Raw genomic sequence first — 138,947 nt, 5'->3', positions numbered from 1 at the left:
GAAAGAACAGCTCCAGCAAAGAGCGAACACCTCCCTGCCGCCGGCAATGCAATTCCCCAGCTGTATGTGACTGTTCAGCACTGGTCACGTACAGTATTTCGAACACACCGCAAGGGGGAACAGCTGCTTGTCCAATTCATCGATATTTACCATACTCCCGCCCAATCCTGACGTTGACAATAACCATGCTAGCAGGTTGTGAGCTTCCTCAAAGCAGTGCCTTGGCAATACCAGCCAGGATGACAGCAAGCTTCTTCAACCCGAAGCCCTGTCTGTGCCAGGCAGGTCTCTGGCTCTAGGAGCTCCACCACAGCAGTGCCCAAGAGGAAGGATTCCAGCCTGCTAACCTCCATCCTTTCCCCCTTCAGGTTGGTTTCTGGGAAAGAGGAGATTAAATCCACTTCCACAGACTCTGGCCAGCCTATGTCACCCTCTGATTTCTTGGACAAGCTCATGGGAAAAACGTCAGGGTATGATGCCCGGATTCGACCTAACTTCAAAGGTAAATATGGGGCCCAAATAAGGCTTAAAAATCCCACAGCAACTGAAACCCAGAGTCTCTCAGACAGCACTGACTAGAACCAGGGACAGTGTGAGCAAGTGATTTGGTGCAGGACCCATGCCAATGCCCCTCAACCCTGACCTGCCTCCCCCTGCTATTCCAGCCTGGGAACCCGCTACAGCTCTGCCATTGCCCCTCTATTCTGACCTGCAGCCACCCACTATTCCAGTCCAGTTGTTATGATTACAGTATTGCCTGGAGCCCCATTGTGCTCGGGGCTGTACATACACACACACAGTGAGAGACAGCCACTGCCCCACAGAGCTCACAGTCTAGCAGATAGGACAGACAAAGAGAGGGAGGGGAAGCATATGCCTCAAGAGGGAAGCAACTTGCCCAAGATCCCAGGGGCAGAGTCGGGACCAGAACTGTGGGCTCCGGACTCCCAGCCCACTGCCCTTGCTTTTGTCTACAAGTTTTCAAGAGGTGAAGAACCAGCCAGATTTTTGCACCCATGGCCTTTTCTCCATCCCCTGGAGAAACCCACAGATACAGTTTATAAGTGTAAATGAACACATGGGGGGGTCTGGAATCCCCCATCCCCTTAGAGTGCATGTGTGTGCACAGGTGTACGGGGGTTATCTGTGTGTGCATGTGTAAGTGCCTGTGTGTTTATTGGGGTGAGTGACTGTTGGGGTGCAGAGGAAGAGCAATTCCCCTCAGACCAGCTGCTCTAAGGAGGGCTCACACCTTGTCTGGTTGTTTCTCAGGCCCGCCTGTCAATGTGACATGCAACATCTTCATCAACAGCTTCGGCTCTGTCACAGAAACCACCATGGTAAGACGTCACCATCTGTCCCACCTTCCTTCCCAGCCCCTTCCACTCCCCCAGAAGCCTGCGGAGGGGACAGCTGGGTGTGGCACCTCCCATCAAGGGCTAGGAATTTGGCCCTCTTTGCTGTGCCTGCACCAGGCTCTTGGAATGGGCAAACTCCATGAGATCTGGGGTCAGATCCAGCCCACCTGAAGGTTTGTTCAGCCCCACCTCTAGTGTTAACCCTGTAGCTATCATGGAGACCCATTCCCCATGGTACTGGGAGACTTATGGGGAAGTGGTGGGACCCTTGTGGGACAAGGGGCTAAGCGGTGGGGGGTCTTGGGGGAAGGGTGTGAGAATGGACAAGGAACTGCATTGTGGTGGGGAGAGGTGGATGGCAGGAACCTCGTGAGAAGCTGGAGCCTTCTGGGGGCCAGAGAGGAAAAAGATTAGTATTCGCTCCCTTCCACAGGCAAGTCTTGCTGTTCCCCAGGGATGTGCAAGGCCGCTCTGAGCTGGTTCCTGTAGGAGTGTTTCATCCCCGATGGGGTGGGGTAGCCTTGCCTGGCACAGTACATTCAGCCCCCCTGTGAGGAGCAGCGATGTCCAGCCAAGTACCCAAGCTGCCTTCCCCACCTGAGGCGGGCCCCTGAGGCTCACGGCTTTCTTAAGACACGCCAGGTAGCGGGGGCCAGAAGCCCTGTCCTTTGGCCAGACCCACTGTCAGTCTTGCAGATGAGACTGAACTGAAAGGCCATGGTCACTCCTGGCCATTGAGGACCCTAGGGCACCTTCTGCCAGCAGAGGAGATGAACCATATGCAGTGGGGCCAACCCCCAAGGTCCTACAACCGTGAGTCAGATCCCCCCCAAAATCATGAAACTAAAAAACCCTCATGATGTTTGGGTCAGAGCTGATATTGTGGTTTTTGGTTTTTCCTTTGTTGAGCTCCCTCTCTTCACCTCAGTGTGTGCAACCATTAACGCTGCCAACTCCCCCTCCCCACCCCCCAGTTGCAGAGTTAAGCGAGTAGCAACCCACATGGAACTTGGAGCAGTGTGAGGTGCAGCAGGCTGCACTGGGATGGAAGAGAAAGCTGTGCTGCTGGTCAGAACAAACAGATCTTTGCTTTAGGAGAGCTGATTGGGCACAGGAGAACTCTGGCATGTGACCTTGAGAGAAGAGGGCTGCAGGGGCTGAATTGAAGTCAGCGCTGCTGAAATTACCAAAAAAAAAAAAAAAAAAAAAAATCATAGGAGTCCCAGGCTAAGCCTCAGGCAGGAGGGAGTTGATCATCCCACCCCGTGGCTCGAGGCCTGCAATCTAAGTACAGTGCCCTCACAGAAATGGGGAGGACGGTTTTAGAGGTACAATTAGCACAGGAACTGTGACTTCTTTGCTGGCGGCGGGGGAGTGGGGGGGCCCTAGGAAGTGGTGAATTTACAGTAAGTGCCAACAACTGTGAAAGCGAGTACTATCGGAGGAAAAAGGCATTTCAGAGAAACGTATCTTTAAAAACTTTAGACAGTTTATATGCAGGCCTGGCTTACCCATCTTCCATAGGAAGACCCTGGCAGGTTTGAAACAACCCCAAATCCTCTCACAAGGCCTGTCTCTGGTCACAAACTCCTGGCCTGAACATGAGACACCGACCCCCTTCTGCAATCAGGGCTGTCCCTGTCTAGTTCCAAGTACTTTGTTTGCCAGGTCACTGGGTCTGCTCTTCCCAGCTACAAGAGGATTTGTTACCTACATTATCTTCAGTAACTGGGGATTTGCATTAGTCACCCTGTTTGACGTTAGCTCCTGTAGGACACATCCATGAAGCCAGGAACACAGTCACTATAAACGTTCTAGATATTTCAATAGGGTTATTAAAAATCTGACTATTCCAGAGTGCCATAGTACCTGTCACTGGCTGCTCCCTCCCACCCAACCCGTCCCAAGAATGCCTCTCCGCCCCTGAGCAGAGGAATGAGAACGTTGCCTGCTTCCTGCAGCAGCTCCAATTGACGGCTCTTCCCCAGGAAGCTGGCCCTCTTTCTCCAGCCCCACTCATCACACTAGAGCCAAGTCCCTCGAGGCACGATGGGTGTTTGATAGTAGGGAATATTCTTCCTCCCCAGCTGGTTGTGATGGGTGGTCCTCTCCCCTTAGGATTACCGGGTGAACGTCTTCCTGCGCCAGCAGTGGAATGACCCCCGCCTGGCGTACAGGGAGTACCCGGACGACTCGCTGGACCTGGACCCCTCCATGCTGGACTCCATCTGGAAGCCAGATTTGTTCTTTGCCAACGAGAAGGGGGCCAACTTCCATGAGGTCACCACCGACAACAAGCTGCTGCGCATCTTCAAGAATGGCAATGTGCTGTACAGCATCAGGTACCCACGGGGCAGGGAGAAACGGGGAGAGCTCCCTTGGGGGGGGGTGAAGGGAAGGCAGGAGAGGAGATTCTGCCTACCTACGGGGGAAACAAGGCAGGGTCATCCCGGGAAAAAGGGATCAAGAACGAGTCTTAGGATCATAGACACATGGGGATAGAAGGGATCTCATTTAGGCCATCCCCTGTATTGAGGCAGGTCCAAATATACCTAGACCATCCCAGACAGGTGTTTGTCCCCTAACCTGGTCTGCAAAACACCTCCACTGATGAGGATTCCACAACCACCCTAGGTAACCTGTTCCAGTGCTTAACTACCCTGAGAGTTAAAAAGGTTTTCCCCAAGAGTCAACCTAAATCCCCCTTGCTGCAAACTCAGATGATTACTTCTTGTCCTACCTTCAGTGGACATGAAGAACAATTGATCGCTGTCCTCTTCATAACAGCACTTAACATATCTGAACACTCATCAGGCCTTCTTTCCTCTGACCTAAGAATGTTCAGTTCTTTCAACTTTTCCTCATAGGTCATATTTTCTAAACCCTTTATTACTTTTGTTGCTCTTCCTGGACTCTCTGCAATTTGTCCACATTGTTCCTAAAGTGAGGTGCCCGAAACTGGACACAATACTCCAGCTGAGGCCCCACCAGTGCTGAGTAGAGCAGAATAATTACCTTCTATCTCTTAGATAGGACATTCTTGTGAATACACCCAGAACGATGACATTTGCCTTTTTCCTGCCAGCATCACATTGAATATGAGTTAATTTGTGATCCACTATAAACCCAGGATCCTTTTTTGCAATATTACCACCTAGCCAGTTAGTCCCCATTTTGTAGCTGTGTGTATATTTGATTTTTCTTTCTTAAGTACTTTGCACTTGTCTTTACTGAATTTCCTCTTGTAGATTTCAGACCAACTCTCCCATTTATCAAGGAAATTTTGAATTCTAACCCTGTCCTCCAAAGGTCTTGCTACCCCTTCCAGTTTGGTGTCATCCATAGATTTTATAAGTGTACTCTCCACTCCATCATCTAAGTCCTTAATGAAAATACTGAATAGTACCAGACCCAGGATGTACCTCTGGGGAACCTACCCCACCAGATATATCCTCCCAGTTTGACAGCAAGCCATTGATAACTATTGCAAGTATGTTTTTTCAACCAGGTGTGCATCCACCTTTCACTGGGACCACATTTCCCTCAACTCTTAATCCTCTGACTTGTGTAGAAGGGAGCACTCACCGCAGGCGCCCCCCGGCCTGGCTGGACATGGTGTAGCATCCTTTTCCTCTCCAGCACCCACTGCCACTGGTCACTCTGGTCCTGTGGTGGTGCCTCATCTTACAACTTGGCCCTCTGGGAGAGTCACATTTCAGTTCTACCCCTTCCAAGATGACAAAGTCTCACAGATAATCCAGTATCTTTGCATCAGGCCCCCAGCTCTCAGCCCTGTGGTCCTTATATACTTCTCTCGGGACTTTAGATCATCCTTATCCTCTTACAGCCAGTGGCTGGTAGGGGAACCCAGGCCCGTCCTCTGCACTGGGTTCCAGTCCAGGGACCCTTGGATGAGCAGCCAAGGTCTGCTCTGTCAGATGCCTTGCAGCTGCCTCCCAGGACTCTTTCCATTAGCCTTTCTTCAGGTCTTTTCCACAGCCCCTTCCTTGGCTCTTGGTAACAAGCAGCACCTCCCAGGGCTTCTCCCCGGGGTCCAGTTCCTGTCCTTGTGTCAGGGTCAGCTGCAGGAACTTGCTCCAATCCTGCATCTGCCAGAGAGTAACTGCAAAGCTCTTTGCCTACAGCCCCTTCTGAGCCAGACTTCTCTTTATAGTCCCACCCAGCGCTTCCCCAACTGGGCCTTATCTTTAATTACACCAGGTGCATCCTCCAGATGCTGCTCAGGCCTACATTAACCCTTTCATCACCAGTGTGAGGTCACTACTGATTCGCACATGTCCCTCCCAGTGGTGAATAGCCTATTACTATTACCAGCTCAGGGAGTTACTCCTTTAGCTGGAGTGATACAGGCCCATGCTTGTACTGCTGAAGTTTCCTGGCTCAAGGCCCCCGGTGCGGGAGCCATTACACATAGAACTAACGAGAGGTTCTGCTCCTGCTGTTAACCATGGGCCAGCAGCACAGCTCTCCGACCCCACGAGTCCCAGGGCTGCTTTGGAAGACAAAGGGCGGGAAGGGCTATCCAAATGCAGCGGGCTCAGACAAACCTGCTCCATTCTTTCTGCTCCTCTCAGGCTGACGCTGATCCTCTCCTGCCCCATGGATCTCAAGAACTTCCCCATGGACATCCAGACATGCACCATGCAGCTGGAGAGCTGTGAGTACCCCCTGGGAATACAGGGCAGGGATAAGGATGTAAGGCAGGATTGAGGGCCATGTCCCACCATCTCTCCAGGTTGCTCCTGTGGTGGCTGCCTGCAGCAGCACTAGGGGAAGGACAATCAGCAGGCTGTGTCCAGCAGCTGTCTTTGTACATGCCTCCCGTGCTGGCCCCCTCCAGAGCTGGCTGCATGTAACCCCACTTCTCTTGCAGCCTGGGTCCCCTCGGCCCACACACACCTGCAGCCCCTGCTGCTGCTTGTGACTGAGGGGGCTGCTGGGTAACCGGGAGAGGAAGAAGGGGAGGGGTGCAATGGAGGGAGATGGAGAAAGGGGTGAATGGAGGTGAGGGGGCAGGGGAGGAAAAGGTGGAAAGGAGGGGCGAATGGTGGCAGCAATGAGAAGATGAGCCAAGGATGGCTATGGGGACACAGCCGAGGGGGGCTGTGGGCATAGGAGGGAAAGGGGCACGATTAGTGAGCAGCTGAGAGACACCATGTGGGGGGAATTCTGACCCTGAGCGCTCCCTTCATTTTGGGGTGAGTGGCCCTCACTGTGGGACCAGGTGTCCTACACTGCAGGAGGGGGAGGGCAAGCGGGGAGAAAATAGGCCTAATACTGTATATGAGACCCTGGCAAGAGGATCATGGCTGCTAGAAAAACTCATCCATACTCTAATTCCAGGAGAGAGAGAGAGAGAGAGTTCCTGATGCTATGCTTGGGGGAATGATTACAAGTGTGTGTGTGTGTGTGTGTGAATAGCCTGTATATCCCAGGTGTGCTCATCAGTAGGTTTGCATGAGTATGAATTTCTGTGGAGGCGTGCATCTCTATGGCATGATGTGCACACATTTGTGTCTGTATTGCATGTGTGAGTCTCAGTGCATGCATGTCTGTGGTGTGTTGCACATGCATGTGTGTCTATTATGTGGCATGCATATCTGCACATTTGTGGCTATTCCCTTCCAAACAGGAGCACTTCCAAGTCCTTACACTGCTCTAGTCCCAAGGCGTGAATGCATGGACTCACAGCGCGCATTGCAGGCAGCATTTCAACACGTCCAGCTATGCAGGGCAGGTCCCACCTCCAAAACTAGTGGCTCACAGGACAGGGCAGAATTCCAACTTGGGAAGTTCTCCACTGCACCACAGCCCTTCACAGCTACTGGGCTAACCTCAGTGGGAATGCCCTGTGCCAGCACACGGAGCAGCCTCAAGTCTGCTTCTCCATCATCCTGTTTCTAGAGTTAGCCTGAGGGTTCTGAGAATCGTCTCCCAATTTTCACTCTCTCTCCCCTCGTTCCCTTGCTCCATCCACCCTCACTCTCTCTCGTGCTCTCTCTGTTTGCCAGTTGGCTACACCATGAATGACCTGATCTTTGAGTGGCTGGAAGAGCAAGAAGCTGTCCAAGTGGCAGAGGGCTTGACGCTCCCACAGTTTATTCTGAGGGATGAAAAGGATTTGGGATATTGTACAAAGTATTACAACACAGGTAAGTGCACGCGCACACACACACACCCCACAGTAGAAGTCTGCCCTGACAGCATCACAGCACAAGTAAACGACCCCCCTAGACTGCCCCGCACATAACTCCACCCTGGGGTTTCTGCAAGCGATCAGAGCAGGAAGGTTGGTCCTGATCCCACCCCAGGAACAACAGTTTAGGCCTGGAAATGCAGCTGGAGATTGTCTCCAATTGAAACAGCAGGGGAAGCTGGGAGCTTATCTCCCTGAGTTATCACTTGCCAGGCCAGCAGGGCTAATGCCCCAACTCTTACAAAGAGTGCCAGGGGGCCGCCAATGGCCACACCTGGCCAATGTCTTGGTTTTGTGTCGCCCCAGAATGCCAGTCCATGTGCCATGAGCTAGGGAGTTCTGACCAAGTCACCACAACCTCTCTTAGGGCTGCCCAGACCTAGTGACCATCCATGGTGCTGACCTGTCCTGTGTCTCTCTCCTTGCAGGAAAGTTCACCTGCATCGAGGTGAAGTTCCACCTAGAGAGACAAATGGGCTATTACCTGATCCAGATGTACATTCCCAGCCTGCTGATTGTCATCCTCTCCTGGGTCTCCTTTTGGATCAATATGGATGCTGCACCCGCCCGGGTAGGGCTGGGGATCACCACAGTGCTGACCATGACCACCCAGAGCGCGGGCTCCCGGGCCTCTCTGCCAAAGGTCAGTGGAAGGGGGTTACGGATCATGTCAGCATTGCCTGTGCCATCATATCATCTATTCCTTGCTCCAACACCACTGCTCCTCCCACTCCTCTGGCTTCAGCCAGCTGTCGTGCAGGGAGATCTGGAGCAAAGCAGGCCCAGAGCAAGCTGTGGGAACCTCTTTGCTTCTATCCCAACTTCCTGAGCACAAGCCATGTACCCCAGTACTCTCCCCACTCCCCCTACTGGATGGTAACTGTATGTCAGGTCCCAGACACAAGAGGTCTCAAATCTTGTGTGGGGCAGAACCCAGTGCAGGTACCAGTAACCAAGGGCCAGATCCTCAGCTTCAGTAGAGTGATGTAGCTCCACTGAAGTCAATGGAGCAACACTGATTTACATCAGCTGAGGAGCTTGCCCCTGTTCTCAGTGCGCCCCGGACCTGCTGAACCTACAGGAGCGTGCACTGTGGAGAAAAGTCCCACCTTACCACTGCTGGGCCTCACTGGAGCTTTGCTTCCTCTCCTGTGCTGCAGCAAACTGTCCTTATGCCAGGATCACTCTCAGTCACGTCGTTAACTTCCCAGCAATGTGAATTTAGTAGCAATTGCAAGGATGGAAAAGCAGAACTACGCTGTAATTACAATCACTGCATTCGAAAATGGAACTGAGAAGCTCAAGCCTGGAATAGCTGAGGGCTGCAGGTCAGGCCTGAGGGGCATTGGAAGAGCAGTGTGGGGAGCCCAGACCCAGACTCGCAAGGGGCTGCATGTCAGGAAAGAGGGGCATTGGCAAAGTGGGTGTGGGGAGCCCAGGGCTGGAATAGCAGGGGGCTCTGCAGCTGAGGGTTGAGGTACTCTGGCAGAGCTGAGCACAAGAGAAGCTTGCTCCTCCCCAGCATGCACCGTGCCTCACGCCAGCCTGTTCTCTAAGTCCCCAGTTCACAAGCGATTCGCACTGTCTGGTGCAGTTGAAGGAGGTGTTTCAATTTTTACCTTTCTGCTGCCAGAAAAGATCCCTTTTGGCCAGGCAGGCTCCTGTCAACATGTTCAGCCCATCTGCTCACCGGGACTATTTATAGTTTCCTAATTCAGAAGCAAAATGTTTCTTCCTGCTTCCTGCACATCTTGAGGATGATGCTAGGTTTTTTTCAGCTAATCCCATGCACAGAGAGCAAACAAATGATGCCGTTAGCCAGTAAGCACATGTTCCAAGAGTCCCACCCTAGATGTTGGTGATGTCCCTGTAACTGCAGGAGCTAGAGGAAGCCCAGCTGTAGCACCTGGAGTCTGGGAGGGGGAGTAAAGGATAGAGACTCAGGGTACGTCTTCACTCAAGGGGGGGGTCGATTTAAGATACGCAAATTCAGCTACGCGAATAGCGTAGCTGAATTCGACGTATCGCAGCTGACTTACCCTGCTGTAGGGACGGCGGCAAAATCGACCTCTGCGGCTTCCCGTCGACGGCGCTTACTCCCACCTTCGCTGGTGGAGTAAGAGCGTCGATTCGGGGATCGATTGTCGCGTCCCAATGGGACGCGATAAATCGATCCCCGAGAGGTCGATTTCTACCCGCCGATTCAGGCGGGTAGTGTAGACCTAGCCACAGTCTTGGATGCTGACAGGGTAAACCTGGCCCTGAAGAGCTAAGCTGAGAGGGAACAGTTCTGTGCCTTTCTGTTCTGACTCCAGCAGAAACCACCGTCTTTTAAAGCAAACAAACATCCCCTGGCAGCATTTGCAACCCTGCTATTGACTCACTCGGCGTGAAAACAGTTCTAAACAACTGAATCTGACGTCCTTGAGCTCCAGTGTCCAAGCAGAGGGAAATGCACAGAGAGGTCAGTCAGCTCCAGAGGAGTTTTACAAGCCCTCCCACTTGTGCTATTAAGGGGTCAGGGAAGGAAAAGTCTTTGCTTAACTGTGGGCCAAAGATCTCAGCATGCTGGATGCACATTTGGTGCTAAGCTCAGTTGAAAACCTGGCTCCATGTTCTTCCAAAGCTGACAGAGTCCAGATTTTGTGGGGAATTTAAATGAGGTTTTCTAGTTTTTAGCAGGGGAAAGGGGATTGTACTAAGGGTTCTTCTTTCAGCTCAAATAGGGGCAAGAGCTAGTTATGAGTTATTCAGTATTCACATGACAGTAGAAGCCCCGACTCAGAGCAGGGCCCCATAATAGCAGGTGCTGTACAGACACATAGTAAGAGCCAGCCCCTGCCCCAGAGAGTGAATGAGTGGTGCATTGCATCAGAACACCAGCTTTTCAGCTCCACAGGCTGGAGGTTTTTGTTTCGATCACAAGTAAAGTGAGTTGGGATGTCTTGTCCTGCTGCCCATTGACACATCATAAAACTGCATGACTGGCAAGGGAGATTCAAGGCTGGAATAGCAGGGGGCTGCAGGTCAGGAGTGAGGGGCATCGGCAGAGCTGTGTGAGGAGTGGGGCAGGACTGGAAGAGAAACAGATTTCCAGACCAGGACAGAGGTGCCTTGGCAAAGCTAGCTCAGCTCCTGCCAGCCCCATGTACGAGCAACGATGGGACAAGCCCCTGAGTTTAATCAGCTCTTGAATCCATTCTTCATTCTTAAGAAAAGACTGACTTAGGCCACTGAGCCCCCCTCATGCTCCCAGGCATGAGCAGTGTCTGGGACTGGCATTGTCTACTGTGGTGTTGGTTAAGGGGCTCTCATTCAGTCAGCTCTCAGGAAGGCCCATGAAGCCGCCTGCCCTTGGGTCAGTCAAGGCTGAGGGGAGCAAGATCCTCCTCCTCTCTTGCAGCACTCGGAAGGAGCACCATGCCGGGGAGGGCTGCTGGCCAAGCCAGCAGAGCCCCACGGCTGTTCTGCCCAGCGGCCCAGTGAAGCAGCGACAGCGACGATAGGAGACAAAAGCTGCTTTGGGTTAATAAAAGCAGGAGCTGGGAAGAGGAGGCACATGGGTGGAAAATGCATCAAGTGCTGCATAATTGATTTTCTTCTTCCCCTCTTTTCATGGCCCCACATGGGGCCCGTCCCATCGTGGCGGCTCCAGGAGAGGATGGGCACAGGGCTGCTCTCCTTACTGCTTTAGCACAATCATCTCTGGGGTTGGAGATGAAGGGAATGAAAAGAGAGAGAGGTAGAGCGAGGGTCGGGGAGGGGGAAGTGTGGCTGAAAAAGGGAGGAGAGAGGGAGAAGTGAAAGGGGCTGGGCAGGCCCAAAGAGATTGTGAGAGGCTTTGTCTAGCAGAGGGGTGTGGGAGGCCTGGGGCCAGAGGATGGCCATGTCCCCATGGGCCGGAGCAGCCCAGGCCCTGTGCTCTCTGACCAGACCCCTCTCCATGCCGGTTTGCAGGTCTCCTACGTGAAGGCCATTGACATCTGGATGGCCGTGTGCTTGCTCTTCGTCTTCGCCGCCTTGCTGGAATACGCGGCCGTCAACTTTGTCTCCCGCCAGCACAAGGAGTTCATGCGCCTGCGCAGGAGGCAGCGGCGCCAGAGGATGGTGAGTCCCCCCACACACACACCCTCCAGCACACACCACACACTCAGTGTTACCATGGGGACTGGCTGGCGGGGATCTCCCCGGCTGGCCCTCCCAGGCCCCTACTCTGTACCCGACCACCCCCGGAGCCCTGAGCAGTTGGAGAGGCCTGTGCTGGGAGTTTAACCAGGCTCTCTCAGTCGTGTCCCAGTGCTTCTGCTCCAGGGAGCCCAAGGGACAGCCCTGCGAGATGCACCCAGCCTCGGGGCACCCGGGAAGCAAGTCTTACAAGACTCACCGACCTGCAATCCTGCTGCACAGCTACAGCCCGGCTGGGAATGGCCACTCGACTTGGGCAGATACAGTCACAAATTCCCAGCCAGTTTAGAATGACAGGGGCTGGGAGCAGGCAGTGCCTCCTTACGGGGGGCATGGACCCCAGTAATAGCGCCAAGCTGGGGGAGACAGTGGCCTGCCAAGGGCCTGATGGCACCTTATTCTTTCCGCCTATGGCCCGTGGTCCCAGGCCTGGCTGGAGGGTTCTGTTATCTGGGAGCAGCTCTGGAAACCCACAGCCCCGAGACACCTGTAAAATATCCCCGAAGCATTCCTGCTGCCCTCAGTATGAGCCTCACGAGGCCCAGTCCTGCTCCCACTCAAGCCAAGGAGAGATTTTCATTGCCGTGGCTGGGACCGGATCAGGCCCGAGATGGAGGAGGCCCTGAGGCGCAGTGCCGCCAGCTGCTAGCTCAGTCACACTGCCCATCCTGACCCCAGACTCAGTGTGTGGAAACAGAAAGAAGAGCTGGTAAATCCTCCTCTAGGGCCTAGAATGCCTGCCAGCGGGAGGCATCAATACACCGAGCAGAGAAAGGACTGTGTGTGTGGTCCCCAGAGATCTCCACTTGGAGCCCTATCTGGGGCCAGCAGGCTGAGTGAGAGCACAGGGATTATTCCAGGGCAGCCACTTTCCTCCTACAGGAAATGCCATCACTCTCTGTGCTTTAAGGTGTGGGTGTGCTGGGGGGTAGGGGGGAGATGGCCCTCCGTCCCCCGTCCCAGGGGCAGGGTTATCAGTATGTCGTCATGGCAACAGAGGATATGCTGCTGATCAACAGTCAGGGCATCAAACAGGCTCTAAATAAATAAAAGCAGCACTGCCGAGCTGCGCATTGGTTGCCTAGTGACCAAGCCCAGATAGATGGTGCTTGTTAATAGTGGAGTTCTGATCTGAAGTGAAGGGCCTCTGCCTGCTCGCGCTAGAGGCTGGGGAGTGCCCATATGCCAGGCCCATATGCTGCCGCTCACGACCGGCAAGCGACCCCGGCCAAGGCAGAAAACCAACCTCCCCAAGTCTCTGCACCAACTGGCCGTGGATTGCGGCAGCTGAGTGGGGCCTAAGCTCAGACACCAACCCTCACCTAGGCTCCTCTTCCTCCAGCAGAGCCAGCTGCCCGGGCCATGCTGCAATCTGCTCAGGTGGAGGTTGTGCCAACACCTCATCATCAGCGGGAGCCTCCCCGCTGCCTTCCAGGGGGCTCCAAGGCAGGGAGCAAAGGCAGATAGGCGTCCCCTGGAAGAAGCAGAGCAGCCAGCAGACGAGGCCTGATTTCCATGAGATTGGCAGGCCCAGGGAGCCAGCTCCAGGGCTGGCCCTTTGCAGCCCTCCTATTCAATTTGTAATTAAGTTGTGCTTCTCACTTTCCAGTGTCCTCATTACATTCAGAGGGGCTGGGTGGGTGCCCTCCGGTGGATAATGTAACAACTGCAGATCCCAGTTATTCAGAAAGAAAGGCTCAATGTAGCCTGGTGAATAAGGGGCCTGATTCTTCCCTGCCTCTCACCAGAAGGGGAGCGTGTGACAGCCCTCTGGCCCAGGTGTGAAAGCATTACCCAAGCTGCAGGGAAGAATCAGGCCTGCAGAGCCTGACTGCAGGCTGTCAGCCCCACTCCCTCATTCCATCCTGCAAGGGGACGCGTGTCCGCATCTTCTGTTGCAGTTAATGTGAGATCAGGGTGCTCAGCACCTGCCAGAATCAGACCCTCAGTCTGGACATGTTCCTGGCACATCTGTATTGCGTGTGGGCACAGTGCTGCTGTCCGACCTCTCCAGACACTCGTGCTAGGGGCGCTGTGCTGCCAGAGATACATACCTCCATAACCTGCCACGTCACTCTCCCCAGCACTGCATCACCAGGTGGGCACCCTTCACCCTTGCCCATTATACCCCGCCCCTTTTTCCCTGGCACTACGGCCTTTGCTCAAAGCTTCTGTGCTCGTGTGCTGGCTGGTGGAGCCACCAATCATCCACTGTCCTGTTTTTGTTTGGTCTGCACTATTGGATTCCAAAAGGGCCTGACCAGCCAGATGCCCAGCCTGGAGTCCTTGCAGCAGCTGAATGGCCTGCGCAGCCGCGAGCCCACGTACGGAACGCTCTCTCAGTTCTGCAGCTCCAGCTCCAGCTCCAGGGTAAAAGCAAACCAACCACCCCACACTGTGAGAAACCTCCCTGGCTCGGCCCATTCTGTCCCCTTCTTCTATGTTAACCTCCCCCAACCCCACCAAGCTCATGCCTGCACCCTCACCCACGAAAAATGGGGTAGTCCTTTCCACTGGGGATAGCTGCATCTGTGGCCTGGCCTGGCAGCGCAGCAAAGTTATCCTGCAGGAATGCTCAAATGCTAGGAAGATGAGAGCCACAAAAATACATGGCGTAGGGGTGGGGTTCAGATTTAAAGGGAGTGAAACAGTCTCACTGTCCAGGACAGGGGTACATAGTGACTAGGACACAGCAGGAATTTCTGGGTTCCAATCCCAGCTCTGTCACTGTGTGACCTGGGGCAAAGCATTCTGCCATGATGTGCCTCAGTTTTCCCCTCTGTAAAATACGGGTAATGATAAGTACCTTGGGTAGGGGGTGACTGATGTATAGAAGAAGCGTTGCTGATCATGAGAGCGATACGATTTCTATGAAACAACACCGTCACATTCCTTGACTTGCACCTTCTTCAAAGCATTTTTGCAAACATCCCTCAGAGGGACTAAGACGTGAAGGTTCTTGCCTGAAGCCCCACAGAGAAACAATGGTAGAGCTGGGTCAAAAACTCAAGCATTCTGACCCCCAATCCTGTGTCTAGTGTTGTCTCCCCCTCTTCCTTTTGAGGCTTCTACTCCGCATCTCTCCTCAGAAGGGCAATCTCCTGTCCTGCGTGCCAGTCACTGCTTCTTACGGATTCCCCATGGGCAGACAAAGCAGCTCTCTAGGGACCCAGTCAGTGCAGGGGTGGGCAAACTATGGCCCACGGGCCACATGTGGCCCATCAGACCATTTAATGCGGCCCTCAGCTCCAACCGGGGAGCAGGGTCGGGGGCTTGTTCCACTCCGCTCGGCTCCCAGGAAACAGCCGGCATGAACCACCTCCGGTTCCTACGTAATATGCAGAGGTGTGGCCAGGTGGCTCTGCACGCTGCCCCGTCCACAGGCGCTGCCCCTGCAGCTCCCATTGGCCGTGGTTCCTGACCAAAGGGAGCTGCAGGGGTGGTGCCTGCAGATGGGGCAGCGCGCAGAGCCGCCTGGCCACGCCTCTGAGCTGGAGGGAGGACATGCTTCCGGGAGCTGCTTGCATCCCTGAGCCCCCCCCGCCCCCCCGCACTCCAATCCCCCGCAACAGCCCTGATCCCCATCCCGCCCTCTGAACCCCTCGATCCCAGCCCAGAGCCCCCTCTTGTACCCCAAGCCCCTCATCCCCAGCCCCGCCCCAGAGCCCGCACCACCAGCCAGAGCCCTCACTGCCCCCGTGCCCTAACAGCCTGCCCCATCCCTGATCCCCCTCTCGCCCTCCAAACCCCTCGGTCCCAACTCAGAGCACCCTCCTGCACTCCAAGCCCCTCATCCCCGGCCCCACACCAGAGCCTGCACCCCCAGCCGGAGCCCTCACACCCCTCCCGCATACCCCAACCCCCTGCCCCAGCCCTGATCCCCCTCCCGCCCTCCGAACCCCTTGGTTCCAGCCAGGAGCCCCCTCCTGCATCCCAAACCCCTCATCCCCAACCCCACCGCAGAGCCCTCACCCCGCCTCCCCCACACCCCAACCCGGAGCCTCCCCCCCTGCACCCTGTACTCCTCATTTCTGGCCCCACCCCAGATCCCACACCCCTAGCCAGAGCCCTCACCCCCTATCGTACTCCTACCCCCAATTTCATGAGCATTCATGGCCTGCCATACAATTTCCATACCCTGATGTGGCCCTCAGGCCCAAAAGTTTGCCCACCCCTGAGACAGAGCCTTCTTACCAGTGATCCTGGGAATTTCTTCCAAACGCATTCCCAGGAGTGGGCAGCAGCTCCCCTGAGCCTTCGCGCCTGAGGAGAGTGACCACAGCTGGACAGTCCAGTGCACTGAGAGAGAGGTGGAGTAAGAAGGCCTTGGAGAACCCCTGGGCAGAAACATTCTGTTTGGTCATAAAAATACAAAGTCCAGCACAGTGAGGACATGCATATGGGGTTCAGAAAGGTGCAACAGGTGAAGTCAGGTGGGGCAGGTGAGTGCAGGGAAAGCAAACAGTACTCTAACCTGAATGCTAAATTCAGTGAGAACAACAGGGATTGGCGCAGGTCAGAGTGGTGAGGGTGGGAACAGGACTAATAAACTCAGTGCAGGTCCAAGTGGTGAGGGTGTATTTGGATGTGCACTCAGGACTGTCACACTCGGGGCAGTTCAGAGCAGTGAGGGTGTATTTGGGTGTGCAATCAGGACTGTCACTCGGGGCAGGTCAAAGCAGTGAGGGTGTATTTGGGTGTACAATCAGGACTATCACACTCGGGGCAGCTCAGAGCAGGGAGAGTGTATTGGGGTGTGCAATCAGGACTATCACACTCAAGGCAGGTCAGAGCAGTGAGGGTATATTTGGGTGTACAATCAGGACTGTCACAATTGGGACAGGTTCAAGCGGTGAGGGTGTAGTTGGGTGTGCACTCAGGATTGTCACACAGTACAGGTCAGAGCAGTGAGGGTGTATTTGGGTGTGCAATCAGGACTGTCACACTCGGGGCAGGTCAGAATGGCTTCCTGTATTTTTGTTAGTGCTGCTCTTGGACTCCCCAACATCCTCAAAGGAACTTCTAAAGAGTTTCACTGTCAGGCAGAATGAAATGTCCATGTTTGCTACTGACAACAAAGCACTGTAACCCTGCATGCCTCCTCCCCTGCTGCTCTCCCTTTGTGATCTCTCCCAGCCTCCCTATGCATCCTGTTGCAGACCCCCAGCAGTCCCAGAAAGCCCAGCTGTCTTACCAGTCATCCGTGCACACCTCCAAGCTGCCTCAGCCCCACTCATCTCCCTCGGCACAGCCAGCTTTCTGTACCACCTCCCTACTCTGAATACACAGCTCCATAATTCAAAAGGGATAATAGAAGCCAACTTAGATTGGATGTTCCTGGTTTCCCTTCTGCATAATTACTCACCGGCATATTTTGTGCGGTCGGAGCATATGCAATCCTTCCAATTAAAGATCCATTAAAGACAAGAGGAGACATTCTGCTCTGTCTCCCTAGTGTAAATCTGGGACAAATCTACTGAATCCAGTGATTTACACCAGCCTCGCAGAGAGTAGAACTGGGCCTAGCTGCCTGCTCCAAGGAGTTTACATCGTAAGGGCCCATCTGTGCTCCAGATTGGCAGCAGTATAGTGCCGTTACTGGATCCCCTGACACAGTTGTGTCTGGAGTGTAGTCGGGGCCCTAACTGAAGCTGTTTAAAGCACAGCTCCATTCTGAACAGGGTTTGTGCAGAACTGACACCTTCTTACTCAGCAGATCTCAGCCCCGGGGCTGTAGGAGAGCCAGAGCTGCTGACAGAGCCACTATCATAAGTGTGTGCTGAGTTTTACTGCTGTTAACACTGCAGAGCCTAGGCCTGCCTGTGCTGGCAGGGAGTCCTGATTTCAGACTTTGGTGGCCAGGCACCAGCGTGGTTGCAGTGGTACAAACCCCAAGTGTAGACAGGGTAAAGTGCTGTCAGCTCCCATTTTCCCCGAGTGCATCTTAACCCGGCTTCCAGCGCCACTGGTGCTAGCAGCAGCTTTACCTGGCTACCCTAGGGGTTGCACTGGGGAGGCTATGCTGGTGGCCAGGAATCAATGGCTGGAACTGGGGCAAACCCCCAAGTGTAGACAAAACTGGAGACAGAGAGAGCAGGAGTCTGTTCCTTCTTGTGCCTTGTTGATAGGATTGTGTCCTACATTCCAGTGACAAGGCCAGTCTGTGGCAGATGGGCAAACCCATTGCAAAGGGCAGGGGCGGGGGACTGCATGCATCTCACCAAGGACCTAATCTGAAGAGAGTGGGACTGCACAGGTGTAACAGAGCAAAGTCTTGCTGGCTCATGGGACACACTAGACTACAATGCCTTTTGCACAGAGCCACTTGTTAGAATGGAACCTTTGCTGAAGCCAGAAAGAAATGATTGCTTTTTGCACAGCCCTCCAGCCAAAGGCAGCCACCTGCTTTTCCCCGTGGCAGTCCATGGATGGGGATTGGCACAAAGGTGGCATTATGTTGCTTTTAACAGCAGTGCTCTCAGGAGGAGACCTCGTAACAGGGCCCCTGGCTTAAAGTCACCTTTGCCCGCCCTCCCACAGGGCTGAGAGTTCTGGGGAGTGCTTCCTGGAGATGTAACTCAGAACCTCAGCCTGTGTTTCTAGCCCTTATGGCCGGGAAGAAAACCTTCCAGATGCAAATGGAACCAGTGCAGCAGTCTGCAGACAGCCTGAAAGAATAACTCTCTGAGGGGTGAACTGCCGCTTTCCTCTCAAGGGGGCGTTCAATTTAAAATCTGACACATGGTGCTAATTTCAGTGACAACATAGTTCCACTGCGGATTGTTTTAACACCCAGCTAGAGTGCCTATCCCAGAAACCCAGACTACCTCCTCGACTCGCTGCCTGCTGCCAGCTTGTTATGCAGCTGCCATACAAAGTTCTGCAGCACGTTGGACATGTACAATTCGAGGGCAGCATAAAAGAAACAGAAGGTCATATCAGATTAACTAACCGAGAGGACTCCCTAGTGATTGCATTATTCATGTCCAGGTGAATCTAACCCTCGCTCTAGTACTATACCTGGAACTGCCACTGAATCTCTAGTTGGCCGCTCCAGATAGGGTGACCAGAGAGCAAGTGTGAAAAATCAGGACAGGGGTGGGGGGTTATAGGCACCCATAGAAGACAAAGCCTCAAATATCGGGACTGTCCCTATAAAATCGGGACATCTGGTCACCCTAGCACCAGAGTGCCACAGAACGGAAGGACCTGGCTGCAAAATGTAGCTCAAGTTTGCTGCCCACACAGGGCTTTACTCGAGAGCTGCTCCCTCTTCTGGATGAAACTGGCAAAGCAGGATTTCGGCCTGGGAGGGAATTCCATTCTGAATGTCAAGTTTAACATCTCTTGATTTCAGGGCACGTCTTCACTACGCGCCGGATCGGCGGGTAGCAATCGATCTATTGGGGATCGACTTATCGCGTCTAGTGAAGACGCGATAAAATCGATTCCCGATGGCTCTGCCGTCGACTCCGGAAATCCACCGCGGCAAGAGGCGGAAGCGGAGTCGACGGCGGCGCGGCAGCGGTCAACTCGCCGCCGTCCTCACAGCCAGGTAAGTCGACCTAAAATACGCAACTTGCGTATCTTAGGTCGACACCCCCGCCCTCCCCCCCCCCCCGGTAGTGTAGACCTAGCCTCAGTCTCTCTTTCGCACAGCCAGCCCACCCTCCAGTCCAGCGACAGAGCCTTGTCTAGGGATTTTCCCCAATTCCAGCCACCAGCATAGCTGCACCAGTACAAACCCCACACAAAGAGAGCTTGGCTGATCAGCCACAATTTGCGCCAGTGCAGATCACCTGGATGTCAGGCAGCTCCCCGGGTGCAAAGAGGAGGTTTGCTTACCTACACTAGACATTTGCTCTATTGCAGCTGCATCGTGGCTGCTATTAATGGCAGCTCTTGGGACACAGCCTCCACCTAGGCAAAGCCTAATATAACTGCAGGTCAGGGTTCAGCCTTGGGGTTTGGTGATCCTCTTTCCAAAAGCACCAAACTCCTCCAGCCAACAGAGGTGAGTCAAACCGCATCTATTTCTGCAGTGTAAGAAAAAGCTGAGGTCATCATTCCAGCTCCTAAAGGAGCAGTGAAGGGCACAACACTTTGTCTGGCTTGGCAGTTCACCTTTAGCAACCCTGCTGTGTGCGCCATTCTTCCAAGAGCTCTCTCTGCTTTCCTGGATTTTGCAGCTAGCGGTAAATCTAAAGAAAGGGCTAAATAAATCTCTGCAATGAAAGAAAACTAATATCAATAATTTACCATCTCCCTGTTTTCCCCGCTGGGAGAGACTTGCTTAGTAGGCAGGTTACCTGTTAAAGAGCCAAGTCAGTGCTCCCTCTGCATGAGAGCCCCCCAAGCTGGCTGCTCTCCACCCCAGAAACTAACATAGGGGAGGAGTTTGGTCCCTGCTCACTCATGCAATGAGATGAGCGGGTCTGTGCTGAGGACCCTTGTGAAAGTGAGAAATAAGCACAATGATGATGATGGATAATCATGCTTTACCATTTCTGTAGCCTTTCATCCGAGGATCTGACAGCCCCTTTTTCATGATTGTCTGTAGGAGACCCCCAATTGAGATCAGAACCCCGTTGTATCAGCCATTCTACACAGAAAGGGACAGTCTTAGCCCTGAAGAGCTTACAACCTAAATAGACGAGACAGTGGGTAGGAGAAAGGGTTACAACATACAAACAGAAGCTTGGGGAGTGAGGTACAGACATCAAATGACTTGTCCAAGGTCTGTAGCGGAGCCACATGTTGATCCCAAGTCACCTGAGTTCCAGCCCCATAGTTTAGCCTCAAGATCATATTTCTTTCCAAATTAATCGCTGGTATAGTTGGGAGCAAGTCCATTGAAGGGCCGCTGGATCCTGTTCATGCCAGGGCTAAATTTGGCCCACTAAATATTGGAACTCCTCGTTAAGGTAGGTAAGGGATGACTATGGCTCATTTGACCCATTACTGAAATGCAGCCACTTCTAGAGTCAAAAGGGGGGGGGGTCGATGTAAGATATGCAACTTCAGCTACGGGAATAGCGTAGCTGAAGTCGATATATCTTATTTCGACTTACCTCGGGTCCTCACGGCATGGGATCGACGGCCGTGGCTCCCCCGTTGACTCCGCTACCACCGCTCACCCTGGTGGAGTTCCGGAGTCGACGGGAGCGTCTTCGGGGATCAATATATCGCGTCTAGTCGAGACGCGATATATCGATCCCCGATAAATTGATTACTATCCGCCGATTCGGCGAGTAGTCTGGACGTACTAAGGAGTGAAAAGAACTTTCTGTCTCTAAGGGTACGTCTATACTTACCTCCGGGTCCGGCGGTAAGCAATCGATCTTCTGGGATCGATTTATCGCGTCTTGTCTAGACTCGATAAATCCATCCCGGATCGATCCCGGAAGTGCTCGCCGTCGACGCCGGTACTCCTGCTCCGGGAGAGGAGTACGCAGAGTCGACGGGGGAGCCTGCCTGCCGCGTCTGGACCCGCAGTAAGTTCGAACTAAGGTACTTCGACTTCAGCTACGTTATTAACGTAGCTGAAGTTGCGTATCTTAGTTCGAAGTGGGGGGTTAGTGTGGACCAGGCCAAAGAAAACCACAGTCCATATGGATCGAGTGAGGCTACAGAGCCCCCTTCTGGGCGTCTTGACAAAGACACCAGGGCCAGAATAATCCACTGTGGGAATGTGGGCGACAGTCAATTTACGGTCATGCTGGATGAAAGAATCACCATCCAGCACAGGTGGTTCAGGCCTCCGAGTTTATCTAGGTAAGGTGACCCCAGGGAAGCTATGCAAAGGTTTCCCCCTTGGATCTGTATCACTCTGTGTGTGTTTCTATAAGTACCCCACACCGACAGGCATGCTAAAGCCCTCCCCATGGAGCGAGCCAGACGCAGCACTGCTCTATGGGATGATAATGCAGTGTAAGTAGACAGAGTTAGAAACAGCAGCTCAGAGCTCACCTACCGTGCCCCGGCAGCCTGGGCATCAATTCTGGGCCCTGAGCACTGCCTGCAATCCTATTATAATATGGCTGCTTATGTCTGTAAGTCTTGTTCTATAGACACACAACAATGGGTGTAGTTCACTACATGTCCTCACAACGTATAGATAGGGATAGTAGGGCCCGCCCACCCATCCCAAGCGGATGCTGATCAGGCCTTTACACCATCTGCCACCGTATCCCTGCATCGTGGAGGTATCGGTAGTGACCCAGAGTTAAGGGGTTGTTAACATTTTCTGTATTACAGTCCCTCTCTTTCGCACTCCAGTGATTGCAGCGAGTCTCTATAAACATGGGAAACATAATCCCAACTATACATATAAAATGATGGGGTCTACATTAGCTGTTGCCACTCTAGAAAGAGATCTTAGAGTCATTGTGGGTAGTTCTCTGAAAACATCCACTTAATATGCAGTGGCAGTCAAAAAAGCGAACAGAATGTTGGGAATCATTAAGAAAGGGATAGATAATAAGATAGAAAATATCATATTGCCTCTATATAAATCCATCGTATGCCCACATCCAGGGCCGGCTCTAGGTTTTTTGCTGCCCCAAGCAAAAAAAATTTTGGCTGCCCCCCACCCCAGCCCTGGGCTCTCACCCTCCCCACCAGTGACCTCCCCCACCCGCCCCCCCTGCCGCCTCAGCCGTGGGCTCTCTCTTCCCCCCCAACTCGCACCCCCTGCTGCCCCAGCACTGGGCTCTCCACCCCACCCCACCCACACCCCCTGCCGCCCCAGCCCTGGGCTCCCCCCCACCAGTGCTGACTCCGCCCGCTCACCCCTCGCCTCCAGCCGGTCTGGCACTGGCAGGGTCGGGGTAAGCAGTGGGGCTCTTGGGCCGCACCTCATCCCAGGGTCCCTCCAGCCAGGGCTCCTGTCTCCAGGACCAGCCGGGACCCGGGAGGGCAGAGCCGGGGGACTGCCCTGGTAGGGGGCTGAGGAGCTGGGGCAGGGTAGCCCCAGAGGGAGCGGAGCCCTGGAGAGCAGGACGCGGGCCCCACATGGCAGCACCCTGCCCTCTATGGCCCCACTGCTGCTGCTTCTGGCCCCACTGCCACAGTCCCTGGGTGGCTCGGGCCGCTTCGCCCAGCCCCGACTGTGGTGCTGGGGGGCGGCCGCCCTGCAGCACCTGCAGGCGGCTCCGTGTGCCCCGCGGGGCAGCCCCCAGCCCAAGTGTCCCCTGCTCGGAGCCTGCCCAGCCCAGCCACAAGGTGCGGGCGCTGCTCCCCTGCGGTGCAAACTGCAGCAGCCCCAGGGCGCCCCCCACGCACGACACACTGCTGCTGCCAGGGCCGGCTCTAGGCTTTTGCCGCCCGAAGCAAAAAAAAAAAGATGTCCAGAATGCCGCCCCTGAAAATGTGCCGCCCCAAGCACGTGCTTGGTTTGCTGGGGCCTAGAGCCGGCCCTGCCCACATCTTGAATACTGCGTGGAGATGTGGTCGCCCCATCTCAAAAAAAGATATATTGGAATTGGAAAAAGTTCAGAAAAGGGCAACAAAAATGATTAGGAGTATGGACTGGCTGCCGTATGAGGAGAGATTAATAAGACTTGGACTTTTCAGCTTGGAAAAGAGACGATTAAGGGGGGATATGATAGAGGTCTATAAAATCATGACTGGTGTGGAGAAAGTAAATAAAGAAGTGTTATTTACTCCTTCTCAAAACACAAGAACTAGGGGCCACCAAACAAAATTAATAGGCAGCAGGTTTAAAACAAACAAAAGGAAGTATTTTTTCACACAACGCACAGTCAACCTGTGGAACTCCTTGCCAGGGGATGTTGTGAAGGCCAAGACTATAACAGGGTTCAAAAAAGAACTAGATAAATTAATGGAGAATATGTCCATCAATGGCTATTAGCCAAGATGGTCAGGATTGGTGTCCCTAGCCTCTGGTTGCCAGAAGCTGGGAATAAGTGACAGGGGATGGATCACTTGTTCCGTTCATTCCCTCTGGGGCAACTGGCATTGGCCACTGTCAGAAGACGGGATACTGGCCTAGATGGACCTTTGGTCTGACCCAGTATGGCTGTTCGAATGTTCTCCAGACCTGGCCTGATAACTCTTCCAAGGATGATGTCTCCAGGCAGGGACACTTGGCTTTCCAGACCCTGCTGCCATGGCTCTCAAGCACTCCAAGCAGCAAACACTGGGGGAGTTGGCATCTGCACCAAGGCAATGGGCTCCCAGAGGGGCTGCTGCCTCAGTGCGCTGGGGAAACCAACCGATGCTGAGGCCCTGACCTCCCCCACCACAATCCTCTTCCCCGTTCACCCTCTGGTTATCCCTATTGCTCTGCTCACCCCTCATACAGCAGCAGCATGGGGGAGTCCCAAGGGGGTGGCGAGGGGCTATGCAGGAGGAACATGGGGGGCAGGTGAGGATGTGGGGGAACAGGGTTGGTGGAGACAGCATGGGGAAGGCCTGGAGTAAGAGAAGCTGAGGGGAGAGGCGCAATGGTTTCAGCTCTTAGGTCACCCGCGTACCACACAATGCACTGGCCTCCTCCCCTCCATCTCCACACTGCACATTCAACCTTTCCCCGATCAGCTACTGCTAAAAAACAGCACACATCCTCCTCACACCCCTTGGTGACTGCTATTACAAACACCCCATTCCTCCCATCAACCACAACACCCTGAAACACACCCATCCACTGGCAACCTGCCACCATGCATGCAAGCCCTTTCCTTCCAGTACGCCCCCTCACCTCCTGAGCAATCCAAGAAGAGCCATTCCCAGCCCTGCCGCCTGATCTGAGATGCAGGCTGCACATTGTGTGCACAGAGGTGGGAATGTTGTGGGTAAAATAATCCAGAGGAGGTTACCAGGGCTGGGTAAGCACTTAACTGTGATTTCCTGACTTTTCTATGCTGGTTCCTGCTCCAGGTCTTTGGGGGAAGTACACTATGTGGAAATGGATTATCTTAGCTCAGTGGTTCTCAACCTATTTACCATACACACAGACACACACAAACACACACCCTGTATGGCCCTGAGGCTGTCACATGGGCCGCAGCTGTGTGCTGATGGGGGCCACAAGCGGCCCACAGGTTGAGAACCACTGTCTTAGCTACTCACACATCACTGCCTAGGGGAGAGATGCATGGAAAGCCCAGCCCTGGCCCAGCAAAGGCATGTGTGAGTGTGAACCCCTGGGCCCATGCACAATCCCATAGCAGGGTGTCCCACTGTAGCCAATGAGACTCCCTGCTATGGGATCTGCTAGCCTGACCCTTCTACCTGCACGATCCAGGCTTATAAATGTGTGTGACGGTATTTGGTATTTCTAAATTCTGTATATCCATGTGCTGGTATAGACAGTGAGAGAAGGTGTTGCAGGAGTGTCTCTATACAGGGAGTGTATATATACGCATGGCTTGTTTTGATCATATACAGTGTATATACTGTATGGAAATGTGTGTGTGTGTGTGTTTTTCCATACAGTATATACACTGTATATGATCAAAACAAGCCATGCGTATATATACACTCCCTGTATAGAGACACTCCTGCAACACCTTCTCTCACTGTCTGGCATCTAACTGTGGCCAGTGACACTGAACTCACATGTCATTCCCTTCCCCTCTCATCTGCATCTCTCCAGGAGGAAGAGGTTGTCCGTGAGAGCCGCTTCTACTTCCGTGGCTATGGCCTAGGCCACTGCATGCATGTGAAGGATGGTGGTGCCATGGAGGGTCCCAGCATCTACAGTCCCCCTCCGCCAACCCCTTTCCTGAGGGAGGGAGAGTCAATCCTCAGGTGCTACGTCGACAGGGCCAAGCGGATCGACACCATCTCCCGAGCCGTCTTCCCCTTCACCTTCCTGGTGTTTAACATCTTCTACTGGGTGATCTACAAAGTGCTGCGGTCTGAGGACATCCACCAGGCACCCTGATGCAACACGGGACATGGCGCCAGGCAGGGGAGCCGCTATGTCTTCCCGGTCTTATGTGCGCACTGATGTGTGGGCTGGAACCTTCCACCAGCACCAGTCAGACACTAGTAGCTTTGCCAGGACCTTGTCTCTCACTGACCCGGAACTTCTAGTACCAGCTGAGAAACTTGGACACACTCTGCATGGTGTTAGGGGGCACTATGCTGCCTACGAGGATCTGGCCGTACTCCATCCACCCATACCCTAGCATGGCGCTGGGGTTCGCTGTGCTGCTTGAGGCACTGGCCTTTATCATCTAGACATGCTCCATCTCCCAGCAGGGAGTTGGGGAGTGCTGCATTGCAGCTGTCCATAACTAAGATAAGCTCATCATCCAGCTCCCCAGTAGGGCTTTAGAGGGTGCTATGATGCTGGAGCTGCTGCCCTCCAAAACAGAGACATGTTCCATCCCCCGATACGTAATCAGCATGGTAACATGGGATGATGTACTGCTGGGAGCGTGTCATTCTAGAATGGGACACTCCATCTTTCCAATACCCCCACCAGCACAGAGCTGGGGGCACTAGGCTACCGTGTGCCACAACTTGCACGGGTGCAATCTCACAACACCCCAGCAAAGTGACAGAGGGTATTTGCTGCTGGAGGTGCTGTCCTCCCTAACCCAGATATAACCCACCGGCTAACGCCCTACCTTGGCAATGCTATGCTACTGGAGGTGCTGTCCTCCACCATAATCCGCTGTGGAAATGTGGACAACAGTCAATTCATGGTCAGACTAGATGAAAGTCACCATAACGGTGCTCCCAACACAGCCCCAGCATGGTGCTAGGATGCACTGTGCTGCTAGAAGCGTTGTGTACCATCCTCCAGCTGCCAACAACCTAGCATGGTGATGGAGGGTGCTATGCTGCCACTATGGTTATTAACCAGATCTTGAGCTCGTCTTAAACTGGCAAAGCCCATCCAGCCATGCAAACCAGGCCAGGCAGCAATGGAAACCATAGGGTAATCAACTCTTCCTCTGATATTTACGTTCTTGGCCTTCTCATCTCCTCGCTCTTACCCTTGATTCTTTATGGCCATGGGGCAGAGGTGCTTGCTGGGGGCACCCCTTTTGGTGAGCATGTCAAGTGCAAGACACCCAGCCTCCTCTGAGACTCTGAGGAGATTGGTTAGAAGGCTGGGGCCTGAAAATGGCAGTAAGGCAGAAAGCACTGGAACCAGCTCTGGAGATGGTTCACTGTAAAGGAAAAGGCTTCAAGGGTCTAACTAGGGGGCTGTGTTTATGTTCTTGACTTACTCTGTGAAGAAACATTCCCAATTCTCCTCACGATCCAGCCAGTCCACTCCCCTTCTCTTCTCTTCTGTCGAAGTGAACAGAGCCATCCCAGCTTGCACGTTATGCAGCGCTCTAACACGGATTTCAGGTGCAGGAGTGAAAGGGAAGGTTTTTTAAAAGGTCAGAATAAATAAGGGCCCAATCCTGTGAGTGATGAGCACCCCTAAATCCCACTGGTTAAACTGGAATTTAATGGTGCTCAGAACCAAATAGGAGGTGCTTAGTAACTGGCAAGATCAGGCCCAAAGTTGATCTCCCTTAAAAGGTTTTGTTGGGCAGCAGGATTCTCTAAGGTGCTGTTGGCCTTCTTGTCTGATACCAGAGGGGAATGAGTCTGGGGATGGCTAGTGTCCCTGGATCAGCACCTTTGATCTCGCCTGTGGAGTTGCCTCCAGCTGCAGTGAGAGCAGGATACAGTCCTGCTGGGACAGGAAAGGGTGAATGTGTTTTCCAACCATAACAGGAGCAGGAGGAGGAAGTACTGGCCCTCACCAATCTCCTTCCATTCCCCACCTGTTTTCCCTTTCCAACACCACTAGGCTCTCTGGCTCATTTTAAACTGGGTCAAATTCACCCCTGTTGTAATTTTATTGAAGTCAGTGGAGTTGCATCAAGGTTGTTTTGTCAAGTAACTTAGGCCTAAATCTTGAGGAGTCTAATAATCTGGGGAACAGCGGACCTGAAATAGCTTAGGAATATCCATTGCTCTGCCCCAAGAAATAAAAGCAAAAGGCAACGTTTATATAGGTGCTACAAAAAACAAAAACAAAACAAAACCCACGTTTGTGCTGTCCTTCTCCCTCTCTGGCATTTTGAGTTTGCCTGTTCCCTCTGCTCACATGTAACTAACCCAGACAGTGCCCAAAGCATAGCTCACCTCCTCAAAGATGCTGGTGCTCATGCTGTACAGCCATGTCTGGGGCTTCCACGCCACACACAAGGTGGGGCAGGGGAGGGAACCAGTGTTTGCCAGTTTGACAAGGACAGCCTTGTCAGGAGAAGTGGGATGGTCACTTGTCTAGAAGTTCGTTACAGGCAAGTGCAAGCCACAGCACAGTGAGCAGCGGGTGTCCCTTTAAATCTCTGCATGCCTGGGACCAAGCACCAGGCTGCAGAAAGGGGGCAAGGTCTTGGCACATCTCACAGTGCCTCTTATTGTAGATCTGGTCCAGATGGGCAAACGGCACAAATCCGCCTTGTTGGGAAACTTCATGGACAATGCCCAAGGGACAGTAACGGAGCTGAACAAGGGAGCCTCTTTGACTGGAGCCAGGCCCCCAGTCAGCTGATGCCAGACCACCACCTCAGTCCCTGCATATACAGAATCAAAGCCAAAAGACCGGAGAGCAGACTCGCTGGCCAGGGAAACAAGGGGCAGAGTGCAGGTCACAACAGCTCTCTCTGCTGTAATAATACCCCAGCTAAAGGTCTAGTGCCCTCAGCTCCCTACTGCAGTCACATCAGGTGCCCAGAGACCACAGTGATGGGAAACCTTATACAAATCTAGAGAGAGAATTCTTAGTCTTTTCTCAGGCCTTACCCCCCTTGACATCAGTTGCCCGAGTAAGAACGTCAGGATTTAACCCAACAAGGATGCTCAGCACCTCACAGGATTGGGCTTCCATAGCGCTTTTTGTCGTCCAAAACTTTTACAAACATTTGCTAATGAATTAAATCTCACCCCGCCCCTTTGGGATCAGTGGGTAGGTAGATATTGCTGTTCCCATTTTACAGACCTCGAAATGGTGGCAGAAAGCTGAAGTGACTTGTTCAAAGGAGTCAGTGTAACAGCCAGGGTTCCCCAAGGAGTGGCCAAACTACGGTAGAACCCTATTTGGCCATTAATCAATTACATTGTGTTGTTCCACCCGTGTTGATGGGGCCTAGTAATGTCCCCATAAGTCATGCAGGCTTACTGGATATTTCTCTCCCTTTGTTTTGTTGTTGATTCTGAGTCCTGGTTGGTAGGTTTGGCCCTAACACAACCCAACATGACTATTTAAAGACTTGCTTTTGGACAGATCAAGTCTTTGAGGCCACTGGAAGTGATCCTCCACCTGGTATAAAGTCACTTCCTCTATACTGCAAAACTGCTAACTGTTCTCTCCTGGCACTGAGGAGCCTTGAAGCGCCAGAGGTGCATACATTGTACGGCATCTGGAGAAGTGTCAAGTTTTGAAATGAGGGATTTTTAAACAGCATTGATCTTCCTACACAAATAAAATGTATCTGGGGTTTTCATTAATAGTGCCAGTGTTATTTATAGAGGAAGGGATTTAATTTAACATTGACACAACACCTGTCAGTCTTGACCTGCTGCCACCTCCCACATGCCTCCTACTCCCTTCAAAGAGGAGACCATTCTTGCCTGTTCTTGCTTTCTCCATCGCTGGTCCCCAGTGTGAAGCAGAGGATCACAATAGCATCTTCAAGAGAACAAGGGCTATTTGGTCTCCTTTGTCATTCAAACCTGTGCATCCCTTGTTCGCTCTTTTTCATCAACAGATCTGAACTCTTCTGTCGCAGAGAAACCACCCTCTCTTGGGGTCTGAAGGAATTCAGTCTCCATGGTCATTTCAGTCTTGACAGAAGTTGCATACACCCCTCAACCTGCACTGGAGAAACCACTGTTTCCGTGGGTCAGAGGGGAAATTAGTCTCCCTATTCATTCAAGCCTTGGTGTCCCCCCACTCATTGTTGCATCAAAAGACCCCAGCTATGCCTTTAAGTGTTCTTTCAACTCCCCACTCTCTGCTGTGTGTCATAGGCCCTAGACAGCTCACAGGTGATAGGCATTTCTCTTTTAGCTCAGCTGATAGGGGCTGGAGCAGGAGGATTTGTCTTCTCTCCATTGTTGCCATGTAGCTGCAGTTAGTGACAACCTAAGAGCTCTAGGTAGTCACACAGTAATTACAACATACATAATCAGCCCAGTCTGACTGTAGGCAGTCAGGCACAAACACCTCATAGCCAGTTAGGAGACAGACTGTTCTGAGAGAATTTTGGAAATTTAGTTCCTGAAGTTTTGCAGTACAGTCTTTGATTTGATCAAGGACCTCACTCTGGCAAGGTATTCCTTCCCTTCATAAGAGTAAATACAGGCAAACATAATGGCTAGAATGTTGTTAATGGTGTTGCACGTTTGAATTTACAGTAGAACCTCAGAGTTAAAGACACCTTGGGAATGGAGGTTGTCCATAACTCTGAACCAGATATTACAGACTTCAGCCATTGGGGGGGCAGGTTGGGGTTGCAGCCTGGGGGGGGACCCTCAGGCTTCTGACCCTGGGGAGCACCAGGGCTCAGGGCTTTAGATCTAGGGGGAGTGCTGGGGCTCGGGGCAACAATCCCAGCTTCTTCCCTGCAGGGGGCGCCAGGGCTCCTTATGGCTCTGCTCCCCAGTTTCAACTAGGGAGTGTGCCAGGGCTCGGGGCTTTAGCTACAGGGGGAGCACTGGGGCTGAAACCAGTACTCCCCTTGTAGCTAAAGCCCTGAGCCTCAGCGCCCCCTGTGGGGCTGAAGCCAGGAAAGGAGCTGCGGTGCTGAAGCCCCAAGCCCCAGCGCTCCCAAGGGTCAGAAGCCCTGACCCCTGCCCAGACCCCTGACACATTAGGGCTGCAGCTACAGCCCTAACCACCCCCCCTATCCCAGCTGAAGCCCCAAGCCTCAGGGCTAAAGCCCCAAGGCAGTGGCGGAGGGGAGGTGTCTGCTGCTCTCAGATTACTTCCAGTTCCGTAAGTACGTAACTCTGGTGTTTGTATCTTTGAGGATCTACTGTAATAACAATTTGAGATTGCATAATTTCATTTGAGTTTGTTTGACAATCAAAGATTATCAATCATAGATTAGGGCTACATCTACACTTCCACTTACGTCAGCCAAGTTTATGTCACTCAGGCTGTGAATATTCCACCCCCGAGCAACACAGTTATGCTGGCATAAATGCTAGTGTGCACAGCGCTATGTCAGCAGGAGAGCTCCTCCTGCCAACATAGTTTCTGCCACTCGCGGGGGTGAGAGCATCTTCACCACGTGCGCTGCAGCTGTTCCAGTACAGCTGCACTGCTACAGCGCTATAAGCGTAGACATGCCCTAGTACAGGAAGAATAGATACATTATCACCCTTGGTGTACGGTAAAGAGGTGGCCTCTGAGACACTCTTCTCTGTAACTGGTGGGATGCCGGCAGTTTGCACTCCTGGCACTAATTCCTAAAACCTCTGTCTTTTTATAGGATATGAGACAAATAAATCCCATTGTGGAAGGAAAAATACTCCCAGTGATTAATTTCACTATGTGTCCTGTTCTGACATTTTCATTTTACTTCATTACTTACAGAATTTCTTTGATGGTATCCTTAGGTTACATGATTAATAGGCTAAAGGGAATTCTATTCTGCTCATTAGTACTGTTTCATCCCTTACAGAACCCATTTGTCCTAACAATTATCCTTTATCGACCACCCAGTCCATTACAGAAAACATCTGCCATAACAAGTATTCCTGATCAATCACCCACTTCTGTTTATATGTCTGCAGGCACTTTTAGTAGTTTGAAGGGGTCTTCCCTGAGACACCCATTTTCCTATAGACTTGGAGGCACCAGCCATAATGAAGTACAGTCTAATATTTGATCACATGAATTTCCTGAATATAGGTCACTCACAGTTAAAAATCAACACCCTGGCCTTAGAATTCAAACACACTTTTTGCTAATACCATAAAGCTTTGGGGAGAATAGGTAATATGTAAATGAATTGACTATACAAGAAAAAAAAGTCAATAAAATGGTTAATATTTATTAACAGGTACTTGTCTAAATTAAATAGCAAAAACTCATTTATTACAAAAAAGGAGACTTATTTACATTGACCATCCCTGTTCCTCAGAGGGGATGCATGACTAGAAGTGCGTTGCGTATTCATTATTCTTTTCCTACGGTGTTAATAGTGTTGTAGAGAGCAAGGACGCTGGGCTGGTTACAAAGGTTCATTTTCAATCATCTCCATTTAAATGAAATTGCAGAAGCTCCTTCTCAGAGTGATGAGAGGACAAGCTAGTGCCGGGGCTGCATGTCAAAGGAAAGGATCTGCAGTGAGCGATCACATTAGTTAAACCTTCCCAGGTGCTCCTGTACAAGGAGTGCCATAGACACAAGGCTTGGTGTCAGGCCCGGCCTCTGGAGCTGAGAGAATTAGGTAGTGCTGCCCTCTATAGTGTCTTCTGGCTTCCTTAAGGAAAATCCAGGCCCTTGGGGGCTGACCGGCTCTGGGGACTGGAGCCTTTCACCTTATCTGCTGCATCTGCACTGAGCGGTCTTTGAAACCTCTCACCATTGCTCTAGCACTGGAATCACTAGTGTAGATCAGCCACAGGCTCTTTTTTCTTTTCTTTCTTTTTTTTTTTTTTTTTTTAAATAAAAGAAAGAGCCGTGTCATTGACCTAACTCTGCTCAAAGTTGTGGTTACGCAATCAGTGGCTGATCCACCCTAGTGCTTCTGCTGTTCCTAACGCTGTTGGAACCAAATCTGTGTTAGACCAGCAGTGGGAGATTGCCAGACAGGGTTCAGTGTAGACCAAGTAATGGCCAGGGGTCATGTGTTTAGACCCAGCTTGCTGTGGCAGTGAATTAAAGTTGTTACGGTCTGACATTTGCTCTTTGGCCTGTGTGCAATGAATTTGATGGGACTCCACAGACAGGTGTCCCCATCACAATCCCTTCCCCATCACCGTGCATTTGGCCCCTTCTCCGTCTCAGCAGAGGCCGGGACTGAGCTCCCCCTCACTTCAGATCAGTGCTGAGCCACACTAGGGGGAGAAGCTTTCACTTCTGTGAATACCTAGAAGGCCTCATCCTCCAGGGCTAATCACTCACACACACACACACACACACACACACACACACACACACACACACACACACACACACACTTACTTTCCCACCCATTCTCCCATCTTCACTTCTAGAGCAACTTCCTGTGCTGAGGGCTCAGGTCAGGAGATGGGAAACCTATCAGCCTAAGCAGAGAACACAGATTCTATCCACCCCACTCCTGCAGCACAACCTTTGGGGCATGTTGCTCCATTCCACTCCTATCACCAGACGAGAGGCCTCCCTTATAACCGGCAGGGCCCCGAGCAAGAAAATTACTGTGGAAACCCCAGAAGTAGTCTAGGGCCTCTCTCCCCACATAGTAGGGGGACATGTAACTGAAGGGCCCACAGAAGCTTATCTTGCTTGTGTTTATGGTCTGCTCTGTCTTGAGTGCAGCCTTCCCATGAGACATTTCAAATCCATGTCTCCTGGGCCTGTCACTATGCTGCACGCCATGGCCACTCTGAACTTCCCAGCAGCATCAAGGCAAGATCTCAAATCCCTCTGCGCCAAAAGCACATGCATCTACCCCTAGAGGCAAAGGAGAATCTCCATTGAGCAGTACAGGATCCCTGACACAGTGAAAGCAGTTCTAATTGTACCCACTAGGGGATGTCAACCACCGTGAGATCTCACAGTGGCAGGTGCATCAGCAATACAATAGCTGGTTACGTAGGGAAGGAAAGTGATGATAAGAATGCCTTTAGTGGGCATTCAAGCCTGGTGCAGTGAGTGCACGTTAAGTAAAGCTCACATTCAGGATCATGTTGTTTCTATAGGATGATGTTGGCCTCAATCAATTGTAAACAGTGCTCTTGGCTTTCCCTACTGTGGGCTGTTAACAGCACATGCAGCAGCCCGGACTGGAGATTGGGGCAGCCGCAGGGGGGAAGCAGCCGTGGCACAGAATTGCATTGGGACGTAGTTATCTCCAGCGGTGATTTTTCTGACATAATTGGCAGTGATTGTCTTGTTTCATTAGACATTACACAGCCAGTTGCTGAGCCCAGAACTCCGGGCCTGTAGCTAGGAAGCCTCCTGCATTTGAGGACTGTGGGGATGGGGGTACAGTTGCACTTATCCCTCCACTTAGCTTGGGACCCCATGCCCCCTCACAAGCCCTGTCTCAGTCAGCTGCCACCAAGCTCCCCTCAGGAGTGCCAGTCACACTGTGTGTGGAGAATTCCCCAGGCTGCGCCTCCAGCCTCCAAGGCTAGGCTGGTATTTTCCTTTATATTCCCTTTGTTCCCAAGGCCCAGGGAGCACCATGCCTGCTGGCCAGAAACCAACAGCTGTCCTCCCCTTAGAGCTCTCCCTGCAGCCTCTCCTCTGAGGCAGGCCATGCTTCTTCCCTGGCACCTTCACCTGAGGGACGTCTTCACTACAGCATCAGCCTGGGCTCTTACCTGGGTGCAGCCCCTAGCCCCCTTCTCCCCTTCCATCCACACACAAAACCCCCTCACAGGAGTTTGAGGGAGCTTTCAGCTCAGGCTAGCTGGGGGTGTGGGTTGAGACAGCGACATGCTTTCCCTCAGGCTGGTAACACACCCCTAGTAACTCAGACACGGCTTTGCAGTGTGGCTACTCATGCCCAGTGCCGATCACTGGCATTAACACTGCAGTGAAGGCATAGCCCGAAAGGGGTCAGAGGCATAGCCCCCTCCATCATCAACTCAAACCTGTGAAGAGTCACATCTATAACATTGTCCCCCACTCTCCTCCATGGACCCAGGAACTGATGGTGGAGACCCAGTTCCACTCCCCTGTGCGGATGCCCCTATTGGACCAGCAGATGAGAAAACCTTGGCTGAATCCCCCTGGAGTTTCCTCAGCATCTTCTCCTTCACTAATCCTAATAACTTCGGAGGATGGACTCTCAAAATGGTTTTGGATGTGCCTCGATCAAAGCCTTAGCTTCTTGTACATCTCCACCTGTGGTCACCGAGTCTCCACTGTCACTTCTATAGTTACTCAGCCCAACATTCCACAGCTATAGTCACTCAGTGGCCCTATGCCCCTCCCTTTGTCCTTGGGTCTCCTATGTTTTACACCACGTCATTATGTCCCAGCTAGGATCACAAGCTTCTCAGAGTGTCCTTTGAACTCCCACTGTGTCCTCCGTGTGCCCATCCGGTGGTCAGCAGGCCTGGCATTACCTTCCTCTGGTCTCAGGACTCATAGTCTGTGCCTCTCACGTCAGCTTGTCTCCCTAGGCTCATTTCAGGTTAATCTTGACTTTGTGACAGAAACATTTTATATTGTAACATACCTGACAGTCTCCTGCCCCCGGGCCCCACATTCAGACCCCAGCACATGGATTCCCTAGATTCAAGAATCCAGTCGGTCTGACCTTAGAATCCAGTCAAGCAGTGGGAATGGGGGACAACCTACCTGCTGTCGTAGCAAAAATCCACAGGAAGCAAAAATCCACAGGAAGCTCCAACCCTTCCAAGAAATGAACAGTCTCTAAATCCTGTGGCTCTGTCACAACAGAATTAGCAGACCCCCTCCCCACCCTCCAGCAGAGCCAAGAGCAAGCACTGCTACAATGAAAGGGCCTTTCTCCTTTTAACCCCTCAGGGTGGTAAAGGTGCTTTCCTCTTCTTTCCATTAGAAAAGCCAATTATGCCTCTTTCTCCTCTGCACCCCTCAACTCCTCTGCAGTGCTAGGCACACACACAGCCTAATAGAGATACACCCCAGGGTGAGATTAACAACTTAATTAACGTTTCCCCAGGCCCCATACGTAGCCCTTTAATGAGTTCACAGAACCACTACTGCTACAAACAGCCCAGCCAAAGTCACGTCGACCCTGGGTCCTGCTTCCCTCCTCTCTCATCCCTACTTCAGTGCCCTATATTAACTGCCTAGGATGCAGCCAAAGTTTGCCCACGGCCCAGACAGCACGACCACCAATTGCCTGGTCACAGCCCCCATGCAAGAGCTACAGCTGGGGCATGTATTTCAGAGGCTGACCCCTTCTGTGGCCCCCAGAGAGACAGTGAGAATAAACCAGTCTCTAGAGAGTTTTAGAAAGACGCTGAGTCTCACACAGTAGCTCCAGTCGCTTTGGAAGCAATACAAGCTCACAGGGATGGGCGGGGGGGGGGGGGGAAGAGATCTTAATGAGTGGTCTCATCTCTGGTAGAAACCCCAAGTCCCGCTTCTATGAGCTATTTCACCAGTGGGAAGCAAAGGGTGATGTTTACTTGGGACATAGCCAGCCCTAGGGTTGCAGTTAACTGAGTGACAGCTCCTCCCCTGTTGCCCCTTCACCTCCCACTCCCATATCTGCCCTCCCCTCTCCAAGCTGGTCAGAAGCCAGCATTAAGAGAATTGCCAGCTGTCCTCGGAGACTTAGGGCAGCCTGGACAGCTCTGCAGTACCATGAAGGGCCAGCGCTTTTGTTGACAGCTGGCATCAGGGTGAGGCAGAGATCACAGCTGATCACTCCACTCTGAAGCGAACATCAATCTCCCTCTGTCCTCACAGCCAACTTTCAATAGAGCTGATCTTTGAGCGACAGCCCAGCCCTGGCCTCTCACTAATGGTGTGCAGGGCAAAGCACTGGCTCGTACCTTTTAGAACTGTCTGCCTCCCCCTTTTCTCCACCCAAACCTGACTTCGGCCTTCTCCCAAACATCACTGCTTTTGCTCAGCCCTGGGGGAACGCTTTCAGTGGGGGTGCTAGCCTGTTCCTGGCCTCACCCCCTAGTAGAGGCGCCACATCACTAGTGGGCACAAACAACTCAGTCTGATTCACGGTTTAGGGCCAAACAAGTGAAATAAGCTGGCAATCAGTTTTTGGTGCTCAAACTGGCCTTGCCCAGAACTACCTAAGCAGCAGAAATGCCAGCTCCTTGACAGGCTGAGGTGGCCTCCAGCCAGGTGCAGTACTTCCAGAGAGCGTGACCATTGTGTGGTTGGTATTTCTAGTTCAGTCTAGCCCACCTATACATGCCCATGCAGGCCTACCCACCTCAGCCCCTGCTGCAGCTTCCTCTGGCCCACTCCCTGATTCTCTTGGGCCCAATCTGGACCACCCACCCTGTTCTCCAACCCCTTCTACCTACCTTGTCCCCCTGGCCAGTATAGATATCGTATAAGTATGTAACGCCTTAAGTTCCTCCAGCCATGCATTTCACAACGATTATGACAACCAGTGGGCTACTGGTTCTCAGCTAGAGACCTTACATGCCACCCTTCAGTGAACTGTTATGCGAATGTCTGACTAGGGGATCCCTGTAAAACCCTATGCACCCCTTGTGCCTTCTTCCCCTTTGGCACCAGGAGGCCCCTGGGTCCCACTCCCCCAGTGTGAACTGGGAAGGAGCAAGGCACTCTTCTCACCCCTGCCAGGCTGTCTGAGGTCTCCCTCCCTAGCCAGCGCCTCTGTCCCAGAATTACTACTTTAAATTCCCTTGTCTGACTGATATGGTAACCATGACAACCAGCAGCCTCCCTGTAAGAGAGGTAGTGATAGAAGAAGGCACTTGGGTTTCTGCCCTTCAGGCATAGTGGCTTGAATGGTTCTTTTCTCAGTGTAACCCGGGGGGGGGGGGGGGTGTGACAGGGACCTTGACTGGCAATGTGCAACTGCCCCTCTCCCCTTCCCCAGGGCTAGAGACACACTGCCAGCCTAGGGGCATCAGGCAGCCCAAACTCCCTTCTGGCTCCCAAGCACTTTTGTGCAGTTCCCATATTCACAGCACTGCAGGGGGTTGCTCACTCCCCAGCCCTCCCCAGAGAGAGATGCACACAAAGCTGAGCCTGACATTGCCATCCATGCAGGAGGCTGTGAACCACTGTACTGATTACAAAAGTAAGGGCCTGCTCCTTTGAGGTGCCAAGCATGCTCCATTCCCAAAGACACGCAGCAGGTCAGGAGCAGAGCACAGGACTCCTGGCTGCCAGTCCTGTGTTCTGACCACTGACGTAAAGATCCTTACATGAACACTTCACCGGGCTTCACATCAGGCACACAGACCATTTTCTGCCTTCTCTGTTTGAATCTAGAGAGACATCACAGTAGTTGTCAGACTCTCACAGAGAAGCAGCCCAAGGCCTCAAGCCAATAGTCAGGGTCAAATTAATTGATGGTGTAAATTAAGGTCATTGGAATTATACCAGGGGTTAATCTGGCTCTCAGGCAGTAAGGTGAATTTAATCAGCACTGGTGTTTTCTGGACTGCCAGCCAAATGGCTAGTTAGGGACATATAGATACAGATACAAACAGATATTACAGCAGGGCTGGTAGCTCTGGCTATGATTAAGGTTACCTGACACTTCCCATTATAAAGGCCCATTTTCAGTTGCATTTAACTTTGCCAAATTTAACCATTTGGGCTGAAGTTCTCCATGGCAGGTGTCTGCCTCAGATGGAGTTTTGGAAAATTTCAGCCAAAATGGTTGTTTCTGAGAACAATGCTGAGGAAAGGTATATTGTTTTACCCATGTTAAAAACAACCCTGGAAGCTTTTTTTCTTTGAGACGCTTTAATCCCCCTGCTTTGGAGCAGGGACTTGAAGGTTGGCATGGGGGTGGCCTGTGTGCCAGGGCTTGCCTTTTGCCATCCATGTGAAAAACGTCAGCCAAGTTGGGTGGGGGCACATGGGGGAGAAATACGTGTAGTTTGAACATGCTCAATGAAGACTTGCTAGAACTTAACAGGCAAATTCATTGAAGATTCACAGCATGTTCCACACCAGCACAGAAATGAGCAAGACTCTCCCTGCAATTGCTGTTCTGGGTTCTCATGGGCCAGGTAAAGCTGGGCACCAGACCTAAGGGCAGGTAGCCTCTCCAGTGATCTCAGTGCCCCCCTTACTGGGTACAGGCAGCATGGAAGAGGAAGCTGCCAGAGTCAAGTACAAATGGGACAATGGCCAGACCTGTAGGCAGGGGTTGGGCGGGGGAAGCAGACTGGGACAATGAGCTTGGAAGACCAGAACTGGCTGGGCAAAGAGACTGGGGAAAAAGGAGCCAGGGTAAGGAGGAAACTGGGAATGACTGGACAAGTATCCTCAGATGAGGGAAGGAGGCAGAGACTGGGACAGAGATGGAGAGTCCATAGAGGTGAGATTAGACTTGCTGTGCAAGGAGACTGGACTGAGATGAGAAGCCTAGGAACTGGAGATTGAGACTGGCTAGGTGAGGAGGATGGGATGGCGATCAGGGTTGCAGAAGAGACAGCACTGGGGCAAGGACAGAGTAGAAGGGGTCCAGTTTGGGAATAATAGGCAGAAGAGTTTGTAGCCACTAGACACACTCCCCTCCAGAGCCTGAAATGGAACCCAGAACTCCTAAGTCTCACCATTCCTCTGCTGACAGGAAATATCTGTGAAACCCACCCCTCATGACCACTCCTCTTCTGGGAGCCTAGGTGCTAATCCAGGCAGGCCTCTTCTCCAAAATTCAGGAGTCCCACAGCCTTCCCCAGGCCTGTGTAATAACTCAGATATACTTACCCACCTTGTAGTCAAGATTATCACAGCCCTAGTCCTGCAGCTGGGTATAGTCCCTCTCTCAGTAGGTCAGAAGTTCCCAGCCCCCCCTCCTACAGCTGGGTGGTAAGTCTGGCCAGTTAGCCCCTTTTACCTACTCAGCCCTTTCTCCCTAAGCTTAGAGAGCTGAACAAGCAAATGACTCCTGCTGAGTCCTCTGGTAGCCTTTTATCAGGTCCAGATGCTCATCAGTCAATTAGCTGCCAAGCAGCCACCTAGGCAGTTGACTTCTACAGGTGGGCCAAAACAGGTTTGCTCTCCCTAAAGAAGCCTGGCAAGCGTAGACTAGGCCACGACTCCCCATAAAGGGGTCAGCCACTCCATGCCACCCGCTCCATGAACTTATTTTCACAGGGGTGTTGTGAAAATAAGTTCATTAACCTTTGCGAAGCACTCAGATACTCTAGTGATGTCTGCCATAGAAAAGCCCTGGGGAAATTAACAATTCTGCTGTCAGAGCAGGGTTTGAATGGTGTGCAGTAAATAAGGTCTACGGCCACACATTGAACAAGGAGGAGAAAACAAAATGCTGAAATAGCTGCTCATTAAGGGTATGTCTATACCCAGCCACTAGTTCGGCAGCTGGCAATCGAACTTCTGGGTTCGACTTATTGCGTCTTGTCTGGACGCGATAAGTTGAACCCGGAAGTGCTCGCCGTCGACTCCGGTACTCCTGCTCAGCGAGAGGAGTACCACGGAGTTGACGGGGGAGCCTGCCTGCCGCATCTGGACCGAGGTAAGTTCGAACTAAGGTACTTCGAACTTCAGCTACGTTATTCACGTAGCTGAAGTTGCGTACCTTAGTTCGAATTGGGGGGTTAGTGTAGACCAAGCCTAAGTGAGCACTGTCTATCCTGTGCCCTGAACAAGGCAGAGGTCCCAGGTAAGAAAAGTATGTGATCATGTAATTAAATCTGAATCCTGAATCTGGCCTATGGGGAGAGGTCCCCTAAGTCTGTCTCATTGCTTTCCCAGAACAGCCGGCAGGATGGGCCCTTGTGGCCGTCAGCATAAGGCATGCCCCCTCTCTGGGCTGAGCAGCACTGCCATGGGAAAGCATGCCCTGAGCATCAGCCTGTCTCAGAAGCTAGGAGTGACTGTTGTGTGGGCTGCAGACATCCTACCACCCACTTGTACCTGGAAGCAGCGCTGCCTCCCTTATGCCTCCCGTGGAGGGGACTGTCAAAGAGCGCTCTGTGCTGCTGACAAGGGTAGAGGAGGATCTGGCTGTGCAAAGGGAAGAGAGGCACAGCAGCAGGGGTGGCCTTCTGGGAGACTAGTGACCATTGCTCAGTCCCCTCCAGCTACCAACACTGCAGGCACAGCTTCTCCCTTCTACTTGTGATCAACTAGATCCAGCGAACCTCTCCTACCAGGATCTCTTTTTGCTCTTCCCGCATCTTTCTTTCCTTGCTACTGGGGGTGAGACGGAGAAGGTAAATGAGGGGAGGGAATATTTATTTTAAATACAAGATCCCATGAGCAGGCCCATTGGGCTGCCTCAGGCACCACAGGGCAGATCTGAGATCAGCACTTCAAACAGGACATATGGTATTATTGGCCAGATCCTCAGACAGCTGGTATAAATCAGCATAGCTTCACTGATGTCCATGGAGCTACACCAATTACCCCAGCTGAGGATCTGGTCCACCTTTGGTTTGCAAACAGCAGGTCCAGGGCATGGTTTGTACAGTCTCACAGACAATCTTGGTCCAGGGCCTGTGCCCAACCTCCTCGTTAGAATCCCATGGATGGTTTCTCTCAGAGGCACAGCAAGAGTCTCCGCCACACTGTACCTTTTCCAGAATCAGCGAGGCATTGACTGCAATGGGCCATTTGCTGAGCATGGGCAGAGGATGGCACATAATATAGATCCTGGCTAGTGGAGCGCAACACCTATTGACTGCCGTTTACGTTATAGACAAATCATTCAGAGCCTGTGAGGAGCTGAGCATCCTCACCTCCTTGTGACTTTAGTGGGAGCAGACAGCATTCAGTACTTCACATGGGACACTCAGCATGTAGCAAGAGCCAGCCCTGAGAAGCCATACATTCCGTCTCCCTAATATATCGTCCAAGTGTTTTGAAATGATCCCCCAGGTTTTTGAAACCTCTCAGCATCTGCACATCCATGCCACAGGGCTCTAGCTCTTGGCTCACACTTTCTGCGTTTGTCCTCATAATCATCAACACTCCCTAACTCGGCCTGAGGAAGCTCTCCCCCCCATCAGTAACACTGTGTGTTGGCTGGGCAAGGAAGACTTTCGTTTTTCCTGTTAGCCTCACTGTCGGAAATGTGGACAAGTAGTTTCTGTGTCTGGGCTGGTATATTTTTATCACAAACATTTCTCTGCTCAGCCTCCACAGGTGTGACTGGCAGAGGTGCTCAGCCCTCACTCCTCTAATTATTCAGCACCTCTGAAAATTGGGCCTTATACATAAATCCTTTCCTCATTTAGATGCTCCCCTCCCACCCAGACCCAGGGAAAAGGATTGGTGCTTTCCTTATAGACAGGCTCTGTAACTGGAGGTTGATATTCCCTGGGACCAAACTCTCTTTGCTGGCTGACTTATTCCTTACCCCTCCCTCCGGTTCTCCCTGTCTTGCATACTCACTTCTGCCTCAGCAATCAGACCCTTTTCCTGGGACAGAGCCAGCTTGGGCAAAACACCAGAAATGGGTAAATAGCCTGTAACTTAAAGGCTAAAAAGCAAACCCCTTCTAATGAAAAATAATCTGCAGGTCCAACACAGAGCAAAAGGATAAGAAGTTGTTTGATTTTATGTGTAAGTGCAGGAGATAGATAGATAGATAGATAGATCTGTGAGTGCAGTTCCAGCCCTTCCTGAACTGAAGAGAAGGCACACAAGCTGTATTCTTGGCTGCTCGCGGAGAGGAGGGACAGAGGCAGGGTGGCACAGACTTGATGGAAGCGTCCTTTGTTTTAATTTGACATTCTTTTGTTTCTCCAAATGAATCTATTTTTAACCCTATTAGTTAATCTGTCCCCCTGCTTTCCGCCATCGCTCACATGTCCCCTCATGCATCACTGGCTCAGCCAAGTTTCAGCACAGTCTCCCGACTCCTTGCGAAACTCCCAGGCCCCGAGAGGTAAAGGGCAGGCAGCGCTCCATTCACACATGCATCCACATACACACACAATGGGGAAGGGTCTCTTTCCCCCTTTGAGACAGGTGGGTTTGGAGTTCATCAAATGGGTCTCTGGAAAAACTAAGGAGAAAATTCTCCCTGGGCTGCATCTCCCACCTGTTTAGTCCCCGTCACACGTTGCTCCTGGTGCATGCTGGGAATTTTGCAAGCTAAGGAACATGCTGTACCCAACCCCATTGCCATAATTTCACTGCACATTGTTTAAAAAGAATTTTGTGCTGGGAAGAGGTGATGGATTGAAACAGCCCTGGAGACAGAAAAACAGGTAAAACATGGAAGCAACAATTACTGCAGAACAGCTCTTTGGGGTCCTTTAGGTAAAATAATAAAACCTAGCACATATGTATATATATAACACTTTCCATTCAGAGACCTCAGAGCGCTTTACAAAGGAGCTCAGTCTCATTATTTCTATTTTTCAGATGGGGAAACTGAGGCAAAGAACACTGACGTGACTTGCCCAAGCTCACACTGCCAGTCAATGGTAGAACCCAGGAGTCCACCTCATAGTTCAGCACCCTATGTGTTTGAATGAAGGTATTTTGTTTCAATCCAGTATAAAATAGGATTAATTTGCAAAATTTAGATCTGGATCCAGATTTGGATTCTGACTTTACCTCCCCAATTCTGGGTGCTTGACCTGGGTGTGTGGTACATAACTGTCTCTATTACTATGTATATCCTGCCAAAATTAAAGTTATTTTGCTCCTTTAACTATGGCATCACTTCCACTCCACCAAACTGTGACGTTCCCCTCTGGTGTTATCCGTACTGGTGATCTGCTAGGCCACTCTAATCCTTGACTGTGGGAGCCAGCCTTACCCTGCTCTGCTGTGAGAACCCCCACTCCTGGGCTGTTCACACACAGCCTCTGGCATGTAAGCTGCTCCCAGCTATTTGCAAGCAAATGACGCTAGCCAATATCTCCGGTCCCAGACACAACCCTAGGAACCTCCGTCTTGCAGTGTCCAGTTATGCCCACTGGACGCTGCAAGCGTATATGAGTTCACCAATTTAACAAAGAAATTGATATGTACCAGGCTTGTTATCCCAAGGGGAGCCTCTGACACACTTCAAACTAAATGCACTGCTTCAGGTAGAATAAACAAACAGATTTATTAACTATAAAAATAGAGTATAAATGATTATAAGTCAAAGCATAACAAGTCAGATTTGGTCAAATGAAATAAAAGCAAAACACATTCTAAGCTGATCTTAACACTTTCAATGTCCTTACAAATTTAGATGCGTCTCATCACAGGCTGGCTGCTCTTCAGCCAGGCTCTCCCCCTTGATCAGCGCTTCAGTTGCTTGGTGGTGATGGTGTCTGTAGATGTAGGTGGAAGAGAGAGAGAGCATGTCCTTTTATCACGTCCTTTCTTCCCTCTTGTTTTACCCCCCCCCCCCCCCCCCCCCGCACCCTTCAGAGTCAGGTGAGCATTACTGAGTCTCTCCAAGCAAGGCTGAGTAATTCCCCTGGTGTGCATGTGAGTCATTGCATTGTGGCTCCCTTGCTGGACAATGGCTGTTGATGGGTTGTTTGACACCCCACCCGGGCGTTGGTTACTTTCCTTGCTGTTGCCTCTGGGGAGCTAATATCTGGCTGATTTCCCCCAATTTACAGCATGTTTTAGTGACAACCATACTACACAATTCTCATAACTTCATATGCATTAATGATATACATATATGGATAGAGAAATGACTTTCAGCAGATCATACCCTTTCCCCTGATACCTTACAAGGCATGCTTTATACGTAAGATCACGATTATATGAAAATGAGGAATATGGGGGTTACAGCACGCTCCCCCAAGGTATAGAATGTCACACAAACATCTTAACACCAGACACAGCTAGCCACAAAAGCAAGGAGACTACTTCTAATCGTTCATTTCCAACTACCATGATGAAAATGCAATAGGATCCTGAAGGAAGTTGCATTTAAACCTAAGCAAAATAAAACACTTGTAAATGCACCATAGAGAACAGCCCTATGTTGGAAGGGAGATGTAGTATGGGACCTGATAGATTTTTCCATTTCTAGCCTTCATGATCTCCAACCAGAATGAAGTACAACAGAAGGGTGTTTCTCCTGCTTTGGTCTCTAACAACCAGGGAGCCCATGGAACTAGTGCAGTGGATTGCCCAGACCTGCCAGAAATGGGAAATGAATCATGTGGAAGTGTTCATCCCAGCTGGCCTGGGCCCTGTGCTCCCAGGTCTCTGCCATTCGGCGGGGGGGTTACATTAAATACGTTGCTTTTCATCCTTTCTTGCTGTAAGTTATTCCGAAGAGCTGCTGGGCTTCTGAGCCGTTTCCTTTGTGCCCTGCCTGGCCCCTCACCCAGTCCCCTCCTGCTGTATCCTTGGCGCTCAGCCCTGACAGGTGGGAGGCTCTAGGGCTGAAGCCCTGAGAAATCCTGAGGCTCAAGTCAAACCCCTGAGGTTTCGGGACCGACCTCTCACAGTCATGCACCTCGTTATCCAGGCGAGGGTATGTCTACGATTAAAATGCTACAGTGGTGCAGCTGCATTGCCGCAGATGGGCCACTATAGCGCTTCAGCATAGACACTATCTACACCAACAGGAGGGGTTCTCCCGTCGGCGTAGTTAATCCACTTCCCCAAGAGGCAGTAACAAGGTCGACGGAAGAATTCCCTAGCGCTGTTGACACCGCGGGTGAGGGGAGCATAGGGGGGTGGATTTCTCACACTGCTGTGAGATGTAGCTAGACCAGTGACAGTTCCTAGTGGAGACCAGTTCTTAGTCTCTAGGGGATGTAGGAGGCCAGCCCAGCCAAGGAGGGTTTAGCCTCTCAAGATGTAGAGCTGGATCATCACTGCCGCACCCTGGAACTCTGCAGATCAAGATAAATGGGACACACTTGCCAGCCCCCAGGCAGTGGTTCTGCACAAGGAAAACAAGGACAATGAGTTTTTCCAACCCCCAAACCAGCTTGTTTTGCCTGACTCTCTGAGAAGCCTCTGCCCCAGCCTCAGGCCCTGAAGGGGATGGCAGGGAAGGGGCAAGGCTCTTAAACAACAAGCAATTATTAAACTCCCAGCACAGAGGCACTTTTGTTCTCTCCACTTGTAACAGCCGCTGCCCTCTGTAGACCCAGGAGCTGGGATATGGGGGCACCTAGTGGGGAGATCAGAGACTACAGTAAGTCAGCAGCCTTTCGGCCTCGGAAACCCAAAGGCAGCAATTGCTAGAACCCAGAGCCACTGTCAGAGGCTAAATCCAGATGGAGTCACAGATACCAGTCCACAGAGCAGAGGCTTAGGAGGACTTAGGCGTGTTCCAGGGGTTCGTTCTGGAGGGGGTTTGGCACTGTGTTGGAGACCTAGGAATTGGTGTGGTCAAGAGGGATTTGTCCCATGTTGGGAGCTCAGGACTCCTGGGTGAGGATGTGGTGCAGTAAAGGGGACTTCGTCAGCTGGCAGGGAGTCCAGGATGACAGCTGTAAAGAGTCCTTTGCCAGGGGCCCGTGCAGTAAATGGGAAAGCCCAAGAGCAGTAACAGGGGCTCAGTCTACACTGCCCAACCCTGAGAGAATGTTATCGGGGTTACGCATCTCCCCCAAAGGGCACGGGAGCCGGTTCCTGGACACACAGGAGCCATGGAACCCACCTGATGCCTTTAATCCCTTTCCCTAATTCAAAGGGGCCAGGATCTGACTGCGTAGCTTCCCCTGGTCTAGGTAGGAAAGGGAAAGAGCAGGTTGTATCAGCTCATCTAATGGCCTGCGCTGACAGGCAGGCAGCTGCTGCTTCTGCAGGACTCTGTTGCTTGACTGGCAAACAGGCTGGTTGTTACATAAGAGACCTATAGCCCAGAACAGACCCAACCAGCTGGCACAGGATCTGAGAGTCAGACACAGCCAGATACCACAGACACTGGGGCATTCAGGTCGTACAAGCAGAAGGTCAAGGAATTGACAGAGGCTCTCAGGGCTCCTGTGGTATCAGGAATCTTGCACCCCAGTGGCCATCCTCACAGCAGTACCTCCACACCTGCATAGCCAACTGCAGTATCATGGTTTTCAAGCAGTGAGGGAGGTGTGGACTCCAGGAGTGGGTAATGTCCTAGCTGGGAAGGGACACGCAATTGCTCCTGAGCAGGGACATGAGTTGGTGAAAGCAAAGCACACCTTATAAATCACAGGACATTAGAGAGCCCTGGTCTCCCACTTCCCAGCCACACTGATTCTTACCCAGGCTTCTATCAAAATGGTTACACGTGTTCAGAAACTCCCAGTCCTAAAACCACCCCTCACATCACACGGCTTTGGCTACTTTGGAACATAAAAGAAGCTCACCTGAACCAAGGATTGATGCACCTCCTTAAGGAGCAAAGCCCAGATCCTCAAAGGGATTTAGGCTCCTAACTTCCACCGAAATCAAAGGAAGTGAGGAGCCTAAATACTTTTGAGGATCTGGGCCCGAGTGTCTCCGGGGATAAAGCCCCACTAAAAATCAGTGAAAACTGAATAGGAGGAGGTGTTTTCTTTATACATTTTAAGATGTGCTTAGCCGATTAACAATAGAAGCAACATATGGTGTGCTGAGACCACTGCCTATCATGCTGTCCAATACTGTCCCATTGTTTTCTTGTACTGTTCTTTCTTCCTCACTAGCCAGCATCCTGACCCAGGTTCATGGCTGACCTAATCATGGTCTTATATGGCATAATTTTATCGCTGAGAATTCCCGTCAACTCCCTCCATTTGCACCAAGCGCTCTTCATATGATACCTAACATCCACATCCACATTCCCATCATAGCTTAACGCTGAACCGAGGCATTTGAATTGTTGCACAGACGTTAAGTCAATAATTCTTTCTAACCATTTCATGTTGTGACTCATTAACTTGCTGGGTTGGTAATTACTACATTCTTGCACATCCCTTTTTCACCCGAAGATAGAGAGCAATATACTCGTTCTCCATTCATCAGGCATTTTTCCAGTTTGGAGGATAAAGTGGAAGACGTTTGTTGTCATCATCGCCCTTCCCTCATGGCCTAATCCTTTAAATGCCTCAATTGTACTGTCCAGTCCCACTGCCTTCCCACGTTTCATCACTGGTAATGCTGTCTGAGCCTCCGCCTCAGTGATAAATTGTACGAGATTGTTGCTTGTGCATACTTCCCTCAATGGTTTCCTCAGTTACTCTTCAATGAGTAATTTCTCATACAACTGCTGTCACCTCCTAATGATTTCACTGGCTTCCACCAGCGCTCTTCCATTTTTGTTTTTGACACACTTCATGGCTCCCAAGTCCTCTGTGCTTCTTTGCCCACTCTTGGCTTATCCATATACTCCTTTCCCCACTTTCTTAATAAGTAACCCTTCATATAAGGCTTTAAGTGCTTGGCCCTTGGCTTCTGCGACAGCTCTTTTCGCCTTTTGTCCTTTGTTCCACAACTTGTCCTTTTCACCCAGAACTCCATTACAAGTAATCTATGTTGCTCCACAATCTGCTTTCCTGGAATCACTTTGCAATCTGTACTGCAGCCCAAACAATAAATAATCATAACCAAGTGTCTGCAGAGCCAGTGTTAGCTCCCCCACCAAAGAAATGACACTCCTCCAGCAAGCCCTTCTGAAAAAGCCTCGTCCAACAAGCCATAGTGCTGGATGCAACTGTCTTTGCTCAGACTCTTTTCTATCAGAAACAGCACTGTAAAGGATAAATTCTTGTCCCATTGACGTCAATGGGAACTGTGCAGTTGACTTCACCAGGATCAGAATCCCTGCTCACAGTGAGGTCAGTGGGAACTTTGCTGATGATGTCAGTTGGAGCAGGAGCATGATCTAAATTTGGGCCCAATCTGTCAAGGTGCCGAGCATCCTCAGTGTGCACTCTGTAGCTTTCAGGAGCAGGCCCGTTCTACACAGGAAAGGCATCCCTTTCTGCTGTGCTTAGCTCTGAGGACATGAGCGGAGATGACAGCCGCCAGCTGACTCACAATGTGGGTTATGGTTCGTACATAGACAGGTCTCCACAAGGACACAGATGGGCCATGCTTGCTATTGGTTTAGTTGTTTAACCCTTTGTAGGCCTGGTGCTCTTCAAAGTTTGGAAATAACTGTTTTCTTCCCCCACCAGCATTTTTCTGTCTCTGTTTTGCCAACCTGGCTCTTTGTGGTGTTAATTCTGAGCTGAGCACAAATCTCAGCTCTAGAGAGGTCTCTGTTCTCTCTTGCATCAGCATTCTCCAAGACTGACATTGGTACACCTGCCACTCTCCAAGGTGCAAAGGTGGGAGAAGGCAACACAAGCAGGTGGATCACACCCATACTCTGCCCTCTCCAGTGGCTACTTACCCAATGCCAGATCCATTCCACAAACCTGGTTCTTAGCCTCAACGCCCTACATGGCGTAGGGCTGGGCTATTGCAGAGAAACCTCACGACTCCACACCACCAGGGCATGACGGAACGAAACTGGACGCAGTCCAGGATTGAACTTGTGGAGGTGGGTGGCGGATGTTCTCTGCAGAGGGCACTTGATTGGGGAATCCGCTGCCACTGTAAACCAGGATAGGCAAGTCTAACCAAATATAGGACCGAATGCAGGACTCATTTCTTTCAGTAAACCATCCATTAGGAAGTGAGCAGGGAAATACCCTGACTGGGGCTTTGGGATATAACCAACCCGGATTTAATTACTGTACTTTTAAGTAAACAGCTTTAATCTATGGCAAATGGTTGTGATCTTTGTTCCTCTTCCTTGAGGGAACTGATCTACATCTAAATGCATGTAAGTTAACAGCTCCCTGACACCACTGGTTGTCTGCCTGACATTGGCACCTTAGAAATATGGATAACAATAAAATACTGCTAAATGAATAGTAAAGTCCACCCCCTTCCCTCGCTGATTCTGAACACTCCCTCTGGCTCAACTAGGGTTCTCACCTACTTGCTTTGGTCGTCAAGGTGCCAAACGTACATGGCTGAGCTGAAACTAGCAAAACCCTTTGGAGGAGGAGGAGGACACAGGATAGATAGGGAAAAGAGCAGAAGTGGGGATAAGAAAAGACAGCAGCAATAGAGGAAGAAAGCTGTAGTTGAGGTGAAGATATTCATGGAGGGGAGGGTGGGAAGGATCCTGAGGGATGAGTAGGAAGGGGAAAGTCAGTGGCTGAACGAATGCACATTGCAATATTTCTTCATCAGCTGCTTGTGACTCTGTTTCTGAAGCCAGGGCATTAAATAGGAAAGAGCAGAGGCCAGCACAAGGCATTGTGTTTTTTGTAGGTCCTAACAAGTAGAACAGTAGAGATGGAAACAAAATCTCTGTATTTGAAAAGAATTTCTGCTCATGAGGTCTGAGTTTTATGGTCCAGATCCAGTTTTGAGTTTAAAGTCCAATATGTCCCTAAACACAACTCCTAAGAGGGAGTGTTCCCAGGGCGGATTCCTTGCTGTCCTGCTGGGGCAGATTCCTGCAATAGCCTCTGTGGTGCAAAGAGCTGTGCTAGCTGAGCCCAAATATGGAAGTAAAGTTCTAAACCTGCAGTAAAAGCAGGAATTGAAATCTTGAGCACAGCTAGTTTGGGGCTGCACATACCAGAATGTGGAAGTGAGCTGGCCTGTGGGGTTGGTGGAGAATACACAGATGGATCCAGGACAAGCAAGGCTTTTAGGTTAAAGGTTTGCTTGTGCATGAGCCCCACAGTGAGGCTGAACAGCTCCCAAGGTGGCGCTGGGTTCTTGAAATCGGGGCTTGCTTGACAGTTCCCTCTTCTCCCTGCTTCACCAACCCTATAGAGCCCCTTCTGAACATAGAACAGTCAGAGGCCAGGATGGTTCTGAGTAATCACCAGCTGTGTGGCCATGATCGCCCAAGCAGCACAGATGCTTGTGTTGCAGCCAGGGCTACACCAGCAGAGGCATCATCATCACATGCTGAGGCAAACATTACAGATGCAAGTGGCTGGGGTATGCTCCTGCCAAGCAAACCCTTTGGCAACTTCCAAAACCCAGTGCTATCATAAACGCAGGGGCAGTGAGGGAAAAAAGGCCTAAGTAGGGCAACATGAAAGTGCTCAGCAATGTCCATGGCGTGCACATCCCCAACCATTCATCCCAATGCTACTGCACCACAAAAAGTCCCTTCAGATGCAGCTTGCCTCTGTGGTGGTCCACAAGGAAAGGGTAGTACCTCCTAAACTCATCAGCTGCTTACAGCTAGGGTATGTCTATGCTGCAATCACAGGGTGTGATTGCAGCTTTAATCTGCAAATAATTACCAAGTGTTCTGGGCAGGTTTGTACAGTCTGTGCTGAAGCTCACACTGCCCCAGCTCCACTGTTCCATGAGCGAGCAAGATTACAGCTAAGGGGTATATTCACTTGAGCAGCAATCACACTCTGTGACCGCAGCAAAGACATACCCTATAGAGTAAGGCTTCCTATAGAAAAGGAAGCAGGTGGCTTATGGAACTGAAGATGAGCTATGCAGCCCTCCCCCATTAGGTTGCCAGTTTTGAATCAGCACAGACTAGTAATGACTTAAAACTTGCTACCACAGCTTGTCAAATAATATTCTTCAAATAACTGAGTTCTGTGATATTTTTCAAATGAATTATCCAGCTCCAGTTATTACCATCTGATGCCTATCAACTGCGCCCTGCCAATGGTTCTCATCCTGTTTCCTCATCACACAAGCCATCACCACAATTGGCACAAATACATTGTAGGGTTGCCAACACTGCATTTCAAAAATAAGGGACTGTATTCTTAGCACCCCGCCCAGCTCCTTCTCCCAATATTATTATTATCATCATTAATTATAATAATAATTATTATATTAATAATAATTAATACACAGTATTCGCCAGGGGTATTTCTTGCTGCTTTTTGCAGCACTCAGCAACTCCCAATCTTGTTGTACAGAGATGAAAAAATAAGGGATGTCCCTTGTAATACGGGCAGGGCAGGCACCAGGCACCCAAGCACATGCTTGGGGCGGCACCTGGTAAGGGGCGGCGGGGGGAGCGCGGCGCGGCATTCCGTGGGGGGGAGCTCTCCGGCGGCGCGGCGCTCGGCGGGGGGGCGGGCTCCGGCAGCGCGGCACTCAGCGGGGGAGCGGCACGGGGCACGGCGCTCGGGGGGGGGGTCCGGCGGCACTCAACGGGGGGGAGCGGGCTCCGGCGGCGCGGCGCTCGGCGGGGGGGGCTCGGGGGGCAGCGCTTTTTTTTGCTGCTTGGGGCAGCAAAAAAGTTAGAGCCGGCCCTGAATACGGGACTGTTGACAACCCTAGTACATTGCCCTTCTCTAGTCCCTTCCATCCACAGGTCTGAAAGTGCTTTCCCTCACTGAGATAGGTCATCATCATTTTGCATATAAGGAAACTGAAGCATACAGAAGTTGCATGACTTGCCCAAAACAAGACAACAGTAGAGGCCAGAGTAGAACTTAACCCTCCTGATTCCAAGGCCTGTTATCCTAACCTTATCCTTCCCCTCTTAGCAACTTGAGGCCTGATCTTGCTCCTATCCATATTAACTGGAGTGTTTCTATACTAGAAAATTCTATAAAATTTTCCAGTAACGGCCCTGCTGCACCAGAGCTAGCAGTGGTAGCGTTGCCAGCTCTCATGATTGTATTGCGAGTCATGTGACATTTACTGTTTTTTTAAGACCCCCATCTCCTAGAGCGGAGAGTCTTAGCTTTCATTTGGAAAAAAGATTTCTAGCTCTCATAGAGAAGACCTTGAAGTTTTGAACCAAATGCACTGTTATGCCTCAGAAACCAGAAGGCAAAGAAAAATAACCCACTTATTATTTTTTTTAAATCTTATGATTGTTGAGGGGCCTGACTCGTGATTTGTGGGCAATACTGTATTATTTAACTCAGTGGGAGTATGGGATCCAGTATGGCCAACCCCCAACATTCAAAATTCATGAGTCAAGGTCCAGAAAATCATGAGATTATTTTTTTAAAATAATATATTTTAGATTCTTTTTATTTGTTTTCTGATTCCAGAGCCTTTAGGGGGCAGCCACTTCACAGTTTCATGCTTTTTTCAGCAACTCTGAAGACTAGACACTTCCATTTTATATAGGTAAATGGAAGCTGAGATTCTCATGTCATCTCCTGATTCCAGCAGCTGGGGCTTTAAGGAAAACTCCTGCTATCACAAGACTTTAAATAAAACCAAGTTAGCAACACTGCAGGAACCTCAGGAGTCTGACACAATTTAAAGTAGGACTGGGCCCTAGTGACCGAACTGCCCTCTTGCCAGGCCAGGGCAGGAGCTAGCAGTGTGGGGGACCTCGCTCCACCCATGGCCATGTTGTAGCAAAGGGCTCTAAAGTTGGGCAGCACCCAGCTTGGGTCATGGAAAGGGAGACACCTCCCACCACTGCCACTCCATGGGGAGGGGAAGGGTTACCTCATTCCCTCTGGGAGACACTGGCAAATATGAGAGGCCATCACCTGACACCCTGCACCGATGTCATATGACAGCCCCCCCCCCCTTCACTTCAACCACATGACTCCCTCTGTCTCCTGCGCCGCTTCCGGGTTGGGACCGCACCTACCCTGCTGGATGTGGCGGCACCCTGTAGATTTACGTGCTCTGATTGGCTAAACTGTGAGGGCGGCAGGTCGGGATTGGCCAGCCGGAGTGCCCGCCCGGGGTTAGGTTGGCAGGCCTGCGCGCGTTGACATTGGTGACTGTCCCCGTTGCTGATGGGCACGGCTGTAGGAAGCTGGCGGGGGGCTACGCTGGCCTGGGTCCTGGTCCTGCTGGCCGGGGCCGAGGCGCTGGAGAATGGGCTGGCCCGGACCCCCACCATGGGCTGGCTGCACTGGGAGCGCTTCCTGTGCAGCACCAACTGCGCCCGGGAGCCGCACTCCTGTATCAGGTACCGGGCGGGGGGCGCCGGGGCCGCCTCTGTGGCCCTGCAGTCAGCTGCGCTCCGCAGGCGGCCGCCTTTGGGGGGGGGGCGAGGCGAGGAGTGGGAGCCACAGCCCCGTGTGAACGCTACTGGGGTTGGATTCGGAGCCGCGGGCAGCTGCAGCGGTGGGAGGAGAGCGGTCAGGTGCCTGGGAACTGAACCTTGCGGCTCTGATGCAAATGGGGAGAGCGTGACTTGCTCACCTTCTAGTTCCCTTCTCCGCAGGCTTAATTACAAGGAACAAAGAGCCGCTCTACTTGTGCCGGCAGAGCACAGGGAACTGATGAGGCTTCGCTTCTCCCTAAGGGCCCGTCCGAACATAAGAGCTGCCCTAGTGAGACAGACCATGGTCTAACTTGCTCCGTATCCTGGCTTCAGCAGTGGCCTGTACCAGGGCTTTAGGGGGAATGTACAGAACAGGGCAATTATGGAGCGATCCACCCCTGTCTTCCCCTTCCTGGCAGTCAGGGGATTAGGGACACCTCTAAACCTGCACTGCAAAGGGACTGGGCAGGGAATCCAGGGACAATGCAGTTGTCTCTAAATACAACCACGGCCAAGGCTTTAGCATAATTCTGGGACGTGGTTTAAAAAACATCCTGTCCAATCTCATTTGCACTCCGAGACAGATCTTTTTTTCACTCCGCATCTGGGATAACCATGTTGTTTGTGCAGTACAGGCAGCAACCAGAACCTTGGTCCGTAAAAAGTTTAGCAATCTTGATGGGGAAGTGTGTGTGTGTGGGAGGGGGTGATCTCTTCCAGGGCTGGAAACAAACCCTCTGCTTGGGATTGGCCAGTGTCCCATTCAGATCTTTAAGATGGGCCTTTGGCTGTTTTTTTCCCAGGCTAACATTTACCACATGAATGTGGATTTCCCACTAGCGGACTCTAACCCATTTGTGTAAAGTGCTTTGAAATCTCTGCATGAAAAACACTTTACAAATATTAGGTGTTTGTAGTATTGTCTTTAATCCAACTGATGTATTTATACTGCACTGTAGCATCTATGTGCCCTTCCTAGAAAGTAACTATGCAGGTAGAAACCATGTGGCTGAAAGATCTCCTGTCTGCTTTTAAGATCAGATTTAGCACAACATAATAAATCTTAACAGACTGTTTTGACTAACCATCATGGTACTTGGACCCCTATGACCTCCTGGTTCTTATGTCCCTCAGTGAGCAGCTGTTTATGCAGATGGCTGACTTGATGGTGTCAGATGGCTGGAAGGATGTAGGCTATGAGTATGTCTGTATTGATGACTGCTGGATGTCTCTGACCCGAGATGATCAGGACAGGCTCCAACCTGACCCAGAACGCTTCCCCAGTGGGATCCGCAAACTGGCTGACTACGTGAGTGTATAGTTAGAGATGGTACCTAAATCTCCATTCATGGGATCTTCATCCTTCCTCTAATTCAGGCCATTTGGAATAATGCATACAGTAAGAGCTATAGTGGGTGCCTCACTTAAATAGAGAGGTGGCAGGGGACTTTCCTTGATTTACAAAAACTGACTATTTTGCTTGATATATTGGAAGGTTTTTTATGATTGATCTTCTTCAGATTGGCTGCCTAGCAAATTCTATACACAGGTTTCTAAACCCTGGCCTCTAGGGCCCCTGAACTAATCCTTAAGAGGATCCTAGCCCCTGGGGTGGGAGGGAGGTTTGGTTCTCATTCACATATTTTCCTCTAGGACTATGAATTATATTGGCAGTGAAAGTGGGATCCCAGAGGTTTCTGGGCAGTGATTCTCTCTTGAATGGGCCTGTTCTTGGAGGAGCGGGAAATTCACTCAGCAGCTATGTGGTTAAGGTAGTGCAAAGGGATTTCACTTCTTTCTTGTTCTCCTACTGAGTACCGCTGTTTCTCTCTGCCCCATGGCTGTTGGCTCTCATTGTATGTCTGTCTGCTCCCCTCAGGTCCATTCCAAAGGGCTGAAGCTGGGGATTTACGCGGATGTTGGAAACAAAACCTGCGCTGGCTTCCCTGGCAGTTATGGCTACTATGACCTTGATGCCCAAACCTTTGCCAATTGGGGTGTGGACCTGCTGAAGTTCGATGGCTGTAACTACGGCACACAGAACCAGCTGGCAGAAGGTATGTGCCAACTGTAGACATTCCATGTGGGGGGAATGCTTTCTAATCAGCACTGTCTCAGAGCTGAGACAGGTTCAAAAGAGCAGCTCTTCACTGAACATATCCACTGGCACAGGGGATATGAGGAGGAGAGGGTTGGAGGGGAGGGTGCCATCTGAGAACCTAGGGGCACCAAAAGGAAGCTTCTCTGACAGGCCAGACATACATGCCGCAGGTCATCTTCATCTTGGGGATCCAGGAGTGGGTCACTCTGACTTCACTTTATCCATTCATCAGCCACCCTTTGTGCACACAATGAGCCTCCATTGCATCTAGTGCCTCCTGCCATGGCTTGGTGCGCTGGGCTCTTTCATCGCTTGAAACCTGCAGGCATGGCTTGAGGGAGCAGCCTTCTCAGACCCAGAGCCTGCATCATTTAGGGAGAGAGGCTCTCCAAGAGGTGTGATCAGACACACTCTGGGGGCCTCTCCACAGTTTGCTCTGTCATCTGCTAACATTACTAATGCTCAGCCCTTCAATAGAGCCTTTCATCCGAGGGACTCAAAGCACTTCAGGCATTGAACCCCTAATCAGCTTGTACCTCACAAAAGTGCAATTCCTGTGGCTCTTAGCAGCAAAGGGACTTGAGAGACCTCTGGGGAAAAACCAACTAGGGAACCCTGTGTCTGCACATACAACTCCAGAACTCAACAGGCAGGTTAGCATAGAAAACTACTAAACTGTCAGTTTACAGTGTTGGTCTACGCTGAGGAGTCAGTTGTGGACCCTCACCACACATAGGCAACCAACCCCAGGCACACGTGCTGTCTAACAAATCGTAGACTCCCATAAAAGGGAAGAGGGCAGCTCAGAAGAGGACTCCTCCTTGACTCAGTCCTTATCAGAGTGGCGGTTGGCAGCAGGCAGGCTGGAGCTGGTTCTGCGCTCTCTCAGAGCAAACTGATCAGGGGGTCCTGTCCAAGCTGATTAGTCTAACACACAACTTCAGTGCCTGCAAGTGCCAGGCCCACAGCTGAAAAGCACCTTTAGGCAGTCGTTAGTGAAGCTGGAAGTTCTTGGCAGAGATTCTCTGTGACTCCATGAGAGTTCTAAGTGGAATAGCAAAGGAACTTTCCCTGCTCATGCTTTAAATCAAAGAGGACAAAACAGGACAGGGCTCTCCTAGGTACAAAGATAAGAGTAGTGATACTGGAATCTCACCCAATTGGCTTTGTCTCCTACTGCTTACACATTACCTTCTGAATCCAAATGGCTTAGGGATTCATAAGGGTAAGGAGCGCACATTACTGAGCTGTGCAGTTGTTAGCCACAGCTGGCTTTACTCAAACCGCTCTCAGCATGGAGAACAGCTCATGAAGTTAAAATAGCAGCTGTCTGTAAAAGCAAAAAACTGAGTTTGCCTAATACTAATTGTCTAGACTAGAACCCATCGTACAGTGAGGTGGGAGGAAGCCCCATTACACAGCAGTATGTAATTATTATACCCATTTTACCGAAGAGTACATTGAATCTTAGAGCAGTGTAATGGCTGCCTTAACCTAGGTCAGACGGCTGAAACCAGTATCTGACTTGAGGCCCATTCCTCTGCTCTAAGCAATAGACAACACCTTCTCATAACACCTAGATCTTATATAGCACTTGTCATCAGTAGATCTTGAAGCTCTTCACAAAGGGAGATGAAGTATCACCCCTGTTTTATAGAAGGGGAAACTGAGGCACTGACAGAGCCAGGAATAGAACCCAGGTCCCCTGAGGCTGTTGAGTTTTCTGTCTCTAAGCCACATTACTTCCCTCTTCCTACCTGCTCCAACTTCCTGAAAGGCAGGCAACTGGACTACAGATGTCTGGCTGGACTATGACAATCCACTCCTTTCTAGCTGGGGTTCTGACTTTCAGTCAATACCATGGGAAATGTCATCACACAACCCACTCCCAGTTTTACTAGAGTCTTGATCTGACATTAGACCCAATGGTGCTGAGTTATGTTACCCTCCTGTTTCCCTATGCCCCAGTAGGTGATATAACCAGGCTACTGTTCTCTTCCTTCAGGTTACAGGAACATGTCTCTGGCCCTGAATAAGACTGGTAGAAGCATTGTGTACTCTTGTGAATGGCCTCTCTACATGAGACCCATGCAGAAGGTAAGGAGTCCTTCCCCAGGGTACTGGCCCTAGTCAGATGTGATGCATGCTGGGAAGACATTGGTGATTCAGAATACTAAGGAAATGAATTAACTTGCAAGATCATCTCAAGTGCGTCTACATGAATCCTGGCTGAATATCAAAGGAGCCAAAGTGGCTGAAGGGAGATGGTGAAGGGAAGAAGTGTTGATGAATGAAGGGGCACTGAGCAGAGGGTTAAGGTGGGTCTCAGCTAGCCAAGAATTCATGGCAGAGGCATCCTTTTACTCTGTCCTACCTGTCAGGAGGAACCCTGAGACAATTTGGCCACGCTGCTGAATAGGAGTGATCTGTGCAGAACTGGTGCTGTGATGTTCTTCTTCTCTGGGCTCCCCAGAGGATTACAGAATCCCTCCCCTTAGGCCTATCTGCCAGTAGAGTAATCCCCTGCACCAGTGGGGATTTTGGAGTACTGAGCTATCAGGGATTTTGCCACTAGTAGGGTGGGAGAAATCTGTGAGCAAAATCCTAATCCGTAAAGGGACTAGAGTGCAAGACTTCACCCGTAGGTGGCTCCTTCATGCTGTGACATGGCAGAATGTAGTAACCCTCTTCTGTGTAAAGAGGGGACTAAATCCACTGGAAGTTGTAGGCTGTAAACCCCAAGAACCAGGGGTAATTACTTAGGGTGGTACCAGTTATGAGTAGGTTTGATGATGTGACATTAGGCTGAATAAAATCAGGAAGACTTAGGAGGCCATGGAATGTTCTCCCAGGGGAAGTGGTTGAAATGCCATCACCCTAGAGTGGGGCAAGTATCAGAGAATGTACCATAGGGAACAATCCTGCACTGGCCCCAGCACATGGACTGAATAACCTTATGGGTCTTTTCCATCTATGATTCTCCCCAGTGCATCCATCCTTTTATGCCTCCTTATCCTAAATGCTCAAGCTATCTCCTATGAGCACCCTCTTGCTCTTTGTCCTCCGGCAGCCCAATTACACAGAAATCAAACACTACTGCAATCACTGGAGGAACTTTGCTGACATCTATGATGCCTGGAACAGTGTTAAGAATACCCTGGAGTGGACAGCTTTACACCAAGACAGCATTGTGGATGTTGCTGGGCCAGGGGGCTGGAATGACCCTGACATGGTGAGAACACCCGAGCTCTTGTTACACTGCAACCACCATGAGGAGGCCTCTACTTGCCTAAAGAATAAGGGGTGGGGAGCAGCACCAATGCAAGATTGTGGAAGGGGAGTCCATTCCTGAGAGCAAAAGAAGGAATCAGGAGGAAACTTTGTAAGGAACTGACTGGGGAAATATGTTGGGGGCAGAGGACCCTCTGTTGTGGTCCTAGCACAACAGGTTCATCAAAGGGGGCCCATGACTCAGGAAAACAGGCAGCCTGGTGGCTGTGCGATGATGGGGTAGGATATCCACAGTGATGAGGAATGTAACCTGCATGCATTGCTCAGGCTCGGCGGGGAGCCATTGTTTAAGAGCAGTTCTACTCTGAAAAGTAAGCCCAAGGCTTTCAGAAGTGGGCACTAGCTCTGGTTGCCCAGCCTGAGGCCCACTGGGCCCAATTTTCAGAATGCCAATCACTCAGGCCTCTCTAGAGGTGAAAACAGGCCCAAGCTGGGCACCCAGTTAGCAGCCACTCCTCAAGGAGTATTTGACCTCAGACTAAGCCTTGTGCTCAGAGTGCTGTCTTCCGGTCAGTCACAACCTTCTTCGTCTACCCCCACCATAACTTTTTGCTTAACTCCTCCAGCTCCTGACCTCCAAATAGCTGCATGACCTTGACATTTGCCCCACTTCCTCCTACCAGCTCGTGATGACAGGCTCTGGGTTGTCTAACTAGGATGAAAATGTTAACACCATATGTATTACCATTCTCATTCTACACTTGTCACAGCTGGTGATCGGCAACTTTGGATTGAGCTGGGACCAGCAGCTGACTCAGATGGCGCTGTGGGCTATCATGGCAGCTCCACTGCTCATGTCCAATGACCTACGTCATATCAGCCCCCAGGCCAAGTGGCTGCTCCAGAACAAAGATGTGATTGCCATCAATCAGGACCCGCTGGGCAAGCAAGGATACCGTATCAGCAAGGTATGATAGGGGCTGGAGCGACTGAAACAGGGAAGAGATTTCCTCTCCTCACAGGGGTGTGAGATGTAGGTGAAACTAGGTTGCTGGGGGTGGTATGCCTCCCTCAGAGTAGACTGGGGAGAGTCGAGTTTTGAAACATCCACCCACAGAGAACTGAGTCTCACATTCCTTCCTGCTGCCTGCTTAGGGAGAAGATGACTAGGACCTGTAGAGTCAGTCCCACCCCTCAAACATTTGTTTGGTTTCCATTTTTGGCAGGATAACAACTTTGAGCTCTGGGAGCGGCCTCTGTCAGGGGGTGCCTATGCTGTGGCTGTGCTGAATCGACAGGAGATTGGAGGACCCCAGATCTTCAGCTTCTCTACCTCTTTCCTTGGCAATGGCCTGGCCTGCAACCCTGCATGCTCCATCCAGCAGATCCTCCCCACCAGTGAGGACTGGGGACTACACAACTGGGTCTCGTTCTTGAACGTTGAGGTGAACCCAACGGGTACTGTGCTGCTGAAGGTGGTGGAGATCGGGGAGTTCCCAGATGAGAACCCTGTCATGAACATCAACAAAAAACCATCTCCAGATATCTTATAATGTAAGGGTGACCTAATTCCCCAGGCACCAGAGCTCCTTTGCTCCAATCCTGCCCCTCCACATCTGTGGGCAGTAAGTGCTGAAGATCCCATCCGTGATGGGTGAACTTTACCAAATTAACCCTAATCCAGCAAAAAGTACTGTAATCTCTCTCCATCCTTGTGTTGCAATTACTGGGGAGAGGGTGCCTTTACTGCTCCCTGCTAGATCTATCGAAGTCCTGCTCAATGTAGCATGTAACCGAACCTTCCTTTCTCTGGGGGCTAAAGGATTGAGTTGGTCAATTAGACTGGATCAGCCTTCTGTAAAGACCTAATGGCCTTGGCAACAGGTGAGAAAATGCAGAGCAAGCATGTACCGTGTTAGTGAGGTTCTTCGGTGGTGCCAGGACTCAGGGGAAGAGTGCTCCCCTCCTGCCTTAACAGCTTCCTCTCAGGCCAGTGTGACTGATGTACACCAGCTGCAAGAAAACACACACTCCACCCTCAAACCCCCACCTGAAGTCATATAGTCACCCCCTACCCTTTTGCCCAAGGTTGCTCTCACCTTGCTGTGATGACTGTGTCTTAAGCCAGTACTTTTTAGGCTATCACTTTCTTGCCAGCTGTCTCCCTTTAATATGAGTAAAGGACTCTATATCCATGTAGTCATATCTCCCACTCCTGTGGCTTTCACTTTGTTCTAGGGTTTTTTTAAATCCATGTTTCTTCAGGGGAGGGCAGTCACCCATCTTACTGATTGTCCTGGTGCCAGCAGCTGTATGTTCCACTGCTGGCTCTGGACTTTGGACTAAAGAAATACAGTTTTTGGTGCACAGGGATTAATCATTAGCTACCCATAGGTCGAGGATGGTGTGTTAAAGGGGTTTCTCCCCTCCCCACTGATGTTGACTGATGCCAGTAAAAGGAAATGGATTAGGGCAGGTTTGGGCTTGCTGGGTCCTTTTCCCCACCATCTCCTTCCTTTGGTATAATCTACCTTACTAGACACTCGAGGGGGTTGAGGCTTTTTGTAGTGGTGTGTGGAACTGAGCTTACACTCAGCTTGAGTGTGATCTGAGATTTCTGTTGCGGCAGGTTTTCTAGTTCTATTGTGAAACTAATCACATCCACACATACCAAGACACCTGCACATAAAGAACATTGTACACAAGTCTTGCTAAAAAAATTAAAGTTTACCTATTCCTAAACACCTTTGATAATTGTAGTAAAGCACTTCACTAATAGATGGTGCGGATGACTTCTGCCTTCTCTTAGAGATGCACCATCAAAGGCTGTCTTCTCATCTAGCATTACATACTACCAATTATTTCAACAAGCCTAAAAGGTGCTAAGTTTGCATGCAGAATTGCTACAGGAACCTGTATCCTATCAACGACTTGCTTAAGATGCCACTCTAAACCTCCACTGCAAAGAACAGCTTAGCTATAAAAGCTGTACTTTTGAATTCCAGTCAAAAAATCATCCCATTCATAGTCAATAGCTGACAGACACTATTCTGTTACAAAACATGGAAGGAGTTTCCCCTCCTGCTAATGCTGTAAAAGTTATGCTAGAAGAGGCATATACACTAAAACTTAATAGAGCTACCTTCCTGTTGCTGCATATGAAGAAGCTCAGTTGTGTGTGGGTAGAGATACATTATCTTTTTTTTCTGCCAAAGTTTAGTCTTCGTATCAAGTGGAATTTTACAGAGATGCTGCCAGATGCTCCTTGGCATCCTCTATACAGCTTAGATTTAAGAAAACTAGAGGGCTCCTCTCCTTTGAAGTTGTCATAACTATAAAGGGAAGGGCAACAGCCCTCCTGTGTTCAATACTATAAAATCCCTCCTGGCCAGAGACTCCAAAATCCTTTTACCTGTAAAGGGTTAAGAAGCTCAGGTAACCTGGCTGACACCTGACCCAAAGGACCAATAAGGGGACAAGATGCTTTCAAATCTTGGTGGGGGGAGAAGGCTTTTGTTTGTGCTCTTTGTTTTGGGGGTTGTTCGCTCTTGGGACTAAGAGGGACCAGACATCAATCCATGCTCTCCAAATCTTCTGAACCAGTCTCTCATATTTCAAACTTGTAAGTAACAGCCAGGCAAGGCATGTTAGGTTTATCTTTGTTTTCTCAACTTGTAAATGTACCTTTTGCTAGAGTGTTTATCTCTGTTTGCTGTAACTTTGAACTTAAGCCTAAATGAGGTTCCTCTGGGCTCTTTGAATCTGATTACCCTGTGAATCTGATTATCCTGTATTTTCCATCCTGATTTTACAGAGATGATTTTTACCTTTCTTTCTTTAATTAAAAGCCTTCTTTTTAAGAATCTGATTTTTCCTTGTTTTAAGATCCAAGGGGATTGGATCTGGACTCACCAGGATTGGTGGGGGGAAAGAAGGGGGAAGGTTAATTTCTCCTTGTTTTAAGATCCAAGGGGATTGGATCTGGACTCACCAGGATTGGAGGGGGGAAAGAAGGGGGAAGGTTAATTTCTCCTTGTTTTAAGATCCAAGGGTTTGGATCGGTGTTCACCAGGCAATTGGTGGATAGGTCTCTCAAGGATACCCAGGGAAGGGAGTTAGCACTCGGGAGTGGTGGCAGCAAAACCAGATATAAGCTGGTAGTTAAGCTTAGAGCCTCTCATGCAGGTCCCCACATCTATACCCTAAAGTTCAGAGTGGGGAAGGAACCTTGACAGAAGTAGAGGTCAGTATCTAAGAACAGCACCTGCAATTCATATTCTAATGGATCTCACTGACCTTTTTTAGTGCTAGCTGGTAGTCTGTAACCTTCACACATGGATTTAGTGCTTTGTGCTTTATTAAGGTAAGGAATCTTGGGTTGGTGTTAAGTGCTGGTGTGAAACAGAAAGCTAGCCAGGTTTCTCTAAAGCCTATGCCTAAGGATGGGATCAGGCTAAACACTTGCTTCTAGCTGAACAGGCTAATGAGACATTCCCTTTCCAACATGGAGGGTGAAGCAGACCACAGGCTAAATACATGAAGCTTAGCCCACACAACTCTGCTTGTCTGAGCTACCAGCAGCACGTTCACATCTACCAACAGCAATGAATGATCACTGCCTAAGAATGGTACTGGAAAGAGGTGAATCTGTCATAGTGAAATCTCTACATTTTGTATTAGGGCAGCTAGACCCTGCCACAAGGGCCTTTGTACATTTACTCCCTATAATTTTCAGTTTACTCCTAGTGCTTGTAGAGAAGAGGGATCTAAACTGAGGCCAGCTCTATATATCTAGTATAAGGAATGAGGCCAACTGCTATTCAGTAGGCTCAGCAAAAGCCAAGCCAGCCCTCCCCCATGCATTAGAACCATCACTTAGGGGGTAAGCTGATCTTACCCTGTATTAAGTGCTTTTAGAGAAAAGGGAGGGGTGGGTAAGGGTAAGGCCTGGTCCATGCAAACTATATCACTATAATAAAGGTGGGATTTTATACAATTTAGTTAAACTGCTGCAGCTTTGTATACAGACATCAATTTAACTCTGTCTTAAAGTGGTTTAGCTTGTGGCCATACATTTTCAGAAACAAGCAACACTACTGAAGCAGGTTTAAAACAAGTAAGTGGTCACATACCAGAGTTTGCACTAATTTAACTAAATCAATTAAGGATAACCAGTGCAACTTCTGTTTAGACAGTCCCATGGAGTCCTATACATAGACAGCCCTACCTTCTACTCCCTTTTGTGGAAGTAAGGGACCTGGGACAGTAGCAACATGTGGCTTCCACACCACATTGGTACATCAGACTAGTAGGCCCTGAGCAACCTCCCAGGAGCTGACACCTTTGAGTGTGGATTAAAAAAAAAAAAGTTTTTCTAGCTGCAGACAGAATTTATTCTAAAACCTCTTTTTAGGCAGCATCAGCCCATACAAAAGCAATGTTCAACCACTGGTGAGATTTCCCAGTCCCGGAGAGCTTTATTCACAGTGGCAGCTCCCATTTGGGTTTGATATACCCAGAAGTCCCTCCCTAGCAATAAGGAAATATACAAGAGCAAGCAGATTCTTTCCAGGTACTTTAATGGATTCCATAACAATGAACAAGATGGAGTTTAGAACTGGATCACTTGGCCCTGTAAGAGAGAAAAGACTGATTGAGTATGTGCAATACAGAACCCTACCACAAACATTTCAACTCGCCTCAGGGACCTCTATGGAGCATTATTCAAACAGCACCCTCTCACAGCCATTCTGAAAATCCAGTGACTAACATTACTCTCCCTGCCAAAAGCCAACTCTGCAACCTCATTAGTTTCTCCATTAAATAGTTACAGCCAACGAGCAGCAGGATCTTTACATTAATATAGAGGTGGCTAAGATCTGCTGGCCAGCTCTGGAAGTGTAGTTTTCTCACCATGCTCAGCACTGAAATGGCCACAGTCCACAGTTTAACTTTCACCCACAACCCCTCTCAGCACATACCTTTCTCTTCTTATCTCCTCCCAGCTCAAAGTGCTTGCACCTCTTAATGGCCAGCATTCTCTTGGACCTGCAGTTGGGCTCCACACACTCAAGCCTCAGCACAATCTTCTTCGTGGTTTTGGCCTGGAGAGAGAAAGTCAGTGAACAGAATATTCCCAGTAGCAGGCAAAGCCAGCCATCATTTAGCTCTAGAGAGGAACAGCTCATCCTGACGTACACTGCAGGCTAGGCGCTCCAAGGCCTTTCGGGAACAAAAACCCAGCAGCCTTGGGAGTTTGGAGACAAGAAATCTGGGAACAAACTCAACTTCCTATTCGGAATGAAGAGCACAGAGCTGACAAAACCATGGGGCCAGTTTCCCAGCACAGATCTATTACCACATTTCAGTCCTGGCCTGCAATATTCTGTCCATCCACAGGTTCTAGTCTGGATCCTAGAGATTAATGGTAATCCTAACCAGCAGCACTCCTTTTACCACTGGCTACTCAAATAGTTTCCAATACTACCAAGCAAACCAGATTATATTATGGTTCTGACAGACATGAAACTACACTGAACACACCCATCCTTCTGCTTGTTACCCAAGGACAGCAGTCACCAACTGTGCCACACAACCAGCATGCTAAAGCTACTTTGCAATGTCTCTCCCTATGCTCCTAATAGACCCAAGCAACACTGAAAAGCCACCAGTCTTAAAAGATGACCTGCAAATGAAAAAGTCTGAGTTGTGCCTATGTTCGTTATAAGGACCTGGAAAAAAAGTTACGGGGCTAATTCTGCTTTTTTTAAAATTACATTAGAAATTCCAATCTTTTTCCTGGAAGCCAAGAGAGGACCAGAAAACTAAGATGATACGCTGAGTTCACCAGTCCCCATTATCAGAGACATCTAATGAATCTTCCAGCAAAAACAGAAAACCAGACATGACACTCCAGATATTTCTATGGTTAAAATAAAAGTAAATCTCCCCACGCATTTTTTAAAGAAGGGCAGTTCTCCAGGCATCCTTTATACTTACGAAGCAGTGAAAGTGGGTACAAATCCATTTCCCCCCGCAGATCACCTTTAACATACAGTCTTAGGCCTGGGCTACACAGTTGTTGCACTGTATAACTATTTTTTTTTTTTAAAGCAAAAATCATATTCCTAACCAAAACAGTTATAATAGTAAATCTCTTAGTGTTGACACTGTTTATAGACATTGGATTTTTAAAATTCTTCCAGTCGTAACGATTTAAGGTATCAGCAATATGAGCAAGTGAAAGGGGTAATTTAATTTCTATCCCCATTATGTCCCTTTAAAAAAAGTCAGTGGGGCGGCCATTCCCTTCTGTCATTCAAGGGACATTGGCCAGCCCCGGCCAGGAGCAGAGCCCTGGGCTGGCTGCTGGTACCCCAGGCCAGCAGCGGGATGAGCAGGCCTGGACCCCAGCTGGCAGGGGGCCGGGCGGCTGGAACCCCAGACCAGCAGTGAGGTGAGCAGGGCTGGCGGCTGGAATCCCAGGCCGGCAGCAGGCTGAGCGGGGCCAATGGCCGGGACCCCGGCTGGCAAGGGGCCGGCGGCCAGAACCCCAGACCATCAGTAGGCTGAGCGGGGTGGCAGACAGAACCCCATACCGGCAGCGGTTCACCCACTGCCGGTCTGGGGTTCTGCTGGCTCCTCCTAGCCGGGGTCCCGGCCATCGGCCCCGCTCAGCCTGCTGCCAGCCATGGGTTCTGTTCACCCAGGCCAGCAGCGGGCTGAGCGAGGCCGGTGGCCGTGACCCCAGTTGGCAAGGGGCTGGTGGTCGGAACTCCAGACCCTCAGCTGGCTGAGCGGCTCAGCCCGCTGCCGGTCTGGGGTTCCATCCGCCGGCCCCCCGGCTGGCAGGTGCCGGCAGAACCCCAGACTGGCAGCGGGTGAACCGCTGCCGGTCTGGGGTTCTGTCCGCCACTCCGCTGCCGGTCTGGGGTTCCGTTGCCAGCCGGGGTCCCCGCTGCCAGCCTAGGGTTCCATTCACCCAGGCAGCTAGCAGACTGAGTGGGGCCGGCGGCCAGAACCCCGGCTGGCAGCAGCGTGCCAGTAAAAAATCAGCTCGCGTGCCGCCTTTGGCAAGTATGCCACAGGTTGCCAACCCCTGCACTAGACAAAGGCATGCTACTTCAATCTACCATGAGGAAAAAATTCCCATTTGGCCAAGGAGCAGCAGAGGAAAGGAATGAATTCAGGCACGAAAGGGCAAAACCTGTCATCAATACAAGTTGCTGAGCCTCAAGAACAGCAAGATTACACTCACTGCACCCAGTCTAGACCCATGCCAACATGCACAGACATCCCTACCCAAGGCTACCTACACATGCTATGAGTCTCTACTCAACAAACATCATGCCAGGCTATAGGAGTCTCTGAATTACCTCTGTTCACCAGAACACATGAAATTGACCAGAAGGTTTCAACACCCTTTTTCCTTTAGCATGCTCACCTTCTTACGGAAGATAGGCTTTGGCTGACCACCATAACCACTCTGCTTCCGATCATATCTCCTCTTTCCTACAGGGAAGAAACAAAACTATTCAGGCCAACAGTTGAAACTCATGAATGTCCAAGGATCCTAAGAGCCTCCACCCCATAATCACTATAGATTGTTAAACAGTTATGAAATCTAACAAATTCTCCACACATATCCGCTCCATTATCCCTTGTGCTTATTACCTCAAGAGCAATACATTACCCACTGCTAGGATTCAAACCCCCTTGGGCTCCCACTACCAGTAGTAATCATAACCCCATTACTGTCCACACTGGTGGTATATCTCACAGAGTAATAAATTCCTGCCTCCCAATGGAAAATTAGTCTAGAAATGCACTGATCTGCCCCTTACCCTGAGCATAGAGAGAGTCCTTGCCCTTCTTGTACTGGGTCACTTTGTGGGGCTGGTGCTTGCCACATTTCTTGCAGTAAGTCCTGCGGGTTTTGGGGACGTTCACCTAGCAGAGAACAATGTAGCATGTTAGAGTAATTGCCATGTAATCTGCCTGGGGCGTTCGAGCATTGCAGCTAAAGCAGGGCTAAGCATGAACAATGTCACCCTGCCCCCTTTCCCCCCAGCAACTGGGATTACAGCCAGTACACGAGTGCCTCTCTCTCCCAGCACAGGCGGGCGGTGCCCACTCATCCCACTGCCTCGACAAAGCAGGTAAAGCGAGGGGACGTGGGAGATGCCGCCCAACCCGAGCAGTGCAGCCAGCAGTGCCGGGTGAGCGCCCCCAGCCCATGCCCGCCCACCACGGGCTCGGCTAATAGAGGGGAGACAGGCCCGCGGCGGCTCCGCTCCCCGGGGCCAGCGACCCCTTCCCGCCTCTCCTCGCACCCGGCTCCCGGGAGCGGACAGGGCCCCAACCCACCCGACCGAGCCACGGCGGGATCTCCCGGATCGGCCCCGGCCGAGTCCCTCCACAGCGGCTCCCCGAAGCGTGTGGCCCGGCCCCGGGCTCAGGCGGGCGGTCCCCGAGGCGGATGGCGGCGGATACACCCAGGGCAGCCCCCTCTCACCATCCTGCCAGCAGCAGCAGCAACAGCACGGAAAGAAGGAACCTGACCCGGAAGCGGAAGGGAATAAACACTAGGGCGGAACAATAGAGTGAAAAGGGCGAACCAGAGCGCCGGTTGGCGACCATGGAGTGTGGCAGCAGCGAGCAGTGCGCCACCTACTGGAGAGAAGCAGATATTGCTGAGAAGGATGAAAGGAGACCGTTCATTGGTTGGGAAAGATCCTGGCTGGGCCAGTATGAGCCATAAAGATGAAGGAGAGCCTCTGATTGGTTGAGCTCCCGCCCAGCGTGGGGCAGAGGACACTGGAAGGGGTTGTGTGTGACAGTGAAATGCCGCAGCTGTATGAGCAAAAGGTGCATTGCACGTGCCAGATCTACTGCATGACCTGTGTGCAGGCATGTCTGTATTTGCACGAACCCACAGCCTGTGGGTGCAGTTGAGGGTCGTCTAGTTGTACATAGCAACAGAGGGTCCTGTGGCACCTTTAAGACTAACAGAAAGGTGCCACAGGACCCTCTGTTGCTTTTTACAGATTCAGACTAACACGGCTACCCCTCTGATACTAGTTGTACATGAGGCCCTAGGGGCCTGACCCTGAGAGATGACACTGGAGTCATTGGCAGTTGCAGGTCTCAGGCGCGGCTGTGCAGAGTTCAGCTACCCCACCTGGGGATTTCGGTATGTTCTTCAGGGAAATGGATGTCGTTTGTGGAGTAAAACTGCCCTGTCCATTATTCCCGAGTGTTACCAACCCTTTCCACAGACAGAACGCGTGCAAAGGTGCAGGTCATTCCATCCCATACCAACAGGGTGTCTACTGGGGAATGAAATCCTTAAATGACAAAGAAATTCATAATACTGCCAAGGCAGCAAAAATGCAGAAGTGTATTTCCTCTTATGTTACCATTTTTATCAACAGCAAAAAATTACCCTTAGCTAATGACTCAGTAGGAGGAAGTGTCTGGCCATGTCTCTGCCTCCAGCTCCAGAAAGAGCTCCAGTTAAATATGGCACATTAGTAGGGGCTGTCTCTGCCCCTCTCACCCCTAAAATCCCCGTTGCCCTACATGTGGAGCAGCTGGCTCTGCCCCTCTCCCCCCACACATCCCTTTGTCCCACATGGGGAAGGGAGCTCCAAGGGTATGTCTACATTGCAATAAAACTCCCACGTCTGGCCTGGGTCAGCTGGACTATAAAATTGCAGTGTAGATGTTCAGGCTTGGGCTGGAGCCTGGGTTCTGGGACCCTCCCCCTGAGCCCAAATGTCTACACTGCAATTTTTCAGCCCCACGAATCCAAGTCACATGATCTGGGCCAACCACGTGTATTTTATTGCTATGTAGACAGACCCTTACTGTCTCCACCCAACTGCTCCACATTTCTCATCTGTCTTGTCCTGTTCTCTCTTGTCCTGTTCCTCTGCCTGTCCTCTTCTATCTTGCCTGCCTGTCCTGTCTCTCCATCTGATCTCCCTTTTATTATCTGTCTGACGTCTGTCTGTTTGTCGCTCCATCTGTCCTCTCTCATTCTGCCTATGCCCTGAGTCCCTCTCCTTCCATTGCTGTGCCCTTGCCCATTGTCCCACCCTGCCTTTCTGCAGACACACCTCCTACCACTCACAGGCCAACCCCATGGCTTGGCCGTGGTGCCCTCTCTGCATAGGACTCATGGTGGCACTGTTGGAGGCTGCCTGTGGGATCAAGAGGAAACAAAGCTACTGGCTTAAGTCAGAAACCAAAAAAGGGAACTGAAAGGGTGGGGTTAGCTCTCAGTGGCCTTCCTTCCTCCCTCTCAGCTCTCTGTGAGAATGAGTCGCCTGCTGCCATTCCTATCACTAGCTGACCACCCCTGCATTTCAAACCAGCTGCCCACTGGCTGTTCTGGAGTCTGAATGCCACTGGGAAGCCACCCTTAGTGAAGAGAGCCAGCTCTGGGGCAGGCGCATGGAGGAGTGACAGGAGATCACCAGTAAGTTTCTGGAGACCCATTGGACCCTGTTGGGTGTGTGGAGGGGAGGTGATGAGGGTTGAGAGGGCGGCTGCTGTGCGTTGCACTGAGACCGGGAGGGGAGTGTCCAGCGTGTGCCACATGGAGTAAGCAGAGAAGGACATGCCATGCTTGGGAGCAATGCCCAGCAAGGGGTGTGGTATCCAGAAGGGAGGAGGAGCGGGTGTGAAAGCCATCGTCAGTTCATAACCAATGTGCCAGCCAGGCGGAATGACTGTGAAGGGTGGCTGCACAGTGTGACACGAGCAACATGAGATGCAGGATTGGAAAGTGTCTGGACGTCTCATGGGCTACACAGGGAGACCCCATAGACCCTAGAGATCACCCAGTGTGAGAGTATATCCAGGGCCTGCACCCAAGGCCAGAGTCTACAAGGGGTCAGAGTCCATAGGGTTAGGACTTGGGGAGGGTAGAGGTGGGGGGAAATCACACACAGGGTCAGAATACAGGAATGTAGGAACTGCCAAATCAGAGAAGCCCAGTAGCCAATCGCCTCTCACAGTGACCAGTGCCAGCTTGTTCCGAGGACAGTGCAATGACCAGTCGGGCAGGACCATGTCCAAAAGGGAAGTTTCTTCCTAGGCAGTTAGTCCTGAAACAGGAGGGTGCATGACCTTTATACATGTCCATTTTAGCTTGTGGGACTGCAGATATTATTATTCACCTAAATGTCTCATACTTATTTGGATCCTACTTGGCTCTGTGCCTCAGGAATGCCTTGTGGCAATGAGTTCCCCAGGTATCAATAGCAGCAATTCACATGGGGTCAGGATTGGTCTGGGGCCTCACCATGGCTTAGAGTCCCCATAAGGTTCACACAGTGGGTGACAGGGCCCTGATGTCCTCCCAGGCTGATAACATGGTCACTGGTGTACACAAAGGGATCAGGGGCCAAGGAGACAGAACAAGGTGGTGGGAGTCGGGACTCCTGGTTCCCTTCCCAGGTCTACCACTGAATTATTGTGTAACCTCAGGCCAGTCACTTCCTCTTGCCACGACTCAGTTTCCCCTGTGGCACCATAGTGATAATGGCATGCACCCACCTTGCAGGCGTTGTCATTTATGTGTAAAGGGCTTTGAGATCCATGGCTAGAAGGTCAAGGTGGGCAAAGCATGCCTAGATGTGACTGCCCTCCCTACCCGCCCAACCTGTGGGCAACAACAGAACTGAGCTGGAGCGTCTCAGCTTCATATAGCGCCACCTGCAGGGCAGCAGAGACACTGCCGAGTCCAGAGCATCAGCCGGGCAGGCGGAGGGGGAAGGGAGAGATGCAGAGCAGGGATGGGGGAGCAGCAGGGGAGAGTCCATATGGCGAAGGGTGCCCCTTGTTTCTTGTCTCCAGCACCCCCTGTCTCTGGCTGTCTTTCTCCCCAGCCTCCTGCCTCTCCATACCCAGTTGTCAGCCTTGCAGCTCCCACCTTGCCCTCCCTTTGTCCGTCTCGTCTGCGCAGGCCTGGCCTGCTGATGTACCAGCCAACTGGCTGCAGCATGCTGCAGGGAAGGAGGAAGCCTGGCACCCAGCATACAGTTTAGTATGGCTAATGGCTTTCTTCTTCTCTGGCTGGCCAGGTCCACCTGAGCTCCTCCAGCAAGGGGAGGGGGGAGCTGGCCGAGCTGAATGATGGACAGGAAAGGGTGGCCGCTTCTGTTCATCATGCCAAAAAGGCACCTGTTTCTGCTAGCGAGTGGGGGGCAGGGGTAGGGGCTCCAGCTCTCAATGAGGGGTTTCTTTCTAAGATACAAGACACTCAGCTGAGTCTCAGCATAATTTGAACACTACTGTGGTTTGATAAGTGGGGTCCCAGGTGTTCTGCTGCCTAGACATGATGAAATCCTGCTCCCTTGCTAAAGGAATGTGCTAAAGTGCTGTGATCTAGCAGAGGGGAGGCAGTCATACCTCAGGGCTGGGTGTGTCGCCGGGTGCGGTGGTACCTCGGGGCTGGGCGCGTCACCGGGTGCGGCGGTACCTCGGGGCTGGGCGCGTCGCCGGGTGCGGCGGTACCTCGGGGCTGGGCGCGTCGCCGGGGTACCTCGGGGCTGGGCGTGTCGCCGGGTGCGGCAGTACCTTGGGGCTGGGCGCGTCGCCGGGGTACCTCGGGGCTGGGCGCGTCGCCGGGGTACCTCGGGGCTGGGCGCGTCGCCGGGTGCGGCGGTACCTTGGGGCTGGGCGTGTCGCCGGGTGCGGCGGTACCTCGGGGCTGGGCGCGTCGCCGGGGTACCTCGGGGCTGGGCGTGTCGCCGGGTGCGGCAGTACCTTGGGGCTGGGTGTGTCGCCGGGTGCGGCAGTACCTCGGGGCTGGGCGCGTCGCCGGGGTACCTCGGGGCTGGGCGTGTCGCCGGGTGCGGCAGTACCTTGGGGCTGGGTGTGTCGCCGGGTGCGGCAGTACCTCGGGGCTGGGCATGTCGCCAGGGGTTGACAGGGCAAAGATGATACTGTGTTCGCCTTCCCCTTCGTTTTTTGGTCACTGAATTTTATTTCACTCAGTTAAGTCTCTGAAGTGCAAAGATCGTTTCTTGTAAAAACTTCTTGTTAAGCTGTGAGCCTGAAGTGGCTGCTCCCCACCAAGTGAAATCAAACTGCACAGCCAGAGATAGTTGCTCCCAGGACTGAGCACTAGGTAGGCTAAGGACATAAAATTGAACCCCACTGTGGAGTGAGGAGATCCAGGCACAGCGGCCTCCTGAAATGTCTTGTCTTAACCCCGGACTTCTCAGAGCTCTGAACTCAGCTGTCGTCATTATTTTATCTCTGAATCCCTCCCTTGCTAAAGAACCCCCACCCTCTCCCCTACACCCATGCTGGGGAGTTCCTTCAGACCATCTCTTGCCGCTTCCTTTCCCTGCTCCATTGCTGGTCATCACTGGACTGACTCAGCAAACTACTGCCATGGCACTTGAATGGGGATCCCACAGTGTGTTGGGGTCAGAAGTAGGGCTGGCAATGGGAATTACCCCTGTCTAAGGTTAAACTGGCGGAGTGGCTATATGCAACCCCTTGCCATCCAGGACCTGGCATGTCTGAGACATGGGGGGGGGGGGAGGGAGGCGCCACAGGATGCTGCATTTCAATTATTATCTGCTTCTCATGGCTTCTAGAGGGCCCTGGGCAGCCCTAACATAAGTTAGAACATCCCCGAGGCTGCTCTAAATTGCACCAGGGGCCAGAGAGGGCCCCAAATGACCCCAGAATATAGCATGGTCCTTCCCCTTCCCCGTTCCAGCACTGAGCATAGGAATGGAGCAACTAGAATCAGGGCCTCTCTCTACCCTGCCCGCTCCAGCCCCAATCCCCAGTGTGAACCCAGCCAGCCCTGCTCTCCAACCCCTCCCGTCTCCTGCTACACTCCAGGGAGCCCAGCTCCACTCTGCCTTTGCTCTGTGTTCAGACCTTGTGTTTGTGCCAGGAGCCAAGCCCCAGCAGAGCAGGAATCCCCGAGTGAGTCCATTTGAGAACTCTGCCCCTGCCCCTGGGGGCATCTTCAGTTGCTTCCAGGGCGTCAGTGCTCATTGAGAGCAAACCTGGCTCCAGTTAAAGCAGCATGTTTGACTGCAGAGCCTTGATGGCTGGGCTATGCAAATCCCCACAGTGGCACAGATGAGTGAGCTGGGCAGGTTCCTCTCAGGGGGGCTGAGGGCTGTAGCTCAGCTCAGCCACGTGTATCTCACTTTCAGCACAGGGACAAGATGCTCAGGGAGGAGGGGCAGTCGATGAAATCACAAAGCAGGACACTGGCACAGCTGTGTGCTGCAGGATCCCTCTGGGGTTCCTGAACCAAAGCTTAGCATCTATTAAACTTATATTGCCAGGAACACGTAATCCAAAAAGCAGCCTCAGCATTTTAGCAGCTGCCACATTTTCCTGTGATCAGCCTCTTCGAAACGGCTTTTCTGCTTAGCTCTGTCTCCACACTAATTGCACACAGATGCAGACTAGAACATTAGTTGAAACAATATATTGGGCCAAATTCCACATTGCAGCTCCCCTTGATTTCAGCTACAGTTAAAAACAGCATCCTGGTCTACCATCTTTTGCTTTTTCACCCAGGCCCTGCTAGGCAAGAGGAACCCAGCCATTGACATGGACCCCACATTCCTACTTTTGCATATACCGCAAAAGAAGTAACCCTTTAGTTGCTGTGTTGACTATTGTACAGTGCTTCTCTGTCCCAGGCTCCAGCTATCATTCAACCTCTCCTCTTCCCCATGGCTACACTGATGACCAGGATTACCCATTCAGTTATAGTGGCCTCATTGGGACACACTTTTACACCCGGCGTTGTTCTTTGCCCTTTACATCAGAGACAGTAACAGCAGAGGGTCCCCGCCAGAGAGAATACAGCTGGGGGAGGGAGGGGTTCCCATTCTTTTTCACCACAGAGCTGGGGGGAGGGGATATTCCTGCTGTAGGATGGACAGATGCAAAGAAGTGGAGTGAGAGGACAGAAAGATGGACACGGATTGCAAAAGTTTGGGGGAAGGAGGGGCTGATCGATCTCTCTCTCTTTCTCTGCTGTAGGGCTTCAGGGGAATTCCCCAGGAAGCCTCAGGACTTGGGGACCCCCCTTCTATCCCCCAATCAATGACAGATTAAGTACAGATCTCATTGGTTCCTGGCGGGCAGGGACCCAGGATGCAATGTACATGCATAGAATAGATCCGTCTGTAGGGCCCCACTGCTTGAGGGGAGTGGGGCCAGGAGGCACAGGAACCGTGAGCTCAGGGTGCCCTCCCTGTTGTTTCTTGGGTTTAGATTTCCAGCACCTCCCTGAGGTGTGCATCCAGACAGCCCAGAATGCACTGCATAGCGGCATGCTAAATTCAGACACAAGAAGCATGAAGCATCCGGTGGATAGCTCATGTGACAGGCCAAGCACACACACAGTTGGGGGCATCAGAGAATCACACAGAGCCACTTCCATCCCCCTTATCTGAAGGGAGAAAAGACCACCCCCGTCTCTTTGGGCCCTAGCTTAGAGATCCAATGAGCCACCACTGCCCACCCTCCTCTTCTCTCCTCCCCCGCACCCAACCTGGTGCTGCCTATAGACCCATATCTGAGCCACATCACGCAGCCTCACTGAGCTCTGGGGTTTGACACTTTGTATGTACAAATGCAGCTGTCCCACATTTGTCAGAGCACAATTGACCAAAGTGTCATATCTACAGGAAGTAACATTAGCCAGGCAGAGGGGGAGCCATCCTCTCACTCCCACTCCTGTGCTTTCACTTCGATAGAAATGGACAGCTTACTGCGAGGTATGTGGCGAATGGCGCTGGGGAGTCACCCAGTGGCAGTGGCTGGCCCTTTAGAAGCAGAGATGGGAATGTGGGCTGGGAGCAGAGTCCCTGGGTGGTGACCTGGGTTCAATTGAGGTACTGCCTAGAGGGTCCCAATCAAGGTTGGGCCCTGTTGTGCTGGCTGGGTGCTGCCCGGATATAGGTTAGAAGACACACCCTGGGCTGAGCTGGGTGTTATTTCAGTGAGGATGAAGGAGGCTGGACTGTCTGTGGGGCCATAGGAATAGAGTGCAAGGGACCTGGTCCTCCCTTGGTATTTATCTTCCTTTCCTTTGTCACTGGGCTCTACCTGGAAGACACACTGAGGAGCTGTCCTGCCTGCACGTGGATGCTAGCCATTGCTCGGGTGCTACGTGGCAAGGTAATGCCTTTTTCACTCGTCAGTAGAGTGGGGTAACTAGTTTGACAACTCTGTTTGGGGCAGACGCGGCAGATCCAGCTCAGCGTGACTCCTAGGGTCAGATCGCTGGCGATTAGTGAGGGTCCGGAGATCTGGGGACATGGCCGAAAATGCCTTCTGGGCATTGGAGTACTAATGGTTATTCCTATGAAAAGTCATTATCACCAGAATTAACTGTGTGATTCAGCAGTCCCTGGTTGTTATTCAGTCACCTACCCAGGGAGCAGAAATAATGCTGTGGGAGTCAGGTAACCTGTCCCACGCCACAAAGACCATACAGCCAAGGCAAACAACTTGCTAACAGTAATAATATAATACCTACCTCTTCTATAGTGCTTGTCACCAGTAGATCTCAAAGCACTTTACAAAGACGGTATCATTATCCTCAGTTTACACATGGGGAAACTGAGGCACGGGGCAGGAACAACTTGCCCAAGATCACCCAGTAGACCAGAACCAGGAATTGAACCTAAGTCTTACTCCAGTGCCCTTTCCATTAGGTCATCCTGCCTCCATTGCCATAGGAAATGGCAGCTAGTTTCCCTAGGCCACTTCCCTGCCCCCCCCCCATTCAGATCCTTAAGACTCTCTTGTGCCATGATGCCCGCAAGGTGCGAGTCAATCGAATCGTACAGATTTTCACCCATTTTTCAGAGATATTTTTAAACAAAACTGTACAGAAAAATAATTGTTCAGTGAAGCTGTGCGTGGGCCACTGCTCAGAAGATCATAGCTAATTACCGCAAGCCCTCTCTGTGCTCCCCAGCTCAGTTGGTTTGCCTCTCGTCTGAAACTGCAAAATTCAGCTACTCCGGCGATAGGGGCCATACAAATATCAGACAGACAGAATCTTCAAGGCGGGGACCGTGCCAGTTTATTTGAACTACCAGGCATCACAGCATGCTTACGAGCACAGCAAAACATAACTAACGACTGCTTGGCTGGCTGGTTCTTGCTCACAAGCTATAGGTCTAACTCAGGGGTGGGCAAACTTTTTGGCCCGAGGGCCACATCGTGAAATAGAAATTGTATGGCGGGCCATGAATGGTCACAAAATTGGGGTTGGGGTGCGGGAGGTGGTGAGGACTCTGGTGGGGGGTGCGGGCTTTGGGGTGGGGCTGGGGATGAGGAGTTTGGGGTGCAGGAGGGTGCTCTGGGCTAGGATCAAGGTGTTTGGAGGGTGGGAGGGGGATCAGGGCTGGGGCAGGGGGTTGGGGTGCAGGAGGGGCTCAGGGGTGCAGGCTCCAAGCGGCGCATACCTCAAGCAGCTCCCAGAAGCAGTGGCATGTCCCTTCTCTGGCTCCTACGCAGAGGCGCAGCCAGGCAGCTCTGCACGCTGCCCCATCTGCAGGCACCGCCCCTGCAGCTCCCATTGGAGTACCGGAGGGGGCCACTGGAACATGTAGGAGTCAGATTGGGGCCAAGCCGTGCCCTCCGGGAGGCACATGATGTGGCCCCCGACCCAGCAGCCAGGGCGGGGCTCGACCCAGGGCCCTGACTGGAGCAGGGCCGAGCCCAGTCCCCAGCAGGAGCTCGTGGGGCCGGCTTACAACGGCTCGTGGGCCAGATGCAGCCCCCGGGCCGTAGTTTGCCCACCCCTGGTTTAACTGATCACCATATGTGGGAGTCGGGAAGGAATTTCTCCCCAGGTCAGATTGGCAGTGCCCTTGAGGGTTTTCACCTTCCTGTGCAGCATGTGGGTGCAGGTCACTTGCCAGGATTATCTGGGCATATCTCACTTCATCACTTCATCAGGGCTCGGGCACTGGTGTACTTCAGTCCCTCCCGTTCTCTGCCTGGGGCATGTCATAGTCTAGTTTCTCATGGGCTGCAATACTTTGGTCTAATTTTGGTTGTGGGGTGTAGTGTGTGGGTGCTGGTGGCCTGGGCGATACAGGAGGTCAGCCTGAGTGATCTGGGGGGGTCCCGTCTGCCCCTAAATCTGTGACGTTAATTAATAACAACTTGCAGCCTGAGCATTTTGTGGATGCTTCTGAACAATGAAATCAAGATCGAGTTGTGAATGATTCTTGAGCCAGGAGAAGGGGAAGGGGGATGGTTTTTTATAACAGCTACTCTTGCTGCTAATGCACGACCAGCTCTACTCTTTGATAATTGGAATGTAGAAACTGCCTCAACAGACCCGGCAAATTGTCGAGGTACTGGATCCTGTCTCTGGCAGTGTCCTCTGCATGATGTTTCAGATAAAGGCAACCTCCCCCCCTTTGAATGTATCTGTGTGCTCAGTTGTGCAATGCTGTATGTGGGAAGAAAAATTCCTTCTGGACAACTTTTGACCAGCCTATACACCAAGGACTAGACTCCGCTGTACCATTGATTTTGATGGGGTTATTGTCATTGACTTCAGTGGCAGCAGGACTAAGCCGTAAAGCATGAGGACTGGTAAGCCTGTAACTTCAGAACACCTAGTGGAACTGCAAATGTTACTCCTGTGCATCATAAATTGTGGTTTGAATTTTACTGAATTAGTTTTATAATACCCTGCAGCAGTGAGTTTCACAGGTTAATACTTCCCTTGTGTAAAAAAGTCTGCCCTTGTATCTGTATGAAATGTGTTGCCTTCCCTGCCCTTATAGGAGGGGGAAGGGAAGGGGAGTTCTCCGCTGGCCTTCTCTGAACCATTCATTATTTCCTGTTTCTCCAGCAAATCACTTCTGGCTCTTCTCCCTCCAAATTAATAGGCCATGGCCCTGCCTATAAGAGGGCTGCTTGTAATAGTGGCTTAAAACAATTTTATTCTATTTTTGGATCACAGCTTTTCTCCCTTGCCATTAGCATCTCTCCTTTCATTATTATGTATCTCTGTAATTACTGAGCCCTGCAAAGCGCTCTGGGATACAGTTTGCACCCCAGGAAAGGCATTAGACAAAATAAAGCTGTATCCTTTTTTTAAAAAAGGATTATTTAGAGCATCCTCATGCTATCGTTAGTTAGGAGCATTCTGCAAGAGGGAAAACAGAAGTGATTTTAACATCAAGTGAAATGGACATCACATGTGACTCACAGGCATCCAGTGCTAATGATGTTAAACTGGCTAAGTCTTGGGCATGTTGAAATGGGCATAGCCAAGCAGCATTTTAGAGTAACTAACTGAGATTTCCATATGTGACTGTCCAGGCCGTCAGCTAGACTTAGCCAGATTTTGGGGTCATTTTGGGAGCCTTCCATATTAGGGTAAAAGTCACTCAAATATTAGAGCTTCTAGGCTGCAAACTATTCCATATGTGGGAAGTATGTAGTTATTAGGGCTGTCGATTAATCGCAGTTAACTCACGCGATTAATTTTTTTGAGTTAATCGCGATAAAAAAATTAATCATGATTAATTGCAGTTTTAACTGCACTGTTAAACAATAGAATACCAACTGAAATTTATTAAATATTTTGGATGTTTTTCTACATTTTCATATATATTGTGTTCTGTGTTGTAATTGAAATCAAAGTGTATATTATTCTTGATTACAAATATTTGCACTGTGAAAGATAAACAAAAGAAATAGTATTTTTCAATTCACTTCATACAAGTACTGTAATGCAATCTTGGTGTGGTGAAAGTGCAATTTACAAGTGTAGATTATTTTTGTTACATAACTGCACTCAAAACCAAAACAATGTAAAACTTCAGAGCCTACAAGTCCACTCAGTCCTACTTCTTATTCAGCCAATCACTAAGACAAACAAGTTTGTTTACAGTTACATGAGATAATGCTGCCCTCTTCTTATTTACAATGTCATCAGAAAGTGAGAACAGGCATTTGCATGGCACTTTGTAAGACAGCATTGCAAGGTATTTACGTGCCAGATATGCTAAACATTCATCTGCCCCTTCATGCTTCGGCCACCATTCCAGAGGACATGCTTCCATGCTGACGACGCTCGTTAAAAAAATAATGCGCTGTTTTACCCCCATTCTGCCATATATTTCATGTTATAGCAGTCTCGAATGATGACCCAGCACATATTGTTCATTTTAAGAACACTTTCACTGCAGATTTGACAAAACGCAAAGAAGGTACCAATGTGAGATTTCGAAAGATAGCTACAGCACTCGACCCAAGGTTTAGGAATCTGAAGTGCCTTCCAAAATCTGAGAGCGACGAGGTGTGGAGCATGCTTTCAAAAGTCTTAAAAGAGCAACACTCTGATGAGGAAACTACAGAACCCAAACCACCAAAAAAGAAAATCAACCTTCTGCTGGTGGCATCTGACTCAGATGATGAAAATGAACATGCATCGGTCCGCTCTACTTTGGATCCTTATCAAGCAGAACCCGTCATCAGCATGGACGCATATATTCTGGAATGATGGTTGAAGCATGAAGGGACATATGAATCTTTAGCGTATCCGGCACGTAAATATCTTGCGATGCCAGCTACAACAGTGCCATGTGAACGCCTGTTCTCACTTTCAGGTGACATTGTAAACAAGAAGAGGGCAGCATTATCTCCTGCAAATGTAAACAAACTTGTTTGTCTGAGCGATTGGCTGAACAAGAAGTAGGACTGAGTGGACTTACAGGCTCTAAAGCTTTACATTGTTTTATTTTTGGATGCAGTTATTTTTTGTACATAATTCTACATTTGTAAATTCAACTTTCATGATAAAGAGATTGCACTACAATACTTGTATTAGGTGAATTGAAAAATACTATTTCTTTTGTTGTTTTTTTTTACAGTGCAAGTACTTGTAATCAAAAATAAATATAAAGTGAGCACTGTACACTTTGTATTCTGTGTTATAATTGAAACCAATATATTTGAAAATGTAGAAAACATCCAAAAATATTTAAATAAATGGTATTCTATTATTGTTTAATTGTGCGATTAATTGCAATTAATTTTTTTAATCGCTTGACAGCCCTAGTAGTTATATAGTTTTATTTCCAAAATATGACCATGTAGAGCATGATTTGCAAACCCATGAGCACACGATTAATGTGTATCGCCAGGGAGAGCCCCTGGATGCATGCTGCAAAGTTCAGGTCCATGTTTGGATTTCCAGTACTTACAAATGCAGCAAGAGGTTTGAATCTAGAGCTTTGATTTGGGCCCATTTCTACCTGGATCTGTTCACCAGGACACTAAAGAGAATTGCTCTGCTGCTGTTGTGGATGGATGGAGTGGATGACGCAACGTAAGGTGCTTCGGATGCTTATTTGAAACCAAAGTTCTGAGCCTCAGATCCAGCTAAGCTGTGGTCAGAAAAGGGCCTGCACTAACGGTGGCTTCATAGGCCTGCACACAGCCAGTACACCTGCCTCAGTTTCCCTTCCATTTGCCCATAGCTAGGAATATCATCTCTCTCAATGTCCAATTCAAAGGCCAGTCTCTGGGCATAATGTATGCATGTACAGTAATCCTGACAAAACCATTCTCCCCAAACCCCAAAGCACAGCAGGTACAAACACAGCAGTTTTCCCATTCCCCCTTCCAGGGTCATCACTTCCAGGTCACCCACCTGAGAGTCCAGTCTGTTCCCAGTTCCTTTGCCCTTGTTCCAGGGTCCCACTCGCCAGGCCATCAGGTCATTCTGTCCCATGACTCTGCTATCACAGCCAAGTCTATTCTCCCACAAGAGAGCTCCCTCCAGGGCTCCACTCAGATCTCTCTACTTCTCTCCCCTTCTCCTGGGATCTGCCCTCCAGCATCAAACCTCTCAATTTGGGATCAGCTTGCCCTGACCAAACTCTGCCCAGGGGCCTCTGCAGGAAGAATCTGGGCCAGTCCTCCTACACAGCTCCCTGGGCCGGCTCGCCTCACCTGTAGCTCTGTCTCCCAGGTCTCCTGTAGCTCTCTCCCAGTAACACTTGCCACTGCTCCTCTCTGTGTCTGGCAGTTCTCCCCTACTACTTCCTGCCTCCTTCACAGGCCGCTCACTCCAGCTCTTCCTGTCTCCTTCCCTAGGGCCTGGCTGCCCTCTTTTAAGCCCAGTTGGGAGGCATTTGACCAACAAGTCACACAGCTGCACTAACCTCTTCCCTCATAAGGGGGCCAGGGCCAACGGACAATCACTTCTGCATTCCTCCAGGCCCCAGGGCTGTCAGGGACCAGGTCTGTTGTAAATTACAGCAGCCTCGGGGCTGTTCTAACTCCCAGCTGGTAACAGATCCCAAGTTAGGTCAACTGGAAGCAGCAGAGTGCTCCAGCCTTGCCCACTCCCCCAGCCACATGCCTACGGCATCCCCTATACTGAGGATAGTGGGGGAGGATGGGATGAAGCTACTCAGTTAGGGTAGCTTTATGGCCTCTGTTCAGGAGCCAGATGCTAGCTGCAAACCTCTAAGATATCATCCCATGGCAATCAGCCATGTAACTCTCCAGAAATATCACCCACATTTGAATCATGAAGAAACAGTACAAATGAATCCCCCCCCTGCCAACATTCACTCACGCACATACACACACACTTTTTGAGGTTTCTTGTATGTCACTGATAAGAGTCAGCTATGTCTCCATTGGCTGATTTCAGATGGGAGATGTTCCCAGCATCAGCATTAGGGATCTGACCGTAGCTGAAACCTGCTTAGATACCATCATATCTTTCTTGGTCATTCTTGGGACTCAGCAATAAAAAAAATAATAATTCAGCGGTAAAACAGGGAACTGAAAGATAAAGATCAAGTATGTAAATTACTCCCCCTTCCCTTTGCGTCTTTGTGACCATGTATCCAGCTATTGACATCTTCAGCTCGCTTAGATCCCAGTCCAAGTTGGTGCAAGATGCCAGTCTGGGATCTCTCTCTGCCTTCCCCAGATGACAGTGTGAGCTGACAGAGCACCAGCATCCACAATGTCCCATTGACTTCAATGACAATTGTGGGACTGGACTGTGGGCAAAGGTCTAGAACTCTGCATGATGATCTGGCAGTATCTGGTGGGATGCTCACTGACTGGCCGGTCTTTGCTTTGCTTTGGCAGCGTCAGCCCAGCGAGTGTGGTGCAGAGGAAGAAGAGGAGGAGGAGAAAGACATGGCCTCCACTATCCTGGAAAGCATCTTCCTGAAGCGCTCACAGCAGAAGAAGAAAACTTCTCCTCTCAACTTCAAGAAGCGTCTCTTCCTCCTGACGGAAAGCAAGCTCTCCTACTACGAGTATGACTTTGAGCGTGGGGTGAGTCCAAGGGCCTAGAGCAAAGCAGGGGACATTGCTAATGGGGCAAGGGAGGCTCTGCAGAAGAGTTAGCCCCACCAGGGTCTGATCCCCTGCTGGAAGACACAGAAACACTCTTTCCCTGGGTCAAGCAATGACTCCCAGGGGCAGCAGGCCAGGAGTGCGGAGGGTGCTCGGAGGGATAGAGGTGAGGGGGAAGGGAAATGCATGGGTCTGAGGTTTGACCTAGTCACTGTGCACTGTGTGTCAGTACATCCTGTTCACACAGAGACGGAGACTGGGGTAACAGTCCAGGCTGGTGCCTAGAGATTAACCCTGCAGCCAGCTTGGGTGCAGATCAGACTCCAAGCTTAGTGGCTGGCCCCTTTCTCTCTGTATAATGGGAACCCCCCTCCCCTCTCCTCCTCCTCCCCCTCCTCCTAAACTCTGGGGAAGCTTGGATCCCAGATGCTGATCCACACCCAAACTTTGCAGCTCACATCCCTCTGTAGTGCCATGGGGCTGCAACAGAGTCTAGGAGCTGACAGCTGCCTTCCCTGCTCACCAGGGTAAAAGAGCATGTGCCCTGCCAGGCATTTATTCCTAGAGCAGTTTCTCAGGAGACTGCTAATACAGCTCAGAGCCCAACATCCCAGGATCTCCAGGGGAACCTGCTGGTACCTTGTGATGGCTCCAGGAACCGCTGGAGAGGAGTATCAGGCTCTGGGCTAAATCCTGCCCTCGGATGCTGAAGACAGTGGGAGTTACGTGTAGGTGTCTGGGGGCAGTGTCTGTGCTGAATTCTGGGGGTCTGAATCGTGGGGGTCTCATCTCCCTCCCCTTCCCCCCAATTCCTCTCCCTTGTTCTCTCTTGCAGCGACGAGGCAGTAAGAAGGGGTCTGTGGACATTGAGAAAATCACCTGTGTGGAGACGGTGGTTCCAGAGAATAATCCTCCCCTGGAGCGGCAGGTGCCGGTAAGAAAGGAACATGTCCCCATTGCTGACATTGCCCCCCTCCTCCCATCCCCAGCGCTTCCTCCCAGCCCAGCTGTCCCTGACAGGAACACAGGCCAACGGCAGCCCTTCTCCCCACCATACCTGCAGGGTGTGCCCAGCCCCTGTGGGGAGATTCCTGCCCCAGTTCTTCCTGGAAAGGGAGTCGAGTCCTATGCCAGCCCCCCAGGAACTGGCTGCAGTTCCTCTGGGGAATTAAGGTGGGGGCTTCTGGCTGCAGGCCCCTAAGGAAATAGGGGGCAAGGCCTTTTCCAGTCCCCTTGGGGCATTGGTGGGGGGGTTCCCTGATTCAATCCTCTGGGAATGGGGGAGCTTCCCACTCCATTTCCAGATGGGCATTTGGAAGTTGCACTCTAGTCATCTGGGCACAGTGGCCCCCACTGCATGGCTGTTAGCCCTGTTGCTCTGTCATGCCAGATGGCATGTTAGGTAGAGCATACGCCAGAAGCAAGTACTGGTGTAGGGGGTAACTGCTGGCTGCTTTCCCAATCTCATGGGCCTCTCCCAGCCCTGATGCCTGGAGTAGCAGAGGCAGGGGAGCAGGCTTTGGGTTTGTCTGTCTACTGTTAGCTCCCATACTGGCCCAAAGGCCTCATTCTGAGATCCCTTGGTGCCCGGGCAATGGGCAGGCTGCAGAATGGATGCGGCTCTGTGTGCTCTGACATGCCAGAGGGTGGCGAAAGGCTGTAGCAGATTAAGATCCCAAATCCCCAAAGACCGGGGAGCCGCCCGTATTACAAAGCCCTGATATCCAAAGCCATAGAGCACACAGCAAATTCATTGTACAGCACTGATCTGTGGAGCCAACAGGACACTGTGCACATCCACGCTAAGGGGCTGGTACTTGGGTACTGCAGGCACTGGTAGCGATCCTCCAGACTATAAATCCACCTTCTCTGTCTGTCTCTTGCAGAGAAAGGGGGAGGATTACAATGAGATGGAGCAGATCTCGATCATAGAGCGGTTCCCATACCCCTTCCAGGTGAGTCACTCTTCCCCTCAGCTCCCACTGGGGCTGGCTGCAATGAGCTCAGGCTTGCTTTGCATGAGGAGAAGGCAGCAGGGATGGGGTGGAGGGTAGGGCTGGTGTTCCTATGCTTTGCTGTACTGGGATCACATGCAGGGTGCTGTGCTTAATCCACTTTGAAAGTGGGGTAAGCTAACCAGGAACACTGCACTCTTACTCCAGAATCAGAGTGCCCACACTGGGTGCTAATCTGGGATAGCTATTGTGCTTTGCATTCGCACCCAACCTTAATCTGAATTAACTGTCAAGTGTAGACAAGCCCTTAGTCCCTCAACTTCACATCTGTACAATGGGGATAATGGGACTGCCCTACCTCACAGGGGTGTTGTGAGGGTAAATACAATAAGGGACTGGGAGGTGCTCAGACACTGCGGGGACCAAATAAAAACTAGATGTTGATGTGAAACCGGTGGGTATGTACTTGGCACAGCTCAGCCTGCTGCCACCTGTGCTACTGCGGCAACACTATTTATACTCACTCTAGCTCAACGAGCTCGTACACCCCAGCTCATAGTGTGGACGTAGCCTTTGTTTCTATTATATAGTGTTGCTTATACAGTAACTTTCTCACCGTTTTACTGTGCTGGCTGTAATGTGGTAGGTACATTGGTGTCTGAGCCAGGGTGAATATCTGGGCCTAAGGTGCACCATTTGAATCCAGATCCAAACTTCCCCCAAATTTCAGATCCAGGGTTTTGGTTCTACCCACAAGAGAACCTGGGGTCTGCTGCAGAGTTTGGATCTGGGGGTGTTCAGATCTGCGGATTTGGTTCAGGCCCATCTCCAATATCTTGGGTAGCTGGTTAGCTACAAACGGACAGTTTTCTGGATTCTAGTTCTGGAGACTTAAAGACATTTTGCTCTTGTGGACTGAATTCCGTATGAATCTCCCCTCCTTAGCCCATCTCTGATCCAGTCATAATCTGCAACTGGGCCCCATAAACTCCCTGCCCATTCTCTGCTTGTCTGAGTCCCGTTTGGTGAACAAAGCAGCCCCTGACATATTGAAAGTCAAAGGAGGAAGTGGAAAGTCTTGGGGGAGGGGGCTTATTTATAACCTCCTGGTCACAGTCTCATAAGCACAGCAAAGGGGCCAGAACAAAATTAAAGGGGTTATGCTCTGCAGCAAAAGGTTAAAGGCCTCAGACCCCACCTTCTCCCCTGGCTGCTCTGGAGAGCATAAGCCTGTTTGTCCCACAGGTGGTGTATGATGAAGGACCCCTCTATGTCTTCTCCCCGACAGAGGAGTTACGCAAACGCTGGATTCACCAGCTGAAGAACGGTGAGTCTCTGGCTTTTACAATGAAACCTTTTTTAAAATCTTGCACGGGGCAAGGCAGGTGTCTGTATTCCACACGGGGCAATGACATCAGCTTTGGGCTAGAATCATCATAATTTCATTTGAGCCGGGACCATATTGCAATGACGCAGTGTAGCGGGGCTGTAACACTTGTGGGCAGCTGAAATCTGATGGAGCTGTGTGTGTGGGTGGGCTTGTGTGTGAGGGGGGAGATTAGCTGTCTGAAATGACACAGGGAAGTTCACACATGCAAGCCGGAAGGATGTCAGTCTGATAACGGGGAAGTCAGTTATTGCATGACAAACCCCATCTTCTTAAACAGCAGGCATTTAGCAAAGCCTGTAGCTCAGATCAGCTCTTCAGCTGGGTGACAGTGCTGTGTTCACACTATTCTGCCTGGATCCTGCCACTTGCTTCCACTCTGTCTGGCAGTGTGCCCTGGTCTCCCCATTAACCATACCCCTGCATCGGCTGTGCCTTCAGCTCTCCACCCTGCAGCCCTTAATGTCACTCTCATCAGCCGCTGCCTTCAGAGGCCAAACTCAGCCCAGAATAACAGAGCTCTGGTTGCCCATCAAGTGCCACACACTGACATGAACCCAGGGCTGCTGCTAGAGAACATGTGGACTAGCCGGTCCTGGCTCCTGGGAGAGGAGGGAGTGTCTCTCCAGTGAGGGGTGGTGCTGTGCTGCAGTGTAGTGCTGGAGAACCACCTGTGACAGTTTGCCATGACAGTCATGGAACCTTGCATGCGGGGACATCAGTGCATCTGATGCCTAGTAACAAGGACAGAACAGCTGCTTTAGTACCTGGTCCTGGGGGATCTCTGAATCAGGAGAGGCTCCCAAACAGGCAGGCAAAGTGAGACCCGCACAAGGAGGGAGTACAATTAACATTTCCAGTGCCACCACAGAGTGTAGCAGCCTCCTTTGCCCTGGGTGTGTCTCCAGATCCAGAGCTGACCTTCCTCAGCTCACGGGAGTTTCCAGCTGCAGGGCTGAAGTGGGCCCATTTGGGAGAAAAGAGGCAGCTTTCAGAATTAACCATCCATAGTCGCTTTCCCCACAGCAGTTCTTTGGAAAGGCAACAGGCCAGTACAGTTGCAAGGAGCTGTGCAAGGAGAGTGACGGCTTTACAAAGTTTGAGTTAGGGGCCCCCTTCTCTCCCTTGCTCTGGGCTAGAGGAGGAAGGGGTTTGCCAGAGGCAGGATGTAATTACACAGAGTCAGGCCCACAGTGCGATTGTGCAGCAGCTGGCTACGAGCTGCTCTCATTGACTCCAGGGGGAGTTGCTCACAGGCTGTGCTGCATAATCATGTCCTTGGGGTGTTTGCCTCATCAGAGCAAAACGCTGAAACTTCCCAGCCTGTTTGTGCATTTCTATTTTAATGCATGGGCATCACCCCAGCCCAGCCTCTTGCTGCTTGGACGCCTGGGGCCAGAACCTCAGGCCTGGCCATTTGGCATCTGGAACCATTCAGGGAAGGGGAACCACAAACATGGCTGTAAGTATGTCAGCACTGCAGTTAAATACCCGTGGCTGCCCGTGTCAGCTAGGGGGATGTTTAATGCACTGTAGACATTTGGGCTGGAGCCTGCACTCTGGGACCCTTTTCCATCCCGAGACAAAACATCTACGCCACAGTTAAACAGCCCCGTAGCCTGAGCCCCATAAGCCCATCTCAGCTGACATGGGCCAACAGCGGGTGTTTAATTGCAGCATGGGCATGCCTTTTATGGTTCCCTCACCCTCCGGTCACTGGACACAGGCCTGGTACTGAGGAACATCATAGAGCAGCCTCAGGGCTGCCCTGAACTGTGCTGACTGTGACAGCCCCAAAGGAGTTGTCCTAGCAGCCTGGGATTGCAGGAGTGCAAGGGCGTTCCAGCCACACTCATTTCTCTCAGGCATCCCCCCAAGCTAGGGGCTTTGAGGACAGCGCTGTGCTGGCTTCACTCCCCTGCAGGATTCTTCTGCACAAGGAAAGTCCACAGCTGGACAATGAAGCCAGCTGTCTGGTTTCTATTCCTGGGGCAATGCAAAGTAGTCTTACTGGGGCTGAGCACATGGTTTTTAATGTCTTCCCCCCTCTTGTCTTTCCAGCACAGCTACTGAAGTATCACTAGCGTTGCCAGTAACTCAACTCACTCAGATCCACCACCAACTCCCCAAGCACACTGGGGGGTACAAGGTGCTATGGTCTCAGAGCTGTCCTAAAACCTTCTCACACTCCCCTTTGTCTGGTCCTGGCTTGTCCACTGGAATCTCTGATTTCAGGACCATTGGAAAGCCAGGACTTGCCAAACCTCAGCAGGCCAAGGTACATCCTGCTGGAGAACAGGCCTGTCTCACCCCTCTCTAAGCCAGTCAGAGGGAAAAGGCACCCAAAGGAGAAGAAGAATGACTGAACACTAGACAGGCCAATCCCCATTGCCTGAAGTCCTGGGGGAGAGCTGAAGGTTTCAGGTAATGGGGGATTGGGTTATCGGGCCAGCAGGCTTTGATGTCTGTGTTCGGGGTCCCCTGGTGATAAAAAGCCAGCTGATTTCTCAGAGGCTCTGCAGCTCTGTGTAGGAGCTCTGCAGCTTCGGTCAAACCCTGGGGGACAGATCCAGCCTTTGGATAACTGAGAGTTTGGGGGAACTGGGATTTGGCTCGCCAGGACACTCAGATGTCCCAGTACTGAGTGTGAGAGTAAGGCCTAGATAGAAAAAAAATAGGTAGGTGCGACTGTGATTCAAAAGGGGGCCATTGAGTGAACAGCTGACATGAGTTACTAGGGAGCCTCCCATCCTTTTCGTCTGATTGTTTATTAATTTGTATTCTGGGAGCACCTAGTACGTGAAGCTCTTATCCCTTGTGGAGGAGGCAATGCCCATTGTACAAACAGGCTTTCTCTCCTGCTGCAGTGATCCGTTACAACAACGACCTGGTGCAGAAATACCACCCCTGCTTCTGGATTGACGGCCAGTACCTATGCTGCTCTCAGACAGCCAAAAACGCAATGGGTTGCCAGGTCCTGGAGAGCAGGAATGGAAGTAAGACACCACCTTGCACCCCCAGCCCATCCTCCATTCCCCTTCTCTGTGCTTCGGTTCCTCGCCCTGTCTCTGGAAGGCAGGTCCGGGTCACCTTCCGAGCGTCTCACCAGCCACTGACCCTGATGAGTTTTTCAGCTTCTTTTGCTTCGTTTCTTATCTTAAAGGTTTAAAGACTGGGTCTCATCGCAAGACAAAGAAGCCTCTTCCCCCGACCCCTGAGGAGGATCAGGTAGGAGAGGAGTGGCTGGGATCAGTGCTAGTCACAGGGTGGTCTGTCCCCTTGGAGAGCAGTGGGGGACTGGGGCCAGCCACGCCTTTTCTAAGGCATTTCAGAACAGGTGGTTCCAGGATCACCAGGTGTGCCAGCCTGCTGAGCATTAGGAAGAGAGAGAGAGGCCAGCAGGAAGGCTCTCCTGTTCCAGGCTCCTGATGCTGGCAGGCTAGGGAAGACTAAGAGTGCTCAAGCAGAACCCCAAGGAGGAGGGCTGTGGAGCCCCTGTGGCAAGGGGAGGAGTTTGAGCCTAGGGGGGCAAGGAAAAGGCCTGGGGGAAGGTTGCACCTGGGGCCAGAGTGGGATTGGCAAGACCCCCCTGCTGAGAGGGAACTGGGACCCTGGGGAGAGCTGAAGCCCTGAGCGAAGGAAGGCTTAGAGCTTGGACAGGCCAGAGGAACTGTACATATTTTGTAAGGACTCGATGAACAAGACCCCAAGAGGGGACATGCTGGTTTAACCCGTTCCTGGGTGCAGGTGAGTGCCCTGGAGAAACATGCAGGGGGAGCTGAGATGAGACGAAGGCAGTGCCAGGCCCGGGGTAGCACGCTCAGGGACCCAACCCTAAAACAGCGCTCTGTACTGCACGCGGTGAGGGGCGGGACACTGGGCCCTCACTGTGTTCTGTGCTTCCCCACACCCTGGAAAGATGATGATGAAGCCGTTGCCTCCCGAGCCATCTTCCAGCACTGCGAGTGAGCTGAAGAGGGTGGTGGCACTGTACGACTACCAGCCGATGAACGCCCAGGACTTGCAGCTGCAGAAGGGAGAGGAGTACTTCGTCCTGGAGGAGAGCAACCTGCCCTGGTGGAGAGCCCGGGACAAGAATGGGTAAGAGCCCCGGCGTGGATAGTGTGGGGGAGGGACCTAGCTCAGCCACACGTCACCCTGTACACTCACGATCCTGCACACACTTAGCCCCCTCCTGAGGGCACCTCCAGAGCATATGCACGCCCACGTACCCCTGCACGCAACTACATCCCCCACACGTGGTGGTGCCTCCCTCAGAATAGTGCAGGAGCCAATGGGGATCTGTCCCCTCTCCCAGCATCCTGCTCAATGAAAACTAAATGTAGGCAGCCTCTGCGCCCTGCAGACACATGCTGGCAGAGTCTGTGCTGGGGACAGCCCCCTCTGGGTGGGGTCACCCCAGGCCTGCTGCAGCTCCATGGTGCAGGCTAACAGTCTGTGCCAGCGTCAGGGAGGGAGAGGCAGCTCATTCACTTGGTTCAGAGGAAGGAGGAGGACTGCAACGGACTGGCTGTGCATGCCCTTGGTACCGACCTGATCCAAAGCCCACTGGAGTCCATGGAGAGACACTCTTTGGCCCCAGTGGGCTTTAGTCTCTCTGTGGCCATTTTCCACCAGGATTTCTGGCCAGGAATCCTGGGTCTCCCTGCGCTCCCTAAGGAGAGGCTGATGGATTCTCTCTTCTCCTATAGGAGGCAAGGTTACATTCCCAATAACTACGTCACTGAAGCCAAGAATTCCCTGGAGATTTTTGAGTGAGTATGAGAAGCCGTGGGGCCAGCTGGGGATTTGAGCTTCATTGGACCTCTCTTTATTAAATAGTAGAGTTCAGCTTTTAACATCAGAGCCCCCTCTGCCCCAGAGAGGGGGCGGAAGGGGGGGGCTGGCTCTGCCGCTCCCATACCCTGTGCCCCACACAGAGCCCCAGAGCCTTTCATACCTACTGTGCTTTTGTCACAGGACTGCTTGAGGATACAGCACTGGAACATGGGGCTGGAGAACGGTGACTGCCTCTCGCACAACCAGGCCCTCTGCATAGGGTGACCATATTTCTTAAAGTAAAAACAGGACAGCCTGGGGCTCACCTGAGCACTTCCCTCTCCGCCCCCTCCCCCTGCACAGGGCTCGCAAGACCCACCCTCCTCACACCGTCCGCGGCTGGGGCTGACCTCCTGAGCTCCACACCACACAGGTGGTCAGCTCTGAAGGCAGTGCTGCCCGCCAGCAGCAAATTTCTCTGCTCTCCTGCTGGTGGGCACTGCTGCCTTCAGCTGACCCCCCCAGACAGCAGCTGCTGCTCTCCTGCTCTGCCTTGCAGCCAGGACAAATGTGCAGTTTTGGTGAAAAAGTAGGGACGGCCGAGACAGAGCTGAAAAAGGGGACTGTCCCGGCCAAAACAGGACGTATGGTCACCCTACCTCTGTGTCACCAGTGAGCTGTGAGTCCACCCCCACTGTGCTTCCTGTCCAGGGGCCTCTCCCTGATCATGGCCATGTTCTCTTGTTCCAGGTGGTATTCAAAAAACATAACCCGGAGCCAAGCCGAGCAACTGTTGAAGCAAGAGGTGACTGAGACATCAGTGAAAATAAGCGACCTAGCTCTGCTGGGAGCCTTTCTCCACTGCAGTCCTTGCTGGGCTCTTCTCAGAGCCCAGACCCAATTCACTCCAGCAAGGAAAGCCATGCGTCACCTCCACAGCATGTTCTCTCTGCTCTGGGTCTTGCCCTCTGAACCCCAGCAGGTCACAGCAAAGCTGTCCTGTTCTGCTAGAAGCAGTGGAGCCTCACTGTCATCCCAGCTGAAGGATCAGAGAAGTGCTGGCACTGGCTTGGCTAGTGATGCCATTTCAATAGGAATTAACATTATCTTGAGGCTGGGCCAGATCCCCAGCTGGTGTTGATCACGGTAGCTCCATGGAAGTCTGTGGGGTTGTGTCATTTTACAGCAGCCGAGGATCTGGCACGTGCATAGACTATAAAGCTGCTGCCTCCTTTGAGCTAGGCAGGGGTATGTTCCTAACACTAGGAGGCAGAGTAGATCCTGCTGTGGAATGGCTTTGCCAATCAGGCAGAGATGGATGGTCCCAGAGGGCTGCACTGCAGAGTCCACTAGCCCCAGCCCAGCCCAGGGTGGGACAGCCAAGGCCAAGAATCCAGTCAGAAGACAAAGCAAAATGAACCCAAGGGATCTACTCCAGCCTGAGGGCGAGGGAGAGCCTGTGCTGGGCTCCCCATTTGATTGTGGAGACGCTGCCCTCTTTTCACCCCCTTCCGGTGAGCCAGCCCCTCAGAACCCAGTTCACTTTAACCTTTGCCTGCCCATTCCCCCGTGGAATGAGTACGAGTGGGGGGGGGGGGGCGGAGGGGGAGGGGAGTGAAGTCTCTGGTTCCATCCCTTGTCTCCTCACAGACATCCATCCCTGTCCTCCATGCTGAATCCCCTCTCTCTGTGTTTCAGGGGAAAGAAGGAGGCTACATTGTCCGAGATTCCACCAGCAAGACAGGAAAATACACAGTCTCTGTGTTTGCCAAGTCCTCCGGGTAAGCGTCATCCAAGGCTGTTTTCCTTTCATTAGACACAGTATGGGCAGCTGGCTTGTTTCTGTCCCGTTGCTGCCCCCGGCTCTGAAGCACACTTTCCAGGCCCACCTCCCTCGCTAGCTGGCACCCCCCCCCCCCCCCCCGCAGTCACTGACTCGGAATGTGATTGGCTCCACAGGGACCTGCAAGGAGTCATCCGCCATTACGTGGTGTGCTCCACGCCTCAGAATCAGTATTACCTGGCAGAAAAGCACCTCTTCAACACCATCCCGGAGCTCATCATGTACCATCAGCACAACTCTGCCGGTGAGTACGCAAGAGGAAAGAGGACACGGGCAGAGCAGACTTCTGTCAGGGCCCCATACCCTACACAGGCTCTGCATCTCCCTCTCCAGCAATGGGACCAGAAGGGGCTGAAGGCTCCCCTATCCAGCTGACCTCTGGCAGCAGGAGCCAAGGGAGAAACAGTTCATGGCATGATTTCCCCCCTCCCTATCGCTGGGGTCCCTAGAAGAACAGAAGCCCACAGGCATGATAAGAAACCACCTCTCAAAGAGGAGTTAGCAATTCAGAGGAGGGTGAAACAGTCAAAGCAAAGGCAGGATGAAACTCCACTTTTGCATTCAGTGGCACTACTGTGCGCAGAACAAGCATGCAGGGGCTGGTCTACTAGAACGCTCCCAGTGGCAGGGTGCCATCCCAGAGCACCCCCTTGTGGCACACCAAGACCCTGCCGGCATTCTCCCCGGATTCAGAAATAAACCGCTCACATCCAGAGCTTGAAACAATATTCCCTTTCTCCTGGAATCTGATTTATTTGGTGTAATGAGAATCCTGCAAAAGACCTCCTGCTTAGTCTCAAGGTCTTCCCAGCCCTCCTTGGAGCTGAGAGGAGTTCCTGTCAGGCTCCTCCCTCTTGGCCCAGGACACCCACTGCCCTCTTTGTTGGGCAGTGCTCCTCAAGTCAGGCCAGCGGTAGCCAATGACATCCAACCAGCCCCCGGGTGGGGGGCCTCTTTTTACCTTAGTCCTTTTCCCTAGGGTGGGAGAACTCAGTAGGCAGCAACCTTCCCTTGCTAGTGTCTCTAGGTGTGCCTCTCCTTGGGAGCAGCCCTTCTCTGTAAGCCTGCAACCCTCCAACTGAACTCCTAGGGACTCGCTAGTCAATTGACTGCACAGGAGGTTGGTTGGCAGCCAATTGCTTACAGGTGGCCTGAGGTGGGCTCACTTGGCTTAAAGACAGTAAGATTGGTCTGACTGCCCTTAAAGGGGCCAGCCACCCTGTGGCACCCCGTTTCTGAATGCTGTCACACTCTGGGCCCCAGGAAGCACAACAGGACAGGCAGCGCTGGAATTCAAAGCAAGGACTGTAGGTTTGTGCTGATGCAAGAATATCCTTGTCTTCTGGTGGATGCTGGAGTTGCATGTTCTTTTCTGGAACGTCAGGGGGTACATAGAGCAGGGATGTACCTCACTGTAACCCTTTGCTGTGTTTCAGGGCTCATCTCCAGACTGAAATACCCTGTGTCTCAACAACGAAAGAATGCCCCCTCCACAGCAGGACTGGGCTATGGTAATGCCCACTGTTCTTCCATACGTGTGTGATGGTATTGCCCGTTACCACTTGTGTCTGCCTTCAGTGCTACTGCACCATTCCCTGCAGTGACTTGCTGCTCCCCTGCCAGAGCTCTTAGAACATCCCCTACCAGGTTCCTTCCCTTCTAGGACAGGCAAGGGTTGGGGTGCCTGCGAGGGCTCCCTGCAATCAGTGCACCTGCACCTTTCCCGACAGCATCCCTTCTTATGCATATGTTTGTCCAGGTGAGTTACTTCCACATCATTGCCCATGCTGCTGTTTGTTACAGGGTCGTGGGAGATTGACCCGAAAGACCTGACTTTCCTGAAGGAGCTGGGTACTGGGCAGTTTGGAGTGGTGAAGCATGGGAAATGGAGAGGCCAGTTTGATGTGGCCATCAAGATGATCAGAGAGGGCTCCATGTCAGAGGATGAGTTCATTGAGGAAGCCAAAGTCATGATGTAAGTGGCAACAAATCCTGTTCGTCTCCTGTGGGGTCTTTACTACAGAGATGTCTCATTTGGCCTTGCTACATCCTCAGAATTCATCCTCCAGGTTCATTCACTCCTGGTCATTCCCTGCACTGCTCCACCTATGGACACCAACCCTGCCCTGGAGGAACCGCCCTGTTCTGCGATGAGAGGCCACTGCCATTCCCACCTCCATTTAGTACTGAGCTTCCCCCACACAATTTTGCCAGCAGATGCCAGTTTTGGAATGCTTGCCCTTGCCAAGATCTCGGTCTCCATGCTCCTAGCATCTCCCCAGCCGCTTTCTGAAGTTTAATTTCCTTTCTTGTCCTACAATGCAGGAACTTGTCACACGAGAAGCTGGTGCAACTGTATGGTGTCTGCACCAAGCAGCGCCCCATCTTTATTATCACTGAGTACATGGCCAAGGGCTGCCTCCTGAGCTACCTACGGGAAACCCGGGTGCGGTTCCAGCCTTCTGAGCTGCTGGAGATGTGCAAGGACGTCTGTGAGGCCATGGAGTACTTGGAATCCAAGCAGTTCCTGCACCGAGACCTGGTAGGGTCCGTAAGGAACATGATGAGTGACACATCTTGTGCTGTGAGAGTCACCGGGCGTCTTTAAAGAAGCCTTGGCTGAACTTACAGACACAAACCAAAAAATCTAGTTCTCCTCAGTGAAACTAATGGGTGGTGAATTGAGAACAAATAACAGGAAATGATTCTTCACTTAGGGTGTAATGACCCTGTGAGAGTCACTGATGCGGGAGGTCACAGTCATATCCTGGGGCTGGACAACTCAATGCCTGATTGTAGTTGTAGTTAGGTAGATTAAAGATGGGGAGGAAAATCAACTTCAAATCTCATGTTCTGGACAATCAGCAGATTGCTGCAGGGGTCAGCCAAGAATTTCCTCCCAGGAAGCGCCAAGGGGTTAGCATCCTTTGAAGGGTTCAGCTACTGCTGGAGAGGATCCTGGGTTGGAGGAACTAATGGACTGAGTCAATGAAGCAAGTTCTACATATTCCTTTACATTGATTTGACCAGTTTGATTTGAGTCCATCTTGTTCATGAGCATGTAGAGGCAGCCATGCAGCCTTCTCTCTGCAAAGCATCTCTCTCACCCTCCTTTCCCTCCCAGAATATGAGTAGTGTGTACCATATGTACAGTCCAGCCCTCCTAAGCCTCTGCTCCTCTTGTGGTTTAGTAGAGAGACTGAAGAAAGCACAAGATTTTTCAACCACATTTTTGCCCACCTGGTGCTCTCAGCAAATAAGTAGGGCTGGAGGATCTCTCTGGTCTCAGGCAGTGGTAGACATTGCTTTAGGCAACACAGGCAAGATTCTCTTTGAGTCAAATGTCGTAGAAAAAAGAACAGACTCAGGCTGTGTCTACGTAGCTATGCCAGCGTAACCCCCTAGTATAGATGCAACCTACCCAGACAGAAGGGGTTTTGATATCAGTGTAGGGACACCACCTCCCCAAAGTTAGCTACATCAACGGAAGCATTCTTCTTCCATCAACAGAGTTGTGCCTACACTGGGAGTTAGGTCAGGGTTGTTTTTTTCACACCCCGGACCGATGTAACTATGTCTAGCTATGTCAACCTAACTTTTAAGTGTAGGCCAAATCTCAGGACCCCATTTTTAAAAGCAGGACTCTCTTTATGTCTGAAATTTGCCGATGCAGTTAACATCACCTAGATGTCTGTCTGATTGGACCCTCGTATCAGGTAGTTAAAGCTCTATTGTAACAGACCTGCAAATACCTGTGGGTGTGAAAATGAGAAAAATTATTGGCATCCCGTAAACTACCATTGCAAAACCAAAGACAGCTTTAAAAGTCAGGGCCTCAGCACTTGAGAGATATTTGGGACAGAAGGCTGCAAATTTAATACAAGAGCTAAAATGAACCATTCAGCTGGGTAACATGTAAGCAGAATTTCCAGTTCTAATCCTGATGGTGGAGAGTTAGTTAAAGGACCTGGGAAGATGGTGAGTAGGGTTAATGCTGCTCATAAAATCTCCAACCTGGCCTAATCTACCTTGTAGCGATGCAGGAATGGTGTCAGCTGTGGTGCATCTGTATCTGCCAAGTCTTTCTGACATGTCTTGGGTGAAACACCAACTTCTGCTAAGCTCAGTCCTCTCCTCCCCATAGTTGGTGTGTCAGTAACATGACCTAGAGAATCTTAGTTCATGTTCCTCCATGACATGAGCTGCCATGGTGCTGTGGTTTGGCAACCAGTGCCTTCCTCTGAGCCCCTGGAGACCAAGGCAAGCCATTCTGTGCCAGGCACATTGTTTGGTATGGGGGATGGTCACTGCTGCAGTGATTCCCCCTCGAGGAAGGGCTTTGTGTATTTCATATGCCATATTCAATGCTGATACTATGACTCTTCCCATCTCTCTGCCTATAGGCTGCTCGCAACTGTTTGGTGAATGACCAAGGAATTGTGAAAGTATCCGATTTTGGCCTTTCCAGGTCAGTTTGCATGCATGCACATGCATCTCTCTTCCTTTCTCTTTCACACTTTTTCTCTGCATCTCTTTTATCTTCTTCATCCCTTTCTCACTCTCCTCCTCCTCCTCACCCTTGTTTTTCTTTTCTCCCATTTCTGCTGTATTCACCTGTCTTCATCCAAATCTCTCACCAAGCTTTTTCTCCCTTCTTCCTGTCTCTTCCCCTCTATCACTTGCTCCTCCACCCCATTCATCTCATCCATGTGTATTTTCCTCCCTCTCTGTCTCTGTCTTGTCTCTCCATTTTCTTTCAGGCTTGACTGGGTGCAGGAGAGGTTCATTAGATGAAAGAATGAATGAATGGGGAAAAAATGTGAAGCAACGTCACATAAAATGTGTATCTACTGCAGGTATGTCCTAGATGATGAATATACAAGCTCCATGGGGTCCAAATTTCCAGTCCGGTGGTCTCCCCCAGAGGTCCTTCTGTACAGCAAGTTCAGCAGCAAGTCTGACGTCTGGGCTTTTGGTAAGTTGAGAGGACAAAATTTCAAGTTGCTGACAAGGAAAGAGTGGTTGAATGGAGTCAGAGAGAATCAGATCCTCTAGGAAACTGCTTCAGATATGATCCTGTATTCTTTCTGCCCCATGAACTGTCCATGTGCATTTCTGTTTGACAGGGGTTCTGATGTGGGAGGTTTACTCCCTGGGAAAGATGCCCTATGAGAGGTTTAACAACAGTGAGACAACAGAACACGTAACCCAAGGACTGCGTCTCTATCGGCCTCAGCTGGCCTCAGAGAGAATCTATGCCATCATGTATAGCTGCTGGCATGAGGTAGGTCTTATTCCCACCAGTACACATTCTTCGTGTCTACCACAACCCATCTGCAAGTCTCCATAGTCACTCCATCCATTGGACCCAACATTGCTCAGTAAATGCCATCTGGTCCCGGGGGGAGAGGGGGGGGGGAGAGGCTTTTTATCTCAGGCCTGCTTTACACTTATAATTTATACAGTATAGCTGACTTGGTTAGGGGTATGATTTTTTTTTTACCAGCATGGCTAAATCAGCAAAATCCTTCTGGTATTCATAGATTCATAGATTCTAGGACTGGAAGGGACCTCGAGAGGTCATTGAGTCCAGTCCCCTGCCCGCATGGCAGGACCAAATACTGTCTAAACCATCCCTGATAGACATTTATCTAACCTACTCTTAAATATCTCCAGAGATGGAGATTCCACAACCTCCCTAGGCAATTTATTCCAGTATTTAACCACCCTGACAGTTAGGAACTTTTTCCTAATGTCCAACCTAGACCTCCCTTGCTGCAGTTTAAGCCCATTGCTTCTTGTTCTATCCTTAGAGGCTAAGGTGAACAAGTTTTCTCCCTCCTCCTTATGACACCCTTTTAGATACCTGAAAACTGCTATCATGTCCCCTCTCAGTCTTCTCTTTTCCAAACTAAACAAACCCAATTCTTTCAGTCTTCCTTCATAGGTCATGTTCTCAAGACCTTTAATCATTCTTGTTGCTCTTCTCTGGACCCTTTCCAATTGCTCCACATCTTTCTTGAAATGCGGTGCCCAGAACTGGACGCAATACTCCAGCTGAGGCCTAACCAGAGCAGAGTAGAGCGGAAGAATGACTTTTCGTGTCTTGCTCACAACACACCTGTTAATACATCCCAGAATCATGCTTGCTTTTTTTGCAACAGCATCACACTGTTGACTCATATTTAGCTTGTGGTCCACTATAACCCCTAGATCCCTTTCTGCCGTACTCCTTCCTAGACAGTCTCTTCCCATTCTGTATGTGTGAAACTGATTTTTTCGTCCTAAGTGGAGCACTTTGCATTTGTCTTTGTTAAACTTCATCCTGTTTAACTCAGACCATTTCTCCAATTTGTCCAGATCATTTTGAATTATGACCCTGTCCTCCAAAGCAGTTGCAATCCCTCCCAGTTTGGTATCATCCGCAAACTTAATAAGCGTACTTTCTATGCCAATATCTAAGTCGTTAATGAAGATATTGAACAGAGCCGGTCCCAAAACAGACCCCTGCGGAACCCCACTCATTATGCCTTTCCAGCAGGATTGGGAACCATTAATAACAACTCTCTGAGTACGGTTATCCAGCCAGTTATGCACCCACCTTATAGTAGCCCCATCTAAATTGTATTTGCCTAGTTTATCGATAAGAATATCATGCGAGACCGTATCAAATGCCTTACTAAAGTCTAGGTATACCACATCCACAGCTTCTCCCTTATCCACAAGACTCGTTATCCTATCGAAGAAAGCTATCAGATTGGTTTGACATGATTTGTTCTTTACAAATCCATGCTGGCTGTTCCCTATCACCTTACCACTTTTCAAGTGTTTGCAGATGATTTCCTTAATTACTTGCTCCATTATCTTCCCTGGCACAGAAGTTAAACTAACTGGTCTGTAGTTTCCTGGGTTGTTTTTATTTCCCTTTTTATAGATGGGCACTATATTTGCCCTTTTCCAGTCTTCTGGAATCTCTCCCGTCTCCCATGATTTTCCAAAGATAATAGCTAGAGGCTCAGATACCTCCTCTATTAGCTCCTTGAGTATTCTAGGATGCATTTCATCAGGCCCTGGTGACTTGCAGGCATCTAACTTTTCTAAGTGATTTTTAACTTGTTCTTTTTTTATTTTATCTGCTAAACCTACCCCCTTCCCATTAGCATTCACTATGTTAGGCATTCCTTCAGACTTCTCGGTATAGATGCAGTTATTACTGGTATATTTACATCAGCAAAACTTTCCTAGCATAGACAAGGCTCCAGTATTTATTTAATCATGGGTTTCTACTTCACTGGTATTTTCCTCTATGCATTTTTTTGTTTGTTTCAGAAAGCAGATGAGCGACCGACCTTCAAAGTCCTTTTGGGAAATATCCTCGAGATAACAGATGATGAACCCTGAACTGCTACTTAACCAAGCTGTCATTTATTACTGTTTATTTTTGCCATTTAATCTTTTCTGTGACTAACAAACCTGCCCTAACAGGCACTGGAAGAGTCCTAAAAGAGCCTGCCATACCCAGAAAGGCAGAAGATATCTGGATTCACCAAACAGCATCGGACCCTAGCTTCTCCCACAATCCAACAACTCACTTGTGTTGGAGCCCTCCTGGTACTAAAGAGAATAGCAACCTACTTGCTATAGTTACAGATCAGGAACCTCCCTGGAGAAAGGACCCTTGAAAGCAGCACTTCACTGCTGCACTGGGCTCACAGCCCAGAGACTGAAGGGATTATAAATGGCAATAGCCAGGTACTAATGGCCCGTGCAGGAACTACGAGCAGAGATTGATCAAAGAGACATAGAAACTAGGGGTTTTTGTAAAATAAAACAGTACAAATTGAGAGGAATTGGGTCACTGAGATCCAATAGCTCCTGTCTACTCCAGGCAAGAGCCTGTCTAGTGTGCAGCTCTGGTATGGTTGGCTAGGCAGTGGCCCACAACAAGAGAGTGCTACTAGGTGTGCTTGCTACACTGGACAATCAAGAAAAGGCATTTCCAAAATACTGGGATGGCTTCCAATCTCCATGGTCCGTCAGTGGTGGTCACAATTGTGACCAAAGTGGTCCCTGTCGCAGGCAATAAGGCATTATGGGACAGCTGTTGGAGGACTGGTAGGATTGACAGAGGTTGCACAGTAGCTGCACCTTCACAGCATCATCCCCAGTAGGACCACATGGCTCCCTGTCAGTCAGGGAGGTGGTTTTGCTGCATTGCCATAAGGGGGTGTGTGTGTTGGCCAAAGACAAATCGGAGCATGGACACATGCACACGGAGGCTGAGACGAGGCGACTTATGCCAACCCGCTGTACGGTGCAATTTGGTCTGAGTGACCTGCCTGGCAGGATGACACAGGTGTCTCCTTGCAGCCCAGCACCTGCCCGGCCAGCCCCCAACCCTGAAGATGTGGACTGGCTGGGACACATCTCCCCAGGAGCTGAGCCCAGCCCTTCTCATCCCCAGCCACACAGGCATGGGCTGGCTGAGGCACGTATCCCTGGGGCCCACCACCCAGGCAGGGCCGCCCGGGGGGACGGACAAGTGGGGCAATTTGCCCCAGACCCTGGGCCCCGCGAGCCCTGGCTGAGAATCCCTTTCCTCACCCTGCGGCGGTCCGGGTCTTCAGCAGCATTTCGGTGGCGGGTCCTTCAGTGCTGCCGAAGATGCGGAGCGACTGAAGGGCCCCCCGCCGCCGAAATGCCGCTGCCGCAGACTCGGAGCGTGTACAAGCTCCGGTGAGTACAAGCTCCTCCGCTCTGCCCCAGGCCCCCTGCAGCCTCTGGGCGGCCCTGCACCCAGGCCCCCAGCCCCACAGGCACAGGCTGGCTGGGGTATTTCCCCCGGGTAGGGTGACCAGACACCATGTGTGAAAAATCGGGAGGCAGGGGGTAATAGACCCCTATTAGGGTTGCCCACTCTGACTAAAACTATTCCAGGAGATTTTCCCCCCCAACCTGACATGATGTCATTTTCTTAAAATATCCTATTAAAATCTCCCGGATTGCTGTCAATAGTCCCTGGGAGATCGATGCCGAGTCTGGGAAACTCCAGGACAATCCTGGAGGGTTGGCAACTCTAACGCCTATATAAGACAAAGCCACAAATATTGGGACATCAAGCCACTCTACCCCTGGGCCTGCGTGGCCAGAGCCCGGCCCCACGAGCTGGCTGGGAGGCGCCTGCCCGCACCCGAGGCTGGGCCGATGCTGCTGCCCGCGGAGACCTGCCCTGTCCTGCCCCGCCCGGCCCGCAGAGGGCGCAGCAGCTTCCCCTCCCCCAACCTGCAGAGAGGCGCTTTGATGCCACCCCCGGGCTGAGCCCGCCCTTCAGACTCGCTCTGGACACCAGCCCCCACCCTTAGTGAATGAATGCGCGCGCCTTGGGTCATCCGCCGCGCGAGGACTGGTTCGTCACGAGAGCGAGGCCTGGAAGCCCAGGGGTAATGTTGAGGATGCGCATTGCCGAAGATTGCGGGACGCTCCGAGCATGCGCAGTGCGGATAATTTCCCTCTTGAGCATGCGTGGTGGGGCGATAATCCCCCTCCGAGCAAGCTGCAGGCAGACACGTGAAGGTCGCTCCCAGCGGCGAGCTGTGTGCCCGGAGCCCGGCATGGAGGCCTCGTCCCCCGCGGGCCTGGGCGCCACCGACCCGCAGCTGCAGCATTTCATCGAGGTGGAGACCCAGAAGCAGCGCTTCCAGCAGCTGGTGCATCAGATGACCGAGCTGTGCTGGGTAGGGGCCGGCTCCGGGCGGGCTGGGCAGGTCTCTCCGGCGGGGAGGGAGCGGGAGGCAGCCCCAGATGCTCCCCGCCGTCTCCGGGGAATGGGGGCACATCACTCCTCCCACTCGCTCGAGGGTGATCGGGGTCCCCGCCCCCCTTCCCCATCCGGAGCTAGCTGCGCGCACCTCGCAGGTGCGGCCCTTGCCGACATGCCCCCACCCCCTTCTTCCATCTGGGGCTGTGCTGACAGAGCGTCCGGGAGAGCAGAGGGGTCTAGGCACCAACACGAGGGTCGCTGTGTGCGAGGGGTAGGAACCCCCCAGTACACGTGTGTGTGGGGGGGCGGGGGTTGCTGGAGAACACGCAGGCACGTCCAGTCCCGGTAACCTGTCTCCCCAGCGCTGGTGGGTGGCGATGGAGAGGAAAACGCAAGACAGAATTTCAGCGTGTATCCAAATGTCCATCACATCACAAGGAGACTGCAGGTGTGAACCCAGGGATGAGGGCCCATAACCCTGAGAGTTTTAGGGTAGTGTACCCGGAGAGTCATTGAGACCAGTGGCTAGGAGGGAACCCGGATATATAACACTAATTATCCCCTGGGATAGAGCCAGGGAGCCACCCTTAGACTCTAGCCCCAGAAACAACTTTCAGCTAGAGATTGCAGCATCTTTACTCCTGATAATGAGACAGAGCAGCAGCATTGGGATCGGTATTCCCAGGCTGTTAGGGAAATCATCTTGACTTGTAAATGGAACATATTTGTGCTGAACATGAGGGTAAGAGGAAACTTGGTGTAATGTGTCAAACTAGTAGAGTCTGGGCTATTTGCCATGGGTAGGCAGAAATTCTGGACAAATTAGTAGTGTTTCAGTAACTGCTGACCCTTGCCAAGGAGTGGGGGAAGCCAGGGACAAAATGGCTGGAGCTGCCACTCTTTGTAGAAAATGCAGGGAGAGCAGAGGTGCAGCTTTCTGTGAAGGGAGGTGTACAGGAGGAGCTGGAAACCTCGATGGACAAGGCAGCAGCAGGAGCAAGCTGAGAAGAGGGGGCAGGTGTGTCTGTGTACACTCAGGGCAAGTCTTGCCTACAGAATTAAGTCAACCTAAGTTACGTGGATGCACAATCATCTCAGTAATTGAATTTACACATCCACCCTATGCTCCTTGTGTCAGAGGAGCATGTCCTCACCAGGAGCGCTTGCACCAATTTAACTGCCAGTGTGCGGAATTTCAGGGTTTTTGAAAGGCAGTAACAGTCCACGTAAGCAACCCAGTGTCTGCACTGACACTGCATTGACCTAACTACGTCGATTTAAGTGCCATGCCTCTTGCGGAGGTGAAGTTATTAAGTTGATGGAGTGAGCAAGGTACAGTGGTGGGAGCTACATTTTAGTATAGACTCTTAGAGTTAGGTTGATGTAAGCTGCCTTACATTGATCTAACTATTGTGTAGACCAAGCCTAAGTGTTGAGAAACTTAACACGAGTACTTTTCACCCACTTAGTTCTCAGGCTTGTAGGCGTCAGCTTATTTAGGTTTGACTGTAAAGTGGGCCAAAACATGCTAGGTGTGCACTGGGTGGGAGAGAGCCAGGACCCTCCCCTTTGCCAAAGCTACTGCCTAAGATGGATCTGCTGTTCCAAATAACAAACCTTTTGTTTGTGAAGTGTTAACTTAGTAGGTGGTGACCCTTTCTTGACTCCTCTTCTGACTGGTTCTTTTCATGTCTTGAGCAGGAGAAATGCATGGACAAGCCTGGGCCCAAGCTGGACAGTCGGGCAGAGACCTGTTTTGTGAACTGTGTTGAGCGCTTCATAGATACCAGTCAGTTTATTCTGAACCGGTTGGAGCAGACACAGAAATCCAAGTCAGCCTTCTCAGAGAGCCTGTCTGACTGAGCAGGGCATGGACTTCTCTGTTCCCTTAATAAAGAGAACTGCACATCAAATGGGAGAGAGAGAGGAAAAGGAGAGCAGCTGATGGGACAGCTATAGAAGACAAGCTGTGGGGAAGTTGGCTCCTTCCTCTGTCAGATTCTAGAGTGTCCTGTCATCTGAATGAGCTGAGATCAGCTTTTTGTTTTGTCCTTTAAAATGCCAATTTTGTGAAAATTTACAGCTAGACAAGAGAGCCTGTAACAGATGCACATTTACTACTCTACTTGGTGGTGTACTGTTCTCATTCCCACTGACTACCTTTCATATACTGGCTTCACTCTGGGATTGTGTGGACAGAACTTCTTATGTCAAGCGCACTAACTCCAAAATGTTTAACTGGGGGAGCACACCAAGATATCTAGGATCTTATCTAATTCAAGACAGTAGGGAATGAAACACTAAGTGAAGCTTAGGAAGGGGACCACTACCTTAAACGGTCTTGTATTCAGAATCCGTTTTTATGATTAACCCTCCCCTAAGAGAGAGACTAGTGAATCTTGGTCTTAGAACCAGACTGCAGCCGAGTTGATCTGTGCCTTCCACGTGCCTAGGGGAGGACAACAGCTTGGGTTGCAGGACTGCACCAGTCTAGCTTACTGTCCTTTGAGAGAAGAACTTGCCCAAGGATGTAGCTACGGGAAGAGATTTTAAGCCTCACTTAAGATATAAAGTCAGTCATGTGGCCAAGTAACAGTTGTTTCAACTAGAAGTGCAACATTGTTAAAAATTGATTTGTTCCATAAACTGCTTTCTCCTGATCATTGGAATAAATATTAATTGGATCAATTTTTAAAATTAGCTTGTTGTGTTTAGGAAGGAGGGCTGGTGGGGATGTCAGACCTACCTTTCACCTCTGCCATGGGGTGCAGCCTCTCTGCACATTCCTTGTTGCCTCCATTTTGTTCACCATAAAATAATTTTTGGGCAGGGAGAGAATATGCAGGCTAGTTCTTACAGTTAAACACAAAGGGATCTGTTCTGACTAGAAAGCCTGTATATCATATTGTGAACTCTGATTTCCTGTTCACAGTGGTCTATTTCATGGCCTCTGTGACTGGATCAGCCACTTAATAAATCTACTGTTTGTGAAAAGGGATTAAGTCCACTTCATCCACAAAGCAGATAAAATGGTGCAGATTTCCTTAGGCAAAAACTTATCTAACCAGACTACCTCTCATAAGAAGGTAATTTGTTCTCATGACCATTTGATCCTCTGTGCCTTTGTAGAGACTCACCCAACAAGAGGAGTGATTCTAGTTGGGTTTTCTGAACCAAACATCTTTTCCCACAGGAATAGACCTTCCATCTCCTCTTACACAGGTTGCTGAAAAATCAGCAACTGAAAAGCTTAATGGTGCTCTTACTCTTCCCTGGAAACCCCAAATAAATTATTGAAATCATGTTCCTGCCTGTTTCCTGAGCATGGTTGTGACTGCTACTTCTGAGTTCTACAGGGGAAGCTAATAAAGCAGTACTTTTAATATGCCTCATCAGGTGACAGTGCTTACCGATGTAAGTTGTCTGTGTATTACCTTCCCAGGGGAGAAGTGCCATAGCTGGCCTTCACCTTTTGTAGCAGTTGTCTACAGTGATTATTTTTCTGAGCCATTGCTTGGATATATGGGCAGGTTCATAGGCTACTTTCCACTGCAGTCTCCCACAACTGGTATCTTCCAGAGAACAAGTGACTGACTGGACCAATGAGAAGTCTACTCTCTTAATCCGTCTAACCAATCCTAGGGCAGGGCTAACCTCTAAATAACAGCTTTCTGATTCTTGTATGTAAATTCACACCACAGACTATGTCTACACTGCAAAGAAAAACCCAAGGCACTGAGTCTCAGAGCCTGGGTTAACTGACTCAAGCTCCAGGGCTACAAATAGCATTATGGAAATTCCCAGCTGGGCTCCAAGACTCCCCCACTCCTGCCAGATTTCAGAGCCCCTGCTCCAGCATAAGCAGGAGTATCTATACTGTGCAGGGTAGACATACCCTTAGAATAACAGTGGGATTTTTCTGAGAGCAAATGCAAAGATGAGAGAACAGAATATACTCATCTTTCAGGCATTAAAACCAGTAGCTATGTCACAACCATCCTTGCAATAAGCAATCTATGAGAAACTTTTGAACTCTCCTTCCACTTACAGTTTCAGGCTTTCATACCTGTCCCTATTGTTAGGCTCTCACAAACAGTACTCATTTTGTGCACTACACTGCTTCCATGGCAGTCAGCCGTAATGCTTTATGGAGCACTCTCGGTAACTGAAGAAATGGGTTTTAGGTGATTACCAAAATCAGGTTTATAGTTCCTCCCACCCAACAAGGTAAGTGCCAGGGTGAAGGAATCACTCTCCACAATGAAATCTGATCCAAAAAACCACATCATTTAGTGGCAGCAACAACATTAAAGAGTCATCAGTTTTGGAAATCTAGTTCTGCTTTTAGCTTTGGGTCAGTAACCTCAGTGAGCAGAGCTGGCACCTGACAGAGAGCAAAGTTCAGATGAGGTTATGAAATAACATGCTATGCACATCATCTTAAAACACATTACCCCCTTGTTGCTGTAGGGGCAGTGACAACATACAAGGATCTCAGCACGTGGCTAGAATGTTTTGTAAACAATCTTTAAATATTAAAAAATATTTTAAAAAAGCTTTGTTTTAAGGCCACCTAAACTGAGTGGGCCTTCCATTCAGTAAGGATTAGTGTGGTGTTACTGCCGGGTCTCTTCCCACATAAATCTGTGGCCTGATAGCAGCTGCAGCATGTTACAAAGGAAACTCAAGTTACAGTGTCGGTAGGGATCTTTTTCAGGTTTTGTTCTTAACAGCTGGAAATTGCAATCAGGTCTCTTCACTTGCCTTTCAGGTCCCCAGCAGTGGAAGCAGAGAACACTCTCACAGAATAGACAGTAAACGTTTACTTATTCCCAATAACACAGCTGTAGCTGGTGGAGTCTGATCTAGCAAACTCACCAAGGGGAGCTTAGTAGTGAGACTAGAAAGCTCTTGGGTAGAAGTTCCAAGGCAACAGGTTCATGAGTCATTATACACTTTCACCTTCCTCCTCCACACTCTGAGAACCCTTGTAGATGTCCTCTGGGCCCAGAAGAGGCTGATGTAGACATGACTGGTGTTTTTCTGCTCCCCTCCAAAAAGTATGCAGGTCTGCCCTTCCTTGCTTCAGAAAGAGGGGCAGCAGGTCTGGGGTGAAGGGGATGTCTCTGAATGCATGCAAAAGGAAAATGCCAGAGACTATGGTTAGAAAGCCACTTATAGTGCCAATTATGTTGTGTAGGACCATGTGTTGCCACTCCTTGAAGAGGATGGCGGAACAAGTCATGACAGCTGTGGTAAACAGGACATAGTAGATAGGTGTGACCACAGATGTATTGAAGATGTCCAAGGCCTTGTTCAGGTAGTTAATCTGGACACTGATGCAGATCACCAGGCAAATCAGGAGTATCCAGCCCAGCGGTTCTTTCAGGACCTGCTTCCCAGCAAACAGCTCCTTCAGTGTGATGCCCAAGCCCTTGACACAGGACACTGAGAGCGAGCCAATGGCAGAGCAGACCAAAACATACACCAAAACGTTGCTCCGCCCATAACGGGGCCCAGCCACGAAGATAAGGAGAATGGAGCTCACCAGCACACACACCGCAAAGGCTATAAACCCTTAGATAAGAAGGAATAATCATTAGGATTTGCATTAGAGTGGGTAACACTATTGTACATTTATGTTACATATACTTATGTGTATAACAGAACAGTGAGTGGAGATGCAAGATAGGGTGGCATGTGCCCCCATGGGTCAGTATACTCGCTTTTCACCTTAGTGACTGGGGTTCAAAACAAGAAGTGGTTACATGTCAGAGAGATTTTAGGGCTATCTCTATTCATTAGTGCATTATGGTCCAAGGCATAAGACTACCACACAAGTTGGCATGATTAACAGATTCTGTTATGGAAATACAAAAGCCTGGAATAGGGAAGCTACAGCTCAGGATGGAGGTAGAGACGCAGAATTGGCTGGGGGTAGGGAATAATACACCACTGATATAGTAGGGGGTGCTGTAAATTGGGATTGTAAAGTATTGGCAGAGCTACATGGAGCCCAGGACTGGAACATCAAAATGCTGCAAGTCAGGCCAGAGTGGTACTTGCAGAGCTGTTCAGGTTGGGATTAGGACTCTCCTGGGATAGGAAGGGGCGCTGCAGGTCAGGCGTTCTGGGGCATCAGCACAGTGTGTTTATGATGAACTGCAGCATGAGCCTGTGGGTTTTGGGGGGAGGGATTGACATGCTTTGCTCCCTTCCCTTCTCACTGCAGGCTTCCTCTCTGTACTGTCACTCATTCTTTCCTATCATGCTATTGCCCAAATCCCTCCCTTGATACCAACTTCCTTTCTCATATTGTGAGGTATTTTTTCCTCTGAGCTCCACCTCCCTGCAACTCTCTGTTTCCTTCTTTGCTTCTATTGTTTATTTTCACCTTAAGTTTCTTCTCTGGCCTTTCTTCTCCTCCTCCCACTAATGCTACCTCTCATGTATTGACAATCCTCTTTTCTAAACCAGCATTATATTAGGGTTAATTGTTATTGCTGTTGATTTTGCTACTAGTTTTGTGGTTATTCTTCCTTTGTAATGCTTGCTTAGCACTTTGGTATTAAAAGGGCTGTATTATAACCACAAGGGTCATGGATAGTGGTCTAAGCACAGGCCTAGGACCCAAAAGTACTGGAGTTCTAATCCCCGCTTTGACATAGACTCCTGTGGCCTTGGGAAAGTCACTTAACCTCTGTCTTACAAAACATCCTGAAGATGAGAAGTGCCATTTCTTTTTTATTAAAATAAAATGCAAATATAGCAAACACTTGCATCATACTTCTTGTGTCAGATTTGACAATAACTAGCCTTTATCCATCTCAGTAGCACAGGTTTTCACTCTTAAGTCTCCAAAAACATGAGCAATCTAATCTTTTCCATCACAGAGAAGGAGACTAATAAGCTATCATGGATCAATGGGCACGTTTCTATCACTTCAGTGCAGGGTAAAATGGAAGGATTATTTACTCAATTCTTCTCAGGCTAGACAAGTTATACTACCTTCCACTGCCATTTATGCGAGGTGGGGGGGGAGCAATTAACACAGCCCACTTTGTTTGGGTACCTGGATCTTTAAGCTTCTCTGCCATTGACTCCAGGCTGGATACCTCCTCTCCCTGTGGAGCATGGATTACCATCACTGTGGAGCCCAGAACACTCAAGATGCAGCCAATCTTTCCATGGACATTCAGGTGCTCATTCAGAAAGTAGGACGACAAAACTGCACTGTAGGATTGAAAGCAAAGAATAAACACCAAGGGGGTGCAGTGTTTGAGGGAAAAGATAGGGTGAGGGTAGACAGCTACTTCCAGTGGTAAAGGGCAAAGGGACAAGTACCGTTTGTTCTTGTGTTGCTTACCTGACTAGAACACTTAATGCACCCAATGGAGTTACTAGTGTTGCTGGGGCAAAGGCATATGCAGCAAAATTTGCTGCTTCTCCAACTCCCACTGCAAGAGAGACCCAGTCAGTCACAGGAGAACAGCATAACATTGGAGCCAACGCAGCACAATTCATGTCAGCTCATAACCATTGTGCAGTTAGTCACTGTACAGAGGCACCATCACCACTTGCTGATTCCATCACGATGCCATAATTTGTTATCTGCAATAGCACAGTCCATCTGCTTGAGCACTGTATGGACAGTGTAGACAAGAACTGAGCAAGACAAAGAGGTGGATGGTGAAGGAGAAAGCTTATTTACATATGGATATACTGCTAACCAGCATCAGTGGAGAAAAGAAATACTAACATCCTTACAGTTCAACATATATTTGTATAATTTTGCCTTCCTGTAATGGTGTCCATTGTGACATATTCCAGTCTTTACTTAGCATGACCTATGAAGGAAGGCTGAAAGAATTGGGTTTGCTTAGTTTGGAAAAGAGAAGACAGAGAGGGGACATGATAGCAGTGTTCAGGTATCTAAAAGGGTGTCATGAGGAGGGAGAAAACATGTTCACCTTAGTCTCTAAGGATAGAACAAGAAGCAATGGGCTTGAACTGCAGCAAGGGAGGTTTAGGTTGGACATTAGGAAAAAGTTCCTAACTGTCAGGGTGGTTAAACACTGGAATAAATTGCCTAAGGAGGTTGTGGAATCTCCATCTCTGGAGATATTTAAGAGTAGGTTAGATAAATGTCTATCAGGGATGGTCTAGACAGTATATGGTCCTGCCATGAGGGAAGGGGACTGGACTCGATGACCTCTCGAGGTCCCTTCCAGTCCTAGAATCTATGAATCACGTCTGTGAATTGCCATGAAGCTCTATTGACTACCCAGCAACACCAAAAGCTAAGGAGCCAACTATGCAGCAAATATGTCAATCTGCATAATGCCCTAGAATGCTTTGCATGGTGACAGAACTTCCAAAATGGCCCAGTCACCTGATTAACTCAGTACTCAACTCTTAAGTGAGAAATTTAGAAATATGTAAGATGAGAGCACACAACATGGTTTGTTTAGACAGGTAACACCACTTTCAAACTGCTGAATGATAAAACAAGGCAGCTGAGCCTCGATTATGACAAAGGAAATAAGAGAACAAGACAAAGATAAATGTGAACAATCAAAAACCTTGTCAACTAACATCTCTTGCTCATACTTCAGTTTCACAGCAAGTACTTACTGGACAGTAGTCCTGCCCACCAAAGCCACTCCCTCAGGTATGCATGACCTCCTTGTCCTGGGAGAGAAAGCAAGAGCAACAACAAATCCAGGATGAATTTCCAATGGCACAAGCTATACAAATAACTCAGGATCTCTTTTACCTATAAAGAAAGGAATGAATTTTCCTCTGAGGGGTGGGCTAATCCTCCAGCACTCCTCCTCCTCTGTAAAGGAGCCAATTTCCAGATGATATTAGCACCTTTAAAAAAAAAAGCTTGATGCTGGTGAAGACTGCTGGGTAGCCATCCCTGGGGACAGAAGTCCAATTTATCCTCAAGAATAAGTACAGCATGGGCAGTGGCAGCACATGCTTCTTCCACTCTGCCTCAGCTATGTGCCCAGCCATGCCAGGATCACATCTACAACACAAGGAGATAGTCTGGTCTTTATTCCATCTCTGGTGAAGATACCGTCAAGGGTAGCAGCTGAAGTAAGTGTTTTTATGAAGCAAATACTTGCCTACTAAGAACTGGACTGAGACCAAACTCACATGATATAGTACACCATTAAGCAGTTGTCAGATAGTAATGTTTTTGGATTACTGATCTAGGCCAGACTTGGAGCTGAAATATTCCCATGGCACATCCCATTCCTCTGTCCAGATTAGGTATTTCTGTTTCTCTTCCCTATTCATTTAAATTCTTGTCATTTGTCCCAGCCCTCTACAGATTTTGAATGTTGCACTTCTCCAGCTCTCTGCTCACAATACTGTGCAATATTAGACTGCACCTGGTTACAAGACACACTACAGCAGTCTGGTATTTCGACTGTATTGACAGCTCCAAGATCAAGAAAATAATCTGTCCCTTCTGGCTGATCTTAAACTGACTAAGAGCTGTATTAAAGCCAGAAATGTTTTCACATCATCTAGCTGAATAGCAATTAGAGCTTTTTGAAGTTCAATCTTTCCAAATGTGTAGCGAGCCCCTGAAAACTCTCTTATTGTTCTACTCGGACAATAAGAACATTGCCTTTGGTGGGAACATAACTGTACAGCCAACTGCAGCAATAAAGATGGAAGGTACCTGCCCTAATGGAGCCCCTGCTGGCCAACTTGAGAAGCCCTTTCTTCTTTAGTATAAAACTTCCTCCAATGAAAATACTTGAGGATAGAGCCAGGCCTAGTCCGATGTAGAAGTCGTAGCGACATGACACGCCCTCCATCACAGCCCCCTGCATAAGGAAGGAAGAACACTGAGATTCACAGAGAGAAGAGGGTTGGACATGTCCACCACACAAATCTAAGGAAAGTCCCAGTTGCAGGGTATTCTCCTAGAACATGAAAGATTGCTGTACATGAAATAAACACTTTGTAGGGCAGCTTGTGGGGAGCTCTTACTGATCTCTACACCTTCAAGTGCTAGGGCCATTGACATTTCCATTTCCTAATGCAGCATTTCTCAAACTGGGGGTCCCAACCCAAAACGGGGTAGGGCAAGGCTATTGTAGGAGGGGTTGCAAGATCATCTTTTTCCTTGCTTTCAGAGCTGGGCAGCCATAGAATGACGGCTGCTGGCCAGGTGCCCAGCTCTGAAGGCAGCACCGCCACCAGCAGCAGTGCAAAAGTAAGGATGGCATGGTATGGTTACTTAGCTCTGTAGGCATGTGCACTGGTGCCACAAATGCTATGTCCAGTAGCGGGAGGGGGGGGAGGGGGTGTCAGTGTCATCACAGTCTGAAATATTTTTAAAAGAAATTTGAGAACCTCTGTCCTAATGGACATCTACATGGGGGGGGGGGGAGAAGGGGGACTTTGCTCCTGAGAAGACAGTGTACCTGCAGTGTCTCAGTAATAATCATAAACCTGGGCACGACCTAAGACCCCTCAGGGTGCACAGGTGCCTGGAGCTGATTCTGCAGCTCCCGCTTGTCCAACTCGCGGGCTGAAACCCTTAGAGCCCAACTGCAACCGACCCCCAAGTGCCGCTCTCCGCTCCTCGCTGGGAACCAGGCTCCCCTTTCCGGAGCGAGTGCCGTACCCCGCCCGGCGAGCACCAATCTCCGCGTGCTGGGCACTGTCCCCGGGGCGGGGGAGCGCAGGCAGCGCTGCGTGTCATACGCGGCTGACAGCCCCGTCCGCCAAGCGGGCCTCGCCCCTCACCGCGGGAACCCAGGAGCCCGAGTGCCCGGTGCCCCCCGAGCCCCAGGTTGTAAGGGGACAGGAGCCCCGGGCCCTGTCAGCGCAGGGAGGCACCACCCGCCCACAGTATCGCGACGCGGGGCAGCAAGCACAGAGCCCTGCCCCTTCCCCGCCGGAACCTAGTGCAGCTCCCGACACCGCTTCCGCAGCGTCAGCCAAACCCTTCCTCCGGAACCAGCACCTCGCTCTTCACTTCCGCGTCCGGTACGTCAGCCAAACCCTTCCTCCGGAACCAGCGCGGGGAACGAGACGCCTAGCGGGGAGCGCGTCACTCTTGCCTTCCGCCCCTGTTGCTAGGGGCCCTCGCTTGGGGCCTGGTGAGTAGCGGGGAACGGGGAGCGTAGGCCCGGCCTAGGCCCCCCGGAGTAGCGAGATCCCGCTGCGCGCGCTGGCGAGCGGGTTCCGGGACCGTCTCAGCCAGTGCCCCCGCCCCTGCCGTGCCCATCGCTTCGCCTGCCGGGCAGTTGCCCCGGCCGCCCCGGTGCCGGAACAAGGACACCGCCGAGCTCGTGTCCTGGGACCCAGCCGCTCGCCCCACTCTGAGCCCGGGGACGCGCCACGGGAGATGTCAGATCCGCCCCCAGTCACCGCGCTTCTTCTTTACAGCCTGTGTCTGGTCCCCGCTCGCCGTGTGAACGGCCCGGGCCCGGCCGCTGCCTTCCATGGGGGGTGGGCAGAGGGGTCCGCCCACAGGCTTGCAGGATCCGGGCCTCGTTAGCCCTGTCAGGGCTACTGAAATAGGGGTGGGGGGACTGGTATTTCCCCTTTCGGCTCTTGCAATAGCCGGTGTTGTTACTTGTGTCAATAGCAGGTAATCGCTTCTCACGCGGAAGTGCGATTTTAAAGTTTATTTTGTCCTTTTTTAGTCTACCCCATCACTTTTTATTTCATTTATTTTTTAAAAAACTGATTTTCTTTTCTTTTTTTCCCTTTGGGCATTTGTATTTGGCTTTTGAATGATACAGATGTTTATAAACATTTGTGTGAAGCAAGAAGAGGCAAGATGACATCTACAAGTAATGAATTTGTTTGCTTATGTCTCTCTGGTGCTGGGTCTCTCTGTCTCTGCTTCCTCTCTACAGAAAAAGGATACTTCAAAGTCATAAGTTCACTGTGTTCCCTCTAACTCTTTGAAAGTATCCAAAGGAGAATAGCAAGCTGTTGGGGCTGAAATCAAATCTGTAGAACAAACTACATACACTCCATGTATATATGACTTCTAAGGCCCCCAAGGAAAATCCTGATGCATCCATAGGCCTTGTCTACACTACGGGGGGAGATTGATCTAAATTATCCAACTTCAGCTATGTGAATAACGTAGCTGAAGTCAACATACTTAGATCTACTTCCCGCGGGGTCCGCACTATGCGATGTCGACTGGAGACGCTCTCCTGTCGACTCCCCTTGCGCTTCTCATTCAGGTGGAGTACAGGAGTTGACGGGAGAGCAATCGGCGGTCGATTTAGCGGGTCTTCACTAGACCCGCTAAATCAACCACCGATGCATTGATCGCCACCTGTTGAACCCCTAGTAAGTGTAGACAAGCCCTTAGCTATGGATCCACCAGTGGTGCTTCCTCAAGGAGATATTCCCATTGTCAAGGACTCCTGATATTTAAACACACAGTTTCTAATGTGGAGTGCAGGATTCCTGTGCTTCTGTGTTAGATTCACAAGCACAGAATGGTGCCTCCCTCAGGTGCCTTTTCCTGGACTTCTGCTTGAGAGTTATACACCTGGAATATCCTCCTTTCAGAGAAGTTCTGAGTATAATGAAAACGTATCTTTAGTGCATGTGCTAAACTTAATGGAGCAGAATCAAAAGCATGTCTTTCTCCCTACAAGGCCTCCATTGTCTCTTATTGAGACCTGTAGATGATGTTATTGTTTTAGTGTTATAATGGCATCTTTTAGCAAGGAGAAGTGGGCAGGATGCCCTTCATGTCAATGGAGCACTTGCGGTTGAATATTGTTACAGGAGGCTTGTGCTGTATGTAGCTGAGCACTCTAAGCACCACCATTCTAGGAACAAGACAGTAGGACAGGAAATAGTACTCTGAGTTTCTCCCCTAGCAGTGCAGAACTATTAGACTAGTATATCAGATACTTCAGGCAATGCATGATTTCACCTCTAATGTATTCTTCTGTTCACATGTAATTGTAACATCAGATACATAACTGATAGAGACACCCACTCTCTCCCCCTTTGTAATGTTATATTAAAGTTGCTCTCGTGAAAAAGAATATTGATCATGTAAGTTTTAGGAGCAGAACCTTCTTTGATAGAATTTAAGGGTGGGATGCTAAAAAGTGCTAAGTGTTGGCCTAACTCTGTTCCTATTGAAGTAACTGAGAGCTGTACCACTGATGTCAATAGGAGCAGTTAGGTCAACTCTGAGTGTTTTAGAAAATCCTACCCTAAATGACTTCAGAAATGAATCCCATGTAGTCACAGAAACTGCTCTCTCTCTTTTCAGCTCTTGTCTCTCATTTAAGCTCTTCTATGCTGTGTGTGTGTGTGTAGGCATAAACTCTTATATCGCGTCCCAAATGCATCTTTGTGATCAGGAATATTTTGTACTTTCTTTTGATTCATATAAGGGAGATCCTACAGAAACTTGGTGACAGAATGTAAACACTGGGGACCAGCAGCAGAAATTCTTTAGCTTTGTCAATTAAGGAGTTTCTGAGTCAAGTGTCTATCCCATCGGTGTCTGTATCTCAGCAGCCGGCACATACAGTTCCTAGTAATATAACAGGGAGAATATCCACTTTATTTATAAATGCTGAGTAGCCATCAACTGTCGGAGGTCAAAACAGACTGAACAAACATCTTGGTGACGTTGTGTTTTATCTTGTTTTCTGACTTCAAGAACTAAAGATGAGTAAGAACAAGGACGACGCTCCCCATGAGCTGGAAAGCCAGTTTATTCTGCGGCTGCCTCCGGTAAGAGACCCTTAGATCTGGGCCAGTCTAAAGAGGACAAAGTGGGAGGAACATTCCCACACAAGGCTACCATCACTCTGCAAAAATCACCAAGTTCCCAAGGCACCCATCCAGTCCAGCCCCAGTTTGGAAGGTGCAGAGCAGCAACTCAAGGTAGAGAGGGTTTAAAGAGATGGGTGAAAGCAATAGGAATTCTACAGACCCTGTTTGAGATATCGAGACAGATTGGCTATTTGTACTGAACTCCTGCCTGTTTGTAATGTAGCTCCCTTAAATGACACCTCGTAAACCAGCCTTCTACCCCTTCCTGTTCATGTCTGTGCCTGTGAGATGCATCCAGGTGCACTGCTGCTTGGAGAAACTATGGTGTTGTGAAACAGATCAAGGCAAAGTATTTAGAAGTGATAGTTCAGTTGGTCCTCATTGCCAGTGATCAGTTCTGTCATTCACTCTTGGTGCAGTTAATCTCATTCAATAAATGCTTAATCTGGGAAGAAGCTTCTTCAAATGACACACTGATGAGGCATCTCCCCTTGACCCTGATGGAGCCCCTCTGGTTATCCACAAGGGCATTGTAGAGGAGTTGTAAGAGTGGGCATCTGAGTTCTGCTGAAAGGGTCTGTCACTCAGCTGCCCTATAAATAAAATAGACATGAGCAGTTCATAAAAACATGGGGTAGCTTCTGTTTTCTAAGGGACCTTAAACCAGCGATAGAATCTTTCCCAAATTATGTTAGGTTGCTGGCTGTGAAGTACGTTGGGAATAGCAGAGCCATGAGGTTAATGCGCATTTCTAGGAGAAGTGCTCTTTTCTTCCTGTGTTTAATGGCGCTTTTCAGTTGAGTTTCTGTGTTTAGATGAACGTATGGATTAAAATTGGGTTTGAAAGCAGATTATCTCTTTAGCTGTTCTATCAGCTAACGCACACAGGTCTAGTCCTATCTCATTCATCTGCTTTTTCTCAGGAATATGCCTCCACTGTGCGGAGGGCAGTACAATCTGGAAGCGTCAACCTGAAGGATAGACTTACTATCGAATTACACCGTGAGTAGCCAAGATCAGCTGCCTTTAATCTCTCAGCTCAGGAGCGAGTACTGTAGGCTTTGAAAGAGTGTGACTTGATTTGCAGAGCCCAGAGTGGGAAGAGACATCAGGGCTTCTCTGGGGATCATGCAGACATGTTGAGAAGGGTGCACTGGTGGAAATGTGCCCGGCATCAAACCAAGAACTGGTTTCCCATTGGGAGACCCAGAGGAGAAGTTCATCTTAGTGAAGTAGATGAAAGCTGCACACACCCCAACTGGACAAGCTTCACATCTTGTGAGAACCTGCTTGGCCAACAACCTCAATAAAGAGGGTATGCATAGAACAGCTCCTCTTTAATGTGATTGGCCCGAGCTGTCTGTCACTTTTCTCTGCACCTCACAAAATGGGCATCTCACTGTTTGCCAGAGATTGTGATGTGAATATTTGTAGTTCTGAAGGTAAAATACTATTGATTCATGCAATGCACTAATCACATGGGTAGAGCCATCTTACTAACACAGGTATAAGTCATTGGCCCTGGAGAAAATCCCAAGAATTTTCTTTCTAGCTCAACTCCATCAGCAAATTCCCAGTCCTGCCCTGGAGGACTCAAAGGCAAGAAAGCTCTGCCTCTAGCTGTTAGAATAGCCATAGCTGTAGAGCATACCCCACTGTTCCTTCCTCTCCTTCAAAGGTATTTTCTGTGAGTCTATCTGTAGTTATCTTGCTGCTAAGAGCATCACAGATTTCACAGGAAAATGCCAGACGGTTCTGTGCACCTCCAGTTCACTCAGGAGTTTTAAAGTGTTTGGCCCAGGAATGCAGCATACGGGTTAGCCATTTACTGGGCTGGCCACTGCATTAATTTGTCTCTTGGTTTTCTGCAGCGGATGGGCGTCATGGGATTGTCCGTGTAGATCGCGTCCCCTTAGCTGCCAAGCTGGTGGACCTGCCCTGCATCACCGAGAGTTTAAAAACTATAGATAAGAAAACATTCTATAAGACAGCAGATATTTGTCAGGTATGGGCTGCCTATTCTATTCACTCTGGTGGCCTGTGCTTGCTTCCTTCAGACAAAAGTCTGACCCTTTATATTATGGTAGTGCAACATATGGTACCCCACTGCTAATTTCCACATCCTCAGAATGTGAGTGGAGCAGCTGTGGTGTAAAATTTCCCATCGCAGCATAGCAGTTGGCAATTTCTTTCCTGACTTCTGCTCCCTTTTAACTGAAGAGAAGGTTGGTCATAAACTGATCCATCCACAAAAGGTGATTTTGTCAGCTATGCCAGTGAATCCCAGAGGCTGACTACATGCTGCAGGGAGTAGCATTTCCTTGTATATGTTGTAAATGTACCAGCCTTTAATTTAATTGAGTAGCTCTGCTCTCACATTATAATCAGCTCCTTTGTGTTCTGGGGCTTCAGATGCTCGTGTGTACAGTGGACGGTGATCTCTACCCCCCTCTGGAAGAGCCAACTGTGAGTACTGACCCCAAGGCAAACAAGAAAAAGGACAAGGACAGAGAGAAGAAATTCATCTGGAACCATGGCAGTGAGTAGAGTACAGGGTGCTTTACCTATCTTACCCTGGCGTGACCCACAGCTCCCACTGCTCATCCCGCCCCTCCCCCCCCCCGTCCTTCCCCTCCACCCTAGACAATGCAGGGGTAGTCTGCCAGGGCGCCTCACTCAGCTGTGTAGTTGAGAAGCTTGCCCTCAGCCCACCAAAGTGCTGCTGGATCTCTCACATCCTGGAGTGAGAGTTTCCTGTACTCAGACACCGTGAATCTATCATGCACGTGACTTTCCCCTGAGATCACGTGCCTGACACACAGCCTGTTTCCTTTGTTCCAGTTACTCTTCCACTGAAGAATGTAAGGAAGAGGCGGTTCAGGAAAACAGCTAAGAAGAAGGTGAGTTGCATCTCCTCATCCAAGGTGGCACCTATGGTGTCAGAGGTGCCCAAAGGTGGGGGACAGAAGAAGACACTAGTACTGTGCGTAGCTGTGTCAGGAGCGTAACAATCTGTCTTTGCACTATGAATTCTTATAACATGGGTTTTATTAACTTTGCTTCACACCTCACTCAGACAGAGCACAGGGGAAGGCAACTAGGACATTTTAACATTTTCTTGGCAATCTCCTGGCTGAATTTTGAAAGATGCCCTGGAGTGGGGAAAGCCCACTGTACAGGAGTGGATTGATTCTGTGTGTCCATTTTGCATACAGTGTGTCTCTTTCTGAATTACTAGAAATATCTGCATAGAAACAAGAGAGTTTATCTGCTCCTCCTCTTTCCCCACCTGAAATCCCAGTCCTCTGTGTAGGGCCCAATCATTTCTACAGCAACCAGCTACGATGTAGCACCCAGAATGACTTCAGAAGGGAAGTGGGAGCAGAAGAACCCTTCCAATCCTGTCTTTGTGCAGAAGCCCCCAGTAATAAAGCACTCTGGAGGGGAAATGAAGCTATACTAAGTGGCTGCCCATTGTGGGACAGGCTGGGAGAATTAATTCCTCTCTGCTTTGCACTTCACTTTCACACAATGGAGCAATATTTCAATGTAACGTTAGGGAAACCAGACCCTGGAAGCACTGAGACTTTCCCCTAGGAGAAGTGCAGCAACACTTAGCCGGCATTCCCAACAAATGTAATAATCATAAAAAGTGAAACCTTGTTGTGATTCAGCAGGTGACTTTCAAACCTGGGAGGCCTTTCACTGAGGATTCATAAAGGAATTCAGCCTTGGGGAGTTCTCATGTGCCATACAGTGAGGCCGGCTTTTATTCAGAGGTGGTGTTGGGAGTGTGAGAATGGAGCGGAAGTCAGGATAGTGAGAAGATTCAGCTCATTCAGGAGCTTTGAGGCAAAGAGGAGGAAGATGGAACACTGTCTTGAAAGGCAGGTAGTGGCAAGGGAGAGTCTTCCGGTGGGATATGGGTGAGCTCAAAGTCTAAAAGAATAGAGTAAAATAAAAGAGCCTTAAAATAAGGGGCTGGGATGGGGTGAGGTGTGGGAGGCAGCCAACAGCCAAGATACTTCTGAATTGGAGAACTGTCTGTCCAAGGGTGTTTAACACCGTCTCTTCTCTCTTTCCCCTCTCTGGCCCAGTACATTGAGTCTCCAGACGTGGAAAAGGAGGTGAAGCGTCTGCTGAGTACAGATGCTGAAGCTGTCAGTGTCCGTATCCTTTCTTCTGATTAACTCCGCAGAGCAGGAGAGTGGCTGAGGAAGGCTCAGAGGAGAGAGAAGTTAAGTTGATCTCACAATACACATGGGTAGCAGCAGGCAGGACGTGAGCATGTGACAGACACTGAAGTTATAGCTTGAGCTTTACCCTGTTCAAAACCTGCTGCTTCTCCTCAATGACCTCTCTCTGGCATTCATCACAGCCCTCCTTGTGTATCTGCTACTCCTGACGCTGGGGTAACTGGTTGCATCATCTCCAGAAGACAGGCCTTCACAGAAATAGGCCTGCAGGGCCAGATTGGCCACATTTGCGTGACCCTGCCAACACAGTGCAGAATTAGAGAGGGATACCAAGAGAGACTGGAGTCATCCCTGGGGTACTGTTAGCTGGCGAACCTCTTCTAGCACCTTGCTGTCAGTGGGCTCTTGCTGGTACCACCGTCTGTCATTCTTCTGTTTTTTCCTTGACTCTTCTGTATCTGCTCTCAGGCTGGGAGGTCATTGCTGAAGATGAAACAAAGGAAGCAGACAACCATGGTTCACTCACCGGCTTGGACATCTCCTCTCCTGGGATGTCTGGCCACAAGCAGGGCCATGGCTCATCGGGTACATTGATGAAGGCTTATGCTTTTAGTAACATCATTTCGCTGCCAGAAGGCAGGATCACCTGGTTTTGGTCTCTATGGGGTAGTTACACATGGGAGATGTATTTTATCGTATGAGCAGAATTGGATGCTGAGATTGTGTTCATTGGTATGAGAGAACAGGACAATAATAGTTTGGTCAAGCAGATATGCATTTGCCATTCTAGTGAACATGGCAGAAGAGAGAAAATCAGTATTTTCTGGGTCTTGAATTAGTCTACTTGTAGTCTATTGGATCCCATAAGGAAGGTTAAGGACGATAGGTGTGTTTAGATAGACACTGGATACAAAAAACTATGCCTGACAGCCATAGGGATGTGCAGTGCCTTTCAGGGAGAGTTGAGGACACACCGGAATCTGATGGGAGTTCATCAGCTCAATGTTTTTCTCCTTGTTTCACACCACTAGAACATGATGAACTGCGGGAGATATTTAATGACATCAGCAGCAGCAGTGAAGACGAAGATGAGAGAGATCATCATGATGATGAAGATTTGAACATCATGGACACAGAAGAAGACTTGGAGAGGCAACTGCAGGACAAACTGAATGAATCTGATGGGCAGCAGCAGGAGAACGAGGGAACAAACCAGATAGGTGAGCAGTCTTAGGCAGTGGTAGGTTGGTGCCGAGGATGGACAGTACCCTGGAAGGCTTGGTGCCGGGGGGATTGGCATGTTGCTCTGCTAGTGCTATAATTCAGACTATGGTGTGGATCATTTCTGCTGTCTCCCTTAGCCATGGGGATCCAAAAGCAGATTGACAACCTGAAGGGTAAACTCCAGGAGACCCAGGAACGGAGAAAGCGCCAGGAAGATCTCATCATGAAAGTAGAGAATCTAGCCCTCAAGGTGAGTGCTGTCCACCATCTGGTACCTTTCCTTCTAGCCCAAACCATGCATTCTTTACGGGGTCCTGTTCAGCTCAGCTGATGCAGTGAAGGTTTGGAACCAGAAGGCATCCAACCCTATTGTCCCGGAGTAGCCCATGGCCTTGCCATGTGGAATTTAAGATGAAAGTGGCTATAGGAATACATTCCAGCCAGTCATCCATGGATGACCTGAGACTGATGCAGAGCAAACCATGGAACTGTGCTGAAGAAGATAAGGGTCCTGCAATCCATGCTATGTTCCCTTTACTTTGCTGCCTATCAAATTGCGACTGCAGATTTGTTCTCTTTACATAAATGGCCACTATTGAGAAGCACCAGCAGTTATGTTCTTGCTTGTGTCTTTCTTCCAGACCCGTCTCCAGGCTGTGCTGGATGAATTCAAACAGCAGGAAGACCGAGAGAAGCAGCAGGTGAGGAAGCCTCTGTTACTGTCTCCTCTATGTTCCTGTAGAAGAAAGCAACGAGTGTGCAGTGTTGTGGGGTGATGCTGAGTGATTCTCAGCATTAGGAAGCAACACGTTGCACGCTTGTTCAGTAGTTTAATGTATAAAGCCCTCTGAGCCCTGCACCACACCACCTCAGGCTGTGATCAACAGCTGCCACAAGCTAAGCAGGGCTGTACCTGATCAGTACCCCCGTGGTAGAATGCCTACAACCAGTGGAGCTGCTGGAAATGGTGATACAGTAGGTGTAGTCTTCTCTCCGGAACACTAGTTAGCCAAGTCACGTTGTTCCAGAGGGTGCTCTGAGGCTGAGGTTGCCATATTTAGAGTGAGATGTAAAATGAAGACCCTGACGACGTGTGTCCATTAAAGATACAGTAGCGCTTTCTGAAGAGTAGGGGTAGCTCTGGTCACTAGGCAAATTACCAAGCTGGGTAACTATATTCTGCTGCTTTACATCTCTCCCTGCAGTTTCAGTTGAATACTATAGTTTTCCCCCCCGCACTTACTGGCTTGCGTAATGTTGCTTGCTGTAGACAGCTGCAGCATTCCACCCAAGAACTGGCTGCATTTCAGTTGCGAACAAACCAGTTTTTACATCTGAGCCTGATTTTTAAAAACATGCTCCGAATATGTGCACACAGCTACTCCAGTTGTGTAAGCAAATCAGATGTTTGTGCATGTAACTGGTTATTTAACATGCCATTTAGGGGCAGAATAAGACTCATGCTCATTCTGCACCTCATTTAGGCATGGGTATTTCTGTTCAGGCAGTTACATGTAGGTGTGTTCATAGAGACCTATAGTTTGTAAAAAGTTTTGGGGATCCCTTTGAAAAGAAAGAAGAGTATTATTACCCCTTTGGTATGAGAGAGAGATCTAAGAAGTTTTAAACATAAAATATCCCTAATGCTTCACTCCTTCCCCTTCCAACCTTCTCTCCACAGCTCACCTCTCTGCAAGAACAACTGGAATCCCTTATGGAGAAGTGAGGAGGGCTTTTGATCAGGGCGGGAGCTATACCCTCCAAGCAGGCATAGTGCTGAGATGGACGCTTCACCCATGGGTTCTGGAGCCATCCCCTGTGCTGAAGACCTGACGTTACTGGCATGACCTCACTGCCGATAAGCCTACTCCTGTTAATGTTGGCACTCTGTATTCTCCTGGACACTGTTTCTAGAGCTGCTGGCTGATGTTCCTTGTGCTAGACAGTGCAGCCCAAACGATTAACCTTTGAAGAAAGAAAGGCACTAACCTGCAGTTGGTTCTCTGAGAGCAGCAGAAACACATGGCTAGTGGTTTAGCTGCACTGCTGGGGGAGATCGTTCCTTGACTAGTTTGACCCATCTTTCTCTCAGTGGAAATCATTCATACCTTGGAACACTCCTTCAAAGGCACTTTGCTTCCCGACAGGCTAATCCACAGCACTGTCGCTCTGGGTCACCTTAGCTCATGGTGCCAGAAAGCTGTGCTGAGCAAAGGGCAGGAATTAACCCCACATGCACTGCGCAGGTCTGGAGGAGCAGAGCCAGGTCAGTGCATCACCTGGTTGTTGCTATCTGAGCCTGCAAAGCAGCATTCCCTGAGCGGGGCATGTGCTTCCTTAACAGACTTTCTGACGGGTCTGCGGTGTTGGGAGTTTGTGCCCATGCTTGGGGAACATCTGCTTGAACAAAACTGGAATGAATAAAGTGTATGTGTTTCCAACCCTGCTCTGTCCTGTAATGCTCATTTCCTCAGAGCTGTGCTGTGACTGGCACTGTCCCTTTGCCAGCTGGAGACTGATGGCAGCAGAGCTCCCTGGTGCTTGTAGATGTAAAAGTGGTGGGGTGCTGCAGCAGCTTTGCCTTCTCACTCAGCAAGCGAGCTAGATACAAATGGGACCCTCCCAAGGGAAAACTGGGAAGCTGCTATTGTGCTGTCAGTGTGGGGGCGTTCCCCCCCACACACACACTGGGTAGAGCCCTTGTGAGTAGGGAGCTTTCTCTAATCCCAGATAGATTAGGGAGGCCAATCCTAGATTAACCTGGCAGGGGATTGGAAAGGCAGTCCAGTCAGCAGTTGTCAGAACGCATCACGGGGTGTTGGGTGGGAGGTTCTTTCTTACCACAGGGGAGGAAAGAGTGAGGCGAAGACAGAGGGGTAAGAAAGTATAACAGATAACAGGACCACTCTGGCTCCTTAAGGTGGTTACTGTACAGCACAGTTCTCTCTGCTCCTGAACGGGCGAACTCCACCTAGGGGAAGTCCAGGGAGAAAAGGCTTTAGGGTGCAGTGCAGTGTCAGCCTCATGCAGGGTGGGCAGCCTTAAGCCAGATATGCAGTAGCTAAAGACTGTTAGATGAGCCACAGGAGGAAGAAAACTCATCCCAACAGTCCGGAATCGAAGAAACACTCAGCTCCAGGAAGAGCGAGAACAACAGTGGGTGTGACCAGCAACCAAAGAGGTGAGGAGGGAGATCTGCCAACAGCTTCAACATGGATGAAATGTACCTGCTTAATGTGGAAGGAGTCAAGAAAAAGATTTTACATGGAGGCCGAGGGGAGCTGCCGCAATTCAAAGATGGGAGCAAGGTAACTACTCTCAGCAAGCATCTCAAACTGGCTAAGGAGGGATAGAGCAGGTCAGATGTTATCTCATACCCTTGAATGACAGCCTGTATTGGGTTCCCCAGCAGCTGTCTCCCAGGCTCTCGGGCTGTAGATGGTGACCCAGAGCCCTTATTACTGAAATCCTCTGCACATGTGTCTCCTTTAAAAGCACTTGTAGTCAGAAGTGACTCTAAAAATAAAAACAGCTGATTTCTTCTCTCATTGAGTCCAGATCAAATCAGCTGAGTTTACCAGGCGGCAGGTTTTTCTAACTGCAGGCATTGAGATTCCAGCTGTGCTCTGTCTGCCTCCTTCATCAACTGCACTAATAGGTTCTGCCACTGGAATCCAGTTGACAGCTTTGTATGCTGTAATCCAGCTCAGGCTCCTGGAGCCACATTAGCACAGCAAACAGAAGGAACAAAGCTAAGGGATGCATGTAGGGAGCAGATAATGGGAGTGACCGGGTGCCCCTTGTTTGTGTAGATATAGCCACATTCTAAGCCTCTAGCAGTGGGACCTAATGTTTTTCTTTGTGGTTAGCTTGCAGTAACCCCTGCTATGAAGTGTGCATGCTATATTTGCAAGGTACTGCTGTGAGGAAGTTCACTCTACTGGAGCCCTGAGTTGGGTTAAAAAGAGGTATTGGCAGAGAGCAGCTGTATATAATATGAATAAATAGCAGATGCCTCAAAGCCTATCCCTTCACCCCATGAGAACAGCTGAGTGAACTAACACTAAGCTGGGGTCATGGTCACCCCTTCTCAGTGACCCAAGGGTGGGATTGAGCCAAGTTTCAGGGTGGAGAGGGGAGGGAGAGAAGGCTATTTACTACTCCAGTGACCTGATCCCAGACTGTCATGCCTGCAGCTGACCCACTCTGACTGGTTTCTCTTTGGTGCAGCTCACATTCCACTTTCAGACACTAAAAGACGACTTTGAGCACACGGTGATAGATGACAGCCGACAGGCTGGCATCCCCATGGAGATCATCGTGGGGAAACTGTTCAAAATCGAGGTGTGGGAGACCTTGCTAACCTCCATGAGGATCGGAGAAGTGGCAGAGTTCTGGTGTGACGCTATTGTGAGTGACAACCCCCATGGCTGGGAACACCTAGATTTCAGACACTGATATACACACACACACACATTGTGCATGATCAACACGTTGACACCAAAACACACAGGTATCAACACTTACACGTGTGCACAGCCCACAGATACATTCTGAGCAGGATCGCACTGGCATACACATCTGTACCTGTCTTATGCATGGTTCCGTGCACCCTGCAGCATGTAACTGGGAGCTGGAGCACTGGGCTGCATGTCTTCCCTCACCAAGTCCTTTTATTCCTGAGATTTGGTGGGTGCAGGTTCTAACTCTAGGACAGACTGAAAAGCCCCAGCTCAGGCTGCAGTTCAGCCCTCGAGGGAGAGGAGCCATTTATTTCTGCTGTGGCAGGCGGCTGCTTTTACAGTATTCCTGGCCTGCTGTCTGAATACCTGACCCAGATTCCAGGCCCCAGCCCTTAAGCCGGGGGGTTTAACTCCACTTTCCCCCTGCTGAGAGCAGGTGCCTCCCATCACCATCTCACCCCACCTGCTCTCACTGGCCCCCGGGCTAGGGGGAATGTTTTGTACATGTGCTTGAGCCAAGGTGCCTCCCTCCCCCCCCCAATGTTTCAGCACACAGGCATGTACGCACTGGTCTCCAAGGGCATGAGGAGGATTGCGGAGGGCAAGGACCCCTTGGAGGGGCAGAAGCACCGCTGTGGGATGGGGAACATGTTCGACTACCACAGCACGGGTTATGTGGACCTGGATGAGCTACAGAGGGCCCCCCAGCCTCTCATCTTCATCATGGAGCTTTTCAAAGTAAGGCCCGGGCCAGGGGAGGAAAGGCAATTGGGGTGAGGGAGAGCAAAGTCGGGACAGACCACGCGATGCTCAGCGTGGCACAGCCTGGGCTGGTAGCCCCTCTGGGGCAGGGGGAGCCCTGGGCCCAGCTCTCCTGGGCGTGGTGTGAGGAGCATATGGGGCCAGTAGTGTGAAGGTCTGTTTCCCCCCCTCCACACACACACCAGGTGGACGATCCCTCATCCTATAAGCGGGACACATGGGCCATGAACAAAGAGGAGAAACTGTCGGCAGTGCCCGTATTGCACAGCGAGGGCAACCGGCTGGTCCTGCTCAAGAGGTACCAGGAAGCAGCAGCGAAGTATCAGGAAGCAGTCATCTGCCTGCGGAACGTCCAGGCCAAGGTGAGAGCCACCCCGCTGGACACTGCAAATGGGGAGGGGTGGGCTGGCGTAGCACTGCCGCCCAGGGTGATGGGTCAGCGCTCAGCTGGAGCAGGGACAGCCACCTCCTGCTCTGGCTTCTTGTGCCCAGCTCCACAGCATTGGTACGTCATGCCTAGCACCGCTTCCCTCCTCTGCAGAGCCCCTACCGTCTGCACAGGCCCTGCCTGCAGCATGCAGCAGTGAGCTGGCTGCACTGCCCCCCACCACCAGCTATAGAGCTTCGGGAGGTCCTCGGCAGCCAATACAATTCCTAAGACAATAACAGCCCCGTCTGCCGGTCGCTTTGCTCACACCGTGGCTCCCTGCAGCTGGGAAAACCTGTACTCCTAGGCCTTCGCGGTGACGTTTTCAGGGTACAAAGTCCTGCAAACTAAATCAAAACAAGTCACTGGGAAAGGCCAGGCAGGGCTTGCTGCAAACAGCCACTTCTGACCTGTGGCCTCCAGCAAGGAGGGGAGCCAGAAAGCTCCGACAGCAGTTCTTGGAACGGCATACTCAGCCAGATGGCTGGAGGTCGTGCATGCACTGGGATGCTCCCAGCAAACACGCTCCATGCTGGCTATTTTACTTCAACGGTAGCTACTGTCCTCCATTTACCCCAGTTTGCCTGCAAAGCCCCCGCGGGATGCACTATGTATTGTTCCTGGCTACGGGCGCTCTGTCCCTTTGAGAGTTCTCTGCCCAGCCAGAGGGGTCTGGTGTCTTCACGCTGCACGTTGCTGGTTTTGTGAACAGGAGAAGCCCTGGGCTGAAGACTGGCTGAGCCTGGAGAAACTCATCACGCCCCTTGTGCTGAATTACTGCCAGTGCCAGCTGGAGCTGGGGGAATACTATGAGGTCTTAGAACACACCACCGACCTCCTCCAGAAGAACAATGGTAATCGCCTCGCCAGCCTGTCCCAACCTTCCACGAGGCTCCCAGAGAGGGGCTCTTGTTCTCATGGGACTCTGCATCCAGCGCTCCTGTCACGCAGGGGCTTCCTCTCTGCTACTGATCCCCTGGGAGTTTTTCAGCTGCTCCCTTCCTCCAGCACTTACATTCGTGTAGAGAAGGCATTTCAGGGGCAGGCCTCCTGGCTGGAGGAGTATTGCCTTCCATGGAATTCAAACCCAGCAGGAGCACAGCTTGAACTAGATCCATAGAAGGCTGAGTCAGTGATGGAAGCTGACATGCTAGTGCAGAGTGGCAGATTCAGGAACAGCTGGTAGCCTTCACTCTGGCTGAGAGGTTGGGTTGGTCACTGGGTGTTTTCCTATCTCTCATCTGCTGCTTTCCCCTTGTGAGAACTCTGTCCTGGAAAGGGAATATTGTCACACCAGGTGTAACAGCCTGTGGCACTCATTGCCACTAGATCCGCAGGCCCAGAGCTTAGTAAGATTACAGAAGCCAGACTTGGATGATGAGAACATCTCCAGTTAGGATAAGAAACCTTCACGCTTCAGGCCATGAGCAAACTGGTGGTTGACAAGGGCTACTAAGAAACGTCCCAGGTGGGCAAGCTATGCTTTACTTGTCCCCTCTGAGCTTGCTTGCACCTTCCTGGGAAGCAGCTGTACTGGCCAGACACTGATACAGGACTAGATGGGTGCTCTGGCAGTTCCTACATTGGAATCCTGCTGCATGGCAGTGAATTAAATGGGAGCCAAGCTGTAAAGCAGTGTAGTGCTACAACGCCCTGCTGCGATTGCCATAGGAATGAGCGGAGCCTAGAGCTTTGTTCTGGTGCAGCCCCTTTGGGATACTCAGCACCTGCAGCAGGAGGCTCCAGGGAAAGGAGCTCAGAGGCCCTCTTCTGCAGGCAGGACAGGGGTGCGTGATGGCCGAGCAGGGCGAGAAAGGAAAGGAAATAACCCCACGCTTCTCTGCACTTGACAGAGAACGTGAAGGCTTACTTCAAGCGCGCAAAGGCCCATGCCGCTGTCTGGAACGAGAAGGAGGCACGAGAAGACTTCCTGAGGGTGGCTCAACTGGACCCGTCACTGGGAGCGGCTGTGAAGAAAGAGCTGAGGCTGTTGGGGGAGAGGATGAGAGAAAAACATGTGGAAGATCGGCAGAGATACCAGGGCCTCTTCCAGCAGCCTCAGCTCAAAGGGGCAACAGAAGGGAAGGGGCAGTTGGGAGGAGATGGGAATGCTGGAGCTGGCAGGCAGGAGGGAGGAAATTCTGGGGAAGGTAGGGAGGAGACAGGACTGGGACCAGAGAGCTCCACAGGCAAGGAGGAAGAACAAGAACAAGGAATTGCTAGAGCAGAGGGGGGTACGAGAGAGGCAGGACTTGGAGAAGAGAACACACATGCAAAGAGGGAACAAGGCGTGGGGGAGTCTGGGGCAGAGACAGGACCTGGGGAAGAGAGTGCCAGAGCAGAGAGGGAAGAGCCAGGGGAAGGAACAGACCAAGGGAATTGTGGGGTCGATGGCAGGATCGAGGAGACAGGATGGGCAGAAGAGAACATAGAAGCAGAGAGGGAAGAGCCAGGGGAAGGAACAGACCAAGGGAATTGTGGGGTCGATGGCAGGATCGAGGAGACAGGATGGGCAGAAGAGAACATAGAAGCAGAGAGGGAAGAGTCAGGGGAAGGAACACACCAAGGGAATTCTGGGGTCGATGGAGCAGGGGGAGGACAAGGAAACTCGGAGACAGGCCTTGGAGAAGGATTTTCCAGAGCAGAGAGGGAAAGAGCAAGCCAAGGTGATTGTGCAGCAGAAAGTCATAGCGTTCATGGCCAGAAGGGACCACTAGAGAGAGGACTTGGAGAAGAGAATGCCAGGGAGAGTCATGGGGCAGGAGCCAGAGAAAGGAGCTCAGAGGCAGATAAAGAATGGGGAGGGAGAGCAGAAGGTTGCTCCAGCACTAAAGCAGCAGAGCAGAGCTTGGGGGAAGGGGTTGGGCCTGGGGCAGAGAACAGCAGGACACTGAGATGAATGTGGAGAAATACAAGATGCTTCCTTGCTAACACACTGGAGGGAGGTCAGCACTGAGGGACAATGCTGCCGCTCACTAGGGCTGCCTAGGCAGGCAAAGAGAGGTGGGCAAAGGGTCCCAGCCACTATCAGTGTAGTGCAGGACAGCAGAGAGCCCAGGAAGGGAAATTCAATACAGGGGGCCCAGGGCCAGGCTGAAATAGTGGGGGACTAGCAGGTCCAGCTGGGCTGCTCTGTGAGTAGTTAGACTCTGGCCTGAACGAAGAGCTCTGGCTCAGTGAAAGGTAACTGGGTATTGGCTGGAGCTCTTTGCCATCTGTATGGTGCAGGCTTCCTCCCAAACCCTGTCGCTGCTGAGCCACCAATGAAAGCAGGATCTGACCATATAACCTCACTCAAAAGTGCAGGAGCCAAGGCTGCCAACTTCATCTTCGTGAATCGGACTGATGCCTCATGCGCCTGCTCTCCCAGCCTGCCCTGTGCTCGGTGCTAGAGCCCGCGCTCACCCTATGCTGGGTCAGCAGTGCTAACCCCTGTACTGCTTCCTGCTGCTCAGCTTGTTCACTGAGAAATAAAGTGTGTCCCTGGCAAGGCTCTGGCAGGATTCTTTCCTGGCTATGATTGGCGTCTCCGAGCCAGCAGGCTCCCAGGCTGCCCCGGAGACCAAGGACACTCCTGGCCCCTGAAAAGCTTTGCTTTCCCTGCATGGATCTTCCCGTTTGTCCCAGCCTCCCACCCAGCCCCAGGAGGAGGTTATTTATTAAACACAGACAGCCCTACCTGAGCTCCCAGGAACAAGGCCGTCTGCCCCCAGAGCTCACTGTCTGAAAGCGGAGGCAGAGGGTGGAGCTTACTGTTTTCACTTTGTCTTTAGGGCAGAGTTGGGTGTATGGGGAGCAGCAGGCAAGAAGGGGGGAAATTGTCCCCATTTTACTGGTGTAATCCCTGGAACCAGAGGCTGGATTCAGAATGGGAGGCGGGATGGGGAAGTTACTAGGTGCCATAGGCTTCTGATCTGCCCAGAGCTCCGTCTGCATTGGAATTCAGCACCAGGTCAGGACCCAGTTCAGCTCCCCCTTTTCCATATGGTGGGAGGGGGCTCCCAAATGCTGTGACTGAACTGACCATGGGAGGAGGCTTGGGGAAGGGAACAGGGGAGGCCCCTGTAGAAGTACAACCAGGCCTGCTGAGGGCTCATGCTGTTCCACCATTAGTAGCAGAGACCGCTGGCTTCTGCCTATTATAAATTAAAAGGGCGAGAGGGATAGGCTGGGAGTTAGGACTCCTGGATTCTATTCCCAGCCAGGGCCGGATTAACCTTTTTGGGCCCCCATGGAGGCAATGAAGCATGGCACGGGGAAGTCAGTCCCCAGAGCCAGGGGCCAGCCAGAGGCAATGGGGCATGGCATGGCAGGGGCGGCCTCGCTCCGCCCAATGCAAGGGCACTATTTACAAACCAGCAGTTGCCAGATGCACAGTGGCCTGCCTGGCCCTGTGCTGCCAGCATGCCCCTTCCCCTTGGGAGCAGGCCCATGCCACACCACACAGCCCCTCCCTCCCCCTGCCCAACACCCCCCAACTCCTTATGGCCAGAAGCCCCCCGGACCCACGCACAAATGCACAGCACCCTGCACAACACCACCCCTGCCCACAGCCCCACCACAACTGCCCAGCACTCCCCCACAGAACCACCGCTCCCTAGTGCCCCAACACACACAGATCCTCCCTGCCCCTTCGCAGCCCAGCACTCCCCTATACTCCCCACAGACCCACTCCCCCAAGCTCTGCCTCCCGGCCACACCGGCCCTGCTGGGAGGTGACTGTGTCTGCCGGGCTGGTCCGGCAGCGCAGCCAGGGCTGGTCCCAGGGCCGGGAATCACTCCAGTCCCTTGGGAGTGGTGCGATCAGCCAGGCCAGGACCTGCCCCGGCCAGGGTCCCTCAAGACGCACTTGCCTGGAGGGGCCCAGCCAAGCCCTCCGCACTGTCTCACACACACACACACACACCTGGCTGAGACTGGCCAGGCTTCTGCACCAGTCCCAGGCGGTTCAGCTTCGGGGAGAAGGTGAGGCCCCACAGGTGGTAGGAAGCAGAAACTGCCCAGAGCCAGAGGTGCACTGGGGTCCGGCCAGGGGTCAGAGAGGAGCGGGGGGGGGGGGAGGGGAGTGAGGAGGCAGCAGGCGGGCAGGCTGAGAGGAGCAAGTGGTGGGTGGGGGGAGCCAGTGGGGTCTCAGGGCGCAGTGCAAGCGGAGCTGACCGGGGCCCCTTCTGAGCATGGGCCCAGCTCCATGGAGCCACTGGAGCCATTGTAAACCCGGCACTGCTCCCAGCACTGCCTTGGGCAAGTCCTTCAGCTCATCTGTGCCTTAGTTCCTTCATTTGGGGTGTTGAGGCATAATCAGCGTGTAAAGAACGTTGAGATTCTCAGGACAATATGCCTGGACCTGTTAGGCTAAGGGCAGGACAAAGGCAACTGAAAAGCCAGGCTCCTGGCTAAAAGAGTAGAAGGCTAGGTAAAACAAGTACCAGCCTAGAGTCACTAGAGCCCAAACCGTGTTTGGAGCGGGGAGATGGAGAAGGTTTGGCAGGAGGAGGAGAAATCTCTTTCCAGGGTTTTCTGTCTCATGGTCCACTTGGGATCCACTGTTTGTTTTTCCACATGACAGGGAAAGAAAAATTGTCTAAGATAGGAATGTGGGACTTTACAACCACGGCCATGGGTTTGAGCTATTTTTTTTAAATTGAGCAGATTTTGTCAACAGAGTTAAGCTATAATTAGAGAAAAGTCTCCTTTACATAATGACCCCTTTGTGTATCCAGACTCCTAACTACTTGTTGCTAATGACAAACATTCACACCTGCAGAGCCAGCAGTGCCCTGGGAGAGGGAGCTGGATTCTGGTCTGGCCTAGTTTCATATACAGAATTGTTAATGAAGTTCCCATTGCAGAGCCATTAGTTCTGGCAATGATGCATGAGCCAAAGAAGAAGCCAGCTCTGCTTCCAGATCCCAGGGTGAGTTTGTGGCACTGGCAGAGAGGAAAACCACCACCTTACTTGTAAACCAAGCAAATTTGGTCTGGAGTAGGACCATAGCCACCCACAGGAATCTGAGCAGTGGGTCACTCATCCGAGTCCCCGTGCCAGGTTCTTGCAAGGAAGGGAGCAGAGAAAGGAGGGAATGGATGGTTGTGCAGTAACATACTCATGAGGGAAATTGCTTCCCATACTCTGGCACTTAGCAGGGGGAATGCAGACAGGGAAGCCCAGCAGGGCCGGCTCCAGGCACCAGCTTGTCAAGCAGGTGCTTGGGGCAGCCGCTCCGGAGTGGGGCGGCACGTCCAGGTATTCGGCGGCAATTCAGCGGACGGTCCCTCACTCTGCCTCGGAGCGAAGGACCTCCCACCGAATTGCTGCCGCAGATCGCGATCACGGCTTTTTTTTTTTTTTTTTTTTGGGCTGCTTGGGGCGGCCAAAACCCTGGAGCCGGCCCTGAAGCCCAGAATGGCAGCTTCACATGGAGAGAGGGAGGGGAAACAACAGAAATAACAACAAGGCCAAAGCACCAGCCAAAGTATCAATATAAATACAAATTTATTCTCTTTCCAGAGCAGAAATGGAGAGAAGCCAGTGAGGACAGCACCACAGCAAACAGTACCCAGAGTTAGCTTCCCAGCTTTAACAGATATCCTGAACTCACTTATGCACAATACAATCTTTGCTTATAAAGAAAATGTCCTAGAGGTTCGGTCGGTTGGCCTGGGCTGTATCTTTACTTACAGCACAGAGCTAGCTCAGGGAGAGATCTCAGATTCTCTACAGATGCCCTTTCCAAAGCAAAAGAGGGTGAAGCAATCAGGTCTGATCCTCAAAGGTATTTAGGCACCTAACTCATGGGAATTAAGTGCCCAAATACCTTGGAGGATCTAGGCCTCAGTTATTAAGGGAAGGAGCTCAGAGGAGGTACAAGAGAAAATGGAGGCCTGCCATTTTATAGCTAAAAACCCCACAAATTACATTAGTGGATCAGGTGGTTTTAATCAGGGCCTAGATTAGCACTCATAGCAAAGAGAACTCTGGAGTACCGCAGAGCCGTTGTGAGATGGGGAGCCAAGCATGGACGGGGGAAGAGGGAGAATGCTGTAGATAGGTCTGAGACTGGGGAATGCCCAGGAACACTTGTATTCAAGGAGGGCAGAGCACAGGGGACTGCAAGGAGCACCAGGGGTTGAGGGTCTAGTAAAGCAGTGGGACACTTCAGCTGCAGGGGGTCCCACTCTCTGGGCTTATTGCACTGTCAATAACGATCAATCATTTCGTGTTCCGATGGAACACTAAGACACTAACCCTGGCGCTCAGATTGGTAGTGCCTTGGGGGTGTTTCCACCATCCTCTGTAGCATGAGGGCATGTGTCACTTGCCAGGTTTATCTAGGGGTCTTGTTTAATCATTTCCCTGACACTGCAGGGGCCTCGGGCACTGGTGCACCTCAGTCCCTCTGTTCTCTGCCTGTGGCATGTCATAATCTAGTGTCCTGTGGGCTGTGATACTTAGCCTAATTCTGGTTGTTGGGTTTGGTGTGCCTGGTCTAGGGTGTTGGTGGCTTGCGATAAACGGGAGGTCAGACTAGTGGTGATCCCTTCTGGCCTTAAGCTCTGTGACACTGATCATGCCGGCCACCGCTCTCAACTAGTTGGGGAGACGAGCGGGCCGTGGCCTCTGCACCCCAGAAGGGAGATTTCATGCAGGGAAAAGCAATGACTCCTGAACATGCTTTTAGAGGTGCCTTTGCCCTAATCTTGCCTTTCTCTCTCATTCTTAGCTACTTCCCAGTCTCGGCCTTCCACGGGCAAAACCATATCCCTGCTAGCCCTTCTCCAGTTTGCTAGCAGAGGGAGCCATCTCCTGCCCCATCCCACAGCTGATAATGGGTGGCTCCAATCATCACTACAGCAGCGCCCTCGGCCTAGGTCTCCATGTGGCAGGCAGCCAAGGAAGCCACAGGCCCTTCCCGGCTCTCCTAGCATTAGGGCTAAGTGGTTTGTGCCTGTGCTGCATGGTGGTAAAGCAGATGAGGTGAACAACACCTGTCTGCACTTGCTCCTCTCCCTTAGGGCCTGACTAGGCTGGAGAGGGTGCAATTGAGGTTTCCTCTCCTTTTCTCCTGGCCTCTGCCTAGAGGGAAAAGTGCAACAGTTTGATCCGGATGAATCTGAGGCTGCTCCTTCCTGATGGACTGGAGCCAGGGGGACCAGCATGGAGCCAGACGTGGGTTGGGGAGATTCCCAATGGGGGGCAAAGCCAGCAGCAATTCCTCTGGGGAGCAACAACTGCAGAGGGTGCTCTCACTTGTCAGGGTCTGTGTCTCAGGCAGTCCCATCTGTGAGAGTTCTCCCCAGCTTCCGGCAGCATCACCCAGCCTGAGCTTTCTGCACCGGTCCCAAACACAGAACTTGCAAGACTGTCTTTGCAGTGAAACGTGCTCCTCCACTAGACTGGCCAATCCCCACGCACGAGTGGCTCCAGTGCTCCACTGACAACATTCCTGGCAGAGAATGGGCCACAGCAATTTCCATCGCGGCAGCACCAGAGAGAACATTGTGTTGCTCCTCACACACAATCCACAGCCTTCTACAGCTGTCCTAATATAAGACAAGTCACCACATTTGGCTACTCAGTACACATTAACCCTACTGCCCTACATGCTACAGTAAGCTTAATACCACAATCCACATCACCTCCAGTAAACAGCATGCTATAGCAATCCTAGCAACCTACAGCGCTTTCAATATACCTCACAGGACAGCAATTCACAGGGCTACTAAGAGACACCAAAATCCACAGGACCTTTTACTACACAACATCACAGATCACAGCAACTCCTATGCACAATGTACAGTGTACTACAGCAAGCCTCATGCCACATAATCCACAACATGCTGCACCAAACAAGTTCCACAACATGACACAATATACCACCACAAAGTCAGTATCACACAGAACCTCCGAGACACAGTGCACTCCCTCAAACCTAACACAGCACTAAAGCACCTTATACCCACCACACTGCAGCCACCTTACCAGGCCACAACACACCACCGTCCGCAGTCCTAACAACATAGTCCACAGCACCTTCAATACACAAAAGCAAACAACAAAGCAAGCCAGAACTTTTCCAGTGCACAGCTGCAGCAGTCAGATCCCCACAACATCGGCTATTTAGACTCTGGAGTTCTGTGATGAGTTCCCCATATAAAATGCCAAATGTCATCAGCTTTGGAGAATGTAGCAACCCTAACACACGCAGTCTGCATATGACATTCCACGTTATTCTTCATAAAACTTCCTATTATGCCTCTACTACACTGCAGCCTTATTGCCTCTCCCCCCACAGCCTCTCCCCCCCGAGACAGAACATTCCACCCCATTCCCAGGGGACCGTTCCCCACTGGAGTACATGTCGCAGCCCCCCCAGCTCTGCAGCCTTCTCAACTATAACACTTTGTCCCAGACAGACAACTTTCTGGAGCCTTCCAGATCCAAGTGTTCCAGAGAACACGTTGCTATGCTACAAAACACAACGCAATCCTGCATGCTTGCAACACAAGTTTTGTACACCACCCCCCGTGCCAAATAGTTCCCTCATTTAAGGAGAGACCCCAGTTGTACCCTCTGGGCTCCCAAACCAAACAGCTCCCGGGGTGGCAGCAAATGGTCTAGGGGCCCTAGCTCCAGATGAAGAGAGAGATTTTTAGAAGCATGATGGAGCTCACCAGAGTACAGCTCCATCTCCTTCCTGATATTGCTCTGGCCAGTGCCACTGCCTCACAACACCATGTCACAATACAACATGACGTCCTGATACATCACAATGGCTCAGTGTCACCAAGAGATGTGAGCTCGCCCATTTCTCTTGCAACACCCTGGAAGAAAAGGAGCACATTTACCTATCAGATGGAGAAATGGAGGACAGCCTGCCGCATGGGATGGAATTGCTAAATGGGCATCACAAAGTCGGTGAGCAGCTGGGGAACCAGAGCTAAAGTCTAACGGCCTCAGGAGAGATGAATATGAAGAACCCACTAGACACACGTCTTTGTTACTGGGATAATCCCCCATTTCCAATGTGTCGGGATTCAGCTGATAGATTAGGGCCACCTGTTTTATTTAGTTGGATTTTCCATCATGGGAGGAGCTAGGGTCCCATATTATAACTATGGGAGGGGAGGTTGGTCCAGCCCCGACCCCGGTGTTACGGTGACAGACAGCTCGGAAGGGAAATGAACCCTGGATTCGCATCCTAGTCATCGCCACTAGTAAATCCCACTGCACTGAGGTCACCTAGGGGGAGTTTCTAGGCCAGGGGCAGCACAAACCATGCCTCTGATGGTGAGTTGTAAGAGTACATGATAGCGCAGAAGGTGCTGTCCCCTCAAAAGCAGATGCTAGAATAGACCCAATGAGTGAGGCAGAAATTAACACTGAACAAGGTATTAAAATTTAATGCGTGAGTGAGTCCACGATAGTATTTAAGTACAGAATATATATATATATATATTATATATATATAAATATATGGTAAATTAAATGCTACGGCTCTCTGTTATAAAGCTCCTCTCCAGATAAGGCTACTAGCTGGGCTGAAGCTGTATTATTGACTCCTCCCTTCCCCCTTTCGCCCTCCTGCACTGTTCCCACTAGGCAAGCACCCCCAGCCTGGACCTGGAGATCCTGGGGTACCAGGCAATTGACAGAGTTCAGTTAGTCAGACTCGCAGCCTTTGGCAGCTAACAAAAAAGGTATTAAAACAGATGCTCGGAGGCTGTTTACTGTCCAGTTGCTGCGGGAGCATTAGGCTGCCTGGTGCCCAGCAGGAGGCTGTCTGGGAGCAGAAGCAGCCCACACTGCTGAAGTGGGCCAAGGCTGGGCTGGGTTGGGCTCTGCCATCCCCTGTAGGCGATTTCCTTACCTGTCTTACATCAGTCACAAGGAGGGCGACAGTTTGTGACCGGCAAGGGAGGGGGAAGTCTCTGCCTGTGTTTCATTCTTCAACACCATCTCAGAGTTTCAGTTCCTGGGTTTCTTTTGAATGCTTTATAGAGTTCCTTAAATTCAGACCCCAGAACACTTGGTCGGAACCGGCTGGTCCTCAGGATGGCTCCAGCCAGCACTCCGTAGAGCCTTCAGTCACATTCCCACGTGGCCAGTGGGAGTTCCCCTGAGATCTTCTGA

The 138,947-nt window shown here is 50.8% G+C and overlaps 8 protein-coding genes across 11 annotated transcripts; 6 read left to right on the top strand and 2 right to left on the bottom strand.

The window, feature by feature from the left end:
- Window positions 1-423: 423 nt before the first annotated feature.
- Window positions 424-25,669, top strand: LOC135883733 (glycine receptor subunit alpha-4). Its single transcript, XM_065410972.1, has 8 exons — window positions 424-502; window positions 1,273-1,340; window positions 3,477-3,700; window positions 5,954-6,036; window positions 7,391-7,531; window positions 8,004-8,218; window positions 11,533-11,682; window positions 25,379-25,669. Exons 1-8 carry the CDS (start codon window positions 424-426, stop codon window positions 25,667-25,669), a joined length of 1,251 nt encoding a protein of 416 aa, XP_065267044.1.
- A 27,593-nt stretch (window positions 25,670-53,262) lies between these two features.
- Window positions 53,263-62,711, top strand: GLA (galactosidase alpha). The gene is made up of 7 exons (XM_065410536.1): window positions 53,263-53,438; window positions 54,651-54,825; window positions 55,396-55,573; window positions 57,623-57,714; window positions 58,688-58,849; window positions 59,619-59,816; window positions 60,075-62,711. Exons 1-7 carry the CDS (start codon window positions 53,263-53,265, stop codon window positions 60,399-60,401), a joined length of 1,308 nt encoding a protein of 435 aa, XP_065266608.1. The 3' UTR covers window positions 60,402-62,711.
- A 1,699-nt stretch (window positions 62,712-64,410) lies between these two features.
- Window positions 64,411-68,452, bottom strand: RPL36A (ribosomal protein L36a). The gene is made up of 5 exons (XM_065410724.1): window positions 68,363-68,452; window positions 67,692-67,797; window positions 67,292-67,359; window positions 64,830-64,952; window positions 64,411-64,480 (listed from the first exon to the last, which is right to left on the bottom strand). Exons 1-5 carry the CDS (start codon window positions 68,363-68,365, stop codon window positions 64,460-64,462), a joined length of 321 nt encoding a protein of 106 aa, XP_065266796.1. The 5' UTR covers window positions 68,366-68,452; the 3' UTR covers window positions 64,411-64,459.
- Window positions 68,453-70,230: 1,778 nt separating this feature from the next.
- BTK (Bruton tyrosine kinase) lies at window positions 70,231-101,019 on the top strand. The gene is made up of 19 exons (XM_065411337.1): window positions 70,231-70,330; window positions 83,005-83,196; window positions 84,053-84,151; window positions 85,104-85,172; window positions 86,418-86,499; window positions 89,427-89,555; window positions 89,723-89,787; window positions 90,479-90,660; window positions 91,272-91,334; window positions 92,089-92,143; window positions 93,037-93,119; window positions 93,298-93,425; window positions 94,618-94,692; window positions 94,985-95,156; window positions 95,507-95,723; window positions 97,585-97,649; window positions 98,038-98,156; window positions 98,308-98,465; window positions 100,511-101,019. The coding sequence occupies exons 2-19, from the start codon at window positions 83,056-83,058 to the stop codon at window positions 100,580-100,582; spliced, it is 1,974 nt and encodes a 657-aa protein (XP_065267409.1). The 5' UTR covers window positions 70,231-70,330; window positions 83,005-83,055; the 3' UTR covers window positions 100,583-101,019.
- Window positions 101,020-102,624: 1,605 nt separating this feature from the next.
- Window positions 102,625-105,637, top strand: TIMM8A (translocase of inner mitochondrial membrane 8A). Of its 2 annotated transcripts, XM_065410798.1 has the most exons (3): window positions 102,697-102,915; window positions 103,304-103,389; window positions 104,643-104,783. In XM_065410798.1, exons 1-3 carry the CDS (start codon window positions 102,700-102,702, stop codon window positions 104,701-104,703), a joined length of 363 nt encoding a protein of 120 aa, XP_065266870.1. In that variant the 5' UTR covers window positions 102,697-102,699; the 3' UTR covers window positions 104,704-104,783. The 2 variants fall into 2 exon arrangements, with proteins under 2 accessions (XP_065266869.1, XP_065266870.1); XM_065410797.1 differs by lacking the exon at window positions 103,304-103,389 and having other exon boundaries at window positions 102,625-102,915; window positions 104,643-105,637.
- Window positions 105,638-107,755: 2,118 nt separating this feature from the next.
- On the bottom strand, window positions 107,756-113,502 carry LOC135884047 (magnesium transporter NIPA2-like). The gene is made up of 6 exons (XM_065411339.1): window positions 113,393-113,502; window positions 112,642-112,789; window positions 111,576-111,632; window positions 110,308-110,398; window positions 110,014-110,174; window positions 107,756-108,518 (listed from the first exon to the last, which is right to left on the bottom strand). Exons 1-6 carry the CDS (start codon window positions 113,414-113,416, stop codon window positions 107,890-107,892), a joined length of 1,110 nt encoding a protein of 369 aa, XP_065267411.1. The 5' UTR covers window positions 113,417-113,502; the 3' UTR covers window positions 107,756-107,889.
- A 475-nt stretch (window positions 113,503-113,977) lies between these two features.
- On the top strand, window positions 113,978-124,605 carry TAF7L (TATA-box binding protein associated factor 7 like). 3 transcript variants are annotated; one of them, XM_065410638.1, is made up of 13 exons: window positions 113,978-114,073; window positions 114,722-114,772; window positions 116,629-116,702; window positions 117,668-117,746; window positions 118,616-118,749; window positions 119,157-119,283; window positions 119,586-119,644; window positions 120,842-120,914; window positions 121,409-121,525; window positions 121,972-122,160; window positions 122,302-122,414; window positions 122,806-122,865; window positions 123,846-124,605. In XM_065410638.1, the coding sequence occupies exons 2-13, from the start codon at window positions 114,760-114,762 to the stop codon at window positions 123,888-123,890; spliced, it is 1,083 nt and encodes a 360-aa protein (XP_065266710.1). In that variant the 5' UTR covers window positions 113,978-114,073; window positions 114,722-114,759; the 3' UTR covers window positions 123,891-124,605. The 3 variants fall into 3 exon arrangements, with proteins under 3 accessions (XP_065266710.1, XP_065266712.1, XP_065266711.1); XM_065410639.1 differs by lacking the exon at window positions 113,978-114,073 and adding an exon at window positions 114,483-114,567; XM_065410640.1 differs by lacking the exon at window positions 114,722-114,772.
- Window positions 124,606-125,376: 771 nt separating this feature from the next.
- Window positions 125,377-130,817, top strand: LOC135883802 (aryl-hydrocarbon-interacting protein-like 1). Its single transcript, XM_065411057.1, has 7 exons — window positions 125,377-125,472; window positions 126,395-126,574; window positions 127,177-127,365; window positions 127,575-127,751; window positions 128,529-128,670; window positions 129,670-130,197; window positions 130,384-130,817. The coding sequence occupies exons 1-7, from the start codon at window positions 125,377-125,379 to the stop codon at window positions 130,713-130,715; spliced, it is 1,644 nt and encodes a 547-aa protein (XP_065267129.1). The 3' UTR covers window positions 130,716-130,817.
- The last annotated feature ends 8,130 nt before the right edge of the window (window positions 130,818-138,947 follow it).

This window comes from Emys orbicularis, chromosome 9, assembly GCF_028017835.1.
Source record: "Emys orbicularis isolate rEmyOrb1 chromosome 9, rEmyOrb1.hap1, whole genome shotgun sequence".
NCBI classification, from domain to species: Eukaryota; Metazoa; Chordata; order Testudines; family Emydidae; genus Emys; species Emys orbicularis.
Note: the sequence above shows the minus strand (reverse complement) of the source record. Positions and strands in the feature narration are given on the sequence as shown.

Bases quoted from the DNA above. Each gene is read 5' to 3' on its own strand.
- LOC135883733 (XM_065410972.1), top strand. From the start codon at position 424: ATGTCACCCTCTGATTTCTTGGACAAGCTCATGGGAAAAACGTCAGGG. The intron at 1,341-3,476 runs GTAAGACGTCAC...CTCTCCCCTTAG, and splicing joins CTGTCACAGAAACCACCATG to GATTACCGGGTGAACGTCTT. The intron at 11,683-25,378 runs GTGAGTCCCCCC...GCATCTCTCCAG, and splicing joins GGCAGCGGCGCCAGAGGATG to GAGGAAGAGGTTGTCCGTGA.
- GLA (XM_065410536.1), top strand. From the start codon at position 53,263: ATGGGCACGGCTGTAGGAAGCTGGCGGGGGGCTACGCTGGCCTGGGTC. The intron at 55,574-57,622 runs GTATGTGCCAAC...CTCTTCCTTCAG, and splicing joins ACAGAACCAGCTGGCAGAAG to GTTACAGGAACATGTCTCTG. The intron at 57,715-58,687 runs GTAAGGAGTCCT...GTCCTCCGGCAG, and splicing joins ACATGAGACCCATGCAGAAG to CCCAATTACACAGAAATCAA.
- RPL36A (XM_065410724.1), bottom strand. The intron at 67,360-67,691 runs GTAAGGGGCAGA...TCTTCCCTGTAG, and splicing joins GGACTCTCTCTATGCTCAGG to GAAAGAGGAGATATGATCGG. The intron at 64,481-64,829 runs GTATGTGCTGAG...TCTCTCTTACAG, and splicing joins GAGGAGATAAGAAGAGAAAG to GGCCAAGTGATCCAGTTCTA.
- BTK (XM_065411337.1), top strand. From the start codon at position 83,056: ATGGCCTCCACTATCCTGGAAAGCATCTTCCTGAAGCGCTCACAGCAG. The intron at 90,661-91,271 runs GTAAGAGCCCCG...CTTCTCCTATAG, and splicing joins AGAGCCCGGGACAAGAATGG to GAGGCAAGGTTACATTCCCA. The intron at 95,157-95,506 runs GTAAGTGGCAAC...CCTACAATGCAG, and splicing joins GAGGAAGCCAAAGTCATGAT to GAACTTGTCACACGAGAAGC.
- TIMM8A (XM_065410797.1), top strand. From the start codon at position 102,625: ATGTTGAGGATGCGCATTGCCGAAGATTGCGGGACGCTCCGAGCATGC. The intron at 102,916-104,642 runs GTAGGGGCCGGC...TGTCTTGAGCAG, and splicing joins AGATGACCGAGCTGTGCTGG to GAGAAATGCATGGACAAGCC.
- LOC135884047 (XM_065411339.1), bottom strand. From the start codon at position 113,416: ATGATTATTACTGAGACACTGCAG. The intron at 112,790-113,392 runs GTACACTGTCTT...TTCCTTATGCAG, and splicing joins TTATTACTGAGACACTGCAG to GGGGCTGTGATGGAGGGCGT. The intron at 110,175-110,307 runs GTAAGCAACACA...TCAATCCTACAG, and splicing joins GCATTAAGTGTTCTAGTCAG to TGCAGTTTTGTCGTCCTACT.
- TAF7L (XM_065410638.1), top strand. The intron at 120,915-121,408 runs GTATCCTTTCTT...ATCTGCTCTCAG, and splicing joins TGCTGAAGCTGTCAGTGTCC to GCTGGGAGGTCATTGCTGAA. The intron at 122,415-122,805 runs GTGAGTGCTGTC...TCTTTCTTCCAG, and splicing joins TAGAGAATCTAGCCCTCAAG to ACCCGTCTCCAGGCTGTGCT.
- LOC135883802 (XM_065411057.1), top strand. From the start codon at position 125,377: ATGGATGAAATGTACCTGCTTAATGTGGAAGGAGTCAAGAAAAAGATT. The intron at 126,575-127,176 runs GTGAGTGACAAC...CCAATGTTTCAG, and splicing joins AGTTCTGGTGTGACGCTATT to CACACAGGCATGTACGCACT. The intron at 130,198-130,383 runs GTGGGGTCGATG...GAACACACCAAG, and splicing joins AGGAACAGACCAAGGGAATT to GGAATTCTGGGGTCGATGGA.